The 105780-nt window shown below is 42.4% G+C and overlaps 5 protein-coding genes across 11 annotated transcripts; 3 read left to right on the forward strand and 2 right to left on the reverse strand.

Moving 5' to 3' along the window:
• The first annotated feature begins 14364 nt into the window (after nt 1-14364).
• XCR1 (X-C motif chemokine receptor 1) lies at nt 14365-15405 on the forward strand. The gene has a single exon (XM_010126233.2). It carries the CDS (start codon nt 14365-14367, stop codon nt 15379-15381), a length of 1017 nt encoding a protein of 338 aa, XP_010124535.2. The 3' UTR covers nt 15382-15405.
• A 10023-nt stretch (nt 15406-25428) lies between these two features.
• Nucleotides 25429-79837, forward strand: FYCO1 (FYVE and coiled-coil domain autophagy adaptor 1). 6 transcript variants are annotated; one of them, XM_086742832.1, is made up of 19 exons: nt 25475-25559; nt 34054-34194; nt 35035-35219; nt 36761-36867; nt 37971-38096; nt 41743-41849; nt 42724-42867; nt 43690-43783; nt 44201-46831; nt 47898-47990; nt 49054-49172; nt 50715-50882; nt 51315-51464; nt 52959-53164; nt 53517-53661; nt 71942-72037; nt 73952-74162; nt 75457-75566; nt 76004-79837. In XM_086742832.1, the coding sequence occupies exons 3-19, from the start codon at nt 35165-35167 to the stop codon at nt 76077-76079; spliced, it is 4638 nt and encodes a 1545-aa protein (XP_086598958.1). In that variant the 5' UTR covers nt 25475-25559; nt 34054-34194; nt 35035-35164; the 3' UTR covers nt 76080-79837. The 6 variants fall into 6 exon arrangements, with proteins under 6 accessions (XP_086598956.1, XP_086598958.1, XP_086598955.1 ...); XM_086742830.1 differs by lacking the exon at nt 34054-34194 and having other exon boundaries at nt 25429-25559; XM_086742829.1 differs by lacking the exons at nt 25475-25559; nt 34054-34194 and adding an exon at nt 25638-26438.
• On the reverse strand, nt 59104-60122 carry CXCR6 (C-X-C motif chemokine receptor 6). Its single transcript, XM_086742934.1, is given in 3 exon segments — nt 59104-59471; nt 59473-59846; nt 59849-60122. Coding segments are annotated over 3 exon segments (990 nt in total). The 3' UTR covers nt 59104-59129.
• A 4363-nt stretch (nt 79838-84200) lies between the features above and the next one.
• CCR9 (C-C motif chemokine receptor 9) lies at nt 84201-85891 on the reverse strand. The gene is made up of 2 exons (XM_010121999.2): nt 85874-85891; nt 84201-85367 (listed from the first exon to the last, which is right to left on the reverse strand). Exons 1-2 carry the CDS (start codon nt 85889-85891, stop codon nt 84201-84203), a joined length of 1185 nt encoding a protein of 394 aa, XP_010120301.2.
• An 8667-nt stretch (nt 85892-94558) lies between these two features.
• On the forward strand, nt 94559-105541 carry LZTFL1 (leucine zipper transcription factor like 1). Of its 2 annotated transcripts, none has more exons than XM_086741617.1 (10): nt 94559-94636; nt 96118-96242; nt 96707-96901; nt 97396-97456; nt 98320-98388; nt 99793-99858; nt 99987-100064; nt 102814-102987; nt 103615-103718; nt 104564-105541. In XM_086741617.1, exons 1-10 carry the CDS (start codon nt 94565-94567, stop codon nt 104580-104582), a joined length of 963 nt encoding a protein of 320 aa, XP_086597743.1. In that variant the 5' UTR covers nt 94559-94564; the 3' UTR covers nt 104583-105541. The 2 variants fall into 2 exon arrangements, with proteins under 2 accessions (XP_086597743.1, XP_086597744.1); XM_086741618.1 differs by having other exon boundaries at nt 102829-102987.
• The last annotated feature ends 239 nt before the right edge of the window (nt 105542-105780 follow it).

Raw genomic sequence — 105780 nt, forward strand, 5'->3', positions numbered from 1 at the left:
CCCACTGGGGAAGTAAAACCTGCTCGAGGGTCAGCCACGACCAGCCTGGTATGTACAATGTCCCATCTGTTCTCCTCTGATGGGGTGTGAAAGCCTCCAAGAGCTAGACAGGCCAAAACTCTACCCACAGACTTTGAAAGAGAGCCGCAGAGGCTTCTTGTGGTGGTGTTTTCTTCAAGGTGTGGCTTTATTTTGGCTGGCTCTCTGTAGCAGGAGAAGTAAACCTGATGCCATTTTGTTTATATGAATTTTTTGGGCTTACTTGCTCTCTCCCTCAGTGATTCTGGGACCAAGAAGTCTGATTTTACTAAGAGAGGTCCCTGCTTCCCCAGGCTCAAAGCTTTCTCAGCCCCAGAATGGAAATACATTCAAAACTTTAACAAACATGTTTTCTCTGAAGCATTTATTTGCCATTTGAGGTAGAAAGATATTAATAAAATCCACCTACATGCAGGAAAACCACTTCCCATCTCGATTAGTCATATTTCATTTGCCAGGTATCAGCCGATCTCCGCGCTTCGCTGCAGAGCACTTCAGGAAAGCCAGAAGAGTCAAACCTGCTGTGTGCTGTGGACGCAAGCAGAAGTTTCCCCTTCCTTTTTGCCTGTATTTAGATTTCTGAACTACACAATTTTTCCTCTGCCATCATTAAAAACAGATAAACATTGCTCTTTCAGCATAAAAAAGCAAAATTGTATCCTGTTGCTCAGATACATACAGGGACAGTCTCATAAAAATCTAGATGAGGTATTGAAACAAAAATACCTAAATTTCAAATAGTGCTTCCTCTACATTACGAGTTGAGATCTGACCACTCAGTTTTGTAACTCGAGTATCACAGAAAAGAAGATTTCAGCAGTTCATCTAAACTCTCCTCCACTTGAACTCCAGTTGACTACAGCAGGGTTATTTACTTGTTATCTTAGAAGTATTGCTGCAGCCAAGAGGTAGGTAAAGCCTTAATGATCGCAGCCCTAACAAAATCCTTTCTTCCCTTTTTGCTGGTTTCTGCATGCCTCCATCACCTCATATTTAAGGACATCTGCCATTAGTGTTACTGAGCACTGTGGATACACTCAGGTGGAAGCCAAGATAGGGCAAAGTATCAGGGTGTCTCTGCAAAAGGGACCATTGAAACCTAAGCATCATGTTACCACATTAGGTTTTTTTTATCAGATAAAGTCTGAAAGTGCCTGTTGGTGGGGGAGCTGTGATGAAAAAAACATGCTATCTTCTTATCTAAAATTAAAGGAAAAACGTAACACTTTTGTCCGTTAGACTTGGCAGATGGTGTCTCTCCTTTCAGAATTCTTCTCTTTGCAAATACCATGGAAATAGTGGAAATAGTTACATTGGGAGGAGCTGCAGGTGGATGACCCAATGTTCCTCCCGAGAGGCAAGCTGTGGACTGGGGCAGTGAGGCAGGAGGATGCACATCCAGGTGATGGAGCGGGGCACATTGCATCTCCCATGGGGCCAGGGTGGTCTTTGCTTGCTCAAAGAAGGGGGAACCACTCTGCAGGGGTGCCAGGGTCCAGCCTGGGCAGGTGGAAACGTCAGGGCAGTGCCTGGCTTGAGTCAGTGGCATCTGCCACTGCCCAGCCACCACCCTGCCCTGGTCTGCCCTGTGCATGGCTGAGTCATTTCCAACAGCCTTTGGGGAGTTGTGGGGTGGAGAGCATTTAGCAAATAGGTTCAGCTGGAAAATGAAAAAAAAAAAAAAAGAAGGGGAAATGTTGAAATGTTATGAAAAGTCAACATGTGAGGTTTCAGCTTCTAAACACAAGGCTTGCCTTTCTTCGTGTTCTGCCCTTGTGGTTTTGCTTTAAAATGATGTTTGCACTTCCAAAAGTTATAAAACCTTCAGGTAATTACAGTGTCCTTCTGCCTTCCCCCATGAAATATTTTGGTCTGAAACAGATGGGTGTTTTTCTGACTTTTTCACTAAGAACAAACCCCAAATGATTTAATTTCAAGTATACCTGAAAAATACCCTATTGCTGACGAGGTTTTAGTCTGGCTTCACAAACTCAACCATAAATTACCCACACAGATGCAGCCAGCACTTAGAGCCTCCTGTGTACTTTCCAGGAGAGACTCTGCTGCCTGGAGAAGACCATGGGTCCCAGAAACATCCTGGTCAAGCGATGTAGTGGGAAGATGGCCAGTCCACAGCTGATATGATGGAGCTTCAGACTGGATGGGAGATCAAGCCCTCTAGGAGCCCATCGAGAGTGACTGAGGGGAGTAGGAGAGCAGAGAGGGAGAAAAAAAGAAAGATCTTGTCCTAACAGCATTGATGAACAACACACCACAAGCATCCCAGTGCCCAGCAGGAAGCACGAGGGGTCCGGACTCACCTACAGCCACATGCAAGACCTGCTCAAATCTGACTTCCCAGCAGCTCTGCTTATCTGCAGCTGGTGTAGATGTGAGTGTATCTGCCTGCTGAAGAGCAGACGCTCGGCTTAGCTACCCTTTGGAAGAGAGCTACTGCTGTCCCAGTCCGTTGCAAAGGGGGGCTGCTCAGGGTAACGTAGGGGTTAGCCCTATTCAAGCGTGCCACCTATTGCTAATACGCACCGCTGCACCCAACCCGCACCCTTCTCCCCTCTGCAGAGCCAGTGCAGGCAAGATGTGCGAGGAGCTCTTGTCACATCAGCTGGTCTTGTTGCAAAAAATATGACAAACTTCTGGGCTCAGGAGCTTTTTTGTTTTCTCCAGCTCTATTTATAGGTCTAAAAAAATCAATAAAATCTATAAATATGCAGAAAAAACTTCCTTAAACGTGCACATGCCTCAGATCCTTAAGCTGGACAGAGAAGGGCGGCACTGCTACTGAAGGGCATGGACAGGGTGGGTTGTCACCAATCAGGACAGCTAACAAAGCGAGCACCACAAGAACCTTTCTGGATCTCAAGGTGTCTCCTACAATGTGCATGTAGTCTAAGGAACTGCATTATATCTGAAGTCCAGGGAAGCACAGTGCCACTGGCTCTTACACTTTGTATTTTTACAGATTGATCAATATTTCTAATTCTATGGGCATGGCTTTTATCTTTTTTGTGCATTTTTTTTTCTTCATTCATTTCCACAGAATTACTTTTGACTTTTCTGATTTAAATGACTCAGCTCCCTGATCTTTTTTTCCCAGCAGAAAGACAGGAGAATACGAACACAATAAAAAAGGACAGTTTGCCAGCTGCTAGGAATCAGAACGGCGCTATTAAAGTCAGAAAAAATGCTACTAATGTACTTCAGCTGAGAAGCCTCTGGTAACTGCTTCTTAATGGAGGAGCTGCCCCAAGGTTCCTCCAAAAGGTGCAGTTAGTCACTGTCATGATTAATCCCTACTAATTTATTCCCTATAGTCAAGGCTCAGTTTTGTATCCTGGCCAGTGTCTTCCAAAGGCTGAGAAAAGTCTTTATCAGCAAGACTTTATCTGCATCAATAGGTAGTACCTTTCACTAGAGCAAAAGACATCACTGGGGAAAGGGACAACGCAGTGGATGAAGAGCTGAGCTGCTTGATATCTCAATTACAGAAGAGAGTTTGAAAGCGAAGGACCTGCTGAGGCTCACCTACAAGCAGACAAGCTCTCCAAGCATCTTGGTTTTTCATCCTGAGTCAGCTGGTCTTTAAAACCTCCCTCTGCAAATCTCACTTCACTGACATAAAACACCCAGTGCTACTGCCAGTTCTATAGGCCACAGGCAGCAGCAGATTGCAGCAGGGCTCAGCTGAAGCCTGGCTTTTCAGGGCTGTGGGAAATTCCAAAGTAAGGGAGAACTTCATTTTGATTCATAAAAAGAAGCGGTAGTTTGACAAAAAAAGGAAGAAAACATAGAAATTGCTCTGAAATAATGCTGTTTTCGGTTCTGGCTGAGCTGGGAGACCACACTTAGAGCCGTGGTGCGTGCTTCCAGCGAGCCTCAAATCTCTGGCATCCAGAGCTGAACAGGGGGCTTGACAGTGCACGGTCCTGACCCCCATTAGGGCAGAGTTACACAAGAACCGAACCAAAGTTCCGGAACAATTCATAAAGTCTGTTTGCTTCACTTAACGCGATCTTGACAGGATGGTGATTTGGCTATATCTTCCGAGAAAGAGAGGCCACCAAAGAGCCCTGGGCCCAAGTGCTTTGCATTGCACATGTCCTTCATGCTTGGCTGCCTTGCGCCCAGCGAAGGAGCAGCCTCTGCAGGCATACCAGGTGGCTTTGCAAATGCATGCTCGGTCCCATGAGCACCACGCGGACTTGCAAGCACACGCCAGAAGCTGGGGGTGAAGATTTGTTCTTTGCACTGCGGTCAGCTTGGGAAAAGAGGTGCGGACAAGTACAGAGGTACCACTGGTCACTTGAGGCGGTGGCTAAGCTGTGTAGCAAAATCCAAGAGCTTAATCTCTGAGTCTTAAAGCCTTTGGAGGGAAACCTGAAAGCCTTGTGCTCCCTGGGGCTGGGACACCAGGGGGCTGGGACACGGGGCTGCTCCTTTGCACGGGGAGGGTATAGGAGGGATTGCCCCCTGGCTTTGAAGAATGGAAATGTATTTATTAGGCCTATGCCCTGCATGGATCCTTCATGTCATCCATGGATATTTAGGCTGAATTCGCTTCCACGTTATAATCCACAAATGTATTTAAAGTGTTTTAGTAAGGAGCAATATGAAAATGGAAAGTGCACAAGGAGACTGCTTTCTGCATTATTTTGCCTTTATGCAAACCTGGGGACTCATGTGAACAGCTCCTAATTGCACTACCGTCTTCAGCTTCTTGCCTTTGGGATTTCTACCCTTTAATGTAGGGGAAGGAATTAGCCTCACTTCCCAGCTCACAAACTTGATTTTCCTTGAGAGATGCAACAGGGGCTGTTGAACATGGTTTGATCATAAAGAAGGAGAATATGCCTCTACCACATGAATTGAACAGAACACATGGCCTGAGTGACTGGAGCTACCTTGGAGTTGACCTAGTGCATCTAGGAGCTAGGGAGCAGTTTTGGGAAAGAGCGTGCCAACCCTTGTTGCATAAAGTATTGTCTGCCCTCACTGCATTTACCGCAAGATCTCGTCAAAGGACAGATGGCCGGAGATGTTATGAAATGTCTCAGGAACTGGAATATTAAGATTTTGTCTCGGTTCACTTATGCTTCATACACAGAGCCCCTGATGTTACCTCCTGCTGTGGAATATGGGCTACAGCTGACTTTTTGCTAAAGAACAGTTTATGTGGGTGGACTTGTGGCTGCTAGCCACCTGCTTGCTCATGTTTTGGCACTGAAATATGTGAGGGCAAACTGCATGGCATGGCAGATGGAAAGGTGCAGATGTCTTTGCAAAGTGCTGTGGCTGCACCAGGGTAAAGCACTTTGAGCTGCATCTTATAACAGCAGGGAATCTTCAAGATAAGAAAATGAGCAAAATGCTAGAGAAAAAGATCTGGGAGTGTGAAAGCAAGCCAGGTCTAGCAGCATCTCAGGAACTGCTCGGCTCAGACTGAACGTTTCAGCCAGCTGTATTTCAGCTCAAACCTTTGAAAGGAACAGCTGTGCTTTCAGGGCAGCCAAGGGAAAGGATTTCTTCTCTGAAAAGGCTATTGAGAGGAAAGCATGTGCTGAGCCTGCCAGGAGGTGGATCTCATGCAGCAGCACGGACCAAAGGCAGTCCTGTGCCACCTGAACTACAGTCGCCACAGGATCAACTCGAGAAGCCATCACTTCCACAGCCATTCTTAAGAACCGGGGAAAATATCTGAGGAGACGGGTTCCTCTCTTCAGACACAGCTTTTGCAAATGCACCTTGCCCAGGCTGTGCCTCTGGCCTGCGAGCAGACGTGCCACACAAGGAGGAAGTTCTGGGGTTTGGGGAAGTGGTGCCTAAACCAGCGCAAGAGTTTTTTTGTTGCGGTTGATTTTTTCTGGTGTAAGTTATTAATTGCCTCATTGTTAACATAAACAGTGCTCAGAATGTAACTATGGGTGGGGTTTTTTTTTTATTAAATGTGACTTATTTTGCTTTAGCTCATCAGCGTATCCAATAAAGAGTTGGGAAAAAACGGCTGTGCTCTGGGAATGTCCGTGCACAAGGAAATTCCTCCAGCTCTGTCTCTCTTCTGTAGAAAACTTTACTTTGACTATGAAAAGCTTTACTTTCCCAAGTTTTGTTTTTCCAAGGTCTGACTGAGGCTTGGGCTCTTCCCCACCACCATTCGCAATGCCCTGAGAGTATCAACCCGATGAAGCCTCAGGCCGTTCCTCTCTCCCATTCTCCGTGCAATGAGGTTTTTTTAAAAGCTGTAAGCACCTGATCACTCTGCATTTCTCTCTTTTCTCTCACTCCAAATTTAACCTAGACAACAGGCCCAGCTTTTGGTTCTCTTCAGAGACAGACAGGCACCAGGAGCAATGAGAATTTTTTGCTGTATACAATCTGCAAGACTCAAAGGAAATGAGCGGTCAGCAGTGGGCAGAGTGGTTTCTCCTTTTTGCTCTTTTATTGTTTCATCTGGTTTTCTGGCATCACCCTCTTCACTGGCTGCAACATAGAGTGGTGATTTTGGGGGCCTGGTGACTCAGTAAGGAGTGGCAGCAGAGAGGGTAGCAGAGCAGCAGCAAGGCACGTACAGGTGCCCTGTACCTCCGTGGCAGCAGTAGCTCTGCAAGTCTGCAGCCTCAAGAGGTCCGTGCCAAAGGGCTACCTCAACCAAAGTGCCATCAGACCACAGAGCAGCTGCTGCCCTGAGAAAAAGCAGGCATGAGACGGCAGCTTGTGATAAGCAAATGCCATGCTGTGACTTGCCTGTCAGTGAGCCACCTTCTCCCTCTGGGCACAGGAGGCTGCTTGTATGTCAGGTCTTAGTCTTTACAAGAGCTGCAGGATGTCTGTTCAAGAGAGAGCAGCTAGCAATTTGGGCTGGCAGAAGAGAGGCCATCATACAGCCAGCGGAGAGGGGGATACAGTGATGCTTCATTCATTGAGCTGGCTGCGGCCCTTTGTTCTTCCATCTTGTTTCCCCTTCTGCAAGAAAAGGCTCCCTATTGCTCCCTCAGCCGGGGGGGGGGGGCGGTTCTGCAGCAAGGGGTCCTGGCCTGGCCAGGGCAGTCCATCAGGAGCAGTGAAGGCACGCCGCAGCCACCGGCCTGGCTCTGGATGTCAGGGAGCTGCCTGGGGTTGAGGTAGGTGGTAGCCAAGGCCAGAAGGTACCAGCAGGGTGAATAAGGCAAATTCAACTCCTGTGCTTGCTGTGCTGTGCTGCAAAGTGTAAAGGATGTGATGAAGGGAAAGCAAACCAAAATTGGTTAGAAAGTGCTGAAGAGATAGCAGTGACATACACAGTTATGTCATTTACTTCGTTACGCTATACTCAGCCTTCTGTTTTGTGCAAACATGGCACAGTGGGTAAGTTTTTCTCTTTCTTTTCTTTTTCCCTTTGGCTAAAGCCTTGTGAGTCTCCTGGACTTTAGCATCAGAATGACTTCAGCACTGGAAACAGCTGGAGACGAGTGAGCCCATTTCACACTCATTTAAAACAGAGGCCAGCAGCACTGCCAGGGAGGACAGCCTCCCTGACAAAGATAGGCTCTTTGCAGTGATGTTCCTCAGCTCTCCCTCCAGAAAACACACCTCTTTCTGCCTACACCCACAGATGCTGGGGCTGCCCTTCACCTTCCCTCCCCAGGCCACATCCCATGGCTGCAGGCGGGTGTGTGGCTCTGAGCCCTGCTTCAGGAAGGGGGCAGGATCCCCTTGTACATCCTGGTCACACCAGTGGCTGCCAGGGTAGTTTCCCTCTGTTTCAGCATCACTCCTGCAGCAACGGGCCCAGGAGCAACACTGGCAATCCCACTCAAGATGTGGTACACACATCTCCCTGCTCAGGATGGTGTACACAAAATTTTTTAGACATATGGCTTATAAACTTCTAGAAAAAAAAATATAAATTTGATGTTTATAGCTTAAATACATCAGTAGCAATGGAATTCTGTAGAAAAATACAACCCTGTTCTTCAAGTTGTCCCCGAGCCATAAAAATGAGTTCAAGAACTTTATGTGTAGGCATGAGTTTTTATAAGCTTTAGGGGGAAGATATGCAATTATTTCTCCCAAATGTGCAATGTGCTCCTTTGCCTTGATCATGGTCTTTATTTTGTGACTGTAAGAATTTGTGAGAGAATAGAGTGAGCCTCTTTACACACATTTTATTTGACAGACTTCTTACACAGCTTTAAGATTGCTAATTAAATATGTGGTGTAGTGTCTGGTGAGTGCTCTTAAGGGCAGCCCCATCTTGCAGTAGATCGTCGGGAGTGTACATGTACATCCACACATAGAGAGAAAAGGCGTGCGCGCATGTGTGTGTGTGTGGCAACATCTTGTTGGCAGCAGAAACCTGCAGATATGTTCTGCTTTAGCAATAAAAATAAGAAGTGAATTTGCTTGGTTTCAGCTGCCAATAGACCCAGCTACCAAAGTGATGCTCTTTTCACGGCCGGCTAACAGAGCACTTATATTCTCGGTGGAGCAGATGGGAAAGTGATATGTCGTGTCATTGCTGTCTGGCCTGCAAGAAATACACTAGTGTTTGGTGCCTGGTGGGAGTTTTACTATGAAGAGAAATCAGAATTACATGTCAGACACAGAGATCAATGCAATCTCTTTTGCAAAAAATACACTTAAAGTCTCTCTTGTCTGCAGTATAGAAACAAACTGACAATTTCCTCACTCCAAAAACCCCAGAAAGCTCCTGTTTGCTGTTTCCTCACATTACCAGCAGGACTATTTCTTCTCATTCCCGGGTTGTTCACTCATCCCATCCTTGCATGAGCTACCAGGAAAATCATGGCCAAGCTCTGCCTGGCTACAATCAGGCAGCGATGCCCTCCTTTGCACCACTCAGCCAAATTAAGGGACTGGATTGCTCCTTCCCCTTGCCCTTGGGGAGCATGGGGAATACCCAGAGCTGCAACCACACTGGCTCCAAGCCTATTGCGGGCAACCACAGGCTGCTGGTGCCAACCAGCTCTGTTTCCACGGAAGCCTCTTTGGCCAAGGTTGCTCCTGTCTGAGTGCTCTGTTGGACAGCTGCTGCCCAGCCGCCAGCACCGCATCCTTCCTGACCAGCCTTAGTGCCAATAAAACCTACTGATCAAATAGGCATGAGGTCATGGTTTCATCATCATGCACTATGGTCCTGCAGACCATATACCCTTCCCCCAGTGCCCCAATAGGGTGTCAGGAGAGGGGCTGCTGCAGTGCCCCGGAAGAGATCCACCGAAGACCAGTACTTTCTGTTGATAGTGGGTAACCTGCAGCAACATTTTTGTTCCCTGCTGTTCTTTCCATCGAGAGGTATGGTTTGACATGGAAAAAAAAAGGTACAAAAAATGGTTCAAAAGCAAAGTGTAAATGCCAGATATATTTTTTTTCCCAAAAAATTATTTGGAACAGAGGAAGCTACAGCGAAACTGTGATAAAGGGCCCAGAGGGTGCATTTGCAGCTCTTCAGAAAGGAGAAGCCGGAGAGGGAGAGACAAGAACATCATAACCTCTTCCTCATTGTAAAAACAGATTTGGCTGCTAATTTTACCCCCATAGTGACTTTGGATGAGGTGGACGGCTGCTGCTTCAGCAATGCAGTGCCAGCACTTCTGAGATATATGACTCTTTGCATTGCAAGTCGCATAAGCATTAATTCTGTGTGTCTATATAGGTATTGTAAGCTGATCCTGCCTTGACTGTAGTAGTACTTAGTATGTAAACTTGAACTCATCTATGTGTTTCAGAAGTGGGGTCCAGACTCTTAATCTGAGATATTTCTTCCACCCTAGACTGGGATTATCATAGCACTGATGGCCAGGGCTGGGAGGCAGAGCTCAGGGGGAACAAGGGACCACTGAGGAGCTGGGCTGACCATGTGTGTTGTACCTGCCTTGTGAAATCCATGGGGCAGGGATGGAAGCACCAGTCGCAGAAAACGACCCTAACTCAAAAGTAGGTTTTGCTTTAAAAATAGGGTAAGAGTTTTCAGGAGGAGCCTGAGCTTCTTGCAGCTCTCCGAAACTCAACTGGGCAAAGGAAGTCCTACTGACTTTTCACTTTACCCATATTCTGAAAGAGTTTGTTACCATGTGCAAAACTCCTCCGAGGCAGACAAAAAGTTGTTTCACCCACCAGTGCAGACCGACTGTCCAGAGCGCTTTGGGCCAAGTCTACGTCCTGATCATGACTTTCAGGATTTTGTTGTCAATCTCCTAAATATGACTTCAAGGGTGTGCTCCGAGACTGATACCAGTCGTAGTTAGGGCAGAAGAAATATTATTTAATGTGTTTTAACTTCCTTTAAATAAAAAAAAAGGGTGCTCCATAAACATGATTGAAAAAATAAGATCCCTTCCTGCCAAAAAGAAGTCCCATTTGGGATTTTTTTCCTGTCTGAAATTGGAACAAGAGATCAGTTAAGGAAGCAGCTACCAGATAAATTCCAATTTAAGGGAAAAGAAACTGATTTTCTGATTTAACCTTTGCCGCCTGGGTAGCTAAAGAGTAATAAGCTGTCCTCAAAGCCAGCTAAATATTTTTATTTATTTTTCCTGAGCTGGAGGACAAGCTGTGAAGTCCAGCGGCTCCAGCAGGAGTTTGCAGTAAAAAGTGCTCCCGAGGTAGTTCCCATCAGTGCATGCTTTATGGTAAAGGACTTCTGTAAGAGCCTCTCTACTATTCTCCCCTTACATAATGAGACTGGACCTTTCCAATTCAGATGAACTTAACCTCACTTTGTGTAAATGTCAGGAATCTCCTTAAGGGGAGCTGTCTCAGTTGCCTCTGCCTGGAGAGGAGGCTGGTGTAACACTCGGTGAGGGGCGATGTGGCATGAAATTAATGTCGAATGCCTTGCTGAGTGCTCCTCACAAGGGCAGGCATGACTTTAAAGTATAGGATGTGTTCTTCCTCTGTTCCTATTTGTCTTGACAAGAGAAAGTAAGGTAATTTCCATCTTTCAGCCAACTTCTGCTCTCACTTGTACCACTGTGTATATCTACTGAAAACATGTATTTCATGTGTGATGCTAACATGTTCTTAGTCTGTTGATTTTGTCACATCAATTTTTAATCTTCTTTGCACATGTCTGCATCAGGTGACATGGCACAGCACGCTGCATTGTATGGATCAGTTATAATCAAGCACACAGTGCAAAGCTATGTTTACCCTGAGAATGATGAGCCACCTCTGAGGGCAAGTCAGCGGCAAAGTCCTCCATCGAAGTCTCACCTGGACTGGGAACACAGCCCAGATGTACCGTGTGCCTGGCAGCCCGCAGTCAGCGTGAACAATGGTGGTGCAACACCTGCAGTGCCTGACCCTGCTGCAAACAGGAGAAGAGGAGCCGAATCACATGATTTCAGATTCCTCAGCGGGCACAAGGCAAGGAGGAAATCTGGGGACACCATCCTGGGAAAGGTGCAACAGCTGAGGGAGGAAGAGCAACAGCTGAGGTAAGCAGAGGCTAAATTGCCACCTCTCCGAGAGCGAGCTAGGGAAACAATGCGACCTGATGAAGAGAAGGCACCTGGGAGTTGGTGGGTGCTTCTAAACGGAGGAGCTGAATGAGGTGGTGGATGCTGCAGTGCACCTTGCCCTCCCCTGGGCTCCCTGAATGCCACAGTGTAGGACCCGGTGGGTGGGCAGTCCTGCCCCGGGGCTCACTGGCACTGGACTGCCAGCACAGGGGGGAAGCGTAAGTGGTGAAGGTAGTGGTTGACACTGTCATCTCATCCATGGAGAACCTTTACTCTTTGCAAAGAGGCTCCCTTAGGACTGCTGCTAGGAGGAGTTATACCTCTGACCTGAGCTGAAACAGGACACAAAGATGGTCAAGACCCCAATCTAACCCATGTATTGCTTAAGAATCATCTCTACTGTCAAGCAAAACCAGAGGATGACGGCCTCGGCAAGGACTTGTCCTGCATGCCTGAAGATGGCAGCATGGTACAGACTGAGGGCCACCAGTACCATTCCCAGTTGGACTGTGCCTCTGGTGATAAACGTGCCACTTGCTGTCACAGTACTGAATCCCACACATTCCTTACCTCCAAAACTGGGTGACCACATCCCAAAGGATAGATGGTCCCTGGCCTGTGCTGCCTGTGTCAAGCTCTGGCTGACCTGAGCCACCTACCTCCGCAGATGGCATTAAATGCTGACAGCCAGCAGCACTCCCTGGCACGCTTCTCTGGTGTAGGCAGAACCTTCCTGTCCTCCAAAGGCACCAAAGGGTCTTTTCCTGGCCGTAGCAGGCGGATTCTGCTTTTGCTCATCCAAAAAGCAAAATGTGACCAGCACAATTTTGGCCTGAGTCATGGGGTTTCCTTCTTGTGACTGTACTTCCAAAGAGATCAGCAGCAGGTCTCTCACTGTCATCAGTCAAATCAGGATCCAAACACAGTGCTGCAGGTAAGCCTTCGTTCGGGATAATGTTAATTTAGACTTGGAACCATTACTGATTTTCTATACGTGTTTTTTAACTTTATTTCATAAAGACATGAGGCTACTGTGGCCATGCTACCCTTGTATGTTCACCTGATTGTATGTCATCTTCCAAGTCCCAGTAATTTTTTGACCCTGTTTGGCCAATTTCAACCAGCTGAGATTAAATTCCTACCTGCAGACAGGCAGACAGGTAGAGGGCAGCAGCCCTCAGAAAGGGGTGTGATGGGAGCTTTGTTCCTCTCCTGTCCTTGAGAATCAGCAGGCCAGAGACGCACAGGGAGTGCCCAACATGGGGATGCTTCCATCACAGCTCGGAGATTTTTAAATATCAACCAGCCTTAAGATGAAAATCTGTAAGAAACACAATTTTTTCCATTCTTAGTGCTTACATTTGTTGATACTGGTACTGCTCAGCTTTTTAAGTTTCTGCAGTACTGAACCCTGGTGGCAAAGAATCACATATACAGCAAAGTGTTTAGGAATTTTAATACCATTTCAGAAAACTTAAAAAACAGTAGCAGATCTGAAAGTCTTGGCACCTGGGATACTTACATTGAAAAACAATGCACCCTCAACCTTCACTTAGTAGAAGCTTAATAATTAGCAGTTATCACAGACCATACTGGTTTAGAAACGTCTTCATTTCTGACTTCTTAAGTATTTTGCGAGTTGTAGAACACTGGAACAGGTTGCCCAGAGAGGTGGTGGAAGCCCCATCCCTAGAAATGTTCAAGGCCAGGTTGGATGAGGCTCTGAGCAACCTGATCTAGTCAGGGACATCCCTGCTCCTTGCAGGGGGGTTGGACTAGATGACCTTTTGTAAAAGACTGTGTCAAAAATTTGTCTCAACGTTGTTGAAACATCAAACCACCACCCGAACAATGGCTTCCCGTTATCTTGCAAGGCAACTCCTGTTGTCTTGCGAACCTGAATGCAGAGCTGGTTCCGAGAAATCTAGCCCTACCCCCCCCCCACCCCAGCATGCACCCAGAGATACATATCACCCGGTAGTGGGCATGCATATCGCCCAGTAATGGATCACGCGGTAATGGGCATGCATATCACCACCAGGTGAAGGGTGCGGCGAGGAAAACCAGCTCTTGAAATACAATGAAAACAACCAACATAAAAAGGGGAACATTTTTCAATGGAATACACTTCTTCACTTCACTTCTCTTCACTTCATTCATTCAACAGAATATACATTTGCCAGAATACACATCCACAGAACCGACATCGAGACGACCAACACCGGACAGATTGTTCCCCCATGGAGTGAACTGGACTGTCAGGACACCGCAGCTCTGTGGTGGTAGCTATTACAATCTAAACTCTTTTCCCTCTTTCCTTCCTTTCTCTCCTTTCTCTTCCATTTACAAACTTCTTGTCGGGTTAATAAAGTTACCTGGCACTTGACTCTGTTTTGAGTCTTAATTCTGTTCCTGAGAATACAAACAAAACCACACTCTGGTGAGAGGTCGGTCCAGCTGCCCCTAGCCTCCCAGACTCGTCTGAGGTCGGCTGGAATGCAAGGGGGCCTTCCTTTCATCCGAAATCGGAACATGACACCTTTGAAGGTCCCTTCCAACTCTAACCATTCTATGATTCTATGATTCTACGATTTTAGATCTTGACATTGCTTTGAGGGTAAGTCTTTAGTATCTACCTGTTCATGCTCTAGTCATAAGAGGAAATGATTCCTTTCTCTCCCAAAACCAGGACAAACAAGGTAGTTTCACTGCTTCTTTTTGTCTCTTAAAACAGTAGCCTCCACAGCAGGACGTTAGTTATGGGGTTGATTTTCACCAAAATTTTGGTGTGATTGTTGCCATTCTTCAAAGTAGCTGCTGGAGAACAGCACAAGATTTGCACAGACAAATGGATGAAGAATTTTATCCACCCGATTCAGATGACAACTACTCATATGAATACTCTTTTAATGAAACCAATGTTTGCGAAATGGGTGACTATTTTGTATTTTACACCCATCTCACTACTGTCCTCTACACTCTGGCATTTTTGCTCAGCCTGGTAGGAAACACTCTAGTGTTATGGATCCTATTCAAATATGAAAACCTTACATCTTTAACGAACATCATCATCATGAATCTCTGTGTCTCTGATTTAGTCTTCTCCTGCATGCTGCCTTTCTGGGCAGTGGACCAGTCCTTTGGATGGATTTTTGGTGAGTTCCTTTGCAAGGCGGTGAATGCTGTTTTCTCCATTGGCTACTACAGCGGTGTTTTCTTTCTGACTCTCATGACTATCCTGCGGTACTTTTCCGTAGTGAACCCCCTCTCAACTTTGAGATCCCAGATGCAGCGCTGTGGTTTTCTGGTGAGCTTGATTGTTTGGACTGGGAGCATATTAATTGTTGTTCCTGAGGTGATTCACACCACAGTGCAAGGAAACTTGGAAGGGGACAACATCTGTGATTATGCTGACTGGAAATGGAAAAAGGTGGACATCTACCAGAGAAATGTACTCTTCCTGTTTTCCTTTGGGGTTATCGTATTCTGTTACTCCAAGATACTGATAATCCTGCTCAGAGCAAGATCTCATAGAAAGCACAGAACTGTGAAACTCATCCTTATTATTGTGATGGCTTTTTTCCTCAGCTGGGCACCTTACAACATCCTCAGCTTTCTGATGACTTTTCCACCATCTACCTGTCAGTATGAAAAAGACTCCAACCTTGCCTTTTACATCAGCCGTAAAATTGCTTTCTCTCACTGCTGTCTCAACCCTGTGCTCTATGTTTTTGTTGGAGTTAAGTTCAAGAGGCATTTGTTACATTTATGTAGTCAGTGTTTACCCTGTGGCAATGGTCAAGTCTCCAGCCCCAGGATCTGCTCTCAAGGCAAATTCCAGTATGAAGATGCATCCATCTACTGAAGTGACACCTAGCTATTAGCATTAATCCAGGATGAACTTTTAGATTTTAAAAGCCACAGATAATCTCTAATTCTTAGAGACACTTCCCTGAGAAAGACACACAAATTTACTCTTTGCAATTACGCTGCATATGCAAACTAATTAAAAAAGAATGTATTTGCAGTGGGATGGAGAGCTGAGAATGCTAAGAAATTACTTCACTGACCTGTAAGTCTAATGTTTACGATTTTTTGCACCATGAGGTGGATTTTCTCTCATTTGTAGTTTCTTCTGAAAAACAAAACAAAACAAAAAGTTTGCTTTTTTCCTTTGAGAGCTAAAACATCAAGTTTTAATGTAAACAGTGTTGCATGTTGCTTTCTCGCCTGACTTAAAATACTTGGATTGCCTAACGCAATGGACATGTATGTATTTCTTTAGCTTTTAATGCTTTACAGTGTTTATTAGTGCTGAACTCATTGGCTCTCTCTTTCTGGGGCTCTCAGGATTTACTGGACTGACAATAGCTACAAGATCTCAGAGTCTCTGAAGTTCTCAATGCAAGTGTTCTTTTACCTGCTGGTAGGTAAATATATATAAAACTTAGTGTAAAGATAATGGAAATGGGAAAAAAAAACAAACTGTAAATGGAAAGTTTGGGAGAGCCCTAGAAGGAACACCAGCCATTAAGAAGATACTTCAATGGGATATTGGTTTGCTTCCTGTTACAGGCAGCTTCCAGTCTCTGAACATCCCTTCATGTGGTCACAGTGGATTGGCAGCCCATCTCCCGAACAGCACAGGAGCATATTTGCCTCTAAATGAAGTCTCTCTCCTTTTCTCCCTTTGCTATGGTACTGAGAAGAATTAAACTTTCTGAAAAGGTTATAGTGCAAGAACAATTGGGTTTTTTAATAGCAGAATAGAAATAGCTTGCTTTATTTGTCAAATTAATGTTTGGTCTTTTCTTTGTCTTGTCTTTTTTTTTTTTTTTTTTTAAGAAACCACAGCAGCAGGTTTTAGTGTATATACTTGGATGCTTGCTGCTTCACAAAAAAAACCCAAACCTGTTTAAAAACTGCTTCAACAGAGATGTTTAAATTTCTGCTTAAAGCCTAATCATCAAAGCCAGCATGTTTTTGACATGCCACACATCTATCTAAATACCAGAGATGCTCATATCTCTGAGGTGTACGAGCATTCTAACCAGCTGCCTGGCCACATGCAAGTCTTTCGTTTCATGCATGCATCTCATCTCCACGGACAGGTGGGAAGTAAAGTGCAAATATTTGCATGAACCTCGCTTTGGAAATACTGCTAAGAGGGATAGTTGTGTTAAGTGCTGTAGCATTTTTACGTGACCACTAAAACACGATTTCTCAACTAAAAGCAAGTTGAGGGAATTCAACTCAACAGCACACATTTTTGCAACAAAAGCATTCTCATTCTGATTACACCTATCAAACCTTGTGGCTTTTTTTTCTCACGGAAACTGATATTCTTCTTCATGATAGCTCAGTGGGTGTTTTTTTTTCCTCAGGCAGTGTAACATGCAGTGCGTACTTCAGTCTAGCTGAATGACAAAGCCTCTGGAAACCACAATATTTAATTTCTGTATAGCATTTGTATAGAAAGCCAAGGTAGCTTTGCAGTGGCACCAAGCAGTGGTTTAGCAATGGTTCTAAGCAACAATCTGGCTTTTTGGGCAGCCATCTTAAAATGTCTGTGTGTTGTTTCCACACTATTTCATTTGATCTCTAAAGATCATCTGGAGCAGACAACAGATTCCCCTTGGCTGCTGTATAGTTTATAAAAAGCGGAAATTCAGACATGCCCATAGTAAAATACCCTATTTCTGATTGTATACAGAAGCAAGAATACCTAGGGAAAAGCATAAGAACGGGGCAAATACATATGACACATACACAAATAGACTTCCTAGGGCTTGCCCATAGTTTCTAGTCTGTGCTTCAGTTTAGTTGCCAGAACAAAGTGATCAGATCTTGTCCCTTATCATCAGATGTGCCTTTCTGAACAAGTCCTGGTACCCCATTACTACAGTTATTGCCTAAAACTTAAAAAATTAAAGAGATTACTCATTAATCCCACAGAGGAACTCACTTGTGTTCAGACAAACCATGGAAAAGTAGAAGTTGTCATTTGTCTGGTTGTGGCGGAAACCAGCCTTTGGCTCTTGTCTCCCGATAAGAGATTTTTGAAATGAATGTGGTTGTTTCTGTACACTTCAGGAGACTTTGGACTGGACACTCAATACATCAGTTATGAAGAGACAACCTAGTGAAGGACAAATGAGTCCAAATTCTTCTTCTTCTGTTCTGGTAAGCCAGGACCACTTCATGGGCACCAGCAAAGCTCTACAAGAGGAAGACTGTCCTAGAGCTATACTGCTCTGAAATCATTACTGTCAATACATTTTATATTTATCTAAAAAAAAAAAACCAAGAAGTACAACAGAAGCACAAGAGACTGAAATGATCCTGTTCTGCTCAGTTTTTAACAACTTATTTAAATCTGTTTGTAGCTTGAGCGTATTTTGTTACAGTATATCTGAGCATGTAAAGGGAATGCTTAATATTACTCAATTGTACTGCTCTCTACCATAACCAAAGTAACTCAGCATATGTAGATTTCCCCTCCTGATATAATGAAGTGGTACTAATAAACATTCAGAAATTCATACACTGTGACTATTTTTTTCCACCTTCGATAACCACCTCTTAAGGTATTTTCAAATGAAGAAGTAATTGTGAATTTTCATAGATTAATTTAGCTTGGAAGAAACTTCTGGAGGTCATCCACTGCTCCACTGTGCTCATGTCAGTTCTGTCTTCCCAGTTAGATAAGGTTGCTCAGGGCTGCATAAATCCTTTGGGTCCCTGTTCCAATGCTTAACAATGGATTGTTAACAACGGATCCACCAATCTCATGGTGGATTTTTTTCCTTCTACACAAACAAAATTTATTTTGCTGCAACCTGGTGATGTTAACTCTTCCTTACCTTCTCTATGTCCTTACATTACACAATGGAAAAGAGTAATCAGATCTCCCCCAAGCCTTGTTTTTTTTTTTCCTGGGGCTAAACAAACCCCAGCCAATCTAGTGTCCTCATATGTCATGTGCTCCAACTCCCTTATCATCTTGGTGGTCCTCCATTGGGCTCACTTCAGTTAGTCTATCTCTCTCTCATATTGGGGGTCCCAAGACTGTATATGCTACTGCAGATGTGACCACATAAATGTCAGGTAGAGAGGAATAAAGGTTTCCCTCAACCTGATGGCAATACAAGCCCACACACAGTTCGTCTTCACTGCTGCAAGGGCACCTGACTGAGTTATGTTCAACTTATTGTCCACTCAAACCTCCAGATCTTTTCCAGCAAATCTGACCTCTAGCCAGGTGACCCCTAGCCCATGTTCTTGCAGGGAGTTGAGCCATCCCAGGTGCAGGACTTTGCATTTGCCATTGTTGAATTTCTAGGGCACTTGTCAGCTCATTCTTCAAGCTTGCTGACATCTACTTGCATGGCAGCCCTACAACTCAGTGGGTATCAGCTGCTCCCTCATATTTGGTTTTATCCATGAACTTGGTGAAGGTGCACCCTGTCCCATCATTGAGGTTGTTAATGAAGATATTAAACAATATTAGCCTCAGTACTGACCCCCAAAGCATGCCGCTCATAACCAGCCACTCATTAAGACTTCAGTCCATTGACCACTACCTTTTCAGCCTGATGGTCCAGTCAGTTTTTCATCCACTTTGTAGTCCACCCATTCAGTCTATATCTCCCCAATCTGGCTACAAGGATGCTGTGGGGGACTTTGTCAAAAGCCTCGAAGAAGTCAAGGTAAATGACATGCACAGCTTTCCCCTTATCCCCAGAGCCATTCATCTCATTGTAGAAGACAGTTGAGTTGGTCAGGCACTGTTTTTTTCTTGGTAAATCTGTGCTGGCTGTTCCCAAATATTTTTATCCTACATCTGTCTGGTAATGGCTTTCAGGAGGATTTGCTCTGCTATCTTCCAGGGCACAGGGGTGAGACTGACCAGCCTATAGTTCCCTGAATTGTCCTTCTTGCCTTTTTTGGAAATGGGCATGACCTTTGCCTTTTTCAAATCATCAAGGACCTCCCCTGATCACCATGGCCCTTAGAAGCAACAGATAGCACCTTGCAATGATATTGGGCAACACCCTCAGTACCATAACATGCACCCCACCCAGTCCTGCAGACAACTGTATGTCCATTCTACTTAAGTAGTCTCAAAGCCATTCTCCTCTGCCGTGGGTTGTACTCCTCTCTCCAAACTCTGCTACTAGGCACAGAGACCTGTAGGGCACTTGGCACAATATCCATTGTCAAGAGGAGATATGTGGGTGTAGCTCCATCTTTGCTTATACACATATGTTATTAAATATCTACACTGCTAAAGCCACAGGATATGCCCAGTCCATGTCTGGAGATCGGCAGCCTGTGCACCTCTCTCTTTCTGGGAGATCCACATGCTTGGAAAATACAGACTGCTCTGGGTAAAACATAATGGTTAGAGGACCTTGAATCTTTAATTTCACTCACTCAATCAACTATTATGTGGTCTGAGAAAATGAAGAACTGAAAGAAAGAAGTTTGTGAAGTGAAACAAGAGAAATTAATTGCTTTTGGAAACCACACTCTATGTGTGGGAGGAGGGCAGCGTCAGATTTGCATGGTCGCAGCATTACAACAGTTGTGCAGTGCCGGGGTGCCTTTACGCAGGATTTCCTTTGATCAGGAATCAAGGTACCTCGATCTATAACTCAATATTTTGAAAACACCACCAGTGTTATTAAAATAATTTTAAAATTATATTTTATTTTATCTTCTCCTTATGGTTACTCAGCATTTTGAAATGCTCTTACTCATCCAGTGTTTAAATAGGAAGGCCCTGTGTTAAATGGAGAGAAGTTTGACTGATATTTGCTGTACTGATCAAATGTTTACATGTTCTTCAGGAAGCAACACTAAAGGAAGCACAAAAATTAGAAAGGAAAATAATGCGAGACTTAGTTCTCAGTCAAAATGAGAACAGACAGTAAGAAGTACCAGTGAAGACCAGTTGCATATCATCATAAAGGAGGAACAAACACAACAGTACTTCACTTACAGTATAGAGCTGTTCTTGAGATAAACTCACTCACTCCTAAGCATACTGAATGTTGAAAGTGAGCCTCAAGTCCACTCACTGATGTAAGGAACCCTATCCGCGTTTCAGGTATGAAGAACACTGAAGCCATCTCACAGCAATCACCCATGGGAAGGGACTGCTGCTAGCACTCTTTCTCTGCATCGCACCTTCTTCATGTAAGAGTGTTACAGTGGTGAAAGATTAGAGAACCCCGTAAGGTTAGCCGCAAAGAAACCAATGTCTTAGGTTTGCAAACACAATGATTAGTCATTTCTTACTTTATTTGCAAAGCCTTTCATCTGAGGTGGAATGTATATATAGGTTGTGAGGGGGAAGCCACCTGGGAAGGAGCTCTGCAGAGAAGGATCTGGGGGTCTTAAACCTAAGCCAGCAAGCACAGTCACAACAAAGGAGGCCAGCCGCATCCTGGATTGTATTTCCAAGAGTGTAGCTGGCAACTCCAGAGCAAGTGATCCTTCCGTTCTATTTGGCACTTGTGAGGCTGCATCTGGAGTAAAGGTGTTCAGTTTTGAGCTCCTCAGTACATGGAGGTCATGGACATACTGGAGGGAGTCCAGCGGAAGCCTTCAAACCATTCAAGGGTTGGAGAACATGATGGATGGGGACAGGCTGAGGAAGCTGGATTCATATGGCCTTAGGAAGAGAAGGCTCAGGGGAGAGCATATACTGCATCTGCAACTACCTGACTGGAGGATACAGGAGAAGATGAAGCCAGAATCTTCTCGGGGATGCAAATATCCTAATTGGATATTCCAATTAGGCATAAGTACTTGATTTTTCACAAGAGTAGTCAAATACTGGAAGAGGGACTCAGAGAGGTGGCTCAAGAATTGACTGGACCTTGAGCAACTTCATCTGATTAGATTGCTTTGAGCAGGGGTTTGGAGTAGAGACCTCCAGAGGTATCTTCAAATCTAAACTACTCTATGATTTTTATGATCTGTTGCCAGAGCAATATTAAACCAAGCAAATGTTGCCAAAAGATTGTTTTAGAGCAGAATCCAGCCAGCTTTAAGAACACAGTCCTCTAAAAGAACTGAACACAAAACTCAAAACTGAAAAGTTAGATTTTGATGTCCAAAGCCTTCATTGACCTGTGGAATGGAAGTGATCCCTAGTTGAATTATGCCTGTTAGAAAAATGGCATTACTTCAAAAGGTTTCATTTTGGTTTTTTATGTAGGTATGGAAATGGCAAGGAATACAGTTTCTGAAAAGATTAATTCATGGAGACATAAACCAGAAATTCCTGCCACGTATGGGACCAGTATCTTTTATTGCAAAGGTTCAATAGTTACCATTCACAAGGGAGAAGTTTGAAAGGAAGACAGATCCTTCTGACAGATCATGGGCATTTTCAGAGAGAAGTTTTAGGCTCTCTAAATGTTCAATATTTATGTATTTTGAGTTTTAAATCACAAGAGCAATGTAAGACTGAAGATCCTGGCTGGAGTGAAGCAAATAACCGAGAATGACAGAGAAAAGTGCAGAGAGTGGAGTACGCTCTCCATATTCGGGAACTGCCGAGATACCAAATCAGAAATATTTTTTAGTTTGTTTCATTCTTCCAAACAATGCTGCTTTCTGAGGTAAAGTTCTATTTCTTGGCGGTGATATCCTTCCAGGCATCTTAACCAGCTCTTAATCTCCTAAGCCTTAGTATGCTCTTTATGCCTGTGCCACACATCTGCATGTATACAGTAGACTCTGGTTCATTTAAACTGCACAGTCCAGAGTCTGTGCCCTCGCACTCCCGTATCATTGCTGGTTCAGTTAAACCAACACTGAACCAGCTCAAAATTTCGGTACCTACTTTGTCCACATGGAAGTGAAATGCAGCCAGTTCTGAGCAGCGATAGCTCCTAACCCCGATGTGCTCAGGTGGATGCCAGCCTCAGAAGCTGACCTCATATATTAGCAGAATATTCTTCCAAGCCCTTCAGCCACCTTGTGTAAAATGCTAAATTTGCTTCTAGAGGTTTTCCAGAGCTGTGCTGGTTCTTTTCATGTTGCCTGCTTCCAGCTTTATACCTACTGACAATTATTTATCCATCTATTCAAAACAGAATGCCAACAAATGCAAAAAGTGCTTCCAAAGCCTTCTCCCTGCAGCCACAGAAAGTCTCTGATGATGAACAGCAGCCTGTTGTTCAGTCTAGCTACAATGGTATGTTAATCCAGTGAGGGTGACCAGGGAAACCAGGAGCTTGCTACCCTCAGAAAATATCTCAAGTGCCTAGTGGAAGCAAAACCCTCCCCACTTATCACAGAACATCAATTAACTCTTAAAAAAAAATTAAAAGAAAATATGTAGCACATGTAACAATAATCTCAGAGAGATGGAAAGAATGCATCCTGTGGACACATACACATCACTATGAAATATTCACAGAATCTAATAGCCACAAGAGACTTTTTTTTTGTTTTGATAGATCCCAGTTATTTAAGAGGGTTTAGTAAAGACCTGCTTGAGTCAATGAGGCACCGAAGTGTTGTCAGCATGAGCTGATTGATGACAGTGTACAATTTTACTTTATGATGAGCTAGACAGTGTGAATGTAAATTGGCTTGTCTGAATGGAGGAAAGTCTTCCCCCTCAAAAATGGAGCATATTTATGCATCACAATTAAAGCTAAAGAATTCTATATTTATTTGCAAGCTTTGTATAGAAATAGCTTCCAGTGCTACCAAAATGCAAAAAAAAAAAAAACCAAAAAAAAAACCAAAACCCCAAACCCAAAACAACTCACATTCAAATTGTATTTTTAGAATCACTCTAAAAGAACTGCAGCTAGCATTCGATTTAACTTCTGATGTCAGAAGATTTCAGTCCTTAAATATTTATCTTGGCCTACATTTTAGCCATATGGAACAGAACCTAAAGAATACAGCATCATCCTTTAATGATCCTTAATACATGTTAAGTATTGATTTAGTAATTTTAGTCGACTGAGTTGGCTGCCTCTATGGAATATATTTATGATTGCAAGGGTGACATTCCATTAACTAGTGACAAGATTTTTCCCAACAAAGGCTTTCCTTTCGCTGGGATGACTGACAGTGCCTTTCCTGGTCTAGTAAAATTGACAATAATTCCCATCCAGCTTATCATAGTTTACAAAAAAGTTAATAAATTTTATCAGAATAAAAATAAAGAAGAGCAACACATATGGAGCAGATAATGTTGGTTTTGGTTTTTTTTCTAGGGCAGTTTCCAAAAAGCAAAAATCCTGAACCTCTTTTTTTTAGTAAGAAATGAAAAATATAGACAATTCTAAGGAAGTGTTGGTCATTGACAGACCTAGTTGGAAAAAAACCATGTTTTTCTCTGAAGAAATTGTTGTCTATATAAACAAGCAATAATTCAGTAATTAATGTCAATAATTAAATATTTCTGAAAGGAGCTTGTCACTACGTAACTAAAAGGAGGAACATTCCATTCTACTTTATTATTTTTGAGCGAGAAGTAAAACTGCACAAAGACTTTTTGAAAAAAAATATTAAAACCCCTCCATTGCAGTGAAATTATTTGGGATTTCATTTGTCATTATTTGCAACTGATGACCCTGAGGTTACATTTGGAAGACACTCAGTTGTCTACAGACCAATGGAAAACAAACATTTGTTTTTAGCAGATGCTCTTGGTCCTGTACTGCATGATGCAGCAAGGCATGCCAGGAGAAGTCAGCCTGAAGGTTGCTTCTGAAGTATGGGAGACATTCCATTGTGTTTCCAGAGTCATGTGCCCACAACATGCTTAGCCCTATAACCTGCCCTTCCGAGGACATTAAAATGCTTTTGAGGTATTCAAAACCATACATTAGATGAAGATCATTCACCAAAACTTAAGGTCACTTTGTCATCCTTAACTCGCGGATGAAAAAATGAGGATGATGGAGACATGTCAGTGACTACATACTGCATGTATTTCCTCAGTCTTGAAAATACGATGCTTTGATCTTATGTCTGCCTAAACTGAAGCTTATGGCACTAATATAGTCACAAGCATTGTGCCAAGAACTGATGACAAACCATTTGGTCACAAGTTTTATTTAAAATAATTTATTTACTAAGGCAATGTGAAAAAAAAAAGCAAAGTAACCTAGTTTTCAAGTACACTTCAATTACGAAAACAATGTAACCTATTTCAGACACTGTGAAAGAAATGCCCTTTCAGAGTATCACTTGTCTTATGGAAGGCTTAAAATTTGAAAAGGAAAAGTAGAAACTGCTTGTTTGTAGAAGGAGCCTGGTTCCAGCTGGGAGATGGCGTGGAGCATTAGGAACCCCGTGCCCCGTGTAACCCCCGACACCTTGCCTTAGGAAGCAACCTCTTGTTCCAGTTTCACACCCGCTTTTCTCCCAGTCTCTTACCAGACTTGGCCTTTATTAATCCCTGCCTACGCCTTTTAGCTGTGGGAAGAGGATTTTCCTTTTGTCAACTGACACAGGCAGAAAGGGGAAATCTGCTGTGTATTGGGTTTATCGAGCCCGACTTTCATATTCACTTCAGTTGTCCATGCAAAGAGCCTAACGACCTGGTGCATAAGAACAAACACAAACAAACAAAAAACCCAAACCAACCCATACCAAACTGTCCAAAAAGTGACAGTCGGCACTATATTAGAAAGTTACACTTCTTGACAGGCCATCTTGCTTGAGTTTACCAGAAACACACACTCCTAGGAGGAAATCTCCTCAACCCTGCAGCTGGAGGGGAAACCAGCAATTTTTTTTTCCCCCGCAAATCCGTTTTTAAAACCATCTGTTTTCGCCACGGTGCTTCCCACCACCGCCTCCCCCTTCGGCCTGGCCCTCCGCACCCCGCTGAAGCGGCCGGCCCCGGCCGGGAGCCCATGGCGTTGCGTCCAGCCACCGCCCCGGGGGTGGGGAGGCAGCTCCAGCGGCCTCACGGGAGTTGTAGTCGGCGGGGAGCGGCGAAAGGCACCGGAGCTTCACCCCGGGCCGTCTCTCCGCGACATGGCGGCGGCCGCGCAGGTAACGCGCAGCACCCCCCCGCTCCCGCCCAGCCCCCTGCCTTGAGGGAGCGCGAAGGGCGGCGGGGAGGAGGCGGGGGCTGCCGGAGGGAGGAGGAGGGGGGAAGTAACTTCAGCGGCTTCCACTTGTTGCCGCTCGGAGGTCGGCTGAAGAGGGGAGGAGCCCCCGGCAGGGACGCAGAAGGGAAGAGAGCTGTGTTGGGGTGGCTTTCGCGGGGAGCCGGGCTCGGCCTTGTGGTGGGAGTGAGGGCAGGCCGGGCCGGGCCGGGCCACGTCAGCCCGCGGTGCGGTGACCGGCTTCGCACACGCAGGCCCTGGGTGGCATCCAGGCCCAGTAACCTTAGGTGTCATAGTTTCTACCTGGTAAGCGATGGTTTTAGGCTGACATAAACACTGCCCTCAGTTTTCTCCCCTGTCATCCACCCCTGAACGAACCCTCCGAGTCCTGCCCACAGGACATGGCAGCAGCCCGAGCAGCAGAGTCACTCAGGGCCCTGCTAGAAACCAAATACTCGCCCGTGTCCCAGCCCTCACCCGTTGTAAAAGTGCTGACAGGCAAATACTTGCCACTGCCCTAATCCCGCTTGCCCTTGTGTCGGCAAATCTCTGGCAGAGGGGCAGGGAGAGTTTTGCTGGCATGCGGGGTGGCTGGGTCTGTCTCCAGAGCAGATGCTGGGTTTGCAGCCGGCCCTCCTCCGGCTTACGTTGATCCCGGTAATCCAGAGCGAGCAAGGGGAGGAAAAGGAAAAAAAAAATATAAAATAAAAAGGTGAAGCTTTAGTGGGTCGTCAGCTGCGTTTGGGCTCTGGATTCTCCTTGACTAGAGGTCCTGCGGTGGTGAGTCAGGCTGCAGGGGGGCTGTGCTGTGTTTTGGAGGCTGGTGAGTTTGTTGCTGCTGCATCTGCCTGTTAAGGAGCTCGGGGGGCCCTGGTGTTCTCTCACTGAAGTTGACTGCCTGGGTCGTTGCGCCCAGCCTCCTGCTGAATTTTGACTATGCAAAGGTTTGTTTGGCTTACAGACTTGGTCAGCTGTCAATGTCAGGCTCCCGGATTCAGCCTCTCACTTGAAACGAGTTACTTTTCAAGTGTAAACAAAGAGGGAGGAGTACCAGGCCTCCACCTCTTTGTGCTGGAGAGTGAAAGTGGGTGTTTGCTTTTATCCAGCTCTGACTTCACACACCCATGGAGGCAGGCTGGGATTAAACATGGACTCTGTCTTGTCAGCAACATGGTGACATGTTTTCTGTCAGTGTTTTTCTTGTTTTCAGTTCTGGTACGATGTTGCAGGATGTGCAGCAGAGGAGATAATCAGCCTTGCAGTAGTGCTTATTATGTTTTCCAGATAGTACTAGGTACAAGGCAATTTCCTGAAATTTTCCAATGATTCTCATGGAAGTACTTAAATTTAAAAAAATGTTCCAAACAGTGCTTCCAAACATTCACATTTAGAAGACTGCACTGCAGTTTAAAAGTTGTATCTAAGATACTATGGTGGAAAACAAGTGACAGTCGTTTTGCCTTTATTGTTGTAGTGTATATGTTTGACAGCGTTTGTTGTGAACTGGGTTTCACTACTTCTTCTGAAGAGCCACTTAGTTAGTTGCAGAGCCTGATTTTCATGTGTAAAGGAGCCTCTTACATACACCATCTGATAACCGTGAAAGGGTGTATTGTATTTGCGGTCCCTCTCTCCACTGCTAGAGGGTTACATAAAAGGAACAGGAATTCGTACTAACATCCTGGAGGCCAGCGTCCCCTAAGACTTGGTCAGTGGGGGATCAAGACCTACAGGAACAACTAGGGAGAGAAAACTATTCAAAATGTAAAGAAAAGTATCTGTAAAATTGCAGAAATTATCTGGTGGACTCAAGGAAAAGTAGTGCTGAAAGTTGTTTTTAACTCAGATTGTTATTTGTTTTTCTTAGTTGATCACATTTAAAAATTAACAATTGCCTGTTTGTCAAATGAACACTGAGCCCCTCTAATAGTCTTCAGATGTTGTTGAGATTATTAAATGGAAGGGAACTGTAAGAGCCCTAAGTGTTTTATTGTTGCCCATTATTATTTTTATTTATTTATATTACTGTGTTTTAGTTTCTGTTTGGTTTTGCTAGTGCAAAGTAACTTTTTAGCAGCTCGTATCTAGTCTAGTTCCTATTTTCATTTAGTAATTTCAGTTTGTCCAGAAAGTGGTGACTGTTTGTGTCCAAAACTTCAACAATAGTAGCAATTTCAAATACTTTGCCCAAATGTATCCAGAAGAAGGCTTTACAGTTTGTAACACTGGTAGAAAGAGCAGAACTTTTCATGTAGAGTGTCTCAATCTCAGTGCTTGGAAAAGCGCTGGGAAACTGTTGCTACACAGGGCCTTGACTTGTATACACTTCCCTTTAACTTAATATTTTTGACCATCACAGTGTTTTGTGGCTGCTGATGGTACAGTGATCTCAGCAAAGATATTTGTAAACAGTTAACCTCTGAGTGTGTCCACCAGGGCATTTAATTTACTGCTGGGAAGGAGGACAGGCACAGGAAAGGTCTTGCCCCTGCTGCCCCCTAAGCCAACTTAGGTTTTGGAAGTGGATGGGTTGCATCAGAGTATCCCCAAATAACTTGGCTCATGCCAAGCCTGCGTCGTCTGTGAGCCTGCCTGTTGCCAACCAGCTCAGCAGTGGCAGTCTCATACAGGCCTCTCTGCCAAAGACTTTTACATCTGCAGAGTTTGTAACTCTGAAATTTCCCCTTCCCCCAGAAATGGTGACCTTCCCCTCAAAATGGGAAAACCCATGAGAAAAGAGGGAGAGAGGAAATGCTCCATACTTCCTGCTGCAGAGGAAATAAACCAAGAATTTCTGTGGTTGGCTCTGGGGTGATTCACTCAGTGGCCTGTCAGTTTGGGTTGTCTCAACATGGTTTTTGCTTAATGTGCTTGCCTTGCCTCCTATTTGATCTACGCGTGCGTGGCCAAACCCTGTAATTTTCAGTGTTGCTAGTTACTAGTTCACTGAGAACTACATATAGGCCAGGAGTTGCCCCAGGGAGCTACCGCTGCTGTTGGCTGGATGGAGGACAGATGGAATGCTCCAGATGGGCAAGTCTCAACACCCACCTGCCAAACTTCCCAAAACTATTAGTTGGAGGCAGCCTTTTCAAGTACTTCTGAAACGTCGGCTTGGAGGGACAGTGTGGAACGGTAGATACAGAGGTAAACAATCCTGCTAAGGAAAGCCCCCCTTCAGAGTTAGAATCTAATGGTTGTTGCTTTGAACTCTCCCAAAGTCTCAGAGGTGACTGAGATGCTTTAGTCAGGCCAAGCTTGCTGAAGAAGTTAACAAGGGTCAGAGACCAACTTTGGAAACCTGAAAAACGTGGAATTTTTTGAGGACTCCACGCTTGTACAATGACTGGGTTGAATGTCATGAATTACCAACACTCCTTTGCAGCTGGCAGTCCTCTAATGCTTCTGTAGGTATCTCTGTGATGTTTCTCAGAGTAGCATCCAAGCGTCAGGTGCCTGGCTTGAAGAACATGTAAGAGATTTAAATGGTTGGGTGAGTTATGGAAAGGAAGAGGAGGTTTTGTGGCAGGGAGGGCACATAGGGACATGGGGAAAATGGATTGGCTGAATGAGAGTGCAAAGAGGGAAAAACCTTTTCACTTTTGGATGAAATTTATCTTTCCAACTTGCCATACAGGCATTGCGGCAACATGGGTACATTTCCCCAGGGAAATAGGTGAAATAGGATAGGAGTAGCTGAGGAGAAGCAAGTCTCTGGGAGAGTTATGGTGAGGTTAATTTGTAGGTGTTAGTAAATAGTGTAGCATTCCTGACATGGGGCGAGGTTTGATGTGTCCCATGGAAAAAGGGCAGATGAGTTTGTTAGAAGTGATACTAGTGCAATTCCTGTTATTGAAAAATCACTCTTCTCCTTGTGAACTGACTGCTTCCTCAAACAGGCAACTTCTTTCGTCATGAGACATGGCTGAGACAAAGTTGTCTTTGTGAGAGATGTACAAGCTCATCCCTGTCTGGTTGTTTGCAGGAAGTGGTTATTTGAGTTCATGTTGTTCAACAGTTATTGATGTGAGGAATATCAGAGACAAAGCACTGTATTCTCCAAATCGAGAAACTCTGGCACTGGTCTAACGCATCTGTCCTGTTTGGCAAAGTTCAGTGTAATGTTTTAAAGAGGTTTAAGTCAGATCTTAAGAGTGGGAGTCCAATTCAGTAGGTGCAGCATTAAAAAAAAAAAGTTGTTAGGGTTGCTAGCTTTCCCTTCAGGGTTAAAAATGAGCTCTATCTCATGGAGTTCTTATTGTGCCACTTGTATACTCATATCTCTCGCATAGTTTTGATGTTTTTCTAAGAACAGTTTGTAAATACAAGGAATAGGGAGGGGAAATGCAGACTAGTTGTCCATGGAAAAGGGAAGCTTGCACAAAGATTATACAGAACTTTACTGATTATTTTGTATCAATCTCTCCTGTCAGGTTAGGGGTGCAAGCAGTATTTTGTGAATGTCATTAATTTGTGTTCTTATGCTGTAAAATGTAAATATCCCTAGAGCACAAGGGCCTCCCCGCAGAAGGGCTTTACTGTAAGGTTTCCCTAACTGAAAACATGCTAGTTTTCTACTAGGCGTTTTCAAAATATGTGGATGTTTTTATACACTTCATCTAGTTACTCTCTTCTGCTATGCTATGATACTCTGTCAATTTGTTTTTCTGGACACATATTTTCTGCAAGATGTGTTTTATTACTACATGTTTACATGCCCAAACACTTAAAAACAAGGTTTGTGTGTATGAGTGTGTGGGAAATCCAGCGTAGGTTTGCAGTGTCGTCTCCTGCTTGAAGTACTAAAGAAATATTCCTCAAAAACCATATTTTTGTAATTGAGATCTGAAGGCTTGTTGGTGTAGAAAATGAAGGAGGAAGATTAATTTAGTAAGAAAATTTCACTTTTCGGAATGGAACCAACCTTCAAAACTCTGAATGGAAAACTTAGCTGACATTCCGGCTGTGCCTGCCTTTTGTTTTTAATCGTCCTATTTAATGTAGTCCAGTGTGCATTTTTGTCAGTCACATATCTTTAAATGCGGTGTTAAAGCACAAAGGGTTGAGTTGCCCAGTAAAAGCATGTGTGTGGGCATGACAGAAGAGTTACGCTGTCTTTTTTTGCAGTTCACCTCAGATGCTTATTTCCAGCAAACAGTTCTTTAGCTTTTTGGATGTGCAGCTTTATCTACCTGCATGGTACAAAATGAGAAAAGCTAGCAGCACAGCTGCAGTAAATTCCACTGGGACTCTATATGTCCTGCAGCAACAAAGTACAAACTACTTTTTCTAGACAATTATTGGAATGAAATTATTTAACTAAATCAGTGGTGTTACGGTTCTGAGCAGTAGAGACTTCCTTTTCCCAGTTCTTCCTTCATCTTTGCCCTGAGGTTTGCATTCAGTGTTCTTTTGTCAGTGTGTCTTGTAGCCGCTGTATCACCATGTAGGTCAGATTTTCCACACACTTTTGCAGTTATCAGTCGGTACCTGCTTTTCTGGAACAAGTCACGTTCATATTGCACAAGGGAATAACACAGTTAAAATTGATGTGACTCATGAACGTAGCATTTGGCTCAGTATCCTCACTTGCCTGTTTTGTTTCATGTAGAGTGTTAGAACAGGTATAGAATTGTGGACACCAAATAATTAAAGGTCTTGTGATACTGGTGAGGGCCATGTGATGAAGTGTACTTGTTTGGAATGGCTAGACCAGAGTAGTGACGTTAATGTGAAGTATTTCCCTAAGCAGGGGACCTTGATTTCCAATGAATTTGTCTTGGAGATCCAGTTTACTTTGAACTGAATTACACCAAGTCTGCAGTGTGAGCAGCCTCTTCAGTGTATGCTGAAAAAGCAGTTGGGTGGGGAGTGGATTCTCCGGTGTCAGGCTGTAGTGAAGGTCTCACTGCAGCCTTTTTGTCAATGAAGTAAAACTGCTTGTGGACTTCCTCCCAGCTCCCTGTTCTGATTGCACGTGGAGGAGTGTAATATTTTGAAGACTTCTACTTTCTTGTCAAGTTTCACCAATATTGACAACTAATTTTTAAAGATATAGTTGCTGGAGATGCAAACATGCCTACAGTAACACAAAGAGAAACTTAATGAAATCAGATTAAAAGGAGGCCATTGTAGCTACCCCACAACCAATTTAATTACAGTCATTAAATTTTGTTTACTGTTGCGCATGTGTCTCGCTCCCCTTCTGTAAGTAAGTGGTCTGTTTCCTTTCTGCTTCTTTCTTTAATCTCCAGGATATCCTCCTCTGTAAAGAAGATTGTCACTCCCACCCTAGTATTTATGCCAGCAGGAGAGGAAGCAGCCACCTTCAGACATCGGCAGGCACTGCCCAAGAGTGCGAGGAGGGACCGATGACATGCCCTGTCTTGCCTCCTCTGACAGAGTCTGTGCCAGGTCCTTAGCGTGACTGCACTGATGTCACTGCAGCACTACAATTTTGTGCAAGTTAATGCCAATCGGCCTTAGTCAAATGCTATTATGTAAGAGGTAACAATGCATCACCTAAAAAGCTTTTGACCCAAAGCAGGTCACTCGTGCCTGACACACGTCATGCTGTTCTCACATAGCAGATATTTACAGATGTGCATAATAGGATAGGAAATGCTGGAGGAACAGGGTTGTGCTCTAAACGATCCTGGGCAAAATGTTCTGTGATCAGGAAGGACTAGATCAGGTATTTACAGAAGCTCTTCCTATTTTGAAACCTTGGTAAGCCAGTTAAGGTACATTGTCAGCTTTGTTTGCTGTAGGAATTGAGAGCTCTGTACCTTTCTGTAGGATGGACTGTGTTTTCTAAGAACACCTCTGGAAGGACAACAGAGGAGGGAAGTAAGTACCTTTCTCCCCATTTTGCAGAGGAGAAGGCAGGTAGAAAAAGTTTCAGCCCATTCTCCTTGTGCAATAGCCCAGGTTGAAAGATCTCCTTTACCTTGGGGAAGAGAAGGGAGTAAATGCATGTCTTATGGATGGGAACTGATGCAAGGAAGGGGGAAGCTGAGAAGCCTTGCTCCCTGTACTGAGGAATGGGCTGACTGGGAGCAGACAGAGAACAGGAATGGGCTGTGCAGCTGCATGCCTCCAGCTGAGTTGTGGTCTCTGTTCAGGGCTCCCACATTCTGCCTAGGAGATCCTGACAGGAATAAAGATGTGTGTCTTGGCCTGCTTTGGTACAACAGGATCAACCTGTTGGGAACACGCTGCCTTCCCTCGCACTGTGACGCTGAACTGTTGTGCAGACAGTAGTCATTTATCTGTGACTTCTGGGCAAACACACTAACTTACGCAGTGCTAGTAAATATCTACTTGGGCAATCTGCTGGGAATTACCACTTGATAACGTCCCGTGCTCCACCTGTCTGCCACAGGATGCCCCATATCCTGCTGTCTGCTGGCTGTTGCAAAATAAGGGCTCAACTCCCAACTGCCGTCTCTTCCAGGCTCTCTGTACATACCTGCAGTTGGCCTGCTTGCTGTTTTCCTGCCATGCTTCTCACATACTCTTTGTGCTTCTAGAGCCTTGAACTGGAGCTTGTTCCGGCCTTTGGGAAAGACAGGCAGGATGCCCTCGTTGGCCCTTGCTCTTTTCTCCCTTTGTGTGAGGAAGAGCGTTTGGTTTGGCCACATGTTTTGGCTTTACATTGCCCACATTGCACAGTCTTCTCACTTAAGCTCCTTTCTATGACAGTTGCCAAACTGAACAGATATTGGCTGATATTACTGTGCAGGCTTAGAAAAGGAAACATTGACTCACTAGGTTTGTTATTTTTGCTTTTTTTTCCATTGGTACCCAAACTCAGCAAGTTGCCAGGAAGTGTGGTACCTTACATCATCACTCAGTAGGAGCAAGATAGGAATCTTGGGTATGTAATATTGCTGATTTAGAGTAAAAAATCATGTTTGGCGCCACAAAAGGTCGGCTGGCCAGCCTATGGTGTGCTGGCCTTCTCTCCCTGAAGCAACACTGTTGTCATGGGGAGTTTGCAGGCCAAGGCCCTTCCCCAGACAGCATGTGGTCCATGTGACAGTTGTGTCATAACGTAAGGACTGCCATCAAAATACGGAAATGGAAACTAATAGATAACAAAATGCAAGTGTTAAGAGAAACACACTTGTAAGCCTGGTTTCAGCCTTTTCTTTATACTTAGCATGTTTCTGTGTCTGCAGCTTTGTTAAGGTTTGCTTTGTTTCAAAAATAAAAGAATACAGGATCACATCAGGACCATTTCCAAACAAGACCTTGATACATAGGGATAGAAGAATGGTCCATTTTAGTCATTCAGATGCCTATTTCAGCCATGCCAATTTAGTTATTTTAGGAGTGAAGGAAAGAAAAGAGAAAGGAGATATAATAATTTGACCTAATCATGTTTGTATTTCAGAAGTTTGTAAGATTTTAATTGCAACTTAATTTCATTGTAGTTCAAATTGAATGATAAAAACACCACAGCAGTGTAACGGCAAACTTTCTGAAGATTCAGTACTTTGGATGTTGTGCTTGCTTGAAAATTTGGCTGTACCATTGCAGGCAGAATTCTGAGCAACCTTTGGACAGGATGCTTAGTAAGTTCCCTATGCAGTTTCTATGTGGCTTTTTTTGAACAATTGTTCTCAGGCTGGTGTGTAAAAATTTGGGTTCCCACGTATGGTAGTTTTAGTAAAGTGTTTGAGGCTTTTAATTAGTTTTAATTAATTCATTTTCATTAAGGAATTATTTTCTATGAGTGCTAGGTATAGCTCACTTGTCATTGTTCTAAGGAAGGGAGGTAGTGCAAGGTATATTTATCCAGCCAGGGATGCAGTAACAGAGCTTAAAATAAAGTGGTATCCTCTTACATGTGTGGGAACAGGGGGTTCTGAGGAGGGAATGCGAGATATTTCTTGCTCTAAAACCAGTCTCCAGTACTAAATCTCTTCATAGTTAGGAATATGCTCCAGTGCCAGAGAATCAAACATGCATAATTTTTTTGACTTCTTGGCCTGTGCTTAGTATGTGTCTTTAAAGTCTCTCTCTAATGGAAGAGTTGTTGTATCTTTTTACTCCGCAGCCTGTAGGGAAGATTTGGCAGAAATGGGAGGGAAAGTACCATGTCATCAAAACCTCCTTCAGGGTCACAAGACGAATTGCACGAAATGCCAGCCTGAGCTGGGCTGTAAGACAAACTGTGTTGTAACTCCAGCAAGAGAAAACTGCTCCCTGAGGCTTGCTCAGTAGTTTTGAAAGATATAACTGAAGAAATAATTGAAATGGAAAGTGAAATCTAAAAGGAAATATAAAGGAGATTCCTGGAAAAGTGTTGGCCTTATGGGAATTCGTTACTAAACAGGATCTAAAATGCCAGAGCACCTCTCTTCTGCTATTTGAGATTATAAAGACTTTAATTTTATTTTTGACTTTTACAGAATTGCAGGTGTCACAGAGAAGAATAATCTTCATCAGCCCAATGATCATCAAGGTTATGAAGTCTGCTATTTTTGTCTAGATGGATGAAAAAATTAACGGCTCAGAAGGGGAACTCCTTTGGTTTTCAAGATGGCAGCAACTAGTGGCGAAAGCCAGCTGCAGCGGATTATCAGAGACTTGCAAGGTACAGTGCCATGCTGACAGATTTGTTCTGTAGGCTAGACTGCATCCTCTGTGTTTTAGATAACAGAGAGTAGGAGTTGTGTTTTCAGTTGTGTAACACTTTGTACAGCAATTGTAGAAACGTAGTTCAAGATATGCCGTGTACTGAATAGTGATGTGACTGATTTTTTTTTTTGTGAGAGGAGTGCTGTATGTTTTGCAGGATCCTAAATTCTTAGATCCTGCGAATTTAAACATACAAGAACAGAAATAAGTTTTGCAATTAAAAAAAAAAGGTGTCTGTAGGATGTGCAGTGTGAGCTAAGACTTTGTTGGCGTGAGTAGAGCTATGCTGTTAGAAGACGTCATGTGAGAAAAGGAGAAGGCCTGATTTTTAGACCCTCCCTTGATGGGAAGCTGGTGTGGAGTTGCTGCTCATGTGAGAACGGAAAAAAACAGGAGGCCAAACCTAACTGTGAATGGAGACCCAGAGGAAAAATACTGGAGAATTGGATCTGTTGTTCTTGCTGCAGTGGAAAATGCTTTCTCTGCACCTGACTTATCCTTCACTAGCAGTACCCAACCTCATGTTCCACAGCTCTGTGCAGGCAAAATTGGCAACAAGTCCATAATAATTTTCCTGCTCTGTCTCTATTGTAATCAGCTGCCCATACCAAGGTACAGATATTTTTTCTTCAATTTTTTTAATTAAATCTAAGGTATGATATGCATCAAAGCTGAGAATCTAGATCTTCCTGTAACATAAAAAGGAGATCTATATGCCTGCTAACAAGAAGAGGTTTTAATTTGCAAAGGGCATCGATCAAGTGGGACTGGGAGCTAAGGCTCACACAGGCGCCTGAAAGAAGTACAAAACCAAGTTTAAAAAAGCCCAAATCAGTGATTTCTGATGCTGAGAAGTACACTCTTTTGGGGCCAGAGTACCTAGAGAGACAGAAGAGTTTGTTTTGGCTTGAGGTTTCCTCACCACTACATGTGTAGATTTTAGGGAAGAGGAGTTGCTGTACGCTTATTTTTATGTAAATTATTTTCCCCATTTGTTTTGTAACCAGCACAAGCTGAACCTTCCTGAATAAAGCATGAAGAAGATAAATGTGCTGACTGAACGACTGTTCTCGTGTTACTGATCCCCTTTAGCAGATTACATGCTTTGTCCTTTCTAATCAGAATTCTGTTTGTCCTGTGGCAGTACCTTAATATGCACATGAGACAGCAAAAAGTTATTCCTCTTTGCTGAAGAACTGGTTAGCAATTACCCGTTACCAGTTTTTGCGAAGTGTCAGAAAGAGATTTTGCTCTTTTAAGAAGAAGCAGTCAGTATAACAGATTTACATAACTTGAACTCTGGTTTGTTATAGCTGGCATTAAATTACAAGCATATCAATAAGCATTTTACACTGTTGTTAAGACAGTTGGACTGAAAGAAACTGAATACACATACATAATGTCCAGGCAGAAAACCCATTTATTTAGTTGTTTATGGGTTCAAGTGCTATATATATCTCTTGCATTAGTTAACCATTTTGGTGTCTTGTTTTAAAGATGCTGTGACTGAATTAAGTAAAGAATTTAAAGAAGGAGGGGAACCGATCACAGATGACAGCGTCAACTTGCAAAAATTCTCCTACAAGCTTGAGTACCTTCTACAGGTAAAAAGTATCATTTGTAATCCTCCATCAAAACTAGGCCTTGTTTTATCCTATTGCCTCTTCAGTATGTGGGGTTTAACTCAAATAATCATAAATATCCAGTTGAGTCTCTCTCTCTCTTTTTTTTCCCCAATAAGTGGACTGAAATGTGTGCTGCTTATTGTACTTATTTCAAGTGAAAGTAAATAAATGTAATGAAAAGGCAGTGCTGGTGGATTGATTGAAGAATGTAAGGTGATCTGAAAGATTTAAGCTTGATTTTAAAGATACATCCTGCTAAATTATCTTGGAAAAGCTGTGGTAATGAGACCTTGAGAGCATTTTAGTGCAAAAGAAATACTAGTAAGCTGTTCACGGTGCAAATATAGTGGTGTGAGTAATTTACAGATTTTTAGCCATTTCACCTTGGAAATTCATTTTTATTGTATACAAAGCTTAATGCAAAAGGCAGATTTTTAATCTGGAATGCTGCTTTTTGGCCATCCTCAAAGTTTAAGTAAAAGGGAACACTGCTGGGCAAACTGAAATTGAGTTTGCATAGTTTTGTGTCTACACATACTATCATCATGTCACTGATTGCAACAAAGACGTGCTAAGCTAGCCTTAATCTAGGCAAGGGAGTTTTAATTGGGTTGCAGAGGCTTCAGCAGAAGCTGAAGAATCCTTTGGGATTTGAATGGTCCGAGCTGCAGTCCATACCCTCGCTGCATTGCTGCTCTGAATATGATTTCGCTAGAACAGGTTTTTCTGGTATGTACATGTGTGCTATTGCCACACTTAGTTGCAGGTCTCTCTGCAGCTGGTTGTTAGTTCATTGGTCTTGAACAGCTGCTGAATTTGTTGGAAATCTTTGTTTCAGCAGTTTTGAATGGGTGTCTGTATTTTAACTAGACCCAGAACGTTATTATCTGTTACTGTCTATAAAGTAGCTGCATTGCTTCAGTGCAGTACAATGTCTCTTTCCTTTGTGAATACACTGGCTAAAACTAAGAGGAGTCATGAAAGCACATATTGCTGGGACAGGAACAGAATTCCAAGTAGCTATATAGAAGTATATTTTATATTTTATTTTTCCTCACTGCTTTTTGTTTTCCTTGTTTAAGTTTGACCAGAAAGAAAAAAACACATTGCTGGGGAACAGAAAAGACTACTGGGATTATTTCTGTGACTGTCTGGCAAAAGTCAAAGGAGCTAATGATGGAATCCGCTTTGTCAAGTCTATTACAGAAGTAAGTCTGTCGGTTAAGCATCATAATATGTGGTTTATGTTTTCGCATCTTTTCAGAGAGCAGTAGAAACCAGAAGAAAATATGCTGCTTTTAACATATGGCAAAAAAAAAGTTGGAATTTTTAATAAAAAAGTGTAAAATGCAAGATTACTCTTTTTACTTGGGCACTACATTATAGAGGATTAGATAACCTGACTCTTACTTATTTTGAAGACCGCTTACACAAGTGAATGGTCCTGTTTGTCACTGGTTGTGCCCTGCCTTTTCATTAACTTAGTGCCATTTTCTCTAAAAAGGAATGAAAAATTAAGAGTAGAGCCTGCCATCTTTAGCACAGCTTAAGACTGCTTCTAAGATTAAGAGGAAAGATTCACCGTGTTTGACATTTTTAAAGATTTTTTTCAACTAATCAGTAGAGTTGAGGAGGACTGACTGAGAACAGCATTTCATCTTCTGTCTCAACTTTGTTCCTCCATGTCAAATAGCATGGTGCAATGGCTGGAGATGGTTGTCATTATACCCTTGGGTAAGCTGTAATGAACAGGACAAAAAGCTTTATTTTTATTAGATATAGTAAAAAAAAACTTACTCTTAAAACAGCCATGTTACATCTTCAGCTCAATGAGTGGGTGAAATAAGTGCTGTGAGAAGCTTTTTGTGCTGATCCTGTCTCAGTCTTTAGAATCATTTGAAGAAGAAATTCTCTTGTGGATAAAAGAGTCGGTGGCATGCTGGTGCTGGCCAGCATTGTCCAGATGCTCAGCTCTGTTATCTGTGAGCAGTGCTAACTTGTTTTAGCAAGTTACTGTTTACAGTGGATTTCCCTATTCTCTTAGCAATTCCTCCACAGCAGCTCTAGATAATGTTGGTTTGAGCCATCTGAAGGAGAGCCATGATACTTTAGCAGAGGCAGGCTCTGTGTTCCCTGCCTCACTTCCTTCTCTCAGCAACTTGGGCAACATTGAATTTTGCTGTTCCAAGGTGAACAAGCCAGAGAAGGGCTCCAGTTTGTTTTACCACTGGAAAGGGAAACGGGAGAGCCATGGAAGTTGGGTTTGACTCTCCCCCTACTTCCAGGAAGACTGGAGAAGTAAGGACAGTGACTGCTGCTGCAGGGAAGGTCCTCTGACTGTAACTACTGGCTCCTAAATTCTCAGCAGCAGCAACTAATCTGATTTCTCTGCAAAGGTGACTGTGCTGTAGCCTTCAACAGTCTGTTGCCTGTGGTATGACCTACATACTACCACATGTAAACGCTGCTCTGCCTTTTCCTCCTTCTTCAATACCTCTGACTGTTTAATGATTAGCATGATATCAGAAATTATTGTTTGAAGGAAGGATATTTTCTATTTTAATTTCTGTGCAGCCATAGAAGTTAGCTTGCAGATGACTTCTTTTAACTTTTTTAGCTTGTAGTTTAGGAATATGAACTCTAAACGAAAAAATCAGTGAACCATTTCAGATAATGGAGCTGGCAGACTGAGGTCCAGAAATGAAATTACAAATGACAGGAAAAATGTATTGCTTATTCCCCTTCATTACAGATAGAAATCAGCAGCCAATTTTTGAACCTGTCTGGATAGAACATAATGGTTTCTGAATGTCATTTATTTGCTCACTGAACAGTACTTGTTGACTTTCAAAGATGGAAGTGAACAAGGAGGAAAGAGTAATGGCAGTTGCTTTTTAAGGATGGTCAAACATTTAACAGCATAATGCCTCCTCTTCTGCTTTGCCTGCAGTGCTTCTGCTATTAGGGGGTGTATGATGTGCTAGAGAGGTGGAGCAAGGAAAGAAATAGGAATATCCTGGAAACAGAGAGCCTTGTCCTTGATGGCATTAGGTGAGCAGTGAGTTCTGGTGATTTCCATTTCAAAAGCTGATTACACTGAATACACATCTTTCCAAGTCTTTACAGCCACACATTGCACATGCTGCAGTGCTACAGCCATACATTGCACCTTAGCTACAGTGTTTGCAGTCAGTATAGAAACACTGACAGTACCAGACTGCCTGCCTCCCTGCATTCTAGCAGGGCTCTAGCAGGAGGTGGCATGGTTTCGCTTTCTTATCAAATAGTCTTTGGCTATTTGTAGCTCCATACATGTAAATATTTTCCTCTACTTCTTATCATGTACATTTGTTCTAGTATCTCCATGCTTAAAAAAGGCATTGTGGTTTAAATTGATAAACCAATGGGAGTAAGGATAGGATTAGTTCAGTGGCCTCCAGTGGGTTTTTTAACTATTCTTAAGATATTCACTAAATATGCCTAGCTTACACTTGTAAGCTTCTGTGCACAGGGCAGGAATGGCATCTCCTTGAAGAAATATTCAGATATCTACAGCATGAATGAGGGCGAAAACCAGCTGGCAAATTAAATTTGCTGTTTCTGGTGTACCTCACATTTGGGGACCATGTTATTTCACACTTTGTGTCCTATAGAATTAAAAACAAAAAGCAGTAAAAGATGTTGGTTCCTTCGCTCCACATTTCATCATTCCATTTATAAGGAAAATTTTTGCATATAGTGCCTTGCTGAGATAAACGAGGAACCTGCCTCTTACTTAAGCACAGAAGCCCAGTAACAGCAAAACCAAGGAAACTGAGAGTTAAGGTATTGCTCTCACTTTACCATAGCGGAATAGTGATCAAAAGGAGAGAAAACTTGTGTGGCCTTTGAGCCTTCTTTCACACTAACTTTTCAAGCAAAATTAACAGTTACCTACTAACTTGAGCCTCAGACCCTCTCATATTTCCCTTGGCCTCCATTTTTAAATCATGAATGTATTTGGTTTGTTAGATGGATGAGCAGTTTGGTTAGAAGCATAGATGACTGTTGAGAAATTATTTTCATCGCTTCCATTTTCCATTCCTAAATTGATTACTGATTTTGATGGAAAGGAGAAATGAAACACTATTGTTTAGTGTTTCATTATTTTTCAGGACAGCAAATAGCTCGGATGTAAAAGACAAAACGTCAATTCCCCAAGTCGGTAGCTATAACAAAATTTAGTACTGAGTTTTGTGATACCCCTTATGTTGGTTTAACAGCTGTATTCATAAAAAGGTCTATTAATTTCGGTCGTGCAGCTGTTCTTGGTCTGAAGTAAGAATTAGATTTTTGTCAACCTAGTGACTAAGTACTAAGAAAAGCTTTTTGCATAATTTGAAGTTACTGTGTCCATGGGGGTGTATATTTATATATGTATACATCCTTGTTCTGTGACAAGATCTGCCCTAAAGCTCTTCCAGCTGTGGCCAGACACATCTTAAGTAACCAAAACAGCCACTTCTGGCTTTGCTGGGCACATTGAGATTTTGCCTTAGATTGGGAATTGCCCTTAGCATAGTCTACACTCATGTACTCAGTATATTAGGTGATTCGTTGGTCTTGTGATGCCTTTTATATTTTTATAAAGTGCACAATGGTCAGTTGTAGATACAAATTCATCATTCAAAAAAGATTCCACCCAATGACAATGTTGGGAGAAGATACCTCAGTGGCGGTTCTTACTACTTCCTTTACAACTAGTGACTTATTGTGGGGTTTTTTTGTGTCTGTATGTAGACTGTTCCAGCCATGGCTCTACATAATCACAAAAGATATTTAGAATTCTCTTTTCTTGTGGTTTCTCCCTTCCAGCTACGAACATCTCTTGGAAAAGGAAGAGCATTTCTTCGTTACTCTCTGGTTCACCAAAGGCTGGCAGACACCTTGCAGCAATGTTTTATGAACACCAAGGTGACCAGGTGAATAGCAAAATACCTTGTTAACTAATGGATTTTTGCTCAATGTGATCAAGCAATGTTACCTAGTAGCTATTGAAAGAAGTTGAAATCCTTCCAAATGGTTGGCTTAGAGAGCTGGTAATAGGATAGGAAGGATAATAGACCTTTTAGCCTGGGTCACTGGTTCATGCCTATCTTAGACTGGTAAAGGTTGAAAGTTGTAACAGCTAAATTTGTGTGAAGTGGGTGGTGCTGATGCTTCTATATGTCAGCTTCAACAGTGACCTTTTTTATAAGCATTGAAGATCCTGGGTTTGATCTTCTGTGTTGTACGTTGTAAGGCAGGATTAATTTGGATGTGTTTCACAAAGCCCTAGAAAGCATTTGCATGTGTCTCTGGATTGTCACACAGAGGAACAACTTGCCCCTAGCCAAGGAACACCAAAGAAAGTTTGATTGGAGGGGCACTGGTAGGGCTTTTAGAAAAAGCCAACTATTTACACAGTGTATTTAACTCTAGTTCCTGCTTTCTGTCCCTCATTTTCGATGTATTAGGTGTGAGCTTTAGATATTTACTGTGTGATTATCCAGTGATAGCAAATATGTAGTCTTGCCGGTCTTTTGCCCAAGCACTAGAGCAAAAAATATTTTGTGCAGAGGCTCCTTTAAAGATACTTCTGTGGAATTCATTTAAGCTATTTGATTTCATTCACATCAAAAAGATGGGTTGGTGGGTAGATCTGGTTGTTTTCAGTTTGCATTTAGAATACCATATCATAATTTTTCCGGGGTGGGGTGAATAATGATTTTGGGGGCGGGGGGGTGGAGTGTTGCAAGTGAAACTGCTGCTTCTTTTTTACTTATGAATATTACGGGTTTTTTGCTTTGTTTCAAGTGATTGGTACTATGCAAGAAGTCCATTTCTGAATTCAAAAATGAGTTCTGACATTGTGGGTCAACTCTATGAGCTCACTGACGTTCAGTTTGACTTGGCATCAAGAGGCTATGATTTAGATGCTGCTTGGCCAGCGTTTGCCAGGTAAGACAAAAACACTTTGTCATTTTCTATTAACAGGGCCATAAAATCCCTGCCTGCCACAGAATCTGTAAAAGCTTCTGCTTTTGAGGGTAGAAATACTTGTGCTAGAGCAGGCATACATTTTCTCCATGTAGTTAGTCTATGACCAAATTGGCCTTTTTTTCCCTTCAATAAACTGCATACTAGAGATCAGAGTTGATGCTCTGTAATGGAGTACTTCCAGTAACTGCAGTTTAGGCCCAAATTCCAAGCTATTCTCATCTTCACATGCAGAAGAAGCAATGTCCTTAGCTCCTTCTGTTTTAAGAGCCGAGACATGTGGAGGCTGAACCGTCAAGCAGTGTGCTTCACTTGCAGCAGTGGTAGAGATGACAATATGCGGTCACTACAGGCTGATCCCACCTCAAAGCAAGGAATAACGAAAACTACTAGATTTGTTTCAGGTCAGTTTGTATCAGTGGGAGTTTACCAGGGCTGCATGCTGCCACCGTCTGGTTGAGCTGCCACCATCTCTGTGGTTGTGTTGTCTCTCTGGTGTTTCTGCCACCACACAGCTGTACAATTTCTTAGAGCAAAGCTGCATTGGTTCTTGTGGATGTGAGAAGTCACAGCTACCAAGCTCATAATCTTTTATAGATGCCTTTGATATCCTTATTTTCTTTTCCATCCGCTTCAGTGGTTGTTGGCCCAGACAGCAGGCAGAGTTAAGTCTTTTTATATTTGGTAGTTACAGCTAGATAAATCTTACACATAAGCGTAGAAAGATGGGTATGTGTGTGCTTATATATGCTTTTATATATTGTTTCTCCGTGTGATCAACAGGAGGACACTATCCTCACTTGGATCTTCAGCATATTTATGGAAGCCCCCAAGTCGCAGTTCCAGCATGAGCAGTTTAGTGAGCAATTATTTGCAGGTAAGCAAATTACAAATAAATGTTTGTGTGGCATGGTAGATCTTTAATTAGTGGCATAGTTCCAGAGAGCTTGTTAGTTTTATGGTGCTCATAATTCTTATAATGGTAAATTATAAAAAGACTTTTTTGTTAGAAGTAAAGGGAATTGTCCCGTAGCTGATTCAACTGAATATGCAAATCTTGTAGAGGAAAAAAATATATATATTCGGAAGACTGTCTACAGACAGGTATGTTTTAATGTATCTTGTGTGAAAACAAGCTTTTTTTTCCTGTAAGTTGACATCTTGTAGCACTGTGAATCCAACATACAATGCCACTGTGCATTAAACGCCTGAATTTACGCTCATTTGAGCACAGCATTTAAATGCTCGTTTAATTCCTCTTAAACTTTCTGATTTTCCTCTTCTGTTCATTTAGGCCCAAGAGTTTCCCTCCAGCCCTGATGCAAATAACTCACTAAATGTTGAACATCTTGAGGGCTTTGAAGAGATGCGTGTAGAACTTGACCAGGCTGAGCTGAGGCAGAGGGAACTTCAAGATCGTATTCACCAGCTAGAAATGGAAAACCAGGAGCTCCAGACAGCTGTCAGCCTTCAGAAAGAACAAGTACAGGTAGAAAAGGAGAAGAGCAATAACTACAGCGAGGAGAACTCCCGGCTGACAAAGATGATCACAGATTTACAGAAGCAGTGTGAGGTCTCACGCTCTACTCAAAGCACTGTTCATGACCTGCAGAAGTGCCTGCAGTCACTGGAACTGAATTCAGTGGAGCAACAGAAGGAATATTCAACAAAGCTGGAGCAACTGGTGACCAGCAAGGAAGACTGTGCCTCAAAACTGCAGGTGGTGAATAAGGAGCTGGAGGCCTCTAGGGCTTTGGTTGATATGAAGGATCTTTGCATTGATGAGCTCAAAGCTAAGCTGAGTTCCACAGAACAGAAGAACTTCAACCTCCTTACAAAAGTTGATGCTGCCTTGGAGGAAAAGGGACTGCAAGCCACAGCCCACTGTGACTCTGCCCTCCAGATATGGGCACTGTTAGAGAAGCTTCAGGAGACAGAAAAGGAAAAGGCAGATATGCAAAGACTCAATTATGAACATGCGTCTCAGCTGAAAGCAGCAAGGGAGGAGCTGCAGCTGAAAGAAGAGGCACAGAAGGAACTGGAGTCCAGATACAACCGCCTCACTGCTGACTCCAAAGAAGAGAGTGAAAAGCTGCTTGGGAGCCTGGAAACCATGGCAAAGGAAATGGATGCACTTCAGAAAGCCCTGACCCTGAAAGAAAAGGAGATGGCTGAGCTCCAGACCCAGGTAATGGGGTCACTGGCTCAGGTGGGGTCACTGGAAAAAAATCTTGAGGAAGCAAAGAAAGAAAAAGAGAAACTTGAGGAGGAGTATGGTAGGAGGGAAGGAGCACTGAAGCGGGAGGCCCAGTCACAAGCAGAGCAACTTGAACTACAGGAGGGTCGCTTAACAAAGGTGAGTCAGACTGTGTGTAGCCTTGAGGAGCAAAACCGGAAACTCATGTCTGAGAAAGAGCATCTCAGCCAGAAAATCAAAGAGCTGGAGGAGCAGATGGAGCAGCAAAACTCTGCAGTGAACGAAATGGATGAGGAGAGCAGGAAGCTGAAACTGGAGAATTCAGACTTGCAGCAGTCCAAGAAGAAGATGGAAGGGAAGCTGAAAAATGTGGAAGCTTCTAAAGCTTCCCTGGAAGCCGAGGTGGCCAGGCTGAGAGCCTCTGAGAAACAGCTTCAGAGTGAGATAGATGATGCCCTGGTGTCGGTTGATGAAAAAGAGAAGAAGCTCCGGAGTGAGAACCAACAGCTGGATGAAGACTTGCAGAATGCCAGGAGGCAAAGCCAAATTCTGGAGGAGAGATTAGAGGCTCTGCACTCAGACTATGAAGAACTAAAGCAAAGAGAAGAGACCACCAAGGAGTCTTATGCCTCACTTGAAGGAGAGCTGAAGAGTGCCAAACAGCATAGTTTACAAATGGAAAAAAGCTTAGGCACCTTGAAGGAAAGCAAAGACTCTCTCCAATCACAGCTCATAGAGAAGGAAGTAGAACTGCAAGGCATGGAGACCCAGTGTGAGCAGCTAAGAGCAGAAGTTGAAAGACATAGGAAGAAACTGGAGACTCTTGAGGTAGAAAAGGTCAGTGTTGAAAAGACATGCCTTCATCAGACAAAGCTTATTGAATCCCTCACATCAGAAAAGGAATCAGTGGAAAAACAGCAACTACAGCAGGCGGCTTCTCTGGAGAAAGAGGCAAAAGAGCTGGCCTCCAGGCTGACCATGAGTGAAGAGCAGTTGGAGGTCAACCAAGGTGAAGTGTCTAGGTTGCAAGCAGAAGTCCTCAACCTGCGAGTCAAGCTTCAGCAGACCACTGATGAGAGAGAGCAGATGAGAGGTGAGCTGGGAATCACAGAGACATTCTTAGGTGAGCAGAAGGCACTTGTCCAGCAACTGAAAGAGCAAAGTGAATCACTCAACAGAAACCATGTGCAAGAACTGGTGCAATGTAAAGAAAGAGAAGAAGTGCTGAAAAAAGAGCTGGAGACAGCAGCCTATCAAAAAGCTGAGCTGGAAAATAATTTGCTGAACATGACAGAAGAGCTATCCAAGGTTAAGCAGTACTTGGAAGTTGCTACAATGGAAAACGAAGAAAACAAAGATCTCCTCCACAGGACTAACACAGATATGGCTGAACTCGGTATTCAGATTTGTACCTTGACCTCTGAAAAGGTGGATGCAGAAGAGCAGTTAGCCCAGGCCACAAAAAGGCTCAAAGAACTGGAAGAACAGGCAGCAGAGCAACAGGAAAAGCTGAAGCTTGAAATCGCTAATCTCAGACAGGAGAACAAGAGCTTGAAAGAGAAATTAGAGGAGGCTCAAATATGTGCCGCAGCTGTCCCAAGTCTGCAACTGCAGCTGGAGACAGTAAAGAAGCAGGCACAGACTTTCCAAGAGACCAGCCAAGAAGAGCTGTCTGCAATAAAATTTCAAATGAGCACAGAGATTCTAAGTTATCAGACAAAATTCAAGGTAAATTAATGTGGTTATTATAGCTGAGGGAGCTGTGCAGGATTTTCCCTGCTATACCACCTGCTGCAGCAATTACTGGGTGAAATCCTAAGGTTTGTGTTAGTCAGGTTCTGAGACTAGCACACAACTAGCCTTAGCCTGGGAATCTGAAAATGTCTCTACACTCATGACTTAGGCCTATTTGAGGTACAATAAATCATCAGAGTTTTTTAGAGATATATAGTATGGCCCTCTGAGCACAGTGGAGAGGCCGTGTGATATGGAAAAGCAGCCAGTAATGGAGAGGATGGTGATTTCTGATGTTGGCACTGAAGGTGGCATCTTCTGTAACTATTCTCTCAGGTCACAGTTGTGATTTTTTTTTTCTTTTTTTTTTGCTAGGAACATTGCAAGATCTGTTGCCCACACCCATAAAAATACTTCTCCTTAAAACTGATTTTGGTGAAAGCAAGCTTAGACTGAGATCAGATACTTTTGCAGATGATTCCCTCATTCTCCTTTCAACTGCTCAGGGTAGCAGCCAAGAAGATCAAAGTTTTGCTTCCAGAAGAACATGAGTCAGCCCTGTATATGTGAAACAGAACACCTAACGGCTAAAGATTTTTATTGTGTTTGTTGTGCCATTCTGAGATAATGATTAAGATTGGCAGTTGATCAGAGATGATCAAACGCCACTGGTGGTATCCAGAAATCCCACAAGTTTGAGAAAATAGCATGCATTCATTTATGTTTCATTTTCATAAAGGCTTCTTAAACCTCAGTATGATTTAGGCTATCTCACTTTTCTGAGCCAAAGCAATTTGCAAGCTGCACCATCTTTTTGTTGAGAACTGCAGTAGCCCATAGCAAGTAACAGTAAAACACAGCTGGTCTGCCACCTCAGAGAGGAGTTTCCTTGAATCCATGAGATGGGTGTCTCTTTAGCCATCTTTCATGAGCCTGACAGTGGAGCTGTGTTTATCCCATACATGGCATTAAGAGCACTTGTGATTCACAATTGGGGATTTTGGAGATGAAGAGGTAGCCACTAGAGGAATGCTAACTCCTGGCTCAATCTCTCTGCTAGGCTGTCAGTGAAGAGTGTGGGAAGGTAAGAGAGCAGCTTGAAGAGCAGAAGCGACAACAGCGTGCTGCAGAGGAAGAGATTGTGGCATTACAAGTACGTGCTTGATCCAATTAAAAGACAGAGGTGTTTGTGTCAGCAGGCATTAGTGTTACAATTGAGAAGGCAGGCAGCATTTCTGATGACTGACAGTGAGTCTAAGAATGCCCTTGCATAAATACAGGTGCTGCAGACGAAGTACTCAGCAGCTGAAAGTTAGCCACTGAAATAGAGATTATGAAGAGCACAACGGCACTTTGGATTTGTCCTGCTTTGAAAGCTAGTCAGGTTTTATCTGAGACCTGATTATGTGTACACTTTTTAAATGGAGGTACATTTTTAAAAGGTATGTAATGTAGGCCTTGCATGCCCGCTGCACACAGCCACACATGTGGATCCAGCTGTTTGCAGGCTGCAAGGGGCACTGAATCAGATAATTAATCTGGCTGAGAAATAACCCGGCTGGGAAAAAATAGGATTTTTGCAGTGCATTTGTCAAACAGTTGTGTTAGAAAGGTTGTGCTGAGGTGTAAGGAATCCAGAAGGAATAAAGTTAGGGTTATTGAACCTGATCCTGCCTGCTAGCAGAAATAGTTACACCTATGGATGCAGTTAGGTATGTTCCCTGAGGACTCCAGGTCTTCTCTGGAGAAGCTGTGAAAGAATATTTTGTTTCCATTGTCCTTCATGTTCCATATAGCTTTAATAAACAATTATTTTTTTATTTTTTTATCATAAAACTATTTTTTTATTATAAAAATTCCTCAATTTTATTTTTTTTCTTTTGAACCTTTTAAGTGGTTAAAAAACTTCTAAGTCATATTCATAATCTTTGAGAGATTTTTCTTGATAAGAAGGCAAAAGCTCAACTGACATGGACTAATAAGAATTACAGGCTTAATACTATCTCGCTTTAGAGTCTATCCCTTATTCAGTGTGACAGAAGTAATCAATTACTAGTACACAACTAATTAGTCTCTGCTTATACAATAATATCTTAATTGGTGGTTTGGCTTTAACTGCTTCTTTTAAAGCATTGTGTAGGTGTCTTGGTAATTGTCCAATGCTTGGTGAAGTGTTGTTTTTATATGTAAGGAGATACAGTAATTTATTTTGCTAGGCCGCAAACACAAGTTTGTCTAGAAAGCTGGATGAAGCAAGAGAGCTGCTGTCTGAATCAGAATCTGCTCGACTGCATAAGGAAGAGGAGGTGACGTCTCTGAGAGAACTCTTGGAACGGTAGGAATTTGGGTTCTTTGTGCAAGCCGTTAACTGTAAGAAAAGGGGCCAATAACCAAAGCATGTTGAAGATTGCTGTGGGTTATGAAGTAGCATATGCCACAAGTTTTATATAGGGCAAATAGTGCCTGAGCACTGATGGGGAATACCAGATGACATTTCAGATGAGAAATATGTAAATTACACAGCACACATGAATGCAAGGTTTAGGTTTTATTGTGTTGTTAATTTAGCTGATGATGTAAATTCATTGTATGTCTTCCATTGTGAAACTGCAAGACATTTTATAACCTCCTTTTACCTTATAGGGTAGTCACAAAATTAAAACACTGATATTGGCTTTTTTTTTTTTTCCATAAGGAATGGAAAATTTGCACTTTTTGACTATTTTTTCTCTCCTGTCCATGAAGTTTCTGGGAATCAGTAATACATATTCGAATAATACCACATCCTGCATGTCTTTGTCAGGTTTCTTATCAGTTTTAAGTAGCTAAGGCAGGCTGTCTTTTCAAGGTCTGTGTTGTGCAGATTATCTGGCAGTCCAAAATAGGTCTTCGTGAGGCATGGGCTCACATGGAGTCTGATGAGTTAACCAAAGCCTATGTGTTTTTACATTTTTGTGCTGATATCATCTGTCTTTGTGGGAAGACTGATGATTCTTGATCTATACAGAAGGTTGTCAGTGCAAAATCTAACTCATAAAAATATTTGAATTCAGCTGAATTGGCTGGGTGAGTTCAGACCAGCTCAGCCCTTCATGTTATGTTGCTGTAGCATTTTTGATCCATTTCTAGGACTCACAGTAGTGAAAGTACCATATCATCAAACCAAGGCTTACATTCTTGGAAGCTTCCTGGGGACACTTCTTTCCACTGACTGTGTGGTGAACTGAGGTTTCTTAACTGGGAAGTGTCTTAACACTGTTCAAGGCCAGGTTGGATGGGGCTTTGAGCAACCTGATCTAGTGGAAGGTATAATTGCTCGTGGCAGGGGAGGTGGAACTAGATGATCTTTAAGGTCCCTTCTAACCCAAACCATTCTATGATTCTATGAACCTTTAGTTTTTGAATTGCATCTGTGTTAGAAGAATATGGTGAGAAACTGATTTGCTTCCCTTTTGTGAAAATGAAAACTATGGAGGAATATGTGTTAAATGGCCTTTTCACGTGCAACCTGCAAATGCTGGGCAACCTGTGGCTACAGGACTTTCCTCGTTTAGCTGAGTTTGCAGCTGCTGATGATCTTAGCTTCCAAGGGCACTAATTTTCTTACCAGTGTGGTAGCCATCATAAGCTTTGCTGTAAGCAGGGCATCCAAGAAATTGCTGATTGCTGACTGCGTTCACCAGGTAATGGATCTGTGTGCACTTTCAGTGATGCAGGAAACTGGAGAGATTCTGGCTAGCTATAAAAAATACGCACAGTGAGAACAATTTCACTGAAACTACCTGTTTATCAGGGTGGAGGACTCCTTTTTTCCATGGGGAATACTTGAATGCATACAAGCTGAAAACTATTCTTAATTGCCTTTGTATTTGATCAGGATCCAAAAAGAAGCTGATGAAGCAAAAGAGAAGGTCCTGGAATACAGTGAGAAGCTCAGCAAGGTGGCAGCAGACAAAGATAGTAGCGACCAGAAGTTATTTGCTGAACTGGATGACCTGACGAGAACAAAACAGTTCCTTGAAGAACGTTTGATAGAACTTATCAGGTTGGCATCAAAATAAACAATGAGCAAATATTAAAATCCTGGCTTGGGATGTTAAGGGATACTGGTTGGGTAGTTCGGTTTTGTATTACCTGAATTGAAGATACAAGTAATGGCCAAGTTCATCGGCAGTTGAAATTTTGCTTTTCCATAATGCAGTAAAAAATGTAACACCCAATGTTATCTCCTCCTTAATTTGCTGTCTGTTTTGCAAAAATTTCTAGTTCTCTGCATGGCATGTGTTTTTCTTCCCTCTTTCCCAATAGCTTCAGTAGGTTTCTTGATCCATCTTTATTCCTGAAAGCTCCTCAGAAGTTACAGCAAAGAAATTTTTACTGTGAAACTTTTCCCAGCGTTCAATTTGAAGTTGGTTAACAGTAAACCAGCACTGATAATTTCAGTGTGTTTTTCTTTCCTTTAACTGTGTCTCTACAGAGATAAGGATGCTTTGTGGCAAAAATCAGATGCTCTGGAGTTCCAGCAGAAGCTTAGTGCAGAGCAAAGATGGCAGGGGGACACAGAGGTTAATCATTGCCTGGACTGCCAGAGAGAATTCTCATGGATGGTGCGCCGACACCACTGCAGGTCAGTTTGTTGAACTCTATTACACTGTTCAAAAGCAAAATTCAGTATGATCTTTTACATGGCTGAAATGCTTCTTAATGTTCACAGTTCAATGGTCAAAATCATTGATACAGGACATTGTAGAGGCTGAAAGAACACATGAGCTCTCAGGAGAATAAGAGACAATAGTGGAAAGGTCCATTGACAGGTATTAAGACAAAGACCTGGATGCAACTCTGTCCCAGGGAGTCTGTCAGTTTCTCATTTCTGGAAACAAATATAATCACATAGTGTGTTTCTTTGAAGGACTGTGTTTTTAATGTATTTCTTATGCACTGCTCTGTGCATGCTGTAAATAATATTCACTAAAATGTTTTTGCTGTTGTGATGGAAGTATTCCAGAGCAAATCCAACATGCTGTGCAATTATACGTTTGGTTACTTACAGTAGATATGTTCAGAGATAACTACTGATTACAAAGTAATTTTTTTTTTTTTTAGTTAATATTAAATTATTTCCTATGCAGTTAGCCTGCTTGGAGTTATTTGTTACCTAATCCAGATTTATTCAAATATATTTAGGCAGATACATTTCAGGGTCTTAGTGATATGTTTGTTTTGGCTCTTTACTGCTCTTTATCTTCATGACCTGATTCATCATGTGAGGTATGTAGTACTGGGACTTTCAGTTGCATATTCGTGTAGGGAACATTTATCGGGTTTAGTGAATAGTGAAGTCATTTCCAGTAACAAATTTCAAATTACTAATTTTGACTAAAATCTGTGAAACCTGTTTATGTTTTCACCAGTACCTACTAATGATTTAAATGTTTATGAAAAACAGACCCACTAAGACTTCATGAATAACAGTCATCCCTGCTGGGTGCTTTTCTTCATGAAAATCTTAACATTTTCATTAAAAATTAGTCAACAGGTTTAACACTGAGAGACTGCAGAGCAGAGAGGGCAAGGAGAGTTGCATATACATGTATTTGTCCAATATTGTTTCCTCTTCCCTGTCTGAAGGGAAGAGGGGTGATTACTAAGTAGAGACGTACAGATGTATACTTACAGTCCTTACAGTCAAGTAAGAGTTTTGCTCTAACTGAGTATGAGATTTGGCCTGTGTAATATTACTAAGTACGTTTGCTTCATATGTACTTAATATATGTATTACTTATTTATATTGCATATTTGTGAGTATTTAATTGTTTTTCTGTATTTATTTTTAAATGTATATTTACATTTTTTAGTATTTTTTATCGTTTTTTTTTCTGTTTTCCCTATTTATTAAAGCAGCAAAGTAAGAATGTGCATTTCTGCATCCTGTTTGTCAAGAAAACTTGCTTCACCTCCGAAAGCAGCACGATCTGTATTATGAGTTCTGCCCTGGATGTAGCATTTGGGCTTTTGCAGAGAACAAGACTATTATGACAAAGCCCCAGACTCTGGCATGTAGAGATGTTCCACCTGTATGTGATACTATTCTAACACCTTTGGTTTGAATCATTTCTAGAATGTGTGGTCGCATTTTCTGCTACTACTGCTGCAACAACTACATGGTGACGAAGCCTGGTGGAAAAAAGGAGCGCTGCTGCAGAGCATGCTTTAATAAGCCTAGAGTCATTGTGGACAGTACAGATGACTCTGGATCCAGTGCCAACCAGGAAGGGTCACCAGTGTCATTGGAATCGCCTGTGTCACCATCTGAGAGGGCTTTTGGTTAGTGTATTGTTTGCATGCTACAGAGAAATAAGTAGGGTTCTTTCTTAGACATTCTCCAAGACACCACATGGTCACCTCCTGCTCCAAGGTCCTGCAAGTTCATGGAATGTTTTCAGGGTGGGATTGGTCCCATCTTTGAATTTGATTGGTATTGACAGAAATTTGCATGTATATTAAATGAGTGTCTGTCAGCCTGAGATTTTCAGTTGGTTCTAGTAGTTACCTAATGGTTCTGTAAAGGTAGAGGAATGGCCCAGTCTTCCCCCTTAAGGGTTTTTTTTGCTTACTTGTTTTCCAAACAACCAGCTAATATTGTTAATGTTTCTTTTCATGTCCTTTTGTGGCACAGTTGCAAGTGAAGCTTCTAAACCACCCGATGATGCAGCATTTGATATAATCACTGATGAGGAGCTGTGCCAAGTACAGGAATCAGACTCTCTTCACGGTGAAAGTCAGATGGAGGGAGAGTCTCTGGATCAGAGCATGACAGATCTGTGAGTGTTCACTACTTCATGGAGAAGGGACTCTTTTGGGTTTCGTTTGGAGTGTTGTTTGTTTTTTTTTTTTTTTTTATTCAGTGGGGATAGCCAACCTCTGCATAAAGAGAGGACACTTCCGTTCCCAGCCACATGTTCGGTAAACCAACACAAAATAATTTTGGCTTATTTGTACAGTCAGCATCAAGTCTAGTAATTCCAACCAGCTCCATCCTCTCCCTCCACCTGCTACACCACAGCACAGAGGAGCAGTCCCAGTTCTGTGCTGTCACAAAGCCAGCTGTCCCATTAAAATCAGCTTGCAGGCCACGCTGGATCACTGGTCATTCAGACTTAACTTATAATAGGAGCTAAGCAATACCCTCTGTCAAACTCACCGTTACTTAATGTCAAGAGAACAAGGTGTGGGAAGGGGGGGGGGAAGATAAGGAAAAATTTGTTCTTTTTTATGACAGGCTTCACTGAAATCAATGTGAAATAACTGATCTGTGTCTGTAGGATTCCTTTCTACTTTAAAGATAACAACGTACAGAAAAGAAAAAGACCAGGAATTGTGTAGCTAAATCTGGCACAAGTTTGTTCTTAAGAAAAAGACCAGGAATTGTGTAGCTAAATCTGGCACAAGTTTGTTCTTGAGAGTGAGTGCCGGTTTCAGTCATTTTTTTACATCTGTTTCTACATAAATTAGCAACAAAGAGGATCTAAGGCCATCGGAGCACTTGGTTTGCAAACTGTGTTGTAGTATTATAGTTTAATGTATATCCATGTTTATGCAAAATACTGTTTTACTATTATTCAAGTATTTTAAAATATTTTCCAAAAATCCTGTTCTGTAAAATATATTATCTTTCAAAAACTTTTATATATTTGAGAAGTAAAAAAAGAGCTATTTCACATAAATTCTGTACTTGTTTTGCGTCTGAGCAGAAAAATAAATGTGGTAAATCTAAATGCTAAACTGAAAATAGCCACAGAGTAACCAGCCTGCTGCTGAGAAAGCAGAGCTAGACTCTTGCCCTCAGCAGACCTATTTCCGGCATAAACCACAGTGACTTGCAATTTGGATAGAAGGCAGACTGTACAGACTTTTTTATTTGTTAAAAAAAAAAAAAGAATTTTCAAGATTCTACATTTTTGTTTCTTGGTAAATAGGTTCTATGTATTCTGCCTATTTTGTGTACTGTTGACACTGACAGTATATTCATGTTTATTATGTGTTGGGCAGACACAGAATAATAGAATAGTTTGGGTTGGAAGGGACCTTTTAAAGGTCACCTAGTGCAACACGCCTGGAGGAGCCAGGACATCTCCAACCAGATCAGGTTGCTCAGAGCCCCGTCCAACCTGGCCTTGAATGTTTCCGGGGATGGGGCATCTACCACCTCTCTAGGCAACCTCTTCCAGTGTTTCACTGCCCTCATTGTAAAAAGTTTCTTCCTTATATCTAGTCTAAATCTACCTCCTTCTATTTCACAGTGCTCTTGGAAGTTAGTATTGCCTTTGTTTTGCAAAAGGACAATTTGCAGTGGGGGATTTTTGTTTAGTTGGTTGGTTTTCATAAGAAAAAGAAGTGTAATGTATTACTACTCTAAATTCATGCTGTCTGCAGAGGGAATGTCACAAGTGAGTTAGCTCTGGAGAATACAACCAGGAGAAAAGAAATAAGTGTGCGTCACCATTTTTCTCAGTTGGGATTGGGCTACATTCCTCTTGTCCCACAAAGTATTCACACTGGAAGGAATGATTGCTACTAATGCTGGAATAAGATTCTTGAAGGGCACCCATGCAGCATCCTGCTTGCACCATGTAAGCTTTTATAGGCTGTCTCTTTCTCCTTATTTACAGCTTATAGGCAGGAAAGGCAGGAAATAGTGTTTTATCCTCTGTTGCTCTTGGTTTATTAGTGTTATGAGCCAGGAGGAGAGACCTACTATTGTTATACCTGGAGCTTGAGACATACTTTGCAGAGAATACAGACCACACCTGCCCTTCCGCATGACATTTAAAATGTTTGAAAGGTGTCACCAGCCTGAACATTGGAAGGGAATGCAGAACAACCTTCTTGCGCTGTGGATTACTTGAGCATCTCGTGTTGATTTTGTGGTTTTGTGTTATGGGAGAGATGCAGAAGCTAATAAGTGAGTCAGAGGATGGTATGACACTTGTGGTACGTGTTGGAGAAAAAAAAGCAGAGCACAGTGTTGATTATGACAGTACAGAAGTTTTCTCACTTGTTTCTGTGGTGGGGAGTATTTGTGTACCCAAAACCTGAGCTTATCACATAAGCAGATAATGCAGCGTCCTGTCTTTGACAGCGGCACATAGCAGATGTACTGATAATTTCCCAGTGTGTCTTTTCCCACCTTCCAAGTTCAGGGATTTTCTGAGCTACTGGTTTCACTGCAGCAGATTTTTTGGCCGTGCTGGACTGGCAGACCACCTTGTCTTCATATAGACCTTTGATCTTTTCTTTTTTTTTTAAAGTGTCCAGCTAAATGTGGCCTGTTTTCTATGTAGAGACTTCAGATAGTCTTGAAGTATAAATAATCCACTCGCATTCCAATAATGTTCTCTTTGTATGAAATTGAATATATGGGGTGGAATTTGCTTTGATATTGTGCCTGAGGAAGACACAAAGGATCCAAGATTGTGCTTGCTTGATGCGTGTCTGAGAAATGCGTACAAATAAGTAGGTTTTCAGGCCAGACACCTTTATTTGGATTCTGGGGAAAATAGTCCAAGCTGTTCATTTTTTGCCAGAGATTTGAACTAGTTGGTGCAGCTCTAAAAGGGAGGGAGACAAGCAGCCAAGAAAGAGAAGAGAAGGGAGTCTGGATGGTCCAAAGAGAGAGATCTGTGATAGACATGCTCTGTTGACATAGTTTCTTACAACCTTATTCTGGCTGAGTGTCTGGTTGAGACTTTCACACTGACCTTACCTTATTCTGTGTGTGAGTCCCTGCTGGACTGGAAATGCGAGTTGGTCCTCAAAGCAGTAAAGTATGTTAATAGATGTTTTAATTTCTATTTGTCCCCTTTTGTTGTCTACTGTACTGTTACTCTGTTTTTCACCTGTTCTCTTCACTTAACCATGCCCCTGTAGTTCTTTCCTTGAAGTGACATGAAATTATTACAACGGCATTACTTCTTAACAGCCAATTTTGAGAGATTGGCTTTATCAGTACAGGTCAGTTGAGAACTCATCTTAGTCATGAGCTGCACACGTGTTTGGCAAGGTAGGATAGATGCTGTAACAGCATAACTGGCTGATCTTGAAGCAGTTCTTTCCTAAAGGTTAGGATTAAGCAGCAATTGTTTCATGCTTTCAGGTCTGTTGTGTGAGTTTGGAGCACCTGATTGAAATCTAAGTGTGAGAAGCGAAGTTATGCGATTGCGGTACATCCTGCTGCTTCAAGGCTCATGTGTTCTCCTTTGAAGTATTATATTTTTAAACCCTTTTATTTATAAAGCATTCACATTTGCAGATTGTTTTCTAAAACAAGGGTCATGATACTGCATAGCATGGGGTCAAAGTCCCCAGGGTAAACCAGTGCACTGTGTTTCCATTTTAACTTACTGTAGAAATTACATGGTTGCAATAAAAGTTGCAGAAGCAGAATCAAGATCATAGATGGCAGAAGTATAAAAAAAAAAAACCCAACCAATTTTTTTTTTTTTTTTTTTTTTTATAAATTGCTACTGCTCTGGTACAGAAACAAAGAGTTTATTCACACCTTGGTACTGCTTTTGGTAGAAAGGACACCTCAACCTGTCTGCACTGTGGTTGCTTTGGTTTGGATTCTTTTTTTCTTAATGACTCATACCACTCTTTCCTGACCTAATTACAGCTCACATGGCCGGGCAAGGTGCCAGCGTAGCCAAAAGAGGGAACTGCGTGTGGTCTGAAGCATTCGCTGCCCTGTGCAGAACCAGCTGGGCAGAGGGGTTGGGAACAGGAGCACCTCTCGCTACCCTCTGCTGGCAAAACCTACCTTGCAGCTGTGTGTTGTATAGCAGCTTTACTTGCTACATAGACATGAAAGCACAGCATGTTCCTTCCTAGTTTTGTTTTTAAGGATACTGTGCCATTTCGCTATGGGAGAAACGAGAGGCTGTGTAGTAAGGAAAGGATTCTCTAAGCAGCTGCTTTCTAAGGGGAAAAAGGTGACATGGCCACAATGGTGCCAATAAGGGTCAGGTACCACTGAGCTGCAGTGATCTGGTAGGAAGGACTGAGTGTTAATGGGGAGAAAAGGAACATCCAGAGTGAGCATGGTTATTGCAAGAATGGTTTGAAACACATTGAAACTGGTATTTCAAAGCTGTGATGCAAAAGACTTTCAGAAAGCCTTTGGGCTGGACTGAACCCTGCCTTCATCATAGGCAGCCCACAGCTGCATAAAGCCCTCCCTGTGCTCCTCTGCAACATCCCTTCTTTCTTTTCCCTGTTTCAGTCTCCACCCCTGTTCTGCTACTCTCTGCAAGAGCTTTTCATGCTTTCTGCCCTAGTCTTCACTGCCCCCTGCACACCTTGTTGCCTCCCACTGGGACGTGGAAAGGAGGGACTGCAGGAACAAGGAAGGAGAACAACCAAGGAATCCACAGTTTCCTGGCAAGGGAACCAGAGTGCCAAGGGGATGCCAGGAAAAACAGGCTGGAAAGATGTCGTGGTGCAAAGAATGTGTGGGAATCAGAGTGTGAGAGTTTGCATCTAAGGAAACACTGCTCAGTGTTAGAGCCCAGGTGCAGTATGATACCCCTCATGTGGGCAAAGGGTCTAGTCATCTGACAGGAAGAGCTCTGTTATCAGAAGTAAGATACAAAGATGTATATGAGAGATTCAGACCTTGAACCTCATGTTAGATGGAAGGCAGATGGAAATGCTGCTTTATTACTAAAAATTTAGAAGAATGCTAAAGGAGTGTGCATAGAGACCTTCTCCCAAAAGGAAAAATATGAAAAACCCACAAAAAAACTTAACCACGCATGAAACCCAACATGAAGATTGAAGTGTGTAGGTTTTTAATCCAGGAATTCCAGCTAAATGAATGAGCTGAACTAAAATCAGTAATATCTTTTGAAACAAAACTCTTAAATGCTTTTGTTAACAAACTTCTTTCATGGAAAACCAGCAGTCCAGAGATTTGGTGAATGTCTCCAGTCCCTCTGGAGTCATGAAGTCCATGTTAGCTTTAAATCATGAAGAAGAGTTTTATCTCATTGTTTCCCAGCTTTGTCTTAGGATCAGCTCTGAGCAGGAAAAGCAGGAAACGCTGAAGTATCATGGTTAAGACAGGCTGGCCTAAAGAAGATCACAATGTGATCTTAGTGGGATTGTATTTCTTTCATGCAGGCTACCTATCTCAGTATTTACCAAAAAAAATTAAAAAACAGGCTGTGTGAGGCCCCCCCTCACTAAACAAAACCACGACACTGTGAATAGTTGCTAGATTTTCTAGGCTGTTTTATAGTGGGTACATGCTTGTTGCATTTGCATTATTTGAGGCAGTGAAAGTTTTAGAGCCTTCTTCTTCAGTGGTTTGCCACTGTTTAGCTGTAACTTGGCATTTGATGCACCTTGAGTTTTTAATAATTTTCTGTATGTTCCTCTTGAATTTCACACCCACAAAGAAATACAGAACAGGGTTAAGACAGCCATGGAAATAAGCCAGAGCTTCTGTTACAATGATTGCATATTCAAAGCGGCTGTTCAAGATAAAGCTCCAGTCTATGATCTTTACCAGTCTCAAGAAAGTATAAGGTGATTGAGTAAGAATAAATACGGCAACTACAGAAAATATTTTTTTTTAGGGGTTTGTTCTTTTGAAAACTCCTGGTGTGCAGTAAGGTTCTAATAATTAGTGAGTAGCAGATGATCATGGCTAGCATGGGAATAAAATAGCCAAGGGTCAATTGGATTGCTTCAAGAATCAGTTCTGTGCGATAGTTTGGGTATTCTTCGTGACACACTGTCTTATCAATAGTAAACACGTGACTAAAAATAAACTGTGGTGCGGCAAATGCTAGTGAGATCACCCAGATCAAGACACAAATTAATTTGCCCCATGTCATTCGTTTGGTTTGACACATATGTGCTTTGGTGGCAAAAGTAATAGCAATAAGCCGATCAAAGGTGATAGACGTTAGCGTTAACATTGAAGTGTACAAGTTTAGAGTGTAAAGCCCCGTATAATACGACACGCCACAATGCCAGAAGTCCACTCCTGAGCAGCAGAATATGCCCAGAATGGCAGCGTCCAAACGAAGACCCAGTCGGCTATAGCCAAGTTCAGCAAAAATATATCTGTCAACATCTTCAGTTTCTCATAGAAAACTAGTATGACAAAGACCAGTGCATTTCCTGCTAGCCCAAGGATGAAAACAACCGAATACATACAGGGCAGGAAGACTCTTATAAATGTGTGAAAATTCTCACTTCCATTGTCGTTGGGTGTCATAGTTCAGCCCTGATCAGGACCAGACTACACAGTCTGTCTCTCGCTCCCCCCACCCTCCGAGAGAATAGGAGGAGATGATATAAGAAAAAACAGCTCAAGGTTTGAGATAAGGACGGGGAGAAATCCTTAAAGTTACCGTCACGGGCAAAACAGACTCGACTTGGGGAAAACTATTCATTTATTTCTAAAATTAGCAGGAGAATGAGACAGGGAACAAGATAACCTCCCCCCACCCCTCCCTCTTCCCGGGCTTAACATTATCTCTACTACCTTCCCCTCCCGAGCGGCACGGGAGGGGGAAAGGGAATGGGGGTCGCGGTCAGTTCATCACACGTTGTTTTACACCGCTGTATCATCGTCAGGGGAAGAACTCCTCGCATTCCTCCTCTGCTCCAGCGTGGGGTCCCTCCCACGGGCCACAGTCCTTCGTGAAACTGCTCCGGCGTGGGTCATCTCTTCCACGGGTGCAGTCCCTCTAGAACAGCTGTCCCAGTGGGCCCTCCACAGGCCACAGCCTCCTTCAGGCCTCCACCTGCTCTGGCGTGGGGTCCTCCACGGGCTGCAGGTGGATCTCTGCCCCTCCGTGGACCTCCATGGGCTGCAGGGGGACAACCTGCTCCACCATGGTCTTCACCACGAGTTGCAGAGGAATCTTGGCCAGGAGCCATATTACTCCTCCCCCTCCTTCTGAACTGACCTTGGCGTCTGCAGCCGTTCCTCACAACAGGCTGGCAGACGTCTCTCAGAATCCTTTTTACATCTTATTCACTTCTCATCTCCTCTCCACTTCTTGCAGCCAGGCCGGGCCGAGTTGGGCCCAGTCGGCTGCCCAGCGGGAGGCCAGAGGGTGAGGCCTGCAAGGCCCATGAGGCTCGCGCCTCCCCCTCTCTGCCCCCCGCTCAGCTGCTTCACATCTTCTCCTCCTCTTTTTCCTGTTTTCCCCTACTTAAATACGTTATCGCAGAGGCGTTATCACGGGACATTCTGCTACCAATTGGCTCGGCCTTGGCCAGCAGCGGGTCCGCCCTAGGCCCGGCTGAGTCCACTGAACAAAGGGGAGCAACTTCTAGCAGTTTCCTACAGAAGCTACCACCTTAGGCCCCCCCTCACTAACAAAACCAGAACATTGGGATTGATGATGGAGAAGTTATTATAAAAGTCAGCAGCATGTATAGTTGCCATGTTGTCTTCTTTTTAAAGACAGCCTGTAAAGAGACACATTGAGATTTTTTTACTCAGCATATAATTAAATCCTAATGCATCTAGGAGACAAACAAAATCCTAAGTGCTAGCAGATAAGAGTTGTAGTAAAGCATCCATGACAGGCAAAAGCAAATGTATTTATTTACTGAAGAGAATTGTCTCAACAGTCAAGACCCAAACACAACAGCTGGTGGATTTAAACACATCATCTGTTACCAGATTTATACTGACAGGGACTCAGAAGCATAAACAAGACAATTACAAAGAGGCTTCTGAAAACAGAATATGGATTAAGCTTTCAAATACATCAGTGGTTTAGTGTTTGGATCAAGGGTTTCTGGGGAAACCCATGAGAGAAACAGAATTCATTGTGCTAAATTCATCCTTTATGCTCAGGTTGCAGACTTTAAGTATCAGAGTCATTAGGCTTGGGTTGGACCTGTCTCAAAAAGTAGAGTTTGAGTCTTAGTGAGCAAACACTTTAGAGCTTGCGGTTCAGTTTGACGTCAGCTCATTGTTCAGATGTTAGTCACATCATCAGATGGCGGCACTTCTTCCTTTCCCCTTCTCAAGTGACTTACTGGAAACATGGAAGGATTTCATTAATGTCTCTTCCTCATTTGCTTTTCATTAATCTGTTTCAAACATTTGTATTACTGGCAGAGAGAGGAGTGACCATTTCTCTGTCAACCTCCCTCCATCACACCCCCTCTCGAGAGCTGATGCAGTGTCAGCTCTCCAGGGCAAGGGTCTGTTTTCTGTCAGGACTGTCGCCGGCACATAAGAGTAACAGCCATAACAGTAACACCCAGTTTTCGAAGCTGTTTACCATCTAAATGAAATATTTTGTGAGACAGGTTAATGAGATTTTCGAAGATTTAGCCTAAAGTTAAATGACCTCTCTCTTGAGCTACAAAGAACATGTTTCTGTGAGACTAATCCTACAAGATATTACTCAGCATAAGATTAACCGATTTCATCTCTGAATCATTTAGCTTGGCTGAAAGGCCTCGCCTGTGTGAGTTATGACATACACCAGGTTGAACGTTACCCGAAAATGTAGTTTCCAAGGGGCCAAGAAGCAGAGCCACTGCAGTCTGTTAGCCACCAGAGTACTACAAAACTGCGTGCCTGTGTGAAAAGTTACTGGCCCTTTATAAAAGAGTTTACTTTTCAGTTCAGATGGAGGCGAAGCACAGGATGAAGATAACCAGCAAAAGTAAGTTAAGCTCAACAACACCAAGGCAAAGTATACTGAAACAAATGGAAGCGCTGTGTTTTATTTTACATACTCTTTGCAACAACTGCCGACTGATGTTTCTTGCCTCTTTCTTGTAAAAGAAAGGTGTTTTGTTCTAAGCTGAAACAAAGTAATTACCAGGTACTCAGTTACAGAGTTTGACAATGTAACATTACATTAGTAGCCCTACTGAAATAGTACTGTTCTTTCTGCTGTCCAAGCTTACTGGAAATTAGCCTTTAGGAGAGTCTTATTGACTCTTTTAAAAGAAGAATTTTTAGTACTCGCTTTTAATCCATAATTTTTTCTTGCCATAATAAGATACAGCATTCACTGGACAGACCAAAATGTTTAAAATTTTAACTAGCTTTATTTCTTATTACATTAATGTTCTTCACAGGAATTTTCAAATTCAGGCAGTAATACCCTAATTTGGTTTTGATGAAAGCAGATTGGAGTTTTACTATGAATTTCATGTGGAAGCCAGGCTAGGATAATTGTTGAACTCCAGCTGTGAAGAATTTTCTTATATACAAGTAGCAGGCACTGGCTTCTGGTATTCTTGTCTCCCTTACACACTGACATGAGCAAATTTGCATATCAATAGAGAACAGAATGCTGCAGAAGAGATCTTTCTAAGTTAAAAACGTTTTTTAGCATGTCATACGCTTTACATTTCTCAGTTAGCTGGGCTCCTAAACTCTGAATTTATGGATCATGTTTTAGGAAAGAGACGAGGTAACTGACACCAAACAGATAGCAAAGATTAATGGGAGTCCTTGAAGGTGACCTTTCAACTGATGCTCTAGAGATTTACTTTCATTTTACATTCTTGTGATGTTAAAGGCCTTAAGTTTTCTTTTTTTTCTTTCTTTCTCCTGCCTGAATATAGTCATTTAAGTTCCTTCTTGGTTTGACAGCAGAAGAAATGAAGAAATGAGTTTTAAATGCCTGACTAATTACCAACTCCTCTGCACAAAAAAAAAAAAAAAAAAGAAAAGAAAAAAGAAAAAAGTCATACATGCATAAAAATAGGTTACCTTTGCAGAACTGTACACTGATTTTTGAGGAAAAGTCAGATGTGGAAATTTCTAGCCCAAGTCTCTTTTTTTTTTCTTCTTATGCTGGAGAGCAATAAGGAGCTGAGAGAGAACTGCTAAAGCTGAAAACTTTTTGATCTCAATTGTTGTGTTCCACACAAGCTGAAGTTACAGCTCAGAGTTGTTTGAGAAGGCTTTCTCAAAGGCTGATCCTGTATTATAAGGCTGAACAGTTTCTGGATCAGCTGACCACCTCTGCCAAATATTTTCAATCTTTGCTACTGAAAATGTGCTGCAAGTGTGTATAACTTGGTATAGAAGTTAAAAACATAGGCAGAGATCCTTATCTTCTGTACACCAGCCTCTCCTGTCCACTAAAATACAGACCACTAAGCTTTTTCCTTTTTTTTTTTTTCCTCCCTGGTAAATTTTAAGAGAAAGAAGGTCCAGCAGTTTCCTTTAAAAAGGTTTTAATTTATTCATGTGCATTGTTCTTATGTTACCTGATATTTTCCTAGCCAGAAGCTCTTAAAGTATCCTACTTGTTACTCAGACATCTAAGTTAGTATCCATGTTGTATATTGTCTCAAACTTGAAAGTTGTTACACCTTGTCAGACTGTTCATGGAGTTATTCCAGCTTTCCTCAAAGGAAAGAACAGTAGTAATATTTCCACCTCAAGTGAGATCATGAGAAAACATTTTGTTAGGGAGAGAGGGATGAGGAAAAAGATTCCCTGATCAGGAGAACAACGAGCAGGATGAGTTTATTTGCAGGGACGTGTTGGTACATTTTGTATGGACTGAGTCTAGGTTGTAAAAAGATTTAGAAGTTTAACAGAAGCTTAGATTGGATGGGAACAACATCACAGTAGCTGAAAAGAGCCATGCAGTATCCAGTGTGTTAATACGGGATTTGCTTTGAGGTCTGGTTCTGTTACAATTAGCTCTCAAATTAATGAAATGGAAATGCAAGCAAGTAATGGAGAGTTAGAACATGCTATTGTGGTTTGCCTCAGCATAGATAGGTAGTTCTCCTCCTGTCACCAGAAGCAGGCTGCTTATTTCCACCGCTCTGGGAACTGGGTATCCCAGGAGCTGGTAGTCTCAATGTTACAGGGTTTTTCTCACGTTTCGTCACCATAGTCTAATTTCTGTTGTACTCATCAGCTATCCTGCTTTAGTAGCTGCACCTGAAAAGCAGAGTGTAAAGGTGGTGATATGGATCTTGCCAGTTATTCATTCCTGTTGTCTCAGGGTTCCAAATGGAAAATCCGATATAGAGCAATCTTTTTAAAATAAATCTAAATTAAAAGTAATTTTGGCATGTAATAATAAACAGCATAATTTGCCATCAGAATAAATACAGACTATAAACAGAAAAATGGTAAATAATGCTCATTAATGTCATATGATGTGCCTTGCTTAGAAATAAACCAACTTCCTTACAAAAGGGTTTTGAGATTGTATTCAGGAAAGGTGAAATTATCTCATAGATATATACTTCTTGGAGGAGATGAGAGGTTTTCAAGCACATACCAGTTGGAAAAACAGATTCTGGAGCATAAATGGAAAGGAGATAATTATATAATTATATACCCTCTGAGTTCCGGATATATATATATATTTAAAAAAAATATATTTCTAAAGGCCTTTTTCAAAAACTAGCAAGTGTAAACCAAAGAGCTACTACAATAACAAGGCAAAATCATTGTCTTCAATAGTCTGAATAAAAAACCACCCATTCTCTTAAATTTTGCATAGCAGGATGGAGGACATCTATGATACTAACAAAATCTTTCAAGTTTGAATATTTCTAAATGTTAAAGCTTTTTCTGTTTGTTTTTTTAAACTGTCTATCTATTTACCTGAAGTCAAGAAAATACTCACTTACTAGACGATATCACATCTTGGGGAAACGCAGTCATCTTATCTTTCAAAGGCAATGTGAAAGCAGCAGTTGGCTTTATTTATCAGTGCTGAATCCTGTGCTGCTGCCTCACAGCTTTCGTAGTTGTTGACCAAAGCAACATCATGTGAAGTTACCCCATTTGTTTTGATTCTTGAGTGGTACTACAACAGATATGATAGTAGGAACAAGCTATGCGCTCAATATCCAGTTCAAATTCAATTACATGTGGCCATTCATCTGAAATGTCCAGAATCAAATTGATTTTTCGAAAATTATTTGCAGAATTAAAACTTAATCTGTATTTACTGCTTAACTTTTTTAACCACTCATGTATATTCTGTGACAATACTGAATTTTCCAATTTCTTCTAGTTTTTCTATTTGTTTCCTGGGCAAAAATATTCTAGTGACAATTTTCTTTCAGATTTTTTGCCCATCTGAGATGAGCCAGGGGTGGCTAGAAAGACACTGTGTTGATGACCATCCCCAAGTGCATTTTTTACCTTTAAGGCAATCTCAGCCCTAGTTAAAGTTAGTGCATGTGCTAAATTTTCTTTCAAAGTCCATGGAAGAAGCTGGGAAGGCCTCCATACATTTACAAGGGAGCCAAAGGGGCCTACCCTATGCAGCAGTGATTGTTTTCACTTGCAGCAAAGGCAAGGGTGGGAATTGACTTATGGCCTATGGATACAAGATCTGGGAGAGAAATAGTTGAGGGGAGGCTCTTGAGAGGGTGCAGGGAGATGCCTGCGCGACGCTGCTCGATGAAGTGATACTCTGCTGTTGCTTGTTCCTACTGTAATTAGGGACATCTTCGGTGCACTCCATGTAACTAAACTACATGCTTGGCCATCATCGCAACTCAGCATGAGCTGCAGCTTACATTTGACCTTTCCTGTGGTTTCCTAGACACCGGCACGCAGTGTATATAATATTTCAGGTGGTTTCCTAGATGTGTTTCCTGGCTGTGTTTGTCAGCTGTGCTCACTTCCCTAGTCAGCCTCACTGCTCTTGATAGCCTTTGGAGACTCATCTTCAGGAGCGGTGGTTAGTATAGAAAAATAGTATTTTTACTCATGGACAGATTCTGCAAGAGAGGGAGGCAGTATTCAGAGAACCTAGCCCATGCAGTTAGATCTTTGCAGCATCCTGTGGTACAGTCGCTAGAGTGCTTCTGGGACTCTGTTGTGTAGAGCCATACACTTGTATCTCTGCATACTTGAATTTGGTACCTGCAAATGTGTATTAAAAAAAAAACAAACCACCAACTTTAACTACTTGCAAAAGAAATGCAGGGCCTTGTAATGCTCTCTAAGATGTAGTTCTCACTTGTGCTTCATTGGCTGTGGTAGCAGTTCCTGTATCTCTGAGAAACAAACCTGCAGCAAGGTCCTAAATATTCACAAGCTGTTCCTGTAAAACAAGGGAGCAGTAGGTTGCAACAGCCACCTGCTTTTAGCAGTTATTTTCAGATACAGAATAATTATGAGGATGATAAAGCAGTGGCTAAGCTATGTGGTAGCATATACACCCTAATCCAGTGTGAATGTCTGCCTTGAGAGAAGATAAAATTCCCATTGTGTTGCAGAGGGCCAGCAATGGGCTTTTTCTGCCAATGAGGCCCATTTAAATTCCTTAAAACCAGAAAGTGTTTGGAGTTGCTTTTGAAATGTCTTAATCCTGAGTTTATGGAGAGCTCATCTGAGCTACTTTGCCAGCCTAGTTCACAGCGACCTCATTACAACTGCTGCTTCCTCAATCACCAGAGATGCTCCTTTCTCAGATCGTGTGGGCAGGGATTGCCTTCACATGGAGACCAGTACCCTCCTGACATCCATTTGCACTTATCCATACACAAGGAACACTGGGACCACTTCTGTGTAACTTCTAATAAACTCTTTAAGAAGACTGCAGTATCAGCAGTATTCAACCCTTTATCATGCAGTTGGGGTCATGTTTCCTCTTTTGTTTCATAAGTTGTGTTTCCATAAAATATTTTTTGATGGCCTGCTCGAAGGAGCCCTCCCTCTCTGGTGTAGGAATGGTGAGGGCTGCTGCTGCTGTGTGTGTCTGTATGCATGTAGCTCTGTAAGACTGGATGGCCTTCCTCAGTTTGCCTGCAAGAGACCCGCTATGGCACGAGTGAATGATCACTGTAAGCTAGGGTAAAAATTGAGGGGGGCTGTGTGAGTTTGTTTCAAGAAGAGGGCTGAGAGACTAGAGTAACAACTCTTGGATGAGTCAGTCTGATGAATGTTTAATTGTATTGTTATGAAACTCCCTATGTGCAGAAAACGCACCCACTGCAGGGAACCTGCGGGCTCTGGGATGGAGCAGCCTCTGCAGAGGTGCAGGCTGGACAGTGAGGGCTGGGCAGCAGCTCTGCTGGAAGGGTCTGGGGCTCCTGGTGGGTAGTGGCGTAAACCGAAGCCAGAAACTGCCTCTGCTATACCTCTCCTATAATTCTGCCTCAGTTTCCCTGTAATAGCCTCTAAAGAACTGTGCAAGGAGAAAATTCAAAGGTATCTGAGAAAAAAACAGCTCGGTTTTGGGAGCAGATACCTCACAACTGAAAAAAGCTAGGGTTGCCCGTCAAGCTGGCTGTAACCTTGGTGACCTACAGACCGTACAGTATTTAGGATCTTCAGGGCAGCAGCTTGCCAGTATTTTTAGTGTTGATTCTGATAGTCACCTGCTGCCTCCTGCTGGGAAGGGGACTTGAAAGCACTCTGGTAATCCCAAATTGCTTATTTTGAAACCTATCACGTGGACCTCTTCTAAATGCAGCATTTGACTAATGACTGAAAGCTGTCTTCATCTCAAAGCTTTTGCCAAACCTCTTCCAGATCACAACACTAAAAAAATCTCAGAAGATTTTGCATGTTGCCCCTCAGAGTGCAGAAGTATCCCTTTGCCGTGATTGTTTCTCTAGCTTACTTTCTCTGTGCACCAGTTGCCTCTGGTCTTACAGAGTGTAACCAATTTTAAGGCAGGGCAGTCCTTTTGGGTTTTGTTGTGGTTTTTTTCCATACAGGATGTAGCATAGTTAAATCATACTCTTTTTTTTTTTTGAGAAATGGCTGTGATTTCCTATGTACCAATATGTGGGTCACCCACAGCACACAGTGGTGGATCTTCATGTCCTTTTTTTTTTCTTTATCAACTGAATGTGTGATGCTTTCCCATCTCAACATATGTCAGGGTTTGCCCATGACCCTTCCATCCCCTTCCCACCCATACACACTTCTTCATGCAAGGTACTGTCTTGCACCCTGTTAAAAACTCAGTGAGCTCTGTATCCCCCATGCGCCATCCGAAGTCATGCCTCTCTTCTTGCCCATGCCAAGGGCTGTCTGTGCATCCTTTCTTCTGATCCTTCACCGTGCTCTTTCTTTTTTTCTTTCTCTTTGTTGGGCTGGAGAGGAAGGCTGATAACTAAGTTAAGGTGTCTGAGATGGGTCTGACCTGCTAGGTAACAGCAGGCCCAGGTAATCATTGATGCACTTCAGCATAACACCTTCGATTGTTTCTTGGCATTAGAGACATTTGCAGAGGTGCTTGCTGGGCTAAGCAGCTGTTAGGGGCTCTGTGCAGCCTCCACTCTCCATTTCAGGTTTCTGGCTGTCGCACATTTTGGTACAGTTCTGGCCCTGGATGACTGAAGTTCTCTCCAAAAGTCATTGCACTGCTGACAGGCAGATGGCTTATGGGATTTCACTGCTCAGCCACATGAAGCCGACACCTCAGACACGTAGCTACAGCTGGCAGAGCTCAGATGTTTGTGAAAATAGAAAACTGTTGATGGCAGAGTTGAACCAGCTTTCTTCAGGTTTTAATTCTGAAAGGGACTTCTTATTTCTAACTCCCAAAGACATTCATTATGTTGGTCACCGTATTTTTAGTATTATTTGTAAGAAATGCTTTCCATATATAAGAGCGGGCACACTGGACCAGACCATCCATCTGAGGGACAGTGACCTACAGCAGAAGCCTGAAGAAGAGTATAAGTACAGGAGAAGCACGAAGTAATACTTCTTCAAAATGCTCCACTAGCCTCTGATGATCTGTGTCTCAAGGATTTGCTGAACCAGAGCAGTTCTCTTCTTGCTTTAGTGTCTTTTCCATGCTTCAGTTCTTCCTGCTTTTCAGCCCCGCTTCATTTCACCTTTAAAAGAAAAAGAAGAGAAACAGTCTGGATTTTAATAGGTACACCAGGTAGTGCATATTCATAAGCTGGGGACCTGGCAAGCTGCAGGACCATCCTTAATGCTGTGTAAAAGTGTGTAAAGGTCATCAAGACTAAATTCTGTCAGAGGGACAAGAGCTCCAGTTAAATCGCGAGACTGTGTTTCTTCTATTTCTACATAGGCTATCAGACCTCGCTTTAGAGCGTTGGACTCAATGGGAAGGACGATTTGCTTTGTGACTGTAATGCACTTGAGTTTTAAGAGATGAAGCAGGACACTTAGCCTATAGCGAGTAGGTGCAGTAAATTTATGGGTTAGAGCAGCCAGGTGGCAAACTAACCACCTAACCATGTGCTAGGTTGCAGCAGTAGGAATAAGGAATATCACATGTTAGAGGAGAACATGGAAAATGTATTGGTCCTGGGATGTAATATACATTTCAAGGTCTCAAAAGAAAGGAACTCTAATGGCATTGCATAATAAATCATGGAGTTTGACACTTCTGGGAAGCCTGTGGTCCTGCAGTTCTCTTGGTCTTTATGAATTCAAGGCTGTGAAATTAAAGTTTTGTACCTATCGTGGTGGGAAGGAAGAGTTCTGTGGATCACAGCCAGAAGACTGTTTTTGTTCCCACTGTGCAAGCAAAGAACATTTATAGGTTTACAAGCTATAGTTTCGTTTTCTACATTTTTTTTTCAGAATCAGCTTTCTTACCTAGTTGTTTAAAGATAGTTAACAATGAAATTGTTTGTATCACTTGCTAAGTATTAACCTTATATTAACCTGTAGTAGTATGTCATTCCTACATTTCAGTCAGCAGGTAGTTTTTGGTTATAGGTCAGGTTTTGGCACTTAGTCACAGGTTTGAGTCTTCCCAGCAGGTCACAGCTGTCTCCTTAAGGTATTACCAGTAGTGGTATGACTCTGAAGAAGTCAAAAGTTACCCCAGAGCCTACAGGAATAAGAGAACATTAATTCCGCAGATAACAGTGCCTTATAAGTTCAGGAAATGTGTAGACAGTGGGAGCAGTTTAGTTTGCAACCATAACAGTAAATTATTTCTGTTTCCAACCAGTATATTCAGGTGCTGCTAATGACCAGCTGAAGGTTCTGTTACCTGGAGATGTTTTCTCCTGCTCTTCTACTCAGCAGTGCTGCTTGTAGAGCATGGTCCCATAGGAGTTAAAAGAAAATGGTAAACTATGTGCTGTTTTTGAGAACTGGTCTACAGAAGGTGTGGCAATATGCACTTGCTACATGATTACACTTGGTGGTTCAGAAGCGCATATCAGTGATATTACATTTTGTTAGATTCCACTGGGTTTTGGAAGGAACCAACCAGTCAGTTCCCTGTATGTAAGAATTCTTGGCATTTTTCTGGGAATGACAGCCTAATTGGCTCATTAATCAACCTGCTGGAATGTAGAGAAGCAAAGTAAATATCAGTTAGAGAAGCTCTAATTTATGTGGAAACTATCAGCATTTGTTTACTGACTCTCAAATTCATTCTTCTCTCTATGTCCCAGCCCTGTAATTCATAGCTGGTGCTACTCCAGCATTCCCCCAGAGCATGCACCCTTTTTGAGGTAAGGAGCGGGTGGCAGGTTCTTCCATCTACTTCCTCTGCTCTCCTGGACACGTCATGTTGTGGAGGAGGCATCCTGCTTTGTCATCCTGTAACAGCTTGTTTGGTGTATTTGTGTTTGAATCATCCAGTGTTTCTTGTATGAAAAGAAGATATGCGGTAGTGATTCTACAGTGATAAAATATGTTTTGTGTACCATTGTCAGAGTAAGGAACTGGATAATATGCTTGTAAAACACCTCACAGATTAAAGCCAGGGCAAATGTCATGTCCCTGTGCGAGCTTTGTTTAACGGGCAAGTCCAGACTGTCTTGTGTCTGCCCTCCATCAAGATTTCCACCTGCCAGAGAAATCTGGCAGTGTCTCAATAGGGAATTTATCTTAAGACTGTTGAAGAGATGTTCTGGATGTATGTATTCCTCTTAGCTCATGAAACCAGGACAGGAACAGTTTTACATTTGTGCACAGTGGTTAGCAGAATGGGGCTGCAGTTTTGCCCAGACAATTCTGTCACTAGAATGTGCAAAATACAAAATCTAGAATTTGGCAACATTACTATGAAAATGTTTCTGGTTTAAGAAGGCATCAGCATGCAGATGGTATTTGACCATATGCTACTCAGAGAATCATGGCTTTCCTTTTTTTCCTTGTCCTAGAAACAGCACATGTAATTCTTCAGCCCTTGATGAATCGGAAGAGTGGCAAGTTGCTCAAGACGCTGAGATATGCTTGTTGAAGTCAGGAGAAATCATGTAAGCATTACTACCAGGCTGAAAGGGTAAAGGCTGAGCTCAGATGCCAGCTGTGTGAGTGCAAGTTTTGTAGACTCCTGGAAGAGCTGACTGCTTGTGTGCCACAGTGGAATTTGGTCTGAGGAAGAGGAGGTACTATAACTCAACTACGCAGAGCAGCAGCAATGAGCCAGGTCCTCTCTCTTTAGTCCTGCAAGACTTTAGTATAAGTGGGGAATAAGAAGGAAAGACTTGGGTCCACATCATATCAGAAAACCTTCCTTCCTGGAGTTATTGCAGGAGGTGCTGTGAATAGGAAAGGGGCTTAGAGAGAAGGCTGTGTAATTTTAGTAGTCTCTGGAAGAAACGGCAAAGGAAAGTCAGGGAGTCCTGTGCTAGTCAGACCTTTGTCACAGGGAGGGGATTAATGGCCTTTTGGAGTATGTATCTATTATTTATTGTTGGCCTCGCAGGAACTGTCTTGCCTTCTCTGGTTGATACATGCCATAGCATAAAATGTTCAGCTGAGCCTCTTCTCAGCCTCGGTGAACTGTGTGCACACAATTCTCTGCATGTATCCTGTGCTGAAATGAATAGTTACGTGCATGTCACTGGCACAGCCAAGAAGGGAATCTAACATATGAAAATGTCTGTGACTTGGAGAAATTCCCCTTTGCTCACTCTCCCCTTAAGCCTAGCTTTGAAATTCTGGCTTAGTTATGGGGAAGGTTTTAAACTTTTGACTGCAGGGAGATAAATTAGTCCATGTCTCAACCTTATTGCTGCTGTTCAGAGAACCAGGTAAATTAAGCAGTAAGTAAAGTCATAGCTGGGCTGTAGGGCAAAACCAAGAGTGATGATCGGTTTATTAAAATCAATGATCACCTGAGACACCCCAGCAGTTACTTCCGCTAAGAGGAAAAAGTAACAAGGTAAGCAAAACTTAATATAAAGCTTCCTCTCTGGCCAGAGTACACTAGTTGTCACAATAAATCAGCTCTGATCCCTAACCACTATGTAGTCATGGTTGGAAACTGAATTTCTCCTTACTCTACAACAGCTGTGTGACTGTGTGTTATCTTCTGGTAAACGTGTTGATTTTTGGTAGCTACTGACAAACAAATCACAGTACTGTGATTTGCTGTGAGCTCACTGATTTGGAAACAATTTATTTGGACTAAAGAGTGGAATGTTAGATTAGTTTTAGTTAGTTTAGTTTAGTTTAGTAAGTGAGATCCACAGCTCTTAGAAATTACAGGTTTCCCCTGAAGAAAGCAAGCAGCATTCTCCTGTTTAAGGGCCTCACTGTTTGCAGTCTGAAATAGATGTCAGAATGAGGTAGGCTAATGTAATGCTTCGGGACTCAGGATAATCTCAGTGCTAAGAACTTCCTTTTTAATTGGAGCAACTTTGAGTCAACTTTTATGCAGCTTGCTTGGGTAAAACAGATCAAGCTGTACTATTAGGTGCTTCAGAAGATCTAGACAGAGCTGCTGTTCACATTCCCTCCACAATGCGAACAGCCCTTTACTCCTGATCCCTATTTCCTGTACAAATGATATCTAGAAAGGTGAATAAATTTGGTGACTATTTTTGTTTAAATTTTTGTGTAAAAAGAACAGTAGAGGGCAGCAGACTCTTTTATCATAGTAGCTCTGAAAAGCTTTGTTCAAGCAGTAGCTTTTTCTACTTGAAATGAAATAAATAAGTTAATAATATCCACATTTGCCAGAGCAGTGAAAGTGCTTGATAGCTGTCATCTTTTCTGTAGTTTTTTTGTCTTCATCCAAGGCTGAATTTTCCTGCATCTCGTGGACCTGTCCCAAAGTTGCTGTGGAGTCTCAAATAGATGGAAAATAAAAAGCAATTATTATTGTTTCTGTCTGAGTAATTAGATTGGATCTCTTCAAGTAATTGTATTTTTCTCCCTCACAGGATCAAATTACCTCTTACAGTGGAAGAGATCTTAAATTTTGGGGAAAGCAACAGAGAGTTATTCATTAAATCCAGCACCTACAGTATCATTCCTATCACTGTTACAGAGATGGGGCTAACAATTAGCTGGATCTTTTCATCAGACCCTAAAAGCATATCTTTCAGCGTTGTCTACCAAGAATCAGAAGACACGCCACTGGATCAGTGCAAAGTAAGGCCTTTGTTTCCTTACTACCTTAGAGATCGTAGTACATTACAATCAGACAGCTAGAGGAATCAGCAAGTGTAGCTAGGAGGTCTCCACGAGAGTGCCAGTTGCGATTGCATTAAGAACTTGTTTCTCCAGTTAAGCTGCAGTTCTGCTGAAAGCAGAACTACATCTTTAATTATTTAACATTGCCTGCAAAAGTTGAGTTGAAAAGCACTGTAACTTCTACTGGTCGCATCTGAAATTCACCCACTATTATTAAGCAAAAATAAAAGTCCAAGCCTGCAAAATTCTTCTCAGTATTACTTAATCTGTAGGCTGCTTAGGGCTGATCTTGCCAGACTCTTAAGCAGAGGCCACAAGCAGACAGATAAATTGATGGGGTTACCTGCATTTCTTACACTGAAGCTTGTATTTAAATGCCTTGATGGTGTGTGTAAAAGGGCTTTGCCAGTGACCAAGGTACCAGTTTTTATATGCGCTGTCTGTATTTCATGAGGGTTATGGATTAAGTGAATCTGTGTTACTCAGCTAATTGCGAAGTTTTGATGAAGAGAAGGCAGCTGTTCTCCCGTGGCAGGGGGAACTCTAAGGGTGTGATTTCACTGGGAGAATAAGACATTTATATAGCGTGCATTAATTCACTCCGTGGTTACTAATGGCACGTAAAATCTCTTTTTTTTTTCTTAATCTGAAAGACAGATACAGAGTGAATGTTCCTTCCATCTTTATATATCTATTTGATACAATTTTGGGTTTTATAGGGGTTGTCCTTGAGCTACACCAGCTGCTCTTCTGACAACTGTCTATGCTAGGGTTTTACAGCAAGAGAGATGCTTACACACACTTTTGCTATAAGCTTACATAAACAATTAAGATTTGCTGAGAAAGCTTATTTTATAATACAAGGAGTATAGAAGCATATATTAAAAGACATATGTAGCTAAATCCTGCTCTTGGATATATTTGTGTAGATTTAATGTAGCACTGCTAATGTTAGTAAACTTGCTTAGATTAACATTAAAAAGATCAGGATTTGATTGTCTCTCTAAAGCAGAGATTTATAACCATAGCTTAATGCTGTAGAGAGGTTGTCAAAGGAAAACAGATGTCTCACTGTGAGATTTTAATTTGGGTGAATTGTTAATGCTAATCAGTGAAAACACAGGCACGGTTTTGCAGGCACATATGCACTTTGGGAGTTTCAAGATGGCTCAAATCTAAATATTTTTCTGGAGGCAAATGTCAGTTTATAGGGCAAATAGCAAGTTTCATTTTTATTTGCATTGAATTCCAGGTTCTTATTCCTATGACCCGCTGCAACTCTCATAAGGAAACTATCAGAGGACAGGTGAAAGTCAGAAACTCCGGAATCTACACGCTGATATTTGACAACACATTCTCTAGGTGAGTCCTAGCTGGATATAAAAGGTGAAATAAAGTTGGTTTTACAGACTGTGGAACTGGTTGGATGTACCATTATTCTGCCATTCAGAAGTAAGTATGAGAAATTAGTCCTAGCTTGCCGAAAGAACAGCCTGAATTTTGGTTCTTGTTCTTGTTTGGGTTTTTTTCTCCCCCCATAGCAGAATTCTGCTTTTCTATCTCAACTTTTGGGAAGGTAAACAGAAAGAAGCAAGTCATTTGAGACTCTTTCCAAGACAGTTTAGTCAGGATTGTAATCTTACTAACAACAGACCTGACAGCCCTTGTGCATACTTCTTTTTAACACCAGTCAGGTTTTTGCCTGAGAATAAACTGGAAGACTGAATACACTTTTAAGGCTTCATGTCTAGTTGATTTCAGCTAACATGATCATCTTGCTCTCTTTTATTTCTTGACAGATTTATCTCAAAAAGAGTGTTTTATCACTTGGCTGTTGAGCGACCTGTCATCTATGATGGAAGTGATTTTCCATAGCCTTGACTATACTGTGCTATTTTTAATTAAATTTTTAAGAAATGCTATTATTTATGTACACGTAAACATTATGATTACCACTGTGTTTGAAGACTTTGAAACTATGCAATAGTTATAATGCAGTTAGAGAATATGTATACACTAAAAAACAGAAGCCTTTTTAGGAACACTAATGGTTCTGTACTGTGTACAGATTGCTGAAAAGCGATGTTGTTTGATTTAACAGGTCAATAATAACCAAATTTTTTTCAGTGAGGACAAAAATAAGTGTGGGAGTATCTAAATGCAAACTGAAATTCTCTACCGAAAACTGAATTACTTTTCTTCCCAAAATATCCTTCAAAAGGAAATTTAAAGAAAAATGTGTATTTTTGTTGACCTCTTCACCGAGGAGTAAACATAACCATTTCTGTTCTGCGCTACTGCTCTTATAGTCAGAAAAACAACTATGCAATATTTCAATCTTCACAGGTATGTATTGTAATCCATCTACAATTTTTTATCTTTTCCAAGTTTTATAAACAGCAAACATGGGGGTTTTTTACATTTTGGACTAAGATTTGGTAAGTCTTAACTGGCTTTTACAAATGCTTTGGTACTGAATACCAGTTACAAAACAATACAACACAAAGCAGCAGCTTCTTTCACTTTTGCTCACTGTACTCTGTAAGTTGGTCCACTGAAATCAGCTCTTTGGTGAGTACCAGTGGCAGAATCAGGCATATCGTTTGCAGAGTGAAGTACTACTCGCTGTATGATGTTAGGAAAAGGAGCATTCCTTTTTCCTGCTTTAGCACCTTAGTCATCAGCATTCACAGGAAAGCACAGTTTCTGAGGAGGTCAGCAGTGCCTCTCTCCAGACCACGTGGAAGGTAGCAATAATGTTTGAATCAGTCTGAAAAGTCCATCCAAAACTGAATGCATATCCAGCCCTGATGAGCTCTCCACCTGGTATTAGCATGTTCTGTCCCTTTCCTGACCCTTGCAGTTGCCCTAGCCAACTGCTAACTTTCTGTCTTGCATTTGAGGACAGAGCTGGCTGTAAACACTGCTATTTAAGGGAAGACTGGATTCTCATTTGTACAACATTTCCATGCAAACTGTCTGCTTTCTATGTAGAATTTCACCTTTTTGTCAAAATATCTGAAAGCAGATTTTGTTTTTTCTGTTTAAAAATCCTGTCTTCTGATGGAAGACAAAACGTTTGGCAGTAGAAAGGAGAAAAGCTCTTTCTCCCAATCTCCCTATAATTTTAGGTGTGTCTGATTTCTCATGTTACTGTTCTCTCAAAGAAACCTCAGACCTGGAAGGCTTTAGTGCAGCGGTTGGTAGATGACCAGCACAACTTGCCATGAACCCTGTAGACTTGGTGGCAGCTGTAGCTGGTATACAGGGGTCCTGGTGGGAGACAGAAAATAAAACATGAGGGGAAAAAAGGGCAAGCACAAGTTAAAGCAAATGATTTAGGAGAGGGGAAAGGGGCAAACCTGTAAATGTGAAAACAAGGGGAGGAAATTGGAGGGATCAGCTTGACTAGGGAGGGAAGTCAGGAGAGTCCAGCTGGTGTTTATGTGGCGGGGGATCTCCTTCACCTGAAGGCTGGTTGTTTAAAAGATGGAGATCACAAGACAAATGTTGGATATTTACATAGTAGCAGCTGAGGTAGAGGGAAATTTTTGATTATAGGAAAGAAAATAATACTGCAGATAAAGCTAAAGGTTGCTAATCATTCTTTACAGTTGTTAACACTGTATGAATACGGTGGTCTTGAAAAAGATTGTGAAAGAATGAATATTTTTCCTGGAGCACCTAGATTTTAGGTGTCTGGCTCATGGATAGCTTTCCCTTCCCTTCAGCCGCCTCTTCCCCGTACTGGTAATGTGCTCCCCAGCCTGTGCCAGGCAGAGGGGTCAGTGGAAGGTGCGAGCTGGTTTACTCCCCCTCCTGAGGGAACCGGCTGCAATCCAGTTAAACCCTTACCTGGCTATATGCATGAAACTAAGATAAACAAGAGACTGAAGTTGGCAATAAACAGTTAATAAACGGCACACGGATCGGTTAATGAATTATGGCCTATTTCAGTGCTGAAGCTAAGTTTTATATTTAATTAGGCAAGAAGAGATTATTTATTGCTTAAAAATGGAGTACTGTGTACCATATGCTATGCAATTTCACTGAGCTGTTGCTGAAGTCTGCTGCAGTTTTCCTTTAAGCTTTTAGGTGTGGTTTTTAAAAGCATTTTGCTGTTGTTTTAGTTACAATACTAATCTTACTAGGATATCTTAAAATGCCAACTGTAAGGTAAAGGAACACTGTCAAGTATCTTAGGCCAAATAGCATCTCTGCTCAGAAGTATTTGAAATATCTCCATTCAAAATTATTTGACAGACTTTCCTCTGCATTTCCTCTGTGCATCCCAGTTCTTAACATTTTTTTCATCCTGTGGTAAATATTTTTAAGCCACTGTTTATGTAACTCTTAAAGTAATTTGGTCCATCTAGTAAGCCAGATGTTTCCTTGCCAGTCTTGAGGCTGGCTGAAGCATATGCTTGAGAGGAGGGGAATAAAAAGACTGGATTGTTTTTATTTAGCATTTGAGTCTTTCTGGTACCTTTTCTTCAGTTTTTTTGTGCCCCGTGAGAGTATTTTTATGGCTTCTTTTTTCTCTCTGAAAGAGGTATAAGAGTGGGAGCCAAAACCTGTGGTTTAAAGGTGAAAAGAAAAGGTTTGCTTCTAACCAAGGAGAGTATTTAAGAAGGAGAAAAAGCTTCAAAAGAGGAAATACTCAAGCTGGTAAGGTACAACAGGTGGACAGGAGTGCAACTGTTCATGGCAGCTGTTCAAGAACAGGAATCCCATCATGTCAACTAGAAGAGGGAGTCTTTTCCACCTCAGAGGCTGTGCAGAGAAGACAGTAAAGAACCTGTCACTAGTACTGACCTTTTGTTTGAATGTCCCAGATGATTTATTACTGAAGCTGTGGAAACCCAATAAAGGACTTGGCACAAGTGTAGGTTTGTGCAAGAGATTTCACTGGAGCACCTTATACCTCCATTCATAAAGCACTTGTTCATGTGAGCTGTACCAGGGATGCTGACAAATCTGTTTACAGGTGCTCAGGTGATTTGTTGAACTGGACCTTTTATTATCAACAGGAATGCAATGAAGAGGAAATAAATATTTTAAATTGATCATTAAATTAATTGCAGGGGATGTCACACTTATGAGACAAAGAGAGTATACATTGTGGTCAGCATCAGCAATTGGGTGGGTTTTTTGGGTGCTGAAACAATGGAGGGTAATATTTTTTGTTACGCAGAGATTTATATGAAGGAAAGAACATAGATTCTTTAAGAAAATGACAGTATTTCTTTACTCAACATTACTCAATGTTGCTTTATGAAAAATCACGGAGATGTATTGCACAAGAGTGTACCATGTTACAAGAAAGCAAAGCAACAAAAGCCTATCTTTGCTCCTTTCTTAAAGTTGAAATTGCACTATAGTTTTAATTATGCTCAATCACTCAGATTGTAACTTGTTCAGAAGCATCTTTTGGTCTTAACTGCCAAAGAATTGCAAACCCCATTCACATCAAACTTCATGCGCCAGATAGAGAAAAAAGAGATTTATGTATACCAGTGTCTGTACAGCTACAGAGATGTAGACTGTTGTATACTGGAATGTTTCTTGATGCTTTTTTTTTTTCCTTTTTTAACCTCAGGAATGAAAAAAATAAAGTTCTATATCATTGAGAATGTGTGTCCCTTTTCTGCCTTGTAGAAATAGCTTTGTCTGGAAGATAAATCAGGTGGTTGTATGATTTACTTCTAAGTAGACAGAAAATAGTTTGTCATGCTGGTGGAAAAAGGGCACCTCTGTACAGTACCACAGAGCAACAGCAGAGATACTTAAATAAGTACTACGTGAGGCGGTCCCCAAGCTAGAGGAAATACCACCGTGTCCTGGTTGCTTGAAACAGTCGAGCTTCCCTCAGCGAGGGCGGAGCCCCGTTGCTGAGAAACACCTTCCGCCTTTGCTTCCCCTTGGACGTAAAAACAAAGCGACCCCAAGGACAGCAATTACACTCGCTGTCATCCACAACACTGAGCAGTGTTGTGCTTCAGCTTAGGGCTCCCGTCTGGTTTTCCCCAGGTCCTGGGCAGGTCTGTATGCCCGGGTTACATTGCATGGCTGTGGGAGAGCAAGAAGCACTGTGTGAATCGGGGAACACTCTTCACTTGTTGCCTCTGTGTTTGCCTCTGTAGTCCCAGCCCTGGGGCACCTGATAAACACGTAGGCTCATCTGAGCTGCTGTGGCCATCCATATGTGGTCAGGAGGACAACAGGCCCAGTCATAATTTCTTTTACCGGTTATGTCTGTTTCCTCACGGGAGTTTCCTGCTGGGGTGGAGGCTGCGATGCTTCCCGTCCCCGCACCCCAACAGCAGCACGCGGCCCTGCTCCACACTCAGAGGCTCCTTGCTAGGACAGAGTTGCCAGCCCTGAAGCCCAGCCCACAGTACAAGGGACCTGCAAATACTGAGTTTTACAGATACCCAGCACATGTGTAAGTGACCGTACCTTGCTGTACAACAGCTCTGCACAGGAGGCTGTAGCTGTTGAAAGCCTTTGTGTACATCTCCAATAATCCATGTTTAGTTATACTGGACAACCTCCTTTGGTGCCAGGGGCAAAGCTCTCCCAGCCCCAGTGATGCCTTATGTAGGGTCCTAACCCATCTGTTTCTTGGCCTATGCCCTAAGAAATGGCCTTGGCACACCCAGTATCACATTCTGCTGTGGGGACCATGTGAAGCTGCCATGAGACAGCGGTATCCTCGCCATTAGTCCTTGAAATGTCACAGGGACGCTTTGAAGTCCAAATATAAGGTTTCAAAACTCATGTGGCCCAGAAGGCTTTGAAAAAGGGGCACTGGGACTAGGTGTTTGGTCGGTTAAATGATGGGTAATTGACCCAGATCATACTTGGAAATGGTGGGTTTGCAGATACCAAACTCAGATCTATGGTTTTGGGACTACTACACCTGGGCTACTTTATCTACCATCACTTCAGTGATGCTTGCAGCACCCATTGCCCTTCTTTCATACTTGTCCATTGTTTTTCTGCTCTCTGGAAGAGGTGCTCCTATAAAGCACATCTCTGAGGTAGGAGCAGGCATCAGTTGGGCAAGTTTGCCGGCAGAGAGTGAAAGTTTCTCATTATCTCTCCCAACTTCCTCTCCTTGTACCACAAGCAGGCTGGTGCCACGCTACGTGACGGCCTGCACCGTGGTGGCAGCTGTCTCTGAGCCCTTCACCATAGTGAACTGACAACAACATGAAGCTGCTGACCTGGCTGTCCCTGCTATGGTATGGCTCCCAGATTTTGTCATAGTTTGGGCCAGGGGAGGCAACAGCCCTCACCTTTAGGGAAACCTGCCCTCCAGGGAGGCAGCATCAGCTGAGGGCTGGGGACACCATAGGGAGGCATGAGAGGGATTTCAGTGGGATAAATCAAACTAAAACCTCAGAGCAGAGGAGCCCTGGGATGGCTTGGTCACAAGGAGCTGTGCTGCTGGAAGACAGAGACGCTCAGCAGATGGAGGACGGGCAATGGCAGCAGATGCCTCCATGACCAAGTCCCTGCTGTGTCGTGGCCGGCAGCCAGAAATGAAGCTGCAGCTGGAGGGGCTGCAGGGAGGCAGCTTCCTTGCGAGTTCAGGGGGTGCTGGCAGCCTGGGAAGCCACCACCGGCTGCTGGACCGCAGGCAGCCCCAGCGGGACAGACACCACGAGGGAAAACACATCCAGGGTAGCTGTTGCCCCAGCTCCCCCCAGCAAAGCGATGGGGAGCAGCCTGACTCAGAGCAGGACGTGCGTGACCCAGGGACGACCCCGTGGCCTCAAACTGCTGAAAGTTCATCGCCGTTTCACCACCCTCAACAGTTTCACTCTCCGACCAAGCATGAAAATTTCCCACCACATTTTGCGGAGCAAAGAAGCTTTTACCTTCATTGAGAAGGCCCTGAAATTCAAGTTCCCGGGGCTGGTAGGACGCTGTGCGGGGAAGAAGGTCTCGAAGCCACCATGCAGGACCACAGATCGGCAACAGCTAAGGTTTGCATGCTTGCTTGTTTGTTTGCATGACTTGAGGGCTCTTTTGGGACTGGGAGGACCCTCCGGGTAGGAGCACCCTCGCGCCCAGCCTCGGGAAGGGGTGGTGAGGCTCAGCTGCCATGGGGAAGCATCTGCCCCCAATGTGGTCCTACCTCCCACGCCCTCAGAAACTTGCTGTCCCTCCCAAAACTGCACCCCACCCCTCATCTGGGGAGCCGAAACCCGCTCCGATGGCTGCGGGATCCTCAGCTGCAGCTTCCACACCCAAGGCTTAGACACGCATAGTAAACCCTATTAGCAAAGATTTCCTTTGGCCTTTTTTGGGATGGGTAAATCCTGTCGTTGGAAACAGGTTACGTGTATGGATCCAAACCTGGGAAGGACGTGTGGGCAAGAAACCACCAGTTCATCCCCTCGCTGTACGTGGCAGTGCCTTTATTTCACAGCATTTCAGCTTCTGTTCACATTGAGCTCAACACAAATCACAAAACCCCCCCAAACCCTTCTTACATATATAGTAAAAAACAAATACATTGTTCACCTTTTTTTTTTCCTCTAAGGAAAAGGTAAAAAAAACCTCAACCTAGTAAACATATATGAAACTAGAAGCACATCTGCTCAGATATACCCTATTAGCTAGAAAAACAGCGCCAAACCTTGCAGAAAGCTTGTGTTTATCAGCACGCTTTAATGATTAATGCACAACAAAAGCACTTTCTTCCTGCAAGAAATAATTACCAGGAGGCAAACCAGATTAAATGTGATTGAGAAAGCCCCCTGAGCACTACAACTTGCGATTGAAGACGGGGAGGTGCAGGCTGCAGTTTGGCAGGACAGGTGGATACCGTGTCCCCGGGAGGGGAGGAGCGAGGGGAAATGGCCATGTGTGCCCTGCAGCCTCGGGCACCATTACAGCACCAACACCAGCTCGTTAAAAGCCCTACAGAATTTGCAGGCAGCATTACAGCACACCACTTTCGGGAACCACTGCCTCCACCAACCTGAAGCCTCAATCCAAATTTAATTAACGTTAGGTTTGACACTTAATTACTTTCTGTCTTACTGGCCGCAGGCTAAATATATTTTCTCACCGTTAGCGAAGATAGCAGCACATAACTGGAGGTCTGGGTTGGACCATGGGTTTGGTTTTTGCGTGCTGGTTTACAACAGCTACGCAACACAGTATGGCAAATATCTCCAAGACAGACAACTCAGTGTCTCTGATGCCTTTTGATTTTTATTGCGAGGTGCAAAGTGTCCATGCAGGGACCACACAAAATGCCAGTAGCAAAACAGGAGTTGTAGCAAATAAATCACACCAAATTTCACCTTGCATCACACAGCTAAAATATAGGAGAAAGATCAATCTAATTCTGAAATGACCGCTTTATGAACATGAAAGATCAGCTTTCGTTTGCAACACAAGCCACCCGTGCAGCAAAACAGCCCTGCGTCGGCACAGGCACAGAGAGCAGCGTTTGCCTGCTGCTGTGAACCTGGTGGAGCTGAAGGTTGTTCTCCTTGCAGTGGAGGGGATCCGGTGTAGATTCAAGTTGAGCTCCCTAGTTCGGTCACTGCCGTAGGAGACCTGGACAGCAAATGAGGGCTGAAGCCACTCGTGCTGCTTCCTATGGAGGAGGCAGCGGTTCATTCCGCTTCACCCGCCTCGGCCGCTGCTGTAGCTGTGCTTATCGCCTCCATGTGAGGCTTGTTATTTCAGGTTGTGGTCTGGTCACAGATGGGCTGGGTATTTACAGCTGTCACAAAGATAGCTTTTGTCCTCTATCAGTTCTGCTTACAAGTACGGCTCCATTTTGCTGCTCTGTGCCGAAGGTTTCCCTTCCTTTCAGCCAGCAAGCCCAGGTTGGGTCCCGCTCAGTGAGGAGGAGGCGTGTGAGGAGGCCCCAACCTTCCCTGCTCCTCTGAGAGAGTCTTTGGGGTACACAGGTGGTTTCCAAAAAGTACGGTGCTTTTTCAGAGGAGAGAGAGGGGGGAGACTAACTTAAAAGAGGACTTGGCAAGGAGGGGGTGTAATAGAGGAGGTCAAATGGGTGCTGAGGGTCAGGGAGCTTCTCACCCGCCGCTTGCCCAGCATGGCAAAGGACCAGTTGGAGCTGTGCTCCTGGCTGTCGCAGACGGAGGAGCACTGGTCTTGGCCCCCACTCCAGCAGCAGCCGCTGCCGCTCTGCATCATCCTGCTCAGTGCCATTCGGAACCGCTCCCCAGCAAAGACGTAGAGGAAGGGGTTGAGGCAACTGTGGAGGAAGGCGATGCTCTGGGTGACCTGCAGGCCGATGTCCAGCCGGTTGGCAGCCTGGCAGCTGTATTCCGCCCTGGTGTAGGTGTTGATGGCTTTGACCAGCAAAACAATGTTGTACGGGAACTGAGAAAGGAGGAAAGCGGTGATGATCATGGTGATGATCTTCAGTGATTTCTGCTTTTGGGATCTTTTGGCTTGCAGGAGGGTGTTGATGATAAGGGTGTAACAAATAACCATGACAACGAGAGGGAGGAAGAATCCGATTGTGATTTTCAAGGCCAGGACAGTAACTCTGAAGATCATGCTGACATTTGGTGGGTATGTAATTTTGCAAACTGTTATGTCACCCACCTGCATGCTTTGACTGTACATGATTTCTGGGATGCACAGGCTTACGGACGTCAGCCAGACAGCCAAGCACATGAGTTTGCTGCGCAGGAGCCGCCTTTGCTTAGAAGTTTTAGCTTTCGTCGCCTGGACAATGGTGATGTACCTGTCGAAACTGATGCAGGTTAGAAACAAGCTGCAGCTGTAGAAGTTGATCTTATACATGCTGTTGACGGCTTTGCACATGAAGTTCTTGAAGATCCAGCCATCAGAGGCGGCCTTGGCCCAGAAGGGGAGGGTGAAGAGGAGAAGCAGGTCTGCAATGGCCAGGTGCAGCAGGTACCGATCCATCATGCTCCTTCTGAAGCGGTATTTGCAATAGACGAGCACGACCAAGGTGTTTCCCACCGTGCCCACAGAGAAGATGAGCCAGAAAAACACTGGCAGGAAGGCTTGAGCAAACTGCCTGACCTGCTTCTTGTCACACATGAAGTCTGTGTCATTTACTGTGTTTCCATACAGAGAGAGCCCTGCGCTGTCATTCCTGTAGTAATCCAGGCTGGTCTTGGCAGGGTGGGTGACCTGTAATGGGACATCAGGTAAATTAGTGTTGAGAGGTGGCTCAGTAAAGCATAAATTTGCTCCTTTCTGCCAGATGCAGTTGAAGATCCCCTATATATTCAATTTTAATGGGTGAAACACAGCAGATTTCAGCCTGCTTGAAATGTGTCCACACCCAGAAGAAGTGTGTGGGACAGCAAAGACTTATAAAAAAGAACACATTGAGTAACAAACCCTTTTCAAAAGATCAGTTCACAGCCTCCAAATAACTCCAGTTATTAAAATGGTAGGTGGTGAGAACATTATATTTGTCAGATCATTCAAAACACCGTTGGTTTGGCAGCTTCAAATAGATAACGAAATGCAAAACCCCCAACTTCGAAAGAGGTGGGGAGGTGGGGGAGAAGGCTTTGTAGAACTGTTACGGTGGGGTGACACCGTTGGTGAGACAGAGGCAGAAAACTGATAGAGGCAAAGAGGGAGGAAAGAAAAATAGAGATTACACAGCAATGTGGCTGTATACTCACTATGTTTGCAACTGCCATCTTCAGACAGATCTTTTCTCAGTCTTGAAGGAGGCTCAGTAATCTGGAGAGGAAAAATGAGGGGAAAGCAACTGATTTGAAACAGCTTTGAAGTAGAACTGTGGCTCTTTTCTTTCTTCTTCCTCTTCTTTTAATAAAAACCTCAACCCTTTGAAATGAGTCTGGCCAAGAGATGAACAAATCACACAGAAATGGATGTTGTTTATTTAAATTATTTAGCTGTTTCCATTTTACAAATTTACATTTAGCCTGCATTAGGTCTTCAGCTTCTCTATAGCACTGTGCTGATTGAGTCCTTTGACATACTAGAGTCACTGCGATCTCATTTTTAATAAGATGTAGAGTCCCCAGTGTGCACATTAAAAAAGAAAGTCATCTGAATGCACCATATCTTCCAAAGGACCTGTGAGAATGAACAAAATGTGACTCTTAAATTGTCTGGCAACTAACAAGGAAGAGCACCTGCCTTTAGCAGCAGTTTGCAGTGTTAAAATATTTGCATCCTCCGCAGCAACAGATAATCTCTGCCTGCAACATCACCTCCTTACCAGTGAGTTTAAGCATGATGCTCATCGCTGTTGGCCTGCAAAGCAGGTTACTATGCCCCAGGAAACAAGAAAATATTGTTTTTTCCTGCTGCGGATTGCTTTTCAAGTCAGTCTACCATCACAAAAGGTAGCTTAGCCTGGCGGCTCGACGTCAGTCACGCGCTCTTAAGTGTTCGGCATGTTCTGCATCAGCCTCCCTGCACTACTGCCTGGGGGTGAAGCCCAGGACAACGCAAGATGGGTCCCATCGGCGCTACTGCGGACCTTCAATTAACACAGACCTTTCCTCCAGACATCGGTGCCTTCAGAAGCAGGTCACGCAACCGAGGGGTCGCCTCACAGAACCAAACCTTTCACCGCACCTGACTGAAAGCATGTCCCCTGGTATCGTTCAGGGCATGAACTGATGCAGCACGCAGATCATCTCCCCAGCCTGCGCTGGGGTTAGCGGAGTTAGTGAGTTCGTCAGCAAAGCCAGTTTACTGTAAGCAGCTACTTTTAAGGATGGCGAATGTGTTTGGAGCCGTGCCTCTCTGTTTGTGGCACCCTCTGGCCCCAGCTGCCTTTATCCCTTTGCCTGCTCTCGGTGCCGAAGAGAAACCATGCAGCAAATATTTGCAGGGTTTTGGAATTTGGTCCAAAAAATCGAATGCGGTTCTTTCCATCCATTTATAAATTATTGTATTCTGAAAGCAGCAACTAGGGGCTAGTCATTCCATTTTTATCTTTATGAAGCAACTTCAATAAATATGGATTATTTAGAAGCGAGGTTGGCAGCATGAGATCTTTGCAAAAAAAAAGAACATTAGTCTAGACACAGAGTATTTACTTAAAAATAGATTGAAGAAATAAAAATAGTCACAAGTACGTGCTCTTAAATTTTCTATTGAGATACAGAACTACATGCAGAATTACACTAATCTCTGGAGTTTCAAGTAGAGGTATAAATTTATTACCTGGCTTTTAATGACACCACCTGTACCTTGTGCATACTAGTTGAGTTTCTGATGCACAAAATTCAAAATACATTTTTATTTGACTTCTTTTCAAAGCAGACAACCAAGGAAAGTAAATGGCCAAAGCATACTAGTTCTACAGCTTGGTGCAGAATTTACGCCAGTAAAAATGTGTGAATAGACTGAAAGGAACCACCTGTACAATACCTATAAATCAGGTACACCACACATAAATACTAAGATGCCGAAATTAAGACTAGTCATAACTATGCATATGTGTTGTATAGGTCTGCAGAAACAAGCACAAAACGCTCCTCTCCCAGCCATGGGTCAATACGGCAAAGTCTCTGGCGGTGGCAGCCTCAAAAGGGGTTTTCCTTGTCCCCATCCCTGTCCCCATCTGTAGGCTCATGCACATCAGGGTGAACGGGGGAGAGCCGAAAGCTGAGCTGGATTCCCACTGTCTGAGGAGCAAAGCATCATCCACAGTGCAGCGGAGGCAGGGTGCTACCCACAGCAGCGGCTTCGTGCTGGGGTTTTGCTTTGTCCTTGCTGCAGCGCTTGGTACGGGTTATATTTATGACCACAACAATGTGGGGTTAGATACAAAAAGCTTTCGGATGTTCTAGCCAGCACCTGATTTTTTTTGCTATGATGAACTTCACAGCACACTAAAAGTTGACAAGCAACAGACCGTCCCTCAAGATGAGGAGGAGCTGCTTATTACTCAAAATTAATTTGCTCCCTTTTTGCTTATTTGGAGGGGGAAAACACGGTTTCAGGAATGGCTGCACTAAGCGCATGACTCATCCTGCCCAGCTACGCAGCAATGTCAAACCTGCCGCACTCCACCTGCTGCAACTCCTCGCTTCAGAAACTCCTCAGCCAGCCGAAATCTCGAACCAGCAGAGCCTCATCCCTGTCACAACAGCGCAAAATTCGGCTATTGAGGCTGAGACCTACCACGCGCAACCCAGAGGTGACTGTGGCCAGCAGCAGGCAGTCAGCGAGCTACTGATTTCTCCCCAGTACCTGTTTCCAAAATGTCATTGCAGCATCTGCTGAAGGAGCAGACCTGTGCATCCCCAGGGGGATTTTTTTATGTTACTTTCTTTTAACTGTCAGACTTACCTTAAATTGCAACCAAAAAGATCATTGTAACTGGGTGAGTTGAATAGCAAATGAGAAAATTGCCTTTTTTTTTTTAAAAAAAGGGGGCAATTTGTAATTTGGTTTCCTTTCCACGGAGTCTGCAAGTGGGAAAGACAGATGTGAACAGCAGAGGAGGTGACTTACCAGATGGTTGCTGCAGGGCGGTCAGCCTGGACGTAGCACTCAACCGTCACCCTGCCGCAAGCGGTGTTTGCTCTTCGCACCCACAATTAAGCTTTGGGCTTTTTGTAGGCTGAGCTGGGTGTGTGCGCTCCCGGGACCCCAGCCTAATAAGACCTGTCACAGGCTGTTTTCTCTGTGGTTTGTATGGTTTAGGTGGCTCAAACACAGATGGCAATCTCATATTTTTTTTCTTTGTTTTTTTTTTTCCTGGTAAGCTCTTTTGATAGTAAACAAAAGACATCTCATACCGTTTTTCTGCTCATATTCATCATCTAGCGCAGGGCAAACCGAAGGCTGCTCCCAGCGTGGCCTTTGTCCTGCTGGAAAAAACTCACCAGGGAAAAAAAAAATCCCCTAACAAGAGCTAGGTCCCTCTGGGGAGGCTGGAACAGAAGTGAGGAGCCAGGTCTAGCCCTGCCCGCTCCAAGCTGGCCCGCGGGCATAGCTCCCCACAGCTGCCCACCAAGGCTGCAAGCAAGTGGGGCCGGGATCACGAGGTCCATGTGCTCAGCAAACAAGAGCAAAATGGAGCAAAATGAAAGGATGCCACCTTCAAGCAGAAAGGCCAGGCTATTCCTGCCACAGAAACCAAGGAGACCCAGGGCAGGACAGCAGGCAGTGACATGAAGTCCCTGCTGGTGGCACTTCTTATGTGACAACCATCCAGAAGGGTCTGTCAAGAAAGATTTTGAAGAGGAAGGCCGTGAGAAGTGGTTAATAAATATATTAACTCGCACATCTTACGTCTTCTTCCTGGCAAGCTGGCATGCAAATCGCGATGATTTAAATTCCCCTCTCTGCAGGAAGCCTGAGCACCATGGAGTTTTGCTTAAATGCTGGATGGTGCTCAGCTGTGACCGATGCTTGTACGACACAGGCTTCAAGAACATTTCCAAATCGCAGTTCAGGCTCTGTTCCAATTATAGAGAAAACAGCGATTTGAGCTAGGTTTTTGGGTTGGGCTCAGCTGTCGCTTGGCACCACGCTCCAGTGTCAGCAGTGTGGCATCCCCTTCCAAGGGGAAGGACCCCAGGACGGGAAAGGCATGCCAGTGGGCAAAGCCTCTGATGCAAAGGGTCTTCACATCCTTTGGTCTCTCCATAAATCTGAGCCCTCACGTTCTGGATTTAAGTGGCTTTAATTAGACTTAGCTTAATTCTCTCTAGAACGAAAGTAATAAGTACAACCTAACATACCCACTTCACACAGCCAGTTCCACTGTCCTAAAAGTCCCCGGGCAGCTAAATCTCCAGACCAGAAGATGGGTGGTTGCTCATCCTGTTTATTATTTTTCTGCCATGTGCCATTTATTGAGTGAGCGTTGCTGACAACAACAGCATTTTTGTCCCCAGCAGTGGGAACAGAAACAGGAGAAAAGGGTGAACCTCACAAATCCTCTTGCCCAATTTCTGCCAAACCAGTTCCCTATTTGTATCCCTGCTCAGAGCCATCCACAGTTAATTCATTTAAAACCAAAGCGGAGACGGTGCGCTCAGTTTTTGCGATAGCAGCGTGCATCTTGAGATAAGTTTTGATTTCCTTCCAGCTCGTATCATTACAAAACTAAGCATCTCTGTTTTTCTTTCAAATATATCACTTTCATGCTCACCAAGACCACTTGCAAGTGTAACACTTTTTTTTTTTTTTGTTATTTAAAGTACGTGGGAAAATGAAAACCACCAGTATTTCTTATATGTCTTCTTTTTAACTTCAGGGTGGTTAAGCACACCTTGGGGATGATTTTTCAAGCTTCTCATTTAGTGCATGAACTAATGGCAGAGACATACTCATCTTGATGCGCTGATCAGGTGCTGGAAAGATTTCACAGAAATAGAACAAAACTTGGGGTTACACCCTCTGCTGAGGCTGACTGAGAAGTTTCCTTTTTTTCACAGTGAAAACTGCACTGTGCTTGCGCTAAGTCTGTCTTCTAATAACCTATTTTCCCCACCCCAGGTAAAAGGAGGACATTAACCTGCTTCTCTCCGAGCAGGCTGTTATACCGGAGAGGCCATGGCTGCAATGAGGAGGATATTTGCACTCTGTGAGATCAGTGCCTCTCATACGCAAGAAAGTCGTGTTCTCTAGGAACTTTCTAGAGATCAAAACAATTGAGGCGAGTCCTAGGGGCGTAAAACTGAATGTGACAAGTCACCTCAGCTGTTCCTTGTTTCCCCAAACAGAGGCAAGACAAAGCACCTGCGCTACTCCTGACAAGCAAGAGCTGCTCTCCATTGAGTAGTCTCCTGTAGAATCACAGAATAGTTTGGGTTGGAAGGGACCTTTAAAGGTCGTCTGGTCCAGCCCCTCTGCAAGGAGGCTATATCTGCAAGCGAAGAAAAGATGACCCTGGGCAATATCATTCCCATTCCAGACACTCACAAACATGAAGCAAATCAAAAGCACAGTTCTGTAGTTCTTTTCAGCATTTCTTATTCCACCAATAATGCAATTTCAGCCGGGTTACTTGCTTATGTAGACTACGCACGGGGTTTCCTGGGGCTTTCCATACCGAGGGAAAAAAAAAAGGGCATTCTTATTCTCTTTTCAAGCGGGTGTGAAGAGTCATTACAATGATCAAAAGTGTTTGTGAGTTCAAACACAAATTTTGATTTGTGTAAGACCTGTGTGGTTTGGTTTTTTTTTTTTGAGGGTACATTATGTCCTCATAACTTCCCCCCAACTGACCCAGTTGCAGGTGGAAGTGCAGGCAATGCTCCTGTGAATCCGATCCCACGCACGACACGCTGGGTCTCCAGAAAACAAGGTGCCTGCAGCCAGAAGCCACCTGCAACAACACAAGTCTGACTCCATCTCTGCTGTCACACCAGGTCCCTCTGGCCAACAGGAGGTTAAATGCTGCTGCAGGGAGCGGGGCTTTGCCTTGGTCGCAAAGCCTCATCTCGCTCGCTCTCTGACTTGGTATTTTGAGAAACGCTTATTTGACCTTTTTAACGATGCTGAAATCTGTGAATTACCAAACTCTTTGTTTAGATGGATTAGGCGTACTTTTGGGGCTAGAATGAGGTTTTTCAGGTGTGATGCATTCTCATTTTCTCAAAGTCTCAAAGAAGTGTTTAGCCATGAGTTTTTCAAAATGTATTTTGCTCAGAATGTATTTAGGCTTCACCATTTTAAACTGCGTCAGACCATCCTAGTTAAACCTATGTTTTAATAACTTTATTTATTGAAACTTTTTACAGGGCCAAACCTAATTCCTAGTAAGGAGGACAAGTGGGTTTCAGTCAGTGAATGATGTCAGCACGCACAGTATGATCAGTGCTCTCGCAGAAGAGGTGGATGTTGTGGTTATCGTAAATTGCACTTGCGACAGCTGAAATTGATTTCACGTGGGTAGCCAGTAGGGTCCAGCAACTCCGCTGAGTCACTTTAAAGGATCACAGACGGGTCGTTTGTCAAATGTTCTCTAATTTAACTGTATCTGTAAAAAAAATCTGTTCTTACTTTGAAATCCTTAGGGATCATATTAAAAGAAAACTTGTGTATTATCTCCCTGCCTCACTATGTTAAATAGAAGTCAGGAGGATTGAGGAGAAAGTGTATCACAAATATACTAATGTGGTTTCTTATCTCAGAATTTTTTAATATATTTCCCTCTTAGATGTTTTGACATTTCAGGAAGTTTAAAAGTTTTGGCATTTCACCTGCCTACTGGATGAAGGTAAAGCAGCGGATGTACTTTTTCTGGATTTGAGTAAAGCTTTTGATATTGTCCCCTCACAGCATCCTTCTGGACAAGTTGTCCAACAGTGAGATGAGCAGATGTGCAGCATGCTGGGTGAAGAACCGGCGGAAGGGAAGGGCTCAGAAAGTTGCAATGAACGGGGCTACATCTGGCTGGAGACAAGTTCCTCAGGGCTCAATCCTAGAGCCGGCTCTGTTCAATATTTTTATCAATGACCTGGATGCATGAGTTGAATGCACCGTTAGCAAGTTTGTTGATGATACCAAACTGGGAGGTGCTGACGACTATCTTGAGGGACAGGATGCCTTGCAGAGGGATCTAGATAGATTGCAGAACTGGACAATCATTAATAGCATGAAACTATTCAAGTCTAAATGCTGGATTCTGCACCTGGGATGGAGTAACAACGGGCACAAGTATAAAGTGGGAGAGGACTGGTATTGCAGAAAGGGGTCTGGGGTGCTGGTCAACAGCAGGCTCAATATGAGTCAGCAGTGTGCTGTGGCAGCCAAGAGGGCAAACCACATCCTGAGGTGCATCAAACACAGCACAACCAGCGGGTGAAAAGAGGTGATTATCCCACTGTATTCAGCGTTGGTGCAGCCTCAGCTTGAGTACTGTGTTAAGTCTGGGCTGCACAATTTCAGAAGGATGTTAAGGTACTCAGATGAGTCCAGAGGGCAACAAAGCTGGTGAAAGGGCTGGAAGGAATGTCCTCTGAGGAGCAACTGAGGACTTCAGGTTTGTCTAGTTTGGAGAGGAGGCTGAGGGGCGATCTCATTGCTCTCCGAAGTATCCTGAGCAAGGGAAGTGAAGAGAGAGATACATTTATTTAGGATAGCATAGCATAGCACAGAATAGCACAGCCTAGCATAGCACAGTTTTAGGTGGTAGGGACCTACAATGATCATCTAGTCCAACTGCCTGATCACTCCACGGCTGATAAAAAGTTAAATCCAATTATGAAGGCCATTGTCCGAAGGACTCTTTTTAAAGCAATGACAGGCATAGGGCATCAACCACCTCTCTAGTGAGCCTGTTCCAGTGGTTGTCCACCCTTTTGGTAAAGCAATGCTTCCTAATATCAAAAAGGCAGTTCTTCACCCAGCGCAGTGTGCACCTGTTCATCTCACAGCTGGACAACTTGTCCGGAAGGATGCTGTGAGGGGCAGTGTCAAAAGCCTTACTAAAATCCAGAAAAGTCCCATCCACCCATCATCCCTTCACCCACGAGGCGGGTGACCGTACTGTAGAAGGATATCAGATTAGTCAGACAGTGCTTTCCTGTTGTGAACCCATGTAACTGTGCCTGATGATTGCACTGTCCTTGAAATGCATTTCAGCAGCACCCAGTTGAAACAGATGATCATTTTTCATCCCTGCCAACTGATCTGTTCTACTCCAGTCTAGACCAGCCCAGTCCAGTCAGCTCCATTCCATTCCATTTCCTTGTGCCCTGCTTGTAAATTGGTGTAATGGACAACTGAGAAGGGTCCTGCCATAACATCCACTACCTCCTTCTGACGAATCCCACCACGATCCCGTGGACTTACGCGCATTCAACTGATACAGCTGGGCCCTTACATTTTCCCTGTCCAGAAATGGCAAGTCACTGTTCCCACAGTCCTGGTCTCCCAACTCAGAGGTGCAGCCAGCCCAAAGTCTATCATTAGTATTAAAGACTGAGGCAAAAAAAAAAAAAAAGGAGCGTGTGACGGGGCTCTGCTTTTTCTGCACTTTTTGTACAGGCTCTCTAGGAAGTCTTTTCCACAAGGGCCTGCTGGGCACAGGGACAGCCATGGGGCCAGCACCCTAAAGGCCTTTCTCTGACGAGCAGACTCTCCTTTAGAAGAGCAACCATGCTGGTTGCTGGTTCCTTTAGAAGAGCAACCAAACCTCCGCTCCGCTCCGCTCCGCTCCGAGCTGGCGCGCAGCTGAGCCGGGCGCCACGGCGCTGCGGTCAGTGCCCATGCGCAGACGTTGGTTGCCCCGGGAAACGGCCGCCGCCGAGCGAGGAAAAGCGGAGGGGACGCGGCTGCGCAACGCCCGGGGGCGGGCGGCGCGGGTCACGTGAGCGAGCCACCGCCAATGGGAGCGCAGCGAGGGCGCTCGCGAGGCTTCGTTCTCCATGGCAACCACCAGCTCGTCGTCAGCTCCCGAGCCCAGCCGTCGTCCCAGCGCCGGCGGAGGGGCCGCCATGGTGGGTAGCGGAGCCGCCTCCGGCCTGCCGTTCTTCGGGGCGGAGGGTGGTGTCGCCGGCCGGCCGGCCGGCCAGCCTTGCTCCTCACCGCAGCCGTGAGAAGGCTCTGCGTGCCCGCCGGCCCGATCGCGTCGTTCCGGGGAGAGGCGGCCCGGCCCATCGTCCTGAGGGGGCTGCGGCCGCCGCCCACCGCCCTGGGCATCCGTGCCGCCCTTGCTGGAGCCTGTGGAAGCTTTTGCAGGATCCGGTCCCCCGGTTGCTTAACTGCGCTTGGAGATCATGAATGGCTTTGCCCTGCGCTTCTGTATTTATGTATCTATTAGCTTAGTGTCCTTTTGTAGCTGCTCTCTGCATTGGGAGCTGTCAGCACTGGTGTCGGCATGTGTCTTACTTTCTATCTATCGGGAATAGAAGCTTTTCACCTAAAGAAAACCCACCAACAGCAAAGAGAACATTAATTGAGTTTTTCATATGATCTCTCATTTGCAAGACGTGCGACTTTGTGGGAGACATCGGATGTCTGACCACGTTGTGACAGCTTGGATTTTTTAACTGCTGTTGCTGTTTCCTGGACTGCCTTTGATTTCCAGGCAGTTGAGATCCATGCTTACATTTTCAGTATTGTTCATCTCAGTATCGCAGTGTTGCGTCTTTACTGGAGCTGCCCTGTGCAGTTGGGTTAATAAGGACAGGGTGATCAGATTGGCTGTTCGGTCTGAATTGCTACATTGCTGTTTCCAACACCAGCAATACTAACTCGGTACATTGCAGTAAACAAAGTGAACTTCACCTTTGGTTGCAGCAGCTGTCCAGGGGCTGTGATTATAAACTCCCAGTCGTGCACTGTTGTGCCTTCTTGTGACTTGTGCTACCTGCAGGAACAAGATTTATTCTAATGCAATTGGTCATGCCAATACTCCTTCTTTTGAAATAGAGACATACATAGAAGGGCTAGCTAGCCAGGCCTAAAGATGCTTCCTTCTTAATTTGCCCTGGGAATACTTGTTTCTGGTCAATAGGCAGCTGAGAAACAAATTCAGATTATTTCTTAAGATTATATGTGAAGTCTCAAGGTTTAAAATATAAACAAAGAAATAGAACGTACTTTCCTGTGTATTTTTGTTACTAAATCTATAAAAGATACACCATTCAGCTACGTTACATATGTGTACGTGTAGTACAAAGACAAATTTAGCCAAGAGCTTCTTCTCCCCTACAGTCCTTCTGGTTCTGATTGTCTCTGCCTCTGATTTTGTATGTCTTTTCTGAGTGTGCTGGTCACTTGAGGACTTCCTTCCTTACCTGAGGTATGTAGGGATTATGCATATGAAAATATGGTTGGTTTTTAACATACTGGTTAACAAGATAACGCTATGAAGGCAAGCACAGAACTAGTCACGAGGCAAGTCTTTGCAATACTTCTGCTCCTTTGTACTTATTTCGGTGTATATTTATCTTTATGCTTATATCCTTGCCTGCAGGCAGAGCTAGGCCTTAATGAGCATCACCAGAATGAAGTGATCAACTACATGCGCTTTGCTCGTTTCAAGCGTGGCCTGTGTCTCAAAACAGTGGATTCTTGTTTTCAAGACCTTAAGGACAGCAGGTACTGTGGGGGCTGGGGTTCTGAGCAAAATATGCTAGCAACAGTTGCGGGTATAAATGCTTTATGGGGCAACTTTTTTCCATTTACATTTGTATGTTCTTAGTGAGGAAGAAAGATGCAATGATTTTCCAAATGTTACAAGCCAAATCCTTTTAAAACTAAGTTGTTAAAATTCTTAGGCCTTAACATAGATATTGACAGCATGAGATTGCTTTATATCTTGCTTCTGATGTCTAAATTTGATGCAATACTGTAGCAGAAGTAATATTTGTGATTGTAATGTTTCCAAGAGAAAATTTAAACACAATAACCAAGTAGTGGCATGGTCATCTAATAACTACTGACAGTGGATGTTTTCAGAAAGAGAGAGCATTATATAGGAATGATACCTGTGTAGCGAGGTCTCCTAACATTGCAAAATTGTTACCTTTACCTGTGTACCTCATCTTAACTTCTCTGTTTAGACTTGTTGAGGAGACCTTCACAGTTGATGAGGTGGCAGACATGCTGGATGGACTGCAGACTGTTGTACACAGTGAAGTGGAGTCAGAGCTCATAAATACAACTTACACCAATGTTTTACTTCTGCGGCAGCTCTTTTCGCAAGCTGAGAAGTGGTACCTTAAGCTACAGACGGACGTCTCTGAATTGGAGAATCGGTAACATATATTGGACTATACAGAATGCCTTTCAATGATGAGAAAACTGCAAAGTGTTGACTACTTGCATTCTTTTCCTAATCACAGAGAGCTGTTCCTTTACTGTAGTATGAACGATAGGTTAGTTTCAAGTCCTCTGTCTATAAAGTAGCGAGATACACAGTAATTTCAAATCTGTCAGGAAGATGTTTTTATTGGTAATATTCTTACTTGAATTAATTGGTTACAAGCAGGTAATAGGATTTGCTTTAAAAAACTTTGTTGTCTGAGTAGATTATATTTTAATCAAGGATGCTAAATCTTACAGTTTTAATGCATATACCATACCATTGCATGACATTGTCTGTTGCGTTTATTGTATTTGCGTAGGATTTCATTCTCTTCGTCTAACAAGAATCTTGCATACAATAAAGAGCATAGCATCAGTGTTAAAATGTATTTCACAGCATAGCTCTTTCAGAAAATAAATGCCTTCCTTTATTTTTCTTTTTAAGAGAATTGTTGGAACAGGTTGCTGAGTTTGAAAAGTCAGAATTTACATCTTCGAACAAGAAGGTAGAGTTTTATTTTAATCAAAACATAATCAAATGTCATATGGAGTCATGATAGGTGTTTAACATACTTACTACAAAATCTTTGTGCTTAAGAGAGAAAAAAAAAAAAAACCAAACTCCCACCCTTTTTCAAAACAATCCTTCAAAGTCTCCAAAAAGTAGCATTTCACAGGTCAGCACCAAAGCTCACACTGAATTGCCTTGGGTGTTTCCAGATTGAGGATTCTGCACACCTGGGGCATGCCTTATAATCCTCATCCCAAAGTCAGCCAGATCAGGGATGTGTTGGGAGCATCTGCTCCTGGGTTCTGTTCACCCTGGAGACTGGGACACTGGCTTGTCCCAAGGCTTTGTCCCAACATGGAGTCAAGAGCTGAGGAGACGGCACAAAACAAACGTGATCCTAGCTTATCCTGTATGATTATGATTGCACCTTATTTGGTGTGTAGCCTAAATGTATATTTAGTTACTATATATTCTATTTGAATATTTAAAATAAGAAAATTATTTTGAGCTGTGTAAATATTTTTTTATTCCTACAATCACTCAAATATTTTTTTCTATTTTCCTTGCTCTTTTCTCTTGTAGTTGCTGCAGCATCAGTAGTCTTTTGTAAACTCAAGTTTACAATCTTTTTATGTCTCTGTGCAGTGTTTTTGTTTAACTTTAGCTGAAAATGAAGTATATAACTTAGGAGCCAACATACCAGTAAAAAAACTTGAACTTGAAATAAAAGGTTGTTCGTTTGTTTTACAAAAGAAAACTGAATTAACTGTCAATAGTTATTTTACAGGTTAATGGAACACTTTTCTTCCTCCTAGAAATATGTATAATTAAATTTTTTAACCTTTATTATTTCTTTAGGCCAGTGGAGATTTTGTTAAACCAAAACTGGCTCCATTAAATGAAGGTGGGTCAGAGCTGCTAAACAAGGTAAGAACTTGTCTGTTTGTGCAGTTGTGGTTAGTTTTGAGGCTGCTTATTCAACTGAACTGGATAGCTGTACAGTAATATTTGTATAAAGTGTCTGTCCCTATATAGACATCAAGGTAATATACCTCAGAATGTAAAGTGCTAATAAATTAACAGATATTGTAAAGCATCTTAAATTTATTGTGTGGTTCTGGTCTTTAACATGTATTGCAATATTAACCTTCCTTTTGCAAAAACATTTTGGCACTTGTAATTATTTATTTTTCCATTTGATGAGATAAATAAGTACAAACCAGTATTCAGTTTGTTCCATGCAGTTGGCTGGCTTTCCAATGAGGAAATAAATTAAAATGCGTAGCTGGCTGAAACTATGATGTTACTGTACATCTTCTGTATCACTCAAAGTCAATCCTATTATCTTTCAGTCTTTTTTTATTTTGTTAGTTAGTTAAATTCCTCTTAAAGAAATAGGCACTTAAAGAATTTGGAATTTACTAGTTTTGAAAACGCCTGATTTCCCATTTGCTAGAGACTTTCAGAATTTCAGAACACATTCCAGTATTTGACGTTATCAATAGTTTTTATTAGGTATTTAACTTGTTTAGTTCAACTGAACTTTTTCAGAATGCCAAACTTCTTACAATGCACTTGTAAGTCATGGGCAGTCAGGAAATTTAGTGAGGAGTTGTGTGTTCTGTCTTCTAGCTTGCATTACCAAAATGACCTGTCAAGTACAGTGTCTGAATCAAATTGTTGTTACCCATTAAGATAAAGGATTCAAGAATTCAGACTTGTAATTATTTTACTTATAGATCAATGTAGTTCTCATTTAAAAATAATTTTAAAATCTATTTCACAACATGCATCTGTTGTCTTTTTTTTTTTTTTTCCTCAAAAATAATTCAAAGTTTATATGGTGACTTTACTCTGACTGATAAAGCATGGTTATTTCCTGTGACACATGAACATGATATGCAGTAACCTGGTATTTGTCTCTTTTAAAGAGGGACTATGAATAAATTCTTACTTGTCTGTTGATTGAGAATACAATTCATGAGCAGCAATGAGACTTGCATCTCTGAACATGCAGTTCTCTTTATCATGAATCTTGATACTAGCAAGATGCTGAGCTCACTAACCTCAGTTCCGTAAAGCGTGTGCCAAATTTAAGTGAACAGTCCTATACATGACAATAGAATTGGAGACTTAAATTTCTTGCTGACTGAGGCAGAAAACACAATAAATAACGGGATTACTGATTTCTTATGAAGGCCATTTTCGTAAGCATTTAGAAGCTTGTTTGCTTTCCTAAGCTGTGAAACATATTTTCTTACTTGAAATATTTGGAAAATTCCAAATAACACAAGAGTGTTCACAGCCTTTTTCTTGTTCATTAACTCAAAGACAGTTGCTTGTCTCCAAGAAGAAAATGAAAAATTGAAGACCAGACTCAAGACCATAGAAACACAGGTAAATTCCCTTGGATACTTAATGCTGATTACATATTTAAAAATATCTAAATAATAATCCCATGGTTATTATTCTCATGTTTTCGATTAAATATGTTTCTGAGGTTTTACATTTTCAATGTATCACAGGCTACAGCTGCACTAGATGAAAAGTCCAAGCTAGAGAAGTCACTGAAGGATTTACAGATGATCCAAAGAGATCAAAAGGTAGATATAGTTAAGATTTCCCCCCTAAACCTCCCCATTTAACACAACTGTTGCCTGTACATCTAAAAAGTTGGTCTGTATGGTGTGTTTCTTTTCTGGCGAATACAAAAGTTCAAGTTAGTATTGTCATGTTCCTCCTAACATCGTAGTGTTCCTACCAGTCTGTCAGTCAGCAGATAATCCAGAAAGGTCGTGATTTTATGATACATGTTTTGTGTCACATAGACCGTGATCAATTATTATCAGGAAGTAATATTCCACAGTTCATATTGTCAGGGGTAATATTTTTATTAACATATACAAATTTATTTATATTTGTTTCTTCCTGTTTACTAATGAAAGAATGATATCTGACTTATTTTTAAAACAACAATAAAAAACTAATTCTTTCAAGTATTTGTCATGCTTGGTATTGACATGGACAAGCCAGACTGGCCGCTTTTCAATTCAGACTTTAAAAACTTAAATACTTATGTATAAGTATCCAGTGTCCTGTATTCTTAAACACCAATTGAGGTTTTGCTACAAGTGTCTATGATCATGGGTCAGATGACAAATATTTAACTTTACGTTGTTCTACCCATATCAGCGTAGTGTCAAAAATGGTTCACTGTTTATTTTTGCTACTTGAAGTTCTTAATCTTTTTTTGCAAGTGAGTATTCAAACATGGCGAGTTGCTGCTGCAGGAAAAAGAACAGTAGAAGCTAGAAATCATGCAAGTTGACAAAGATAAATCTGTTCAGGTTACCTTAGTATTATTTTAATTTCGTACCTTTATTTTGTCAATAATTACAATTTTCTAAAGTTTGTTCATGTATGATTGCTTCTTAATTGAAAACATTTCAGTTCAAACTGTTAACAAAATTAGAACATTTTAATTTCATTATTTTGAGAAACTGACTTTTAAAAACTCCTGCAGTATGTACAGATTTAGAAGTTCAATATCATAAAACATATCCACTTTAATTTTCATATTTTAATCCTGATTTTTTTTTTTTTTTTTTTGCTTTCTAACTGGTTTATGGTATGTACTTGACTTTCTTAATATGTTATAATTTTGGCTAGTAACTTTCAAAATCTATATTCAATAATATTATTTAATAGGGAATTTGATTTATAAGTCATGAAAATATTTTCTTTATCTGTTTTGTTAAGTATTAAATTATTAACGCTTTAAAATATTAAAGGGGTTTATTAAATCCTGGATAATAGCGTTTGTAGTTTTAAAAGGTTGGAAGCAAATCTCATTCTACTTTTCTAGTTAAACATGAATTGGCCTCAATGTCAGGGCTGCTGAATATCTTCAGCTTTCATGTCCTAATTTGCTTTCTATAATCTGCCACTTTCTTCTCCAGCTCTTACATTTTCTATTTGAAATTAGCTAGTAGCTGTAGCGCTGAAATGGACTACTTTATTTAATCAATTAAAGTATTAGTTGTTTGGAGAAAGTGCTAAATTTTTTCTGGTTTCACTCCGTATTTTAATAGGATGAGTGTCAATAAAATCATATGAACCCAGTTACTCATTAAAACAATAGTTTTCAAACTCTTTGGACAAACAAATGACTGCCAAACCATAATGGTTCTTAAGGACAAACTCTTAGCTCAGCAGATTTCTACCTTTTTCATTGGAATTTTTTTTTAAATAGTTTAATATGGTTTCACACAGCAAGTGTGAACCTCTCTTTGGGAGTAACTGCTCTGTTGGTTCAGTTTAACATGAGGATTTAGAATTTTTACATAACTGACTTATGTCACAATTTAGAAAAATGATCACCATCTATTTTGATCTGAAACATTATACAATGTAGTACTTTTCAGCAGTTCAGCCTTGGACTGCGTCTCAAAATTCCAAATAAGCTTTTCTTCTGCATAGGAACTATTATCAAGTGGTTTCCTATGCTCAAATCTTACCTTCCACATAGAAAAAGAAATAGAGCTTTCTTAGTTTTCTATTTTTATTCTTTTTAAGATGCTGCTCATTCAGCCTTATCTTGAGTCATTAGACATTTGAGAGTTTGAACTTGAGCTTTTAAACCTGAGAGGTTTTTGTTTGTTTTTTTTAAATGGCAACACATAGAGCAGTTATATTAATATATAATGTTTTGTGACTCAGAACTGATGGCCAGAAGAGTTTGGGTTGTTTCTTCTCACAGGGGAACAGGAAAGTTGCTTCACAAGCAACTGTAGATGCTCTTTTTGTAATGTATGTGAGAACAGTGCAATATCGGTACCTGCTTGATAATATGAGTCTTAACACTTTCCTCCTTTCCTACCTGTGTTACACTAATGGCTTTTAAAATGCCTAAGATATTTTACCTGCTTTAAAAATACATATAGCGTAGACATTGAGACCTTAAACTGTAGTTTACTCTATTCTAAATAACTTATTGTGCTATACTTCGTGCTGTGGCTTCATGTAGTTCCTAAAGAAGTGAAGTACAAGGACTTGAAATTGCAGCTTGGCAGAGAAGACGTTTCGGACATCTTTAAAATGCATTTATTAACACTTTTTTAAGTGATAAATTAGTTAGTGCTTTAACTGTTTGGGTTTTTTTTTTTGTGGTTTTTTTTGTGGTTTTTTTTTGTTTTTTTTGTTAAAGCCCTTCTAATTTAGACTTTACAGGAATAACATGAACATAATTATTAAAAATTAAGATGTACCCACTTTATGTGGAATTTTGCACTTGACATTTTAAGTATTTCTACTCTTGCATTTGACATATTTCAAATCTTTCTTCTTTTGAAGGCTAATGCAAACCAGGATATCACTGAATGGGAGAATAAAGTGGCAGCTTTGAAAAGTCAGTTTGAGAAGACTTTGAATGACTCTACTGCAACCCAAAAATTCTTGGAAGAGGACTTGGTGACAACAAAACATGACTTGCTTAAGGTTCAGGATCAGCTATCCACAGCTGAAAAGGTTAGCGTTTTATTGTAATGCAAAGGTGAGATCTTTATTCACATTTTAACTGATTAGTAATTTAACAAGCATATGCTACAGGATGCAGAGTTTACTTGTGCCAGTGTATTTTTGTTATTTTAGTGGGAAAACATGTTATATGTAAAACAGCAAAAACACAACCACATGATTATAACTAGATGAATACTTTAAAATTGCCCATTTGTCTACGTAGAAATTTTTAAATGAAAGTGTATTCCCCATCTTCAGAAGACTTTTAGCCTGATTTCTTTAGATAATAGTTTGTGTTTCTCTGTCTTTCCAAGTAATATCATTTGAATCTAGTAGCTGACTTAATCTAAAGTTGAGTAAGTTAAGAGAAACTACTATTCTAAAACTTGAGAAGGAAAAGCAAGTCATCTTGCTTTATTTCCCTATCCCTGGAAACATTCAAGTCGGGGTTGTATAAGGCTCTGAGTAACCTCATCTAGTTGGAGATGTCCCTGCTCCTTGTAGGGGAGTTGGACTAGATGACCTTTGAAGGTCCCAACCCAAACCATTCTATGATTCTATGATTCTGTCTTTTTTAAAAAGCATATTAGCCTGATTTTCATAACATGTAAGTAATATGTTGATACTATTATGTAGGAATTAGAGAAGAAATTTCAGCAAACAGCTGCCTATCGCAACATGAAAGAGATTCTCACTAGGAAGAATGAACAGATAAAGGATCTACGTAAAAAGCTTTCCAAGTAAGTGGTGCTGTTCTCTCTGTCCAAACAGGATCTTTGTTCTGGGTCCATTTTCTGTTCCTATTTTATTTTTATAAATGTGAAGCTGTCTCTAAAACAGGCTATAAGTTTTCCCTTGAAAAGAATTTCTAGTAGACTGTTCCCTGGCTTTTGACAAGCCAGTACTTTTAATGGATGCTGGATGAATAGGACTGACGTGTGGAACAGCTGCTGCTGTGTAGCAAGTAATGAAAGAACCTAGTATGGAGAGGATACAAAATATTCATGGGTGTGGTAGATAAGCCCCCAGGTGCTACTCACAGAGATACAGATGGGAGATATACCAGATGCTTTGGCATTGTCTTATTTCTTCCACACTTGTTTATGGGAATGAGAAGTCCACAGTACATAAACAGGGTTAGATCTGAATTGAGTAAAGAAAGATGCACCCTGGCCATCGTATTGCGTAGAAGACTATAAATCTGCAAATGTCAGGTGAGCTTGGGCAGCATGAATGCCTTAGACCTATGCTGTAGGAGGACAGAGGTGGAACTTAAAATTTCTATTTAAACTTCTACCTGTATTTTGGGATTTGTGGATAGGTTCTTGGTCATTCCCTCATTCTACTACTTGGTAAACGACAGTTTTAAAAGGAGAAAGTAGTCTAAAGAGTGTATACGTTTGTCTGTGCCCTAAGTCGTACAGTGAGCCTTGACAGGAATGTGTCACTAGTGGGAGTAATTTATTACTTAATTTTCATATTTTCTTTAGAAAAAAAAATGTCTCTTGGGTATTTTCTACTCTGTTTTAATGATTGGTTTAGTTGGTTTTGTTTGTTTGTTTGTTTGTTTTTTTTAAATCCTCAGATATGAGCCAGAGGACTAAAACACCAAGAACATCTGATCTATCAAAAACTGCCACAGAAAGAAAATGTAGACTGGTATTATTTTTCAATAGTTTTTGTTCTGAATGGTAAATTTTATTTTGCTTTTAGTGCTTAAAATAACTTTTTATTAATACTAATAAGATGATGAAACTCCTATCTTACTTCCTTATAAGCCTACAATTTATAGGTATTAGTTTCTGTAGTCATGTTTTTAATTGTTAATCATCGACATTCCTTAAGAAATAGCAAACAGGAGCTTATTGAAGAACTGAGACCATTCTCTACAAACAAAGGAGTTTATTTTTGTTAAGAAAAGAAAAAAAAAAAGACAAAAAATAAGCATTAGAGTTTTTTGATGTCTTTGAGGTGGAAACTCCAGCTGTTAGTTTTGTATAGTTAATGTAGCCATGAATTGGCATTAAATGTGAAAATTGCATCAGTAGAAGTAAAAAGTAGAAAGAACAAAAAACCATGCTGATTCTGTAATGTTATTTCACACAAGGCATCTCATACCTCAGCAAAATGTGGTCAGTAACATTTTGATAGAGGGTGTGCATTAGATAGTGAAGTAAATATGCTTTATAGCGAAAGTGCTGCACCCTTTCAAATAAAGCCACTAATTGGACTTACACTTTTTCACTTGAAATTATTCGAATCAGATTTGAACATCAGAATACAGATTCTGATTTTGCCAGTATTCTTAAAGTTAAGGTGATAATCTGAAAAAACACAGGGAAGTTGCTAATGGAGCAACTTTCTTGGGAAATAAGTTATTCTAGATGTTTTCATCTCCTTTCTTATTGTAACCTCACAGAGAAAACAGCTTACTTCTCTCAGGTCTTTTGCTTGTAATCTTCTGCCTTGCATTTATCTGGAAGCCTCTTAATAGTGCGTTTTCCTTGTTCATCTATTCCTGTGTTCTATTTTACTCCAAATAAAACCATTGTGTTTTCAAATACTTAATCTTTAAGGAGCTGTGTTTTTGTATATGAATGTTTTATGTAGCTCTTTTTTAAATTATCTCGAGAAAGGAGTGGCAGATCAGTAAAGAATCTTGCTAGAAATGAGAACATGTGGATTATGGATTCATGCCCAAAGCCACACCACATCAAACAGCTGTAAAAAAGTGTACCAGTGGCAGGGCTGGGAAAAGGCTGGGGTGGGTGGGTGGGTGGGTGTGGGGGGGGGTGTGTGTGT

The sequence above is a fragment of the Chlamydotis macqueenii genome, chromosome 2, assembly GCF_036417535.1.
Source record: "Chlamydotis macqueenii isolate bChlMac1 chromosome 2, bChlMac1.mat, whole genome shotgun sequence".
Lineage (NCBI taxonomy): Eukaryota > Metazoa > Chordata > Aves > Otidiformes > Otididae > Chlamydotis > Chlamydotis macqueenii.

What these genes read in the sequence shown, in the direction of transcription:
- FYCO1 (XM_086742830.1), top strand. Translation starts at nt 35,165, where the DNA reads ATGGCAGCAACTAGTGGCGAAAGCCAGCTGCAGCGGATTATCAGAGAC. An exon ending in TTGTCAAGTCTATTACAGAA is followed by an intron (nt 38,097 to 41,742) that starts GTAAGTCTGTCG and finishes TCTCCCTTCCAG; the next exon opens with CTACGAACATCTCTTGGAAA. An exon ending in CGCCACTGGATCAGTGCAAA is followed by an intron (nt 74,163 to 75,456) that starts GTAAGGCCTTTG and finishes ATTGAATTCCAG; the next exon opens with GTTCTTATTCCTATGACCCG.
- LZTFL1 (XM_086741617.1), top strand. Translation starts at nt 94,565, where the DNA reads ATGGCAACCACCAGCTCGTCGTCAGCTCCCGAGCCCAGCCGTCGTCCC. An exon ending in CCGGCGGAGGGGCCGCCATG is followed by an intron (nt 94,637 to 96,117) that starts GTGGGTAGCGGA and finishes CCTTGCCTGCAG; the next exon opens with GCAGAGCTAGGCCTTAATGA. An exon ending in TTACATCTTCGAACAAGAAG is followed by an intron (nt 97,457 to 98,319) that starts GTAGAGTTTTAT and finishes TTATTTCTTTAG; the next exon opens with GCCAGTGGAGATTTTGTTAA.
- XCR1 (XM_010126233.2), top strand. Translation starts at nt 14,365, where the DNA reads ATGGATGAAGAATTTTATCCACCCGATTCAGATGACAACTACTCATAT.